Below are 144,179 nucleotides of genomic sequence, written 5' to 3' on the forward strand. Positions count from 1 at the left end.
GCATTCTCACACGCACAACACCTACCACAATCGTGGCAATAAGTGCACCCAATAATCGTGATCTTTACTGGACGAACTCCGTAACAAGCTTTCCAATAACGCGGTGCGGTTCAGTGCGGCAGTTAAGTCTCAGTCGGTCCCAACAATTCAGAATAAATAGAAGCTTTTTCTGCAATCACAGGGAGCTCTATTTGAGCCCTGATTGCTGAATCATTTTCACTCAACCTCAGTTTGGAAAAAGAGCTTTGCCGAGATGGGATCTAATCCCAGATCACTCAATTTTAGTCGGAGGCACTTTGTCGCAAATGAGGTTGTTAGATGTGTGGTGGTCAATTCAAATTCCGTCCAATATCTAGACAGAATGGGACAAGATACACTTCAGCAGCTCACACAACGGAGAAGTCGTAGGGGGAGGAAAATGCCTGGATTGCAGTTTTGCGTTCCGTCTTCATTGCAAAAGTAATGAGGTCACCAGTTGGTTTTATGCGACTGGGACACTTCTTGAAAATGATTTAATGTAAAATATAAAGGTGCCAAAAAAAAGGACTTCAAACCACGACGGAGTGACACACCCTGAACCCATAACATGACTTCATTTTCCATTTTCCTCTTTCCTTTTCTGACACCATATTGAAATCCCTTCTGCAGAATAGTGTCACAGGGCAGGCAGGCGCGATTATGCTTCCGCGGGCCGCTACTCCCTCGCCACTGGAGTTCACACTGCAGGCTTCCAATAAAAGTGGAAGTGCACACATGTCCGTGCATATTATTAATATTAGCATGGAGAACACAATTTGCGACTGCAAAACCTCTGAATCTTGAGCGAGTTTGAGGCGAGCACTTGGCGACAGGAAACATCAAATGATGTTGTTTTTTTTTCCCCTTTCCCCCCTTCTCCTTCTTCGCAAAGTCAGACGCAATGGAGAATTCCATATTTCCCCTAAGCACTTAAAGCAGAAGTCTCCTGAGCTAAGGTGCAGTATGTTACATAAATGTTTTGTCCTCTACATGAGGGCCACTAATCTGTTTGCATAAATGAGAAAAAAAATTGGGAAACTTTCCCCCTCCCACTTGTGGAAACATACAACGTGGAGTAAAGGTTCCATGGCTTTAAATGGCCTCATCGCATGTGTAGTCTTTGTACAGTGTGCAATCACCAGTGAACCCGTCCTTACTGTACGCTTGGCACTTCTCTGGACTCGTGACGCTCTCGTGTCGTCTCAGTCAAAATCTCACGATGTTTACTGAGCCTAATTTGTGGCCCTGAAAAGGGCCAAAGTTTTGTTTTTTTTTAACAAAAAAGCGCCCACAGCGTCCTCACATCTCTGGTCCCCTCGTAAAAATACCGACAAAGCCGCTTCTTCCTCCAGAGCACTCGTAATTAAAGGGGCCACCGCTGCCTGCGTGTAATTCACAGAAGGAAGACGCTCGTAAAGGAGACGCGGAGGGGGAAGCGTTGTAATTTCTGAAGCACGCGGCGGCGCAGTGTGCGGTCCCCGTGGTTATGGGTCCACTAAATAACACTTTAGCCTGCGCGCCCCAAGGATTGCAGCTCCACGGGGCTCCCCGGAGCAACACCAGGAAGCTTTTCAAAGGTGCCATTTGTAAGTGTGTGTTTCTGCCACATAACCAAACGTTGGCTTTAGCGGATGTTGACTTACCAATTTTGCAGAAGTGTTTCAAGTTTGGCATCAAATTTCATTCCTACTGCTAAGCGTGCTTCTTAAAACATTTATTTATTTATTTTTATCTGAAAGCTTTTATGAATGTTTGACTCGTGCCTTTTCACTGTTGTGTTTTGATTTCATTTTATTCTCCTCTGTTTTGTGTTTTCCATTTTCTTTCTTTTTCCGGTATAATATATAATATATAATATATATATATATATATATATATATATATATATATACAGTTGGGTCATGTTTTGCCCGCGTAAAAAAAAAAAAAAAAAAAAAGTCTCTCGCAACAACACCACACTCGAAACCTCTTTTATTTGAGAAGACACGACACAATGTGTCCAGACGGCCGTCACACAGATGAGTGTTTGACACTGACGTCCACGAGTGCTGCCTGCAGTCTCACCCATCACACGCACACAAGAATAGATATACAAACGCTGCTCTATTTCAAAACTTTATATAAACAGGGAATACATATTAAGGTGTTCCGCAGTAAAGATATTGGCACTCACAGTATTTACTTACTTTCTAATAATACACTGTACATTTTACAAGATTACGCCAGCCTTGCATTTATCTTTTTTTAAACCATGTCACAACCTTTTGCACCAGGACAGTAAAGGAATTGTGCAAGCCTGTAAAGCAAACTAAAATACAACAGATAGCTGTCCACACTTGTAAACATTCATTCATAGTTTCCGAAACGTTCATCCGAGCGTCAGAGAAGGCCGTTCCTCGAAACCAATATGTTCAACTTCTGGGTCAAAGATGAAGTCTCAGAATGTGGACACAGACACAGAAGCTGCCCCACGTGTCCAACATTTCGACACAGTCTCTTCTTCATCTGCTAAACCTCGGCAACACTCACCGCAGCACTATTTTGAAAACTGACCCTTTTTTTTTTTTGCGTGGCTGACTCATGTTCGAAGCCGTTGTTTTACACACACACGCACACACACACACACACACACACTCAAACACGTGACAACAACAACAAAACAAATATGACAAAAAGAGGCATTCCTTGTTATATCAGCACACAAGGCAAAAATTTAACAAACATTTACAGCTGGGAAAGTGGGAAATGTTACTGTAAATTTTATTCAGTTATGATTATTAGTATAGTGACGTAACTATCAATGTCTGTGTTCGTGGCGTGTAATTACAGACAGTGGATCACAGATCACAATGGTCTGTGATCTGTGGTGGGCATTATCACGTATACACCGTCAGATAATGTAAAATGATCTAACGTCAGTGTTGAGGCAAAGTAAAACATTTGGTGTCTGACTTGTGGTCAGACTTTTTTAAAGGGTCAGTTCAACCCAAAATGAGTGTTCCTACTGACCACACGATTACTTATCAATGAATAGTTTGAATTTTGTTTTATGCCCAAGTTTTGAGATTTCCCTCTGAGAGGAAAAAAATGAACTTTAAAAAAAAGTTTCAGAAAATTGATCGTAAGTGAACCTCGCATTGGTTTGTTTGCATAGAAACTCTTTTTTTTCTCCATATTTTTTACCCTGTACTGTATACCGTTAACCGCATATTGTCTGTGGCTTGACCTGAGTAACTCTGACATTAGTTGTGTTTTATTTTATTATATTTACATCCTTTTTTATTTTTTTTATTATAAAAAATGCTGTGGGCACCACAAACAAAACTATGTTCACCTCTCTTGTACTGGCTTGGCAAAAAACTGCGAGGGGCCCATAGGGCAACGATGAGCTCGCGCGCCCTGTGCAGCATGTACGTGTATATACACTGGCGCCCCTGTGTTACAATCAAGCACAGACTATAAAGAAGACTATGCATGACAGCCTCAGTATATGACCAGAAACTTCCTCCTCCCACGGTGGAAAAGGGCCGTTTGTGGGAATGGGATAGAACCCAACTGTCTAGTTTGTCATGTGGCTTCAGAGACAGATATCACAGAATCTGTGACAATTACATTGAGAAGAAACCGCCTTTCTTCAAAGGTTAATGTGATGCTAACTTTGATTTCATGAACGCATATGGTTGCCTAAATGAGTGCAAGTCAGTGCTTAGTGAAATCCCCTTTGGGCAGATATCACAGCTTGCAAATGCATTTTGTGTCTTTCTATATTCTTGATTTAGTTGTTTTTTTAAATTTTCCGTTGCAGATATCTTCCAAGCTCTGCGATACATTTAGGCTCTGTTGCACACACAGTATGTTTAAGATCTCCGTGAAGTAATTCACAGTGGCTTTTTGGGTCTGTCTCGGATCGCCGTCCCGAGGCCAGTCTCTTCTCTTAACTGTGTGCAGGACATTTCAATCCAGAATTCGCTGACATTCAGTGGAATCTATTCTTCTCCCCCTCTATCTGTGCAATGTTTCCTGTGTCACGCGCCGCAGCTGGAATCCAAAGTAAAGCATTTTTCCATGCCCCCCCGTGTTAAACAGCTGGCAAAGTGGGAGTTACTAATGGTGTGCGTCCCGTCGGAACTGGGAGGTCAACATTTCTTGAGTTCCCAGTGGGACATTTCAACTGGAACCTCGGTTTTTCTAACTCAGAAAGTCTAAAAAACATCCAAAAACATTGGCAAAGTTTTGCAATGTCACAATTACAGATACATTGTCATGCATTTAAAAATAGCAGTAAATTAACATTTGAAGAGACGGTCATTTTTCAAAATTGTTCGGGATCTGTTTGTTTTGTTTTCCTTTATCGTGTCATTCAGGTGAACGTTACATTTTAATCTTTGGTTTTATGTCCCTGATATGAATTTTCACCTTTGCCTATGCCTCGTGGTCAAAAATGTTAAGAATAAAAAAAATATAATAGGGTTTGAATTCCAGTTTATTTCCAAAATGATCTCCTAAGAAGTTTCCCCGGAAAGAGACATTAAATTAGGTGCCACTTAATTCATTCCATTAACCTTCCTCTGCACGGAAAGTCAATAATTACACCAACTCAACAAAACAAAAAAACACGTTGCCTCAACTCGTTTATCCCCTCAACTAGTATAAAAACCACTCGTTTCTCTCCAGGGATCGTTCAATAACTTATCAGGAAATAACGGAGCCAGTTCAAATAAAAACAGGAGCGTGAGGACGAGACTTTTGGACAAGGAAGGCAGGGATGAGAGGATGAGAGGAGGAGAGGATGAGAGGAGGAGAGGATGAGAGGATGAGAGGAGGAGAGGAGGAGAGGATGAGAGGAGGAGAGGATGAGAGGAGGAGAGGAGGAGAAGATGAGAGGAGGAGAGGAGGAGAGGATGAGAGGAGGAGAGGATGAGAGGATGAGAGGAGGAGAGGAGGAGAGGATGAGAGGAGGAGAGGATGAGAGGATGAGAGGAGGAGAGGATGAGAGGATGAGAGGATGAGAGGAGGAGAGGAGGAGAGGATGACAGGAGGAGAGGATGAGAGGAGGAGAGGAGGAGAGGAGGAGAGGAGGAGAAGATGAGAGGAGGAGAGGAGGAGAGGATGAGAGGAGGAGAGGAGGAGAGGAGAGGAGGAGAAGATGAGAGGAGGAGAGGAGGAGAGGAGGAGAGGATGAGAGGAGGAGAGGAGGAGAAGATGAGAGGAGGAGAGGAGGAGAGGATGAGAGGAGGAGAGGATGAGAGGAGGAGAGGAGGAGAAGATGAGAGGAGGAGAGGAGGAGAAGATGAGAGGAGGAGAGGATGAGAGGAGAGGAGGAGAAGATGAGAGGAGGAGAGGAGGAGAGGAGGAGAGGATGAGAGGAGGAGAGGAGGAGAAGATGAGAGGAGGAGAGGAGGAGAGGATGAGAGGAGGAGAGGATGAGAGGAGGAGAGGAGGAGAAGATGAGAGGAGGAGAGGAGGAGAAGATGAGAGGAGGAGAGGATGAGAGGAGGAGAGGGACGGGGACGGGACTCTTCCCTCTCAGGACTTCATGTACTCGTTCTTCAGCCGGCTCAGCCTCGTGCCGTGGCTGCGCACGATCAGCGACAGCAGCTCGTGTTTGTCGCGCAGGCCCGCGGACACGTCCGCCGTCTCCCGCAGCGCGTCGCGCGCGTGCACCGCCATGCGCAGGAAGTCGTCGCCGAGCCGGTGCTCCTCGCGCAGCTCGCCCTCCTGGCTCTGCCGGAACTTCACCTCGAGCTCCAGCAGCGCGCGCTCGGAGCTGGCGAACGCCTCGGCGATCTGCGCCGTCTCGCGGCGCAGGTAGCGGCCGTAGCTGTCCTCGCCGTCCAGGTCGTACGAGACGCTGCGGCCGATGCCCTCGAGCACGCGCGCCGAGTCCTCGATCTGCCGCCGCACGAGCGTGAAGTCGTCGCGCACCACCGCGCTCTGGTCCTCGGCGAGCGCGCACTTGCGCTCGTCCGTCATCTTGAAGAGCACCTGGCAGTGCTCCGGGTCGTCGTTGTCCTCGTAGTCGCCGTCCGGCACGAAGTAGTGGTGGAAGGTGCCGTTGGACATCTCCGGCTGCAGCGGTCCGCGGTACGCGGCGCCGCACGGCCGCGGCCGCAGCCACAGCGCGCCGGCGCACAGGAGCCAGTGAAGGAGCGCCATGGTGCTCCGCGGAAAAAAAAACAAAAGCAGAAAAAAAGCACAAATAGACAAAACAAAAACGTGTATCAAGGTTGATATTTCAGCTCACGAGTCAAACGGATGGACTATTTAATTCCCAAACCCCCAAAACATGTCAAGGAGGATTTAAACGTCCGAAAGTGCGCAGTTTAGTTCGAGGCGCTTTGTTGTGCAGATTCCACGTCCCCCTTTGAGATATCCTCTTCTTGCTCCTCGAGGACGAAGTGTGTTCAGAAACGCGTGAACTGCCTCTTCCCTCAGTCGAGGCTGCCCGCTTCCATCGCGGTGAGCGGGCAAAACGCGGCGCGAAGGGAAGTTTGATGCGGCGTCCAGTCCCGACAGTCGTAGAGTCCCGACTTCTCCCGGTGCCTCGAACGCAACATCTGGACGTCTCAAGTGCCGCGCTCCGTTTTTTTCTTTTTCTTTTCTTTTTTTTTTTTTGGTCTAATAATACCTCAGTGCTCCACTCAAATTACAGCCCCTCCGTCAGTTTACAAGGCTGCGTTCAGTCTGCAGTGGACCAGGCCTCCGCCGGGGCCAAGCTGTTTAAAGCCGGGGGGGGGGCAAAGTTTGTGTCAGTGCAACAGAACCGTGACAAGTTTTGGCGCAGACGGTTCAAAACTTAATTGAGGAATAAAGTCTAAAGTCCTGTAATCATTGCATATTAAACTTTTCTATCCTCACAACATGTTGACTTATTGTGGCAGAAAATGTGGATTCTATTTCCTATGGGATTTTTTTGTTGTTGTTGCTGAGACATTAGTGCTTATTACATTATTTGGTTTAAATTATGGGGCATTAACCTGCTGCAGCATTAAAATGCTGCTTAGTGCGGCCGACAGATCATGACAGTGGATAATGTATAATAATGTTATTCTTGCAGGGGTCATTCTGCTGTTGATATTTAAAAAAAAAAATTTTTTATGACGATACATACTGGTGTAAATCATAATTGGAAAATCAGGACTTGGAAATGATTATTTTCCACAGTATTTGATTGGTATTTTACTTCCAGATATGAAGTTGTCTTTCACCACCCCCTTTAAAAAAGCCTATAGTACAAAAGTAGGCTGTATAATTTACCTATATTAATGTACAAATACCGTGTGGTGCCTCTCAAAACAGCCTTACAGTCATTGTTTCCACAAGACATTGGCGATTCTTGTTCCGTGTTGGCAGGATTGCATCGCATCCTTTCTGTAGATCTGTCGGCCGCACATTCATCCAGCAAATCTCTAACTCTACCGCATCCCAAAGGGGCCCATCATTTACTGTTCTATAAAAAAGGACGTATATACTTCTGGGTACGGAAAGGGAAGCCAATGTGGAAGTGCCTAAAACCTGTATTCTCTGGAAATACCAGCAGAGGGCGACTCCACTGGTTGTAAAAAGACGTCAGTTTCTATGAAAGTCAATGAGAAAATGACGCTGCTTCTAACTTGATTCATAACGTCAGTAAACATTTTCTGGAGGAGCTTATGGTTCAGTCACTAGTTTAAAGTTTTTCTTCAATATAGCATGATATTTGTTTTGACATGATTGACAGCTAGTGCCGGCCAATGGGTGCAGGTGGCAGGTGTCAGTGCAGTGGACATGCACTCAGTCAGGCCACCAAAGATGGCGCTGGTCGAAATGGTTGAGGATTCAAAACGTCAGTTCACAAACCAGCGGGATGAATGATAAATTGTGGCCATAAAAGGGTGGAACATGTTAGTAACGATATAGAAACAATGCATTCATCAAATATTGATGGTATTAAGAGGCCCAAAGTGAGCCAAGAAAACATTCCCTGCACTATAACACCACTACCACCAGCAGGCTGTTGACACCAGGCAGGCTAAATCCATGTTTTCATGCCCGTGATGCCAAATTCTGATCCTACCAGACCAGGCGACATTTTTCCAGTCTCACACTGTCCAGTTCTGGTGAGCGTGTGCCCACTGCAGCCTCAGATTTCAGTTCTTGGCTGACAGGAGTGGAATCCGACGTGGGCCTCTACTGTTGTCGCCCATTTGCCTCAAGGTTTGACATGTTGTGCATTCCGAGAAGCTTCCCCTCCTCGCCACAGTTGTAACGAGCGCTTATCTAGTTACCGTAGCTCGTCTGTCGGCTCCAGCCATTTTCCTCTGACTTCTCTCGTGAATGAATGTTTCCATCTACGGAACTGCTGCTCACATGTTTTTGCTTTTGCACCATTGTGTCACTGTTGAATGTAAAAGATCAGCAGTTTCTAAAATAACCCCAAACTTTTTTCCACTGGCCTTAAGTTTGATGTGAACATTAACTGAAGCTCCTGACTTGCATCTGCAGGATTTAATGTGTTGCACTGCGACTTCATGAGTGGATGATTGAAAATTAATTTCATGTGTGCTCAGTGAGTGTTTTCTCTTTAAAGCACTTTGAGATTGCTTTTAGCAATAAAAAGTACTCTATGAATAAAAATGTATTATTATTATAAAGTAGAACTACGCATGCGACTTTTGGTCACCTCTATCCTTGCTAACAGTTGAAACATATAGATTTAGAATTGCAAATAAAAGGCTTTCATAATTCTTGTTTTATTTTCAAATCTGCAGTTGATCAGTATTTTATTTCAAAGTATAACAAAGGGTAAAAATCATCGCCTCGTGGCCTTTGTAGCTGTTAGCACGAAGAATTCCTTAGGTGTTAGCACATCGCTCACCAGACCGACCACCTGTGTTTTGCCGCCTCCTGGCAGCGAATGACGAGCCAAGTTTATTTCAAGGAGAGAGTCCCGTCCTCATTTTTCCACTGCGTGAGGGATTATTCCCGGGCAGTGACCTACATGAATGAATCCTGAGCAGGAAAAAAGAACTGAAAGTGGTAAACGCACACGTCAATCATCAGATTTATTGATCGGATGAAATATCCAATAAAAATACAAAGACTGGAAGTGAGTGTCTATGTTACATAAGCCTTACATAAACCGAGGTCTGCAATGTGCATCAGTCGGATTCACAAGGCACAAAAATGCCCCGCTGCTCATCAATGTCGGTGTCCGGGGTCTGTAAAGGCTTTCTCAGAATGGCAATTTAGAATTTTGTGCATTCGCCTGCTCATTCGCGCGCCCTTCAGAAGGTCCCGTTTCCCGACTTGAGAAGGTGTTGTTCCGACTTCATTGTGTTCATGTGTTTTGAAGTCGAAAATTGGAAAAAAGAGAAACAAGGACGCTGTAAACAAAATGTGCTGTATTTATTGTCTAACACCTTGACTCCTCTTTCCAATATTTGCATAATAATGAAAAGAAAAAAGAAAAAGGGATCAGATGTGACGGGCATATGAATAATAATAGATCCTTTTTTTCTAACTGATTCAATGTCACTCGTAAGTGGGCAGAAACTAACCATTACAACTAAATACCATATTAGAAATAAAATTTCGGCAAAAAAATTGACATCAATTTGCAGCATCTATCAAAGGTTTCTTACCATCAACCAAACGCTGTCTTTCTCCTGCCATCTTTCTGCTGTAAATAAATGAGTTGCCACGCTCAAAGATTTTAAAGTATGGAACATTGAATCATTGTTTTCTTGAACAAGTTCTCTCCATTCACCCCCCTAAGTGGCTCAAATGTTCTTGATTTAATAGGAAGTCAAAACAAAATCAATTTATCAATTAAATTAATAATTCCCTGTGCAGTGCAATGCCAAGTCCAGTATCTGACACAATAACTAAAATGTTATCAGTTTTTCAGAGTTATTGTTGTTGTAAATGGATATGTCAGCTGCAAAAGTGACTGTCTAGTCATCACTTACCTTTCGAGACTCTGTTATGTTACAAGTTGAGGGACATTGTGTGATATCCTGGTAAATAATTGCAAGGGAAATACACAATATAATTTTTTATTTTTACATTGCAGTTTACTGGGGGGTTCAAGGGTTGAATAACGTCACCTCCCTTCATGTTAGGTCAACCTAAATAAATTAATTTATGATGCAAGTTGAAGTGTAACCTACGGGCTAATGTTTAACACAATGTTGCATCCCTGTACCCATATATAAATATGGGATTATAATCATGTATATATATTTAGTTTTTATTTTGCCACAAAGTTTATTACACGATACAACCAGTGTTGGAGTAATGGAATACGTGTAGCAGAGTTGAGTATTGAGAATACAACTGTATAGTTACTGTTACAATTTAAATAGGTGGTAGTCAGATTACAGTTATATTCTTATTCATGCTGACATTAAAAAGTAGCTGTAGTTTCAATGCTTAGCTTGATTCAATTGCTGGTGAGATTGAACGCAGCAAGCATGAACGCAATGTTCAAAATTTTGCATAGTTTTATTTTTTGTCCTGGTTACTGGTTTTGCCGTTGCCATTTTATAAAATGATCCTCATGGAAACAACTACATAACCAGTGTTACTGTTGTTACTGTTCTTAATTGACACCGTTGCAAAGCGGACATGAGTTGTTATCATCACTTACCCTTTGAGACTCCGGTCTGCCACGTGCTAAATTGTGTGAAACTGTATCATCCTGGTTAATAATTGTTAAAACAAAACTTTTAAAATCTGGCCGCCGTTGTCAGTAGGTATCATTTGGACTGAAGACCCTACCGGTACATCCACTGGATGGTGATCAACACTCCTCAGTTTCAAACTGATAAGAGGTATGACTGAAGTTTTTACTTATGGCAGGTCAACATAGTGAACATTAGAACTGCTACCTTACCATCTAATTACCATTGTCACTGTGAGCATGTAGGCATGCTGATGTCAGTATTTAGCTCAAGCCGCCGCCGCCGTTCCCACAGTCTCACAGAGGTTCAGCATGGCAATTAATGTTGTACAGGCATGTGTGTGATCTCCAGAGGATCTCGCGCCGGTGAACCCCCTGGTTTTTAAGTCTGGTACGAACTGAAGGTCAAATTGTCAAATTATGTGGTGACACTAGTTCAACATCTACACGATGGATAGGGAAATTTTGTGTCAATGAAAAAAACAACACCTAAAATATGTTATTATCCCTGTCAGATGTGCTTAAAATGCTTGAAAATGAATATCACAAGTCGACAGGTTCGTGATAACAGGTATGGCCAAGTGTCTTTTTTGTCATTATCATGTTGTAAATACACATCTTATTATCACTTTATCATTTAATCAACTATATTTTGCCACTATGGAGCTTCCCTGGCTGCTAAAAGAAAGATGTCACACTACTAAACAGTACTTGTATAACCTGTGTGACGACGCCATGGATCTGGACACGAGCTGCTTATCAATTTGGGTGTGTGGGATCCAAGAAAGTACGTCTTGAACAAGTGCAGGATTGCTACAATGGTCACGTTGACCTTTGTGGCCAAACTATTGGATGTATTCCAACAAATTCTGGTACAGTACATGCACATTCATGTCCAAATCCCTGCACAGCTGCCCCCCCCGCCCCGTCCTGCGGCCTCCGCTGCACTCTTCGTTGAATGCTTATCATACTGCATTCCAGTTAACCTCGGAACTCGAACCCAGGAAGTCGGGTTGTTGATTTTTTTTTTCAGACATCCCGAGTCGGAAATTCCGACTCGCAGGGGCGTTCCATTTAACAATTTCCGACTTGGAGGTCGTAATTTCCGAGTTCCGAGATCATACTGGAACGATAAAATCCGACTTCCGAGGTAAACTGGACATCTGCGGTGCAGTAACTCCAATCGGCACTCGAGTCCATAAGGGCCAAGCGAGGCTGCAGATTCTTCGTGTTGTCTAAAAATCACCAATATTCATAAAAAACCCTAATGATAAACCTGCAGGTTGCATTGTGATGGTGACTCATGGGCAGCAACTGTCCCTTTGCACCACGTTGGCGCCCGGACTGAGTGAGAAGTGGGGCAACGGTCACGCACTCTCCCTGATTACGTCATGCAGCAGCAGCAGCAGCAGCACTTCCTGGTTCACCTTTCACCTACTTCCTCTCTCTCACACACATACACACACACACACACACACACCACACCCACACACACCACACACACACACACACACACACACACACACACACACACACAGACAGTGACAGACGGCAGCCGCGTTGACGGACGCGTCGCTCGCTCGTTGAAAAGAGGAACCGTCGTCAGAGTACCACCAGGTAACAGACGGACGCTTTGGAGTCGTTTCGCGGGCACTTTCATTCATAAACTTGAGGGGAAGAAACCGGGGTTTTATTTTTTTTTAAAAAGACAAAGAAAAAAGTGGGCGGGCTGTATGTTGTGTAGGTGGTGAAGAGCCGAGGGAGGGGACGTGTTCCCGTGGTGGCTGTTTGATAACGAGCTAGTTGTAGCTAACGGCTAAATGTTTTGTTTTCGAAGCAGTTAAGCCGTGTCCTTGAACGCAACACGCAACGCAGCACGACGCGGCCCGTGTTGCGTTTAAGGCGCGGGCGGCGCTGGCGCCTTCGAATACTGGGCTGTATCACTTTACTTCTGTTGTGAGTTTGTGTGTTGTGATCGGCGAAAGTCTCGAATTTGAACCTGCTCACTTAATGATACGTGTAATTTAGATGATGACAGGTTGATGATCAGTAATAAACCAGGCCACTGCACTGACATTGAACCTTGCCTACTTTCCAAGTCTTCTCAATTAAAGCAACGCAGCAACAGTTAATCGATTAGTAATCGACTACTAAATTGGTCTCCAACTATTTTTGATAATTTATTAATGGATTTTTTGAAAATAAAGATATAAGTAGAAAAAATCTTTGATTTCAGCTTCTTAAATGGGAATTTTGTCTGGTTTCTTTGTTCCTCTGTGACGGTGAACTAAATATCTTTGGTTGTAGACAAAATAAAACATCATGTTGGAGTTTGGGAAACACGATCGGCACCTTTTCACCATTTTATGACATTTTATAGATCACACAACTAAATCGATTAATCGACAGATGAATCAGTTATGAAAATAATCGTTAGTTGCAGCCCTAATCCTGTCATCTGTGAAAACAAGCTCGACCTGTTTTTTAGGGCTGCAACCACCGATTATTGTCTTCATCGACTAATCTCTCGATTATTTTCTCGATGAAACGATTCGTTGTTTGGTCCATAAAATGGTGAAAAAGGATGATCCTGTTTTTTTTTTTTCCCACACACCAAAGATATTCAGTTCACTGTCACAGAGGAGCAAAGAAACCAGGAAATATTCACAATTAAGAAACTTAAATCAGAGAATTTTGTCTTTTTTCCCCCACAAAAACTTGGAACAGATTAATCGATTATCAAAATAGTTGGCGATTAATTAAGTAGTCGATTACTCATCGATTAACTGTTGCAGCGCTACTGTTTATCCTCAATTCCAAGTTTCGTGTCGGGAGGGAGCAGCGCTGGTTGTCCTCCTGGATGGAAGTGCCTCCCTCCTCCACACAGGGATCTCTGGATGTCCGTCAGAGGAACCCATCAGATTTGATTTGGTCCCGTCTGACACCAAAGCCCTCCTTTCTTCCCTTGCTGCTCCACACTACTTCCATTCAAAAATAAATAAATATGGATGCCACCCGTGCTCTTGGGAACCTTCAGTGCTGCACAAATTCATTTTGTAGGCTTTCCCCAGATACGTGCCGGACACGGTCACTATCTCTGCGTCGGACAGGTCACGGTGTAGACACATCTTGAAGATGATCCAGAGAATGTGATTTTTTTTGTTTTTCCTTAAAAATAATGTGCAAAATTCTGTTTTCAGAATGTGCATTATGGTCTTTCAACTGTAGATGATGAGATGAAATACACATTTTATTTTATTTAAGCACACAGTTGCAACATTAGATGTGAAAAAAAAAAGTGGCCTGAATACTGGCACAGGATTCTGGACCACACACATTTTGTTTTTTAAAATTGTGCCTCTGTTTTTGCTCTTCAGCTTCATCTGACCAAGCTTAGAAAACGCTCCTGGTTGTCTCACCCAATGACTGTTTAATTCCCACAGCCCCTTTTCAAAAGCTCACATATTTGAACTGGATCCAACGAGCTTGGCACCGCTCAAGTCATTGTGCTCCGAGCACGCACAGTGATTTTGCTTCTTAAACGAGTCATTAGATAGATCTTAAAATTAACGTCAGTTGTTTAAACTTCACATATGACTCATTATATTCTCATTTCAATTATATGGCATTTAGACAATGTATTTTCTGATGGAAAAATTGATGCAGTGGAATCAGGAAGACGGAAACCGTAGGTGTCTTGAGCAGAAGTATTGATTACAGGAGCTCGATATATTAAGGGGATATCTGGTTCCTACAGAGATCAAAAAAGTGTCAGTTCCTTAAGTTTCCCAACCCCCCCCCCCCCCCCCCGGTTCCTGGTCAGCGTGGTGTATTTAACTCTCAGAATCATGAGGTCGTCATTAAACAGATAGAATCATGTTTAGACTATGATCTAAGACTATGACATCCAGAGACAGTGACCTGACCTGCCAAAGAAAACATGACCTCCCACAGTGCACCAAGCACAGTCTCTTACACAGGAGAGGAAAAAATTCTACGACAAGTATATTTAACTTGATGGTGGCTTGAGCGATAACTTTTAAAAAAAAAAAATTTCATAGCCTTGTCTCCGTTTCTCGTTCACTACAGATTTGGTGGCACTTTCTGTTGCCCGGAGGAAACCGTTCACAAAATGTGGATGAGCACGTTGGCACGCGTCGCCCGGCCCGCCCTGCAGAGGAGCACCTCGGCTGTGGCCTGCCAGGCGGGGAGGGCTTGCCGCAGACCGGGCCACGCTGCGGGTCCGCTGCCCTCTCGTCCCACTTTGACGCACGTTCGCGGGCAGCAGACGCTGGTCTCGGCCTCTCCGCCCGAGGCCCGTCAGACGGTGAGGCACGCCCGGGCTCTGGAGGAGGAGCGGCTGGTGGAGGTGGAGTGGGATGACGGAGGGCACAGTCTGTACCCGTTGACCTGGCTGAGGGACAACTGCCAGTGTCCGCTGTGCACCCTCCAGTCGGCCCAGGCCCGGCAGCTGTTGATAACCGATCTCGATATCCACTCGGGAATCCACTCTGTTGAGGTCATCAATGACAACAAGGTACAGTAGGCTGCCGCCAGTACGTCAGGCGTTTTGTTCCATATACACCGTGTGGGTGTTCTTCTTTAAGGGAAAAAAGATAAGTGTTGATTAGTGTGTCGGGTGAATTATTGCCCAAACTGGCTGTGTAAATGTCCAATACATTTTACAGAGCCTTCAGCCTGGTACATTATCAGCTTCTCAATGCAGTGCTGTGCTTTTACAATTCAAATTGATTGTGGTATTTTGAGTGCAGAAACTTTCACCTGTCAATAAGTAACCAGTTCGGCCATAGTTTCAGTTCTGCAGCTCGTTTTTGACTCAAACATACATCAAACAAACGTGCACCATCCTCAGATCTAAGATATGAAACTGCTGAGTAAAACTTGGTTAACAAGGTTTTACTTTTGGAAAAAAGTATATAAAAAAATATATATGAAAAACATCACAGAAAATAACAAAGATACTATGGTATAAAAAGAAGATCCTGTCGTGTCCTCACAGCAGGCATGTGGTTACATCTCCCAGCATGCACCAGATTGAGTGTCATTTTTCATGAGTTCCTTCCTGCATTGTCTCAGCGACATGACTCGGCTGTCCCATTTGGTGGGCTCCTTTAGACCAGCCAACAAATGTGTCCTTCCATTCCAGAGCAGCAAAGAATCCAACAGTTGGATCCTTCCTAACCCTCACAAGAAATTGGTGAATTGGATTCAGTGCACAGGAATGAGCACGCACATTGATTTGAGCAGGAAACACGTGTGTGTGCACGGTTGATAAATGAAGCCCCAGGTATGATCTCACAGCAACTTCATCAGACTTCAGCAGTGTGGTGACTCATCTCTTCTCGTTTGGTCCACGTAGATTTGTCTATTGGTAATTCTTCACCAAAAAAAAAAGTTAAATCAGAGAGTTCTCTGAACAAATTCAAGCAACCGAGATAAGTGTCAAATTTGATTACAACCCATTAGAGTTGCAATTATTAAGTTGACTGAGTGGGTCGATCAGCGGCAAAATAATCTGCAGCTGTTTCAATAAGTTGCTTCGTCCAAAAACCCTAATAAATAACAATATAGGAAACTTTCATGTGAAGAAGAAGAAAAAATAGAATATTAAAAAAAAAATGCAATTTAGTTAATGAATCAAAGAAGACCTTCAATACAAGAAGATAAATCTTCTTTCTGAAAGCACGTGGAATACTATTATTAAAATCCATATAATATCTCGCAACACTCACATCATGTTCATAAGTGGAAACAGAACAATATGTTTGTTTCTTTCTCTCAGGTGTCCGTTGTGTGGCCCGACCAGCACACCAGTGTGTTTGACGCGGAGTGGCTGAAGAAACGCTGCTTCTCTTCTGCTGCCAGACAATCGCTGCAGGAAGAGCTCTTCCTCAATGGTGAGTCCAGCTTTTATGTAGTTATGATTTTAAATTCTGTTGTGTAAATCAGGATTTTAGAATGTCATGTTGTGAAATTGACATTGTGAGCATCCACCCTCTATTATCTGTTGGCCCAGCCCAGTTTGCTTTAGCCTCGCTGTTATTAAGGTAAGAGAAGATAACACTTAATTGTTCGTCCACGTGGAAATGTGTGTTGAGGTCCTATGCTGCAACGATCACTCACCGCTGCTGTTTAAACGACATGATAGAACATCTGCGACATAAAACCATAAAAGAAGCTCCGCAGGCGGAGAGGTTATTTGGGTCGTTGCATAGTCCACGTGTGAATGTAAGTGTGTGTGTGGCTGTCTTTTGATCAAAGTACATTTATTGGAGTGGACTGGATTAGAGCTGCAACAGTTAATTAATTAATCGATTAGTAATCGATTACTAAATTAATCGCTTACTATTTAGATTATCAATTAATCGGTTCAAGTAGAAGTAGATCAAAATTCTGTGATTTCAGCTTCTTAAATGTGAATATTTTCTGTTTTCTTTGCTCCTCTGTGACAGTAAACTAAATATCTTTGGTGTGTGGAGAAAACAAAACATCATCTTGGCATTTTGGAAACATGAATTTTTCACCATTTTATGACATTTTATGGACTGAACAACGAATCGATTCATTGAGAAAATAATGAACAGATTAATCGATGATGAAAATAATCATTAGTCGCAGACCCGGACTTGTTTCGGCAATCTGGCACCCAGAGGGCAGAAGTTCCTCACGTAGGACAGGGGGACAAGGGTCTTTTGATTTTTTTTTTTTAATGCTAATAAAATACTGTTGAGTCAAATTAAGAAACACAAGATTATTAGGAGCAAGCATGCGGTTCGCCAGCTGAGCAGCGTCATCGTGTTAACGCCAAGCAGTGTTGACACGAGCCTCCGCTGCGGCCCCCCAGCAGGGGATGGATAGCTGCAGCCAGCCGCACTGCTGCGGTCCTGCCGGGTTGACCACGGGCCGCCTCCGCCCCTCCGCCGTGTCGTGGGTGGCTCAACTTGTGCGTCTGGACCAGAGAGCAGAGACAAAGCTGCGCTTTCAAAAGGCTCCACGTGTTCTGCACAGCATTTTTTTAAGCTTCTGCCTGAAGGTTAGTGGTTTGGAGTTTTGATTTCCCAGATGTACTTCCACATATCTGACTTATTTTTTACTGTGAATGAATCGCTTTCAGTTGTGTTTCAGTGCTCACTTGCTGCTAATGCTCACCGTACCTGCTGTTGTTGCTTCACGTGAAAAGCTTTCCACTGGCAAAGCAGTGCTTTTATTGTGAAGAAGCCAAAGCGGATGCATTTTGTTCGTCACCAATTTTGTAGAGCTTAATTTTTGCAGTGCTATTCTTCAAGTAATAACGGGTCTGATCAAGCAAATATGGATGTAATCTGTGCTATTTCTTGCACTTTTGGGTAATATCTTCATGGTTGAATGCACTTATTGTAAGTCGCTTTGGACAAAAGCGTCTGCTAAATTAATGTAATGTAATATTTGGTCAGTTTTAATTTTGCAGGGAGGAGTAGTAGTACGAACACAGGGAGTCGTTCTGTTTCACAATCACTCTCCTTGTGTTGCCTTCATGTAACCTTCCTGTCTGCATCCGTGTTATGTGGAATAACGCAAAGCACTGTTCCAAAAGACGCAAGAAATGTTGCTATAAAGAGTGATTTGCTGAAAATCTCAGCTCAGCTCATCTGAAATGAATTTCACCCTGACGCTCATACAACATAACAAAAGGTCTAGTGTGTTCTGGGTCGTTTAAGTTTATTTATTTTATGCATTCAAGAAGTGTCAGGCTTTGTTTCAGTGTTCTTAATCTCAACATTTTTTGTGAGTTTCACAAATGCTGCTGGCAACAATAAGCCTTACTTGTAATGCATAACATCAAAACTATCTAAATTAGGTGCGTTTAATATTTAAGGAACATATTTTGAATTGGAAAAACATTTGGCAACTACAGGAACAAAGTGCTGGTTCACATCCATTATGTGATTAAGCAGCAACTCAATGAAATTGAGTCTACTTTATTTTAACTGGGGGAAAGCGATGCCCCTGATTTAAACTCTTCTTTCCACCCATTTTTTCCTCAGTAACATAACAGCGTTGTTAAGGACGGAGGTTTTTTTTTTCTAAAGACTGGAGAGAGAGATGTCATTTTACAGTACATTTACGACGACCCAATACACTTTACAGTCTGCCAGACAGCAGAGGAGTAAGTTCAGAAGTGGAGCAAGGTAGCAGCGCTTCAGTGGAGCGTGGGGGTGGGGGGTGGACTGAAGTCAGTTTTGTGTACACACACGTGGTCCTGAAGGACCCACAGGGCTGAGTGGCTCCTGCTCTGTTCCACACTCATTAAGGTGTGTGTGTGTGTGTGTGTGTGTGTGTGTGTGTGTGTGTGTGTGTGTGTGTGTGTGTGTGTGTGTGTGTGTGTGTGTGTGTGTGTGTGTGTGTGTGTGTGTGCGTGTGTGTGTGTGTGTGTGTGTGTGTGTGTGTGTGTGTGTGTGTGTGTGTGTCACAATTCCTCCATTCATGTTGAAGTGTAAACAGATCCCCCTCATAACAATTTACAGACAGATAAGTCATTTTGTACTAGTGTAGTTGGGTTTAAATTAGTGCCAGTCTGAAATTCCTTGCACCAGAAAAGACATTTTTTCCAAGATAGGTACTCTATGAGCAGCTCGTACCTCCCCAGATTTTACAGGCCCCCGAGTCGGCCTGTTTAAGTGTTCTCTGCAGTGAACAGCGTAGTGCGCACAGGACACCACAAGGTCAATATGATAATTGGAGCTTTGGGGGTTATTATTCAGCCTGTGCGATTCCTCCTGTTTTTATGTCTGCAGTAATGTTTTTTTTCTTTCCTTCTGCTTTTAACGTTTCAAACCGCAGCAGCTATTACTGGAGCAAGACATGGAACTAGTTATAGTCAAGGGCACCGACATTATGGATGTGTGAATGATGTATTAAACAGTCCCAAATATAGATGATTGAATATTGAATTTGTGTTCATCACACATTTTATATATAGTAATAAATAGTTTTCGACTGAGAGGGAAAGTAATTAGGTCAACCAGAGGATCCAGTTCATTTTCCTGGCATCGTAACTGATCGGGCAGTTCTTCTGGTAGGTCTTTATTATCCTGTCTATTCTACGGTTTTGGAAGCACACGAGATTTGTCAGCATTTCTAGTTCATTGTCTTTGCACGTCCACTCCACACGAAACTGGACAGAGGTTCAATTTGTCTGCACGGGAAGCGGTGCGAGAGCGTGGACCTTGTGCAACTCTGACATCTGTTTAAATGCGAGCGTCTCACTCAGACCCCCTCCCCTGCCTCTGCCATATGGGAAACTCATTAAGACCAAGGGTCAAGAAAAGATCTGCATGTTCTTACCAAACACAAGCTCACCAGTATTTTGCTTCCTTCCTTGGGAAACGAGTAAAAACCCCTGAGCCCGTCTGTATGTGTAACCAGGAATTTAAACTCAAACTGCCCCGGCGTCCAAGACTGGAGAGCTCTTACAGACATTTTCCTACTAAGTCTTTAATATCCATATATACAGTTGTCATTGATTGGACTTGATGGGTTTGGACTTTCTTTTATGGTCAGCAATTTGAATTTTACAACTTTAGTTACGTATTTGGTAGAGTTTTTAATATTTCTTTTAAAACAATTTTTTTTTGCAAAAGGGCAGAAATTGTTTGAAACTGCTTCATCTTTTTGGGGTCACTCGTTATTGGGAAATCTTGATTGAAATTTATTTTCAAATGATGGCTGTTGGTTTTTTTTGGGTCAAGGTTGAAGCCTGGCTCTAGGGACAAACATTCCCAGTCCCCAGAGGATAGATCCAACTAATGTCAGTGATCCCCTGACATTCTTGTCTACTACAGTGGAACCTGAAGAGATTTTGACTGAAATGTCTGCCAACTGTTGGCTGGATTGCCACGCAATTGGATCAAGCCTTCATATTCCCATTAGGATGAATCTAGCAAATCCAGCAAGTCAAAAATTGTCATATATATATATATATATATATATATATATATATATATATATATAGGAAACTATTATATTGAAATAGTAAACTACCATATGATAACCTTTTCGTATTCAGATTTCTGTTTCTATCAAACACCTTCTTCTATGTCTACATCGATACAAGCATTTGCACCTCATTCCCAGATGTTTTTTTAGCATCTGTGAAATTCACACATGCCATTTTATTGCTGGCACATCCACTTTAAACCTGCCTCATCACTTGACGGAGACTAATGATGTTGAATTGCTCTTGGGGAACACCAAACGCATGTATCACTTACATCCTTATCTGCAATGACTCTTCCTTTCACCAAAAAAGTCTGTCAGTGATTTACTGTAACGCCTGCCAAATGCTTTTTAATATTTGGAGCGTGTCATCATTCCAGGGCCTCCCATTTTGTGCTTGTCATGTTTATTTAGTTGGTTCGGGAATCATGACCAATTTCACAGATATTTAAAAGACAGATCTGAAACAGGTTAAATTCATTTTTCACAAGGTAAAAATATGCCCAAATGAATAGATCATGGCTCCCCACCCCCACACTCACATATCGTCCACCTCACAGTCGTGTTTTGTAAATGGAGTCAGTTTTCTCTCCAAGGTTCCTCAGCAACAATTCTTCAAATTCAGTAAACCATTTAAAATGCTTGTTGCTGAATTGTTATAACAACCAATAACTGAAAGGTGGACTACAAGAAGGAAATTAAATAGGGTTAGGTGTTAGAGTGGGACCTTGTGGACTGCTCATCTAAAATAATTAAGAGTGAAAACTGCACTTCCTCCTCTTCTTTAGATATAAACTCACCAAGTTTGAAGTCGATCGAATAGACGATTGTTGAGAAAATTAAAGGACAGACAAAGTATGATATCAGATTGTTCACCTAGGTGTCATCTGAAGTTTTAAGTTCAATTAAATAACTTGAGGTTTTTTGTTGTCTATTTCATTATTATTTATTAAGTTTATTGTATTTTAAAGTTTGTGGTTATCTTTTTTGTAGTTGCCTCCTTTTGCACACCCATTATACCTTTGACAAATATATCCGTTTTGATATGTAGTCGTCCTTAATTGTGGTTCTTTGTGACTTGGTCTTTTTCATGGCGTTTCTTGGTGTTTCTCAGGGCCATTCCTGCAGGTTTTTGCTCCGGGTCTACATATTTCATTGAATTAAATGGCATATACTGTATAAGTATGTAGCCTTTCATTAGATAAAGAGAATAACAACAAATCAAGTACAGGGAGTCTCTGATGAGTGAAACATCGGGTCTCTCCTAATTATGAAAAGATAACTCGTCAAAACTTACTGACTCACCGTAACAATACTCACTTATTCAGGCTTCAGTTTTCAGCACATGGTCTTCATCAGGATTTTTTATTTTTTTAACAGTATGACTAATACCACATACATACCACAGAATGGCTGACTCTTAACCAATTATCCAGTGAGCACTAAACACATGTGTCCTTATTCAGCAGCTGGATCATCCGGTGAAGTCTTTATTTTTGGACTGAATATATCAGAATAGGCCTGTCCCATTTTCACAGAATAAAAATACAAAAATGTAAATATGTATAATATTGAGAAAATCTAAATGTGGTGTATGATGAATACATTATGCGATATGCATTGTAGGAAAATTCCGAAAAACAGTGCAGTGGGATTTCTGACACTGTAACAGCTGTCCCATTTTATATCTTCCTCTGGCATACTAAAAAAATAATAATCCCAGTTGCTAGCAGCAGCCAAAAAACATGAAAACGTTTTAACCTTCAGCTGTAGATTGTCTGTCGAAAATAATCCCTGGCACTTCACCTTGTCTTAAACTCAACTATCTGGTCTGAATGAGGATTTCTGTGAAGCTGTCAAAACGCTTACCCTAAATACAAGGGTGAAAATATTCCCTAGTACCGCGTGTACTTTTTCCTAGACTGTGACACCACCTGTGGTACTTGCTAATGCATTTTGATGCCATTACTGACAAATTATCTTTCGTAGTCTTGCTAAATGTAATGCGTCTGTCTTGTTGACCCCCCAAAAAACCCATATATTAGTTCATGTTGATCCAGAGCTCTGCTGCCTGGAGGTCTGACCATGACCAAGAGAAAAACATCTCACCCGACTTTAAAGCATTACACTTGTTATCTTGGCTTTACTCCTTGGGGAGTAATTTCCATCTGCAGACGAAGATTTATGACCGCGAGCAGTTTGCACATCTGCCTCTGCAGATGCACAATGTCACATAAACACAACTGATAGCACATCATCTTAAGTTGTCTGCATACGAGTTTGGAGCAAATCTGGCTATTTAGAAAAGACTGGCTGAGGACGTGCGAGGAGATGGAAAAGGGAGAATTTGAAATATACATGAACTACCATAAACCGAAGACTTGGTCTGTTTTTTAATGTTTTATTCTATAATCCTGGTTCACAACAAACGCTAAACGTGCGCAAGTAACACGACACGAAAATTCGCGTTGCGTTTGGTGTGGATGGAGCATTAGTCTTATTCACTTTTAAACTTACAATTTACTTTAGTAGTGGCGATAGTCTGTCAATATTTTACCGTTCTATATTTCTACTGTCTTAATATATTTGTCAGTCATTGGCGAAACACCGATCTGCACATACAATCATAGATATATCGGTTTAGAAAGATAACGTTTTATTGAATTTACCTTTTTTTCGTAGTTTGGTGTTTATTGTTTTTTTTAAACGACTCCACTTCCTGTTTACAATACCTATAACATTCGTCGGTTTGTCTTCCGCTTCAGTTATCGGACAGTTATCGTAAAACCTCCTGATGGATCGGTCTCCTGAACAGACTCATTTGAGTTTGGACTTTTCTCCATTAAGTCTGCTGACTGATTCTATAACGCTGCCAAGTAGCAAGCTAATTTGTCAATTCTCTGCCTGGCTGCCATTTCCCCTCTTGTACCATCTGGTCTGAATTTAGTCTCGCATGTCATCACTCGTCAGTCGACGGGTTCGACTCCTGGAAACATAACAGTGGCGGTCGTTCGGTGGAAAAACTCACATGTTCTTCCAAACCTGACCATCACTTCACACGCCACGCAGGGCCCGACCTTTCAAACACGTCCAATTCCACACATATGTACATGCCGTGTTGTCAATCTGAAAGGAATTTGAGAAATCCAGACTGTAAACTTTGAGACATGAGCGTTTTTCATTTGTCACAGAATTAGCGATAATGGACCGCTGAGGGTTGCAGTACCTCAGACCTGTCAGACGCTACGGTGGTCAGCCAAGTATTCCCATATCAGATCTCTCCTTTCCAGAAATTCCGAAATTGTCCCATTTTTTCTGAATATGTCACGATTCATCATCCACAGTGTTTTCATGGAGGGTATTCCTGTAATCTCCTTTTCTCTGTAATGTCTTTACATCAGACTGCACGGGAAGCTCGGTCGATTAAGATGATTGGAGTTTTCATTGCTTTGGCAAGTCGGACGTGCTGCTTGGCTCGTCAAACAACACTGACTGCAGTTTGAGCAGAAGTTGGCAAAAGGGACATGATTTGACAAACTACTGCAAGACCTCAGTCAGTAGAATGTTGGAAAGCTAAACCTGCTGATGGAGTGTGTGTGTGTGTGTGTGTGTGTGTGTGTGTGTGTGTGTGTGTGTGTGTGGGTGTGTGTGGGTGTGTGTGTGGGTGTGTGGAGGGCCTGCAGCTCTCTGGTGAGAAAACACTGCTCACTCTGTCTGCACCAATGTGAATGCAGCGGTCGGCCGCCCTGTCATCCAAGACTGGTTCGTGCATAAAGGTGCGTTTGTCAAATTAGTGCTGGGTGGGGTCGGTTTCCTTCACCTCCATTGACACACACACACACACACACACACACACACACACACACACACACACACACACACACACACACACACACACACACACACACACACACATTATGTACACCATGAAAACAAAAAACACACTAATTGATGATGATGATGATGGAGCACTTCTCCTTTTTACTTTTCAAATGTCTGGACTCATCGGCCTGACATTTTATAAACCAAACCAGTGATTTAATTATCATACGACGAGAACAGACGAGAGAATAGGACTGTTCCCAAATGTTCTCAAAATTTCAAACTTTCATGATTGCTCCCGGTGACGGCTTCAACTGTTTCTTGTTTACAAGTAAAGCATTTCCACATTTCTTTACTTATTTACACGGTCAAGCCTCCCAGAAGAAACAAAACCTTACAAAATATATATCTTTGGGACTTGCTGCATTTGGCTGTGAAGGGACATTTCTCAGACTGGATGATGAATAATGAGTTAACAGACATGGTGCTTTCCCCTGTTTAGAATGAATTTAGTTTTAATTTGTGTAACATATATGTAATGGCTGCGATGTCTTCTCAAGAACACCCAGATTTTTATATTTGCAGGTGCCTACTCAGTTGGGGGTGGATAACCTGTGTTCATGAATTGATAGGCACGAAACAATGTTAATGATTTATTATTTACGGGGGGTGGAGCCTAACTGAGAGAGAGAGAGCTTGTCCACTGCATGTCCACCTACACCTGTGACCTGTCCTCACCTATTGGACGGTACTAGCTGTCAATCACGCTGTATGTCAATGCATCTGCGATTGATGTCTATTTGACTCCATATGGATTTTAGGATTGAAACCATAAACTCTTAGTAGAATAATTTTCTCATAGACTTCAATAGAAACTAAGATCTTTTTGGATCAGTTGAGTCGCCAACTGCTGGTCATTTCAGATAATTGAGTTCTTCAGGCTTCCTGACCCAGTGACTACATCCATTTCTATATACAGTCTATGGTTGTGACATCACTAAGTGACGGAAGTCCTGACGACACGTTTGAATGCACAGTTACTGGATACCGGCCGTGTGCATTTCTCTGTGGACTGAGCACTTTGATATTTTTACAATATCTGCTTTAAATACTGTATATTAAAAAAATGGAAATCTCACTTTCTACAATAAGTCACTTTTAATTTGTAAAGTGACCAGTAACTACTGCAGTCACACGAATGTAGCAGAGTAAAGAGTAAAACCATTTCTTTCTTAATTTTTATGAGCAGGAAAATTAAATGACATATCGCAAACACCTAGGTGAAGAAGTACAGCCTAGGCCTGTCATAGCTACTTTTTGTTGCAAGATATATTGTCCCAGAAATAACTGGGATGAACAAAAATATCGTCCTTATAGGACCATTTTTATGATACTGAATCAACATCTATGTTGTTGCGTGTGCAAGTCCTACACGATTTGTGTCGCTGCTGAGAGAAATGTTATCCAACATTTAAGAAAAACACTCAGAAGTCCATATTTTCTGACATTTTATAAACCAAAACCAGTGATTTAATTATCATACAACGAGAACAGACGAGAGGACAGAAGCAGCGAGACTTTTCATACATTCCTATGTCAACAAACACGCATGTAGACACAATGGTTATTGTTATTGAGGTCAATAAAAAAATGATTGTCATATTCATGTATGTAATTATCGTGACAGGCCCACTACCACCTCAAATACACACTTAAGGGCAGCATTTGTGTAAATGCTCTCGGCTTCATTCCTCCACATTTTACTGATACTGACAAATCTCTGCTATCTCTGCTAGAGGGATATTTGGGGATCAACTTTCAGCTGAAATAAAGCAATATTCATACATTTTATTCTAGCAAAATATCATAAAAGATGCTCTCTTTTTTTTTTTTATTAACAACAGCTTAAGCCCATTCTTTCTTTCAAAAAAAGAAAAGAAGAGAAAAAGAAGGTTGTTTTATACCCATCTGGCTCTTGAGCCCTCCTCTGAGCATTCCATCGACGGCCCAGTGAAGTGAGATGATCCGAGGAGGCTGTGTGATAAAAAAAAAATAAAAAACTTAACCCAAGTCAAAACAAAAGCTCTGAGGATAACTGCAGAGCTTTGAAGAGGCTCCCCCAGCTGCAGCCCCCCCCCCCCCCCCGAGCTTCCACAGAGCACAGCGAGAGACGAGGCGCGGGGGGGGGGGGGGCAAACTGCCGTGAGCTGCCTGACAGGTTTCCTCATCTGGAAAAGTCCACTGCAACAGACCGCGGACGAGGGAGGGGGGCGGATTATGCACATATACTATCTTGTCAGGCTGTCAGAGGTGGCCCTTCATGCACATGCCAGCTCAGTCCTTCCTGTAAGAAACCACAGTGGTCTTACACATATGACCCCCCCTGGCATAAGAGCGAGTACTGGAAACTGGATGCACACTAGTTTACTGCTGCAGGACACTGAAAGCCTGCCAGGGTTCAGACCATTCATCTGAGATTATTCATTTCTTTTCCAATGACTCTCTTCAGTCGTTCTCTACAGATATTTTCCAGTCCACTTCCCTCAGTGTCTGTCTTGCGCAGACAGTCTGAAGAAGGCATTAATCACCGTCCCTGTCCTTGTCCGCGATTAGTCAGAAGAAAAGAAATACCACTGCAGTGACGGAATAAATACATTCACACCACCGACCTGAAGCAGTTATGATGGTTGTTTTAAGATATCTCAACGAATGGATCGAGTGACTGTGTGAAAGTTGTAGTTGTGTGATCACCTGAATCTCAACAGCATCTTTCAGCCCAAAACAAACATTTATAAAAAAAATCAAGCGTTCTCTACTAAACAGTACACAGACGTAGTTATTGAACATCACACACACACACACACACACACACACACACACACACACACACACACAGACAGACACACAGACACACACACAGACAGACAGACAGACAGACAGACAGACAGGCGAGCCAACAGTTTAAACATTTTATTTGGCAGTGAACTGTCATATAATTGTGGAGGAAAGAGTAAAATATTCTCAGTTGAAATGAAGTAGACAGCGAATACAACATATGCCTCAAACAAGCCTCGGTACAGTACTTTGAGTAAATGTTCTCTTCTGCCGTTGGAGCTCTGTTTAATCTCGTTCAACTTCGACTAGATCTGTGTCTGCAGCGGTTCGGATGACACGGCGCCTTGATTTGTTCTTCAATCTGCAGCCAGCGTGAGCCGCCTCCGTTATCCTTCACATCTAGGACTGGTGATCAGTCGTCTTCCCCGGTTAAAAACAAAGCACGTGCCAGGAGATGGTTACGCGCGATAAGGAGGCAGATGTTCATGCCAAAGTTCTCCATCCTTTTTGTCCCGCCCCCGGTGGCCGCAGTGTGTGTGTGTGTGTGTGTGCGCGCGCGCGAACTCGGCGGAACGACGGCAGCAGAACGTGACGCGGTCACGGTCGACACGGTCAACAAACAGTGGAGCTGAAACACCACCTCCGCCCCCCAGGTCCAGTTTCACGAGTGTAATTGTAACATTTCCAGTTTGACCTTAGCCCCAGTTTTCTCGCTCTCAGCCTTTTTGGTTTCCCTCCGCCCCCTCGGCAGGTTTTAACAAGCGGGGGGGCTTCTCGACCCTTTGAACTGTGCAGCCAGGAACTCATTGTTTGTGACGACGGCCCGGGGGGAGGTCTGCGACTCGTGATGATCGCCGTGTTTTCTTTTCTCTGACTGCTGCGCGCCTCGCTGCCACCGGGGGTAGAAAAAACCCCAGCGTGTTTAGTCTAAGAATGGAGGCCCTGCCACTTGTCATCGCCACTTAAAAGTCTGCTGCTTGTTGCGTCTGTACGTCTTCACGGCCGTCAGCGAGAACGCGCAATATATTATGCGTGGCGTTATGGCGCTCGGGGGAGTTTCTCCCTCAGCGCATTCACGTGCAGTTTAAAAACTCGATTATGTTCGGCAACACCCCGGTTTCTCAAACGCCACGTAAACACCTTACCCCCCCGGCCAAAATTGGAGTTCTCATACCCCGGTTAGCAGATCTAGATAACTCCTTCAGTAACCGGGGTGTTCAGTATGGTACACCTTAACCGGGGTTCAGCACAGGTTACGCGTCTGCACATGCTCCGTAGGTTATAACTGACTTCGCCGCAACAGGTGACGTTACTACGGCGTAGAGAATGTACGAAAAGTACAGCGCTGAAAAAAAACGTTGTCCATGTTCTCCCCCGGCTTTTTCGCCTTCTTCTTCCGAACCAGTCGTACGTCGGCAGAGCGCCGCCTACTGCACCGGAGGCAGAGTGACTCCCGCCATTCGTCCCGCTCCTCCCCCAGCTCATGTGGACGGGGAGAGCTGGCGTAGCCGGGCCGTGGCCCCCGGTTACCGCTGTGCACCGAAAAAGGGAGGCGAGGAGGAGCCGGACACCTCAGACAGGTACACAAACCTCGCCGTTCAACCCTCCGCCAACACTTCGCCTCATCGCCGCTCGCACAAATGCACTCGGCAGCTGTTTCTGTGGAAGTCACCGGAGAGGAGGCTCCATGGAAAAAAGGAGTGGGGCCAGCTGGGTGCAGAGCGGGTGGGAGGAACCTTCTTTTTTTCCTTTCTTTCTTTCTTTCCTTCCACTCCTGCGTGTCTTGATGGGGACGTTTCTCGGCGAGCGCTTCGTCTCGAGGCGCGCAGCAGACTCTGTCGCAGACTCTGAGTTCCCAGATGAAAAGGGTTCCAATAAGCAGGAGGCCAATGACAGACTTTGTGTTGATCGTAAACAAAGTGCGTCCACACTGTGAACCACTTCTGAAACATTCCAACCGCACATTGATGATGTGTCTCCGTCTGACTTCCCCTCAGGCCACGTGTCCTCAAGTGTCTGCACGGTTAGCTAGTGTAAATATGACAGAATGACTCGCCGCCGCTTCTGTCAGTCGGACCAAAACAACGGGATCAGTTTGACACAGTTAGTGCCGACGTGAAATAATTCAAACTTGTGCAATGTGAATTGTATCCGTCGGCCGGAGAATCTTTTAACATCTCTAATGTTGCGTGTGATGTCTCTTTACGCCTGACCAAAGTTATGTTTAGGGCTGAATTAACGATTATTTTCATTATCAATTAATCGATCAGGTTTTTTTAGTCCATAAAATGTCGATGGTGTCTCCCAAACCCAGAGATGATTGTTTTTATTTTGTCCAAGAACCAGAGATATTCAGTTTACTGTCACAGAGGGGCAATAAAAAAAAAAGAAAAGAAAATATTCACCTTTCATTTTTCATAAATACTACTTCATCGACGATCACTAATGGATTCATCGTCGCAGCTCTAGTCATGACCTGAGAGGTCTGAAGGCTTTAGATTATGGATGTTTTGTTTTCGTCAAGTTGTCACCATGGCCCCTGGCATTGGGACACTGCGGCTCAGGAGGTCAGGTCGGCGGTTCGATCCCAGCTTCCCCTAGTCCGCGTGCCGAGGTGTCCGCGGGCGAGACACACAACCCCAAATCTTCCGGCAATGTACGAACGTGACGCTGCGCGGAACGTGTGTTCGAGGACAACTGAGGCTCATCCAGTTCATTCGTTCATTCACCTCTGTGAACGGCAATAAGAGGTTCAGCCCTCTTTCGTCGTCAAACATCTGTAGCCATCGTTTGTGCTTCTGCAGGGGAAGAAAAACCTGAGGCTGTCCTCGAAGGTCGTCGTGATTTTTGTGTGGCATGAAAATATGAGCAGTGAAAAAGACCATGCACCCAACAAGAAATCCCAGCGGTTCGTAAGAGACTGAAGAAGAAGAAGAAGAAGAAGAGACAATGAATGTGACTGTTTGTGCGTGACGCTCGGCAACAATCATTTTTTTCAAATAACGTACCCCCTCCACGTCCTCTTTCTCGTTTCAGAACGTCACCACTGGGATTCCGAGCTGCGCATCCCCACCGGTGACTTCCAGGAGGTCCTCCGCGACGACGAGGCGGCGCTCGCCTGGCTCTCGGCCCTGCGCCGCGTCGGCATCGTCTGCCTGAAGGGGGCGCCGACGGAGCGGGGCCAAGTGGCCCGGCTCGCCGAGAGGATCGGCTACCTCAGGCTCACATTCTACGGGTAGGGCCTGCGACCACGGCGCCCGCCAAGCCACCGTTTAATAATCGGACTCTCCGCTAAATCTTTAGCCGTCGAATGTTCCCGCGGGTCGTATTCTTTCGCTGGAGCGGGGGCCCCGGGGACGTATACAAGACAACAGATCTGTATTTTGCATTTTCCCAGCAGCGGAAAACACAAAGCAGCCAAAGAGTTTCCGATGGAAGACTCTCACTTTACAACAGTAACGTGTCCACCAGTCAGTTGTCTGTGGCCTCGATCCCTCTTGGCTCCACAGAGACGCTAAGCGAGTGAGTGTTTCATCTCTTTGACTTATTGCAGTGCTGATTACTTGAGGACACAGACGAGGGGAGGGATGGAGGGCGGGGGGGGGGGGGGGGCAACCTAAAAGCATTCCAGCTTGTTTGGTTTTTTTCCTCAAAGCCAGAGGAATTACCTGGTGCACTCAGTCAGAACAGGGGTTTGGAGCGTGAAGCGCTTCCCACTGCCAGCGGATGAGCTCATGCGGCGGGAAGTAAAACTGAAAAGTGAAGTCCTGCCATCGGAGAGAACCAGGCTGGGTTTTTTGTTGTTGTTGTTTTGTTTTTTTTTACGAGTCGGGCATCCGAACAGAACACGGGAGATAACTTCACCTCATTAGTGGCCGACGCTCCTGCGGCATCTCAACGAAGCGTCTGCTTCCATTCCTGCGAACGCCGCCCCGAGCTCAAGTTCCCCCCTCAGGGGATCCCCACAGAGTTCATCCCATCCCTCCTATACGCAGCTTTAATTGTCGCCGCTGATCTTCTGAGGGGGAAATCACTACCGGTAAAGTTGACTAATTGCTGTTATCCGTGTCCTCAGGCACACGTGGCAGGTCCAGGACAAGCACATGGCAAACAACTTGGCCTACACGTCCAAAAAGCTCAGCCTCCACACGGACTACCCCGCGCTGCACTTCTCCCCCGGAGTGAGTAACAAGCCTCACTCGTGCACACGATCTTTACAGAGGATCAAAGTGAGTTCACTCATGTGAACCACATGAGTTTATGTGGTTGTTGTATTTATGTGGCATTTGGCTTTTTAGTGCCGAGTTCACACTAAACGATTTTGAAGCCAGATTTTTTTTTAAATCGGCACTCGGTCACTATGTGTGAAGTGGCAACGACGCGATAAAAAGCGAATCACCGAGGCCTCGCCCAAGTTTTTTTATTTATTTTTTTATAGATATCTAGCATGTTAAATATCTTGACGCGTCGGGGAACCAGCGGGGGAGCCCATCTCCTGCAGCGTGAGCTGTGATGTGACAGGAAGTGAGAGCGTCAACTAGGGCCGGGCGATATGGCTGAAAACTGTGTCACGATATAAGTGTTTCATATCGATCGATATCGATAATTATTGATCATTTTTATGACCTAAGAAACACAAACACGAGCCAACGGGATGGCACAAACCAAACGTGATACTGTTACATGATTGGCTATTAGGCGTGTCACTCCATACGTTGCTAGGTACCAGAGGACGAGTGCCGGCGGAGCTAGACCCTTTGCTCCGGTTTCTTCCAACGAGGAAAAAAAAGAATTATCGAAACGTTCTATCGAACGCATTTTCTATTGATATTGATTACGTGGCTATCGCGATACATATCGTTATCGTTTTAATGCCCAGCCCTATCGTCAACCTGGAAACCCCGGGGGAGGAACTGTGGCACAACAACACAATAACAAAGCTCTTCCTCACCCATATTCTCTGCCTTTCCCGTTTTTCTGAAGAAAATTATCATCGCGCAGACGACACTATATGCGGAGCTGCAACAGATGATGAGCGTGACCTCGGGCTGCTTTAATGCAGAACCACATATTAACACGTCAAGTTATTTCCCTCTGTCCGCAGAGCGTCCGCTCAAACTACTTCCTGTTTCTGACCCGTCAACCTAAGCGTGTCCTGCAATATATTGATCACAGTTTCTTTTTGACGTCCACCGTGAACGTGACAAACAAATTGCTGTTTTGCGCGTGTAAATGTGTAAACAACGTGCTTTGGAGACTTTTCTCCCGGTGAAGGATCGTGTAGTGTGTGATGAGTCACGTGGTGTGAACAGCACAAAGACTGAAAGCCTCTGGGTCACAAGACAACACGTCGTGTAGGGTGAACGGTGCAGAGATCGGGCCGCTTTGAAAACGGTGTGGTGCGTCCGAGGCTTTTGAGTTGTGAAAAAAAGAGCGTTGGTTGGCCTGTCGTCGCAGGTGCAGTTCGTGCACTGCATCAGCCAGGCCGTGGAGGGAGGGGAGAGCGAGATGGTGGACGGCTTCCACATGGCGGAGCTGCTGCAGAGAGAAGACCCCGAGGCCCACCGCACGCTCACCTCCACCCTTGTGGACTTCACGGACACGGGGAGGGACTACTGCGACTTCCTGCTGCAGTCCAAGAAATACATCATCGAGTGAGTGGAGATGGGCCGTCACATTCAATATTTTAATAGTATATATATATATATATACATATATATAAATATATACATACATATATATACCTTCTTTGTGTATGAAGCAACGACTCAGACCTTTTAAATGACAAAGAAAGACGTTTGTCTCACAGGTGAGCAAAGTTTGTGAGATGTGAAATGCTACACTGCCATCTGCTGTTCAGAAATATCATGTCCACTACATGGAGTGTTGTGGCTGCATTATATCAAAATAATATTCATTATGTTTGTATGAGATGTTTAACAGCCACGTTTGGCTCTGACGCTCACGTGTCCACTGATCTTTGGCCATTTATTTTAATTGAAGCATTAAAAAACGATTGAGTCTGTAGAAAAGATGATTTTTAATCTGTGTGTCTGATGAATGAGGTCAAAAGGTCTTGATCCACATAATTGATTATTTATGACTGATGATTACTTTCTTGATGAAATGATGAATAATATATTGACAGAAAATAGCGAAAAATGTCTGTTAAATTTGCCAGTGACCCGAGGTGATATTGTCATATCGCTTGTTTTGACTGACCAATATTCAGGCCTTTAAATTCACGAGCGGGTATCAACAAAAAGGCAAATCAATGGAGAAGCTGGAACGATTCTCATCTCTACAGTTAATTAATCAATTATTCTATCAACAGAGAAAAATATTGATACCCATATTAATTGTTTTTCCCATATAAATTCTCATAGTCTTATGATATTAAAGTGAATATCGTTGGATTTTCAACTATTGTTTAGACAAAACAAGACATTTGAAAACATAATTCGGATCATTTAAAATAACCACTGGTTCCAGTTCATTTGACATATTGTCTTGTCCTCGTCAGTTATGTCTCATTTTGACCACTTCATCAATTAATCAGCGAATTGTTTCCGACTGTAAAAACTCGTGTGAGTCTGACGTTCAACTTCCTGGTTGTCTGTGAGCAGAGTGGATCGCGAGGGGCGGGTCCAGAGGATCAACATCAACCACGCCACCAGAGACTCGGTGCTCGACCTCCCGGTGCGTCAGGTGCAGCCCTTCTACAGAGCCATGAGGGCGTTCGCCGACATCATGAACCGACCGGAGAACCTGCTCGACTACAGGATGGAGCCGGGTCAGTGGGAAACTCTCAAACACTCCGCGGACACATAACGAATATAAGAAGATGAATCTGCGAGGCGCCGTAATACATAAAAGATATAATAAACATAAGAAGTTGAATCTGCGAAGGGTCCGTAATACATAAAAGATATAATAAACATCAGAAGTTGAATCTGCGAAGGGTCCGTAATACATAAAAGATATAATAAATATAAGAAGTTGAATCTGCGAGGCTCCGTAATACATAAAAGATATTATAAACATAAGAAGTTGAATCTGCGACGGGTCCGTAATACATAAAAGATATAATAAACATAAGAAGTTGAATCTGCGAAGGGTCCGTAATACATAAAAGATATTATAAACATAAGAAGTTGAATCTGCGACGGGTCCGTAATACATAAAAGATATAATAAACATAAGAAGTTGAATCTGCGAAGGGTCCGTAATACATATAGCACCTGCGGAGAGGAGGAGGAGACGAAATATGTCATTGCAATTCAGTCCAAAGAAACCATACAAAGCCAACGTAGAAAAAACGCATGAACGCTTAGAGTTTATAACGTATGTTTTGAGAGGACTAGACAGAGAAACTGACGACACACCGACGCACGTCCGTCCACAAACCAATCAGACTCCGTCGGACGAGATCTGAGCGCCCGCGTCTGGTATCATCATCACTCAGCTTCAAGAGACACAGACCAAGTCGTGATTTTCTCTGAGGTCACGACGGAGCCATTAGTCGAGAGACGGTCTGAACAGCGTCCGTCTTCGTGGTCGTCCTTTAGCGGTCCAGTCTGCCTCAAAGAGAAACGTCAAAGTGTTTCAATCTGTTCAGCATGACGTCGTTAGAATTATAGTTTTCCTCATAATGGTTTCAACCTCGAAAAAACGTTGACACCACATTCTGCCTGTGGAGCTCAGTAGTAACGGGTTCTTACTTCCAAGGCCAAGAAGATTTTAAAGAACAGACCTTATTATTACAATGTGGAAGCTGCCGCGATATCAATGTGTACATGACATCAGCATTATTTGGATTCAGGCGAGTTCACACTCCCTCCAGTTTTAGACGTCAGTTAGCTTTCTCGTCCTTAAAGTCTTTTACAGGACGTTTTCAAAATATAAACGAGGAAAGACAAACAGGGTAAGTCAACATCTTCCTCGTCATCATGTTCACGTAACCTGGACTAACTGGCTCGACACAAGAACAGTAGCTGTGATGCCATGCGGCGTCTTTGCGCGAAGTTGAAGGTGGAATCGCTGAAAAATGACAAAACAATTCAAAATATCACAAAGAAAGTTTACCGACGAGATGAAAAATGGCTGCGGATGAAAAAAAAAATCGACACTGACGTTCCTCAAATTCATACATGACACAAACAGAAAATGCCACATTTGAACCAAGTTGTCTCCAGTTTTGACTTTGAAGTTATTATCTCACGTAGCCGTTCTGTGGCAACCTCCTCCTCCTCCGACCCAACATCGCTTTCTTGTCGTCGAACTGCAAACATTTTCGTGACAGTAATTAATAGAAAAACTATTATGAATTCGTTTGGGTTTCCTTTTGCAAAGATTTGGTTAAAATGATGAAGATGACGTGCAGGTTTGGCTTCTTTCTTTTTAGCCCGATATCTTGCATGAAGCCTGCAAGTTTGCTTTTAACGCGTCAGAGCCAATAGTAGCTAATTCAAACCCGCCAGGCTCATGGAGCCACGCCCTCCCTGAATGAGGTGGGACAAAATTCCTCACCGCGACGAGGGGGGGGGGGGGGGGGGGTCGAGTGTAACGTAACTCATCTGATCTGCGTGTGTCGGTGTGTTTCAGGCGACATGTTGACCTTCGACAACTGGCGTCTGCTGCACGGACGGAAGAGCTACGTCACCGGGCCGGACAGCTCGCGGCACCTGGAGGGCGCCTACCTGGACTGGGACGAGGTCATGTCGCGCCTGCGGATCCTCCGCAAGTCCGTCAACAAGCGCGCATGAGCTTCCCCGGGGGGGCAAAGCGGAGCCGCGATCGAAACACGGCAGCACTTCCACTTTAACACAGAGAATCTTTAGCAGCGTCTGCCGACTACGACGCGAGGAGCAGAGTTAAACTTGGCACGGTGACGGGGCGGAGTGCAAAGAGCCAAATCTGAAGTCGTCATACATGGAAACACTGTAAATGTACACTGAGAAATCATGTTCTCAAAGATAATGTGACATTCCCGAAAAATCTCTCCCAATTCAAACACAGGATTACATATTTACAGGCTGCCATTTTGTCTGATGTCGAATATCAAGGTGATCACTGCGTAGTTTGTGTTAATCTGTCAAATGTGCATTTCTTTAAAGGGCCCATATTATGCTCCAGGCACCTTTCCAGCCTGCCTCCATGTATATTTGGTTATCTGGGGTGTCTGCCAGCCCACGGAGGATGAAAAGAAAACGATGAGTCGTTGATTCGTGGTTTGAGCCGAGCTCCGCCGGCCGGGATGTCGTTAACGTTCTATCGCCCCGCCCCTCGTGCTCTGTGTGTAATTACGGAGAACGTGTTCGCTGGGCCTCCCGGGTCTCTACGTCGTGTATGTGCCTTGTCACGTGCGACTGTTGTCATGGCAGCGCAACGCCGTAGTTGCGCAGCAGACGCGGGGCGGAGCGAGGCGGAACACGAAGGGAGGGGGGCGAGGAGTGAGCAGGAAAGCGCTGGAATCGACCGTAGTCTCACAGGGCTGTTCATACAGAAAGAGGAGGGGGCTGTGTGGCTTGATCCTGGAGGCGTTTTGACATGGAATGGCAAAGACATGTAGTTCACACACCTGAAAACCAATGTAACTTGTGTAAAAGGGGGCATAATATGGGCCCTTTAAGTCTACGACTAAAGTGGTGGACGAGGGAAAACTGAAATTCTCAAAGAGTTTTGTTTCTTTTTGCCTGTCTGAGAATCTCCTAGCTTTGAATCCTGTGTTTGCATCAGGTGATTTAATGCGTTCGACTCGTCTCAATCGCGACAGGTTTCCTTCGTGGCGTCGGGTTTTGAGAGACATGACATTAACAAACCGAGTCAAACCACATATTTCTGAAATCTGCCGTCGGTGACGGGGCGTTGGAGCGCGAACGTGATCGTGGTGAACGAAAGAATAAAGATCAAGAAAGAAGAAGTTTTTCTGTGGATTGACAGAGGAGCAGTGACAATTTCTACAGAAACACAATGTCGTGCCATTTGTCAATGTTTTGAGTTTCATACATTTAATGTATTTCACCTTTCACAGACGAGCACGGCGGCGTCAGGGTGAAGTGATCAAATAACCTTTTTTTTGTAAAATGCATTATCTAATCTGTCAAACATCCATAAACCGTTTTAACGAACAATATCAATATTGAATTACGGCCAGTTTGTGATTGATTTATTCTCTCGCTGCCAGATATGTTTGCCAAACAGCCTTTAAAAACAACAAAAAACCAACTTGTCAATAACAATGAGGATGTTGTCTCCATGGCAACACAAATCAGGTTTAAGTCTGATCTTACCAGTTCTGGGTTTGATTGATGGGTCGTCGTCTGCGGCGCCTTGAATCTTGTTTTGTATTTTTCAGGTTAAACAAAAAAATAAAAGTGTCTTTGTTCCTTTTTGTCTTTGGGTCTTGAAACTTTTCTCCGACAGGTCGAATCACTCGCTTGAATAAACCTCAAGCTGAAAAGAATCAGATTTTCTTTCCTTCTTTTCCTCCTAATAAAAAAGGACAACCAACGGCACCGAGCCTCATTTTGGGACAACTTTATTTATATTGCCAAAGCTGTGTATGTTCTATAAATGCTCCTCAGATACTGGAATACATTACACCTCATTTAGTTCATCTTCTCGTTACAGCAGCCGGCCAGAACAACGACAAGAGATGAGCTGCAACTATCCAGTTTTAACAAGCGCTCAAAACCACGTTCAGATCCAGTTTGGTCGAGTTTCCACCGACACGTGGCGTCGGCTCGTGAACGGAACAGAAATCTTACTAACATCCGACTCATTTTTCCTTTTGCGCCCTGAAGTTTACTTAGAAATACAAGCATGTCAGAATCAAAATGAAACCTCTTCCAGTGACAAGGTTGTACCCATTATATTGCTGATCTGGAGGAAACTTGCACACCACAGGAACGCACGTACACGTGTACACACACACACACACAGGATGGCTTTTCTTTATTCTTCTACATTTGTTCAGTGATGTAAAAGCAGCTGTTTTTTTTTTTTGTGGTTTCAATTTCCCAAATTTCTGGTCTTTAATTTCCCACGTTAGCATCTTGACTGTTGTTTTTTTTCCCCGGACAAAACCGATTTGCACAATTGAGACTTTTTTTCTCACCAAATATAGAAGCGACGGTCCTCAGTTATTATTCAGTCTTTAAAACTATTTACAGAACCTGGATCCTGTTTTTTGTTGACAAGTGAAACCAGATTTATGATTTTATTTCAATAAAATCAGTATCATGGTCTCCGACAACAATGTTTAACTGCAGCATCTATTACCTCCTATTTAGAAAAACAACAACACCTGCTGTGACATCACAAATTGGGGGCGTGGCCTGGGTGCAAACTAAGTTTGTTTTTCTGCCTCCGGCGTTTGTGAATTGAATTTACCTTTTCTTTTAAAGACAAACTTCACACAGTCATGTCATGTCATGTCACACTGAATCATCATATTCACATCAATCAATATGTACTCGTAAAAAAAACAAACAAAAGAAAAAGTTCTTCCTTACATTCTCCACCGTGTGGAAGTCGGTTCCCTCTAAAAAGAAAAACCTGACTCTGGCAAATGGCTGACCACTCAGTAAGTATTGCACATCTAGCAAAAAAAAAAAAAGGGAACCAGTTGTAACATTTTTGTACAGTCAATATATGTATATATATATTAAATAAATACTATATATAGAAATATATATATATAATATTTATTTTGTCGTCGTCATCCTCACAGTAACATGCAGGTTGATTTTAACAGCAGAACACAGACGAGAACGTTTTACAGCAGAACGAGAACAGTGACGTCGTCGGGGGGGAGAGAGAGAACACTCACATCACTGACGGGCTCACACACCTTTTCTTTTTTTTTTTAAAGAAGCGCTTACATGCGTCGCTCCGGTGCAGGAGAATGTTCAGCACGGGACGTCCTGCACGACGAGAGGGTCTCTTGGTTTTTTCATTTTTGTTTTTTTTTTTCAAGTTAAAACTTGGACAGACTGGAACTTTACACTAATCACAAGATCACACAACAAGTCACAGTCGTAATGGAGACGAGACGGGGAGGAGGGAGGGGCCGGGGCTAGTCCGTAGTAAATGTCAAGGCAGTGCACGGGACCTGCGTGCACTCTGTGCCTCGGGGGGGGATGGAGGGTGGGGAGGGGCTGAGTCTTGGCAACGGGACACGTTCACGCCGAGATGAAGAGGGAGGAGCTTGAGCGGAGACACTTCTCCCGAGTTCAGGAGCAGGCAGACGTCGAGCTAGTGGCTACGATCATCAGAACGAATGGGGGGGGGGGGGGGGGGGGGGGGCTGGCAGTATTTACATGACATCACAAACCAAACACGTCTACACAATAAGAATCTGAAGGGGGGAGAGGAGTGGGACGGGGATCGTGTGCTTAGAATTAGGTTATGGATTGTCAGAAGTCTGTAGGGTTTTTTCAGAGCTGAGAGGCACACGGAGGAGGAGGAAGGGCGGGGGGTGGAGACTAGCTAGGGAGGGGTCTTGGCGAGAGAATCTTGGGTTTTCCTTCGGCCTCCTTCCCCTTCACCGCCGCCACGTAGGAGAAAAGGCAGAGGACGGAGTAGCAGATCTGATGTGCCTGAAAAAAATCAAAATAATAATGATGATAATAAAAGTTGTGAGGACGAGAACGTGTGCGCTTAAACGCAATAAACATTGATTCAGAAAAATGATCATTTCCTACACAGAATTTACCACAACAGAACTTATTTATTCTGTATAACAGACTCAAATTCCTGACCGCAGAAAAAATAAATGTATATCAAAGCAAAAGTATTTTGTTAACTTTGAAACTTTTCTGTTGACTCTCATGCTGTTAGTTTCTGGTGCGACGATAATACTTGGGTTTTCAGTGAGCTGTAAGTGCTCTTCTGTGTAATGTTAACATGTCCACCAGCTCTTTTACTAAACAAAAAAATCAATAAAACTGTTTTAACCAACTTAAATATGACCTGGTACTGGCCAATATTTGTGTGGAAACAACAGTGGACCCACGCGCTCGGGCTTCAGAGAACTTCTCCTAAAAAGGTGCAAATCTCGTCACGAACGTCCTCCCAGTCAAAACACTGTCGGAATATGGAGTGGTGCTTAATTTCCTTTATTAAAATGAGCTCTGTGGACTTTCCGACCCTCTTTTTTTTCCTGTAATTTCAGTGAATTGTCCGTTAATTTCCCCCAAAATCTCCCGGGGAGTTTCCGTGGAAACAAACGCGTCATTTGTTGACGACAAGTTTCGTTATTTTCTAAATGCTACGCTCACATTCATTTATTATTGGGGAAATAATAAATGAATGAGTAACTGATACCCACTGGGGTTTGAATGGAACATTTCTGTGGGGCACACGTTGTGGCGACTCACCATGGGCGTCTTGTACTTGTGGATCACCACTTCTTTAGTTTCAGGAACTATGTCGGTGCGAGAGACAAGACAAAGAATTCAAAGGCAGCAGGAACAGTGAGCTCACGTCTGAGAGCTTCGGGGGTTTGAAGTGGTGGACGGTCGACAGGGTGGCGAATAACGAAAGAATGTGATGCGGGTCAAGAAGAGTTCACCACGACTCGGAGGTCATTCCGCCATAACATGGGATCTTTTTAAATATTCAAACTCAATGGGAGGCCTGTATATGAAGTCCGAGGTTGGGGCCGTTGGTGACACGTTCATGACCCACGACATGGACAAGTAAAAAAAACCAAACAGATGTCTTATAACAAGAGACTGTCAAGAATGTGAAGTTTCAAAAATGAAAAATGAACTAGAGCCCGATCAATGTATTGGTCGATCACAGAAACATGGATTATGCTTTATCTTTTCTGATATGAAATAGTTTAGTTTTTTTCAGAATATGATGCATAATAAGTTGTTTGGGGTCATTTCAAAATGCTGAAAATACAAAAAAAAAAAACTTCATCTCAAGCAAAGAGAGAAGATGATTTGTAGCAAATTTAGCTTCAAGCTAATTAATACAAAGCTGGGAAAATCCAAAAATCCAGTATTGGTCGGGCTCTAGAATTTAAAAAATAAAATAATAAAACATATGAATAAATCGAAACAAAAGGAGATGCTGAACATCGACAGAACAGCGGCTACAAGAGGCCAAAACCCTTTGACCCAGGACGAGGGACAGGTCGACTTTTCATTAGTAACTGTGAACCCGTAAGCAGAGATGAGGAGGATGAGGTCTGGAGAAGAGGATGAAGAGGGGCTGGGACACGTAGCGCCCCTCTGCTCCCCCCCCCCCCAAAAAAACAAAACAAAAAAAACAGCAAAAACAACAACTGTCCCACCACAGATCTCGTCGGGAGTCTCCGGGGAGCCGTGATCTCCGACCAAAAATGAAAAGCGAGTGATGGAGGAAGCAGAGGGGCAAAATAATCGAGTGAGGAAATACTGTGCACAGAACTGGTTCAGAATAAGAAGAAGGAGAAAGGTTGACGACACTTTACCTGCTGGAGAATGAAGGTTTTCATAGTGGCAAAGATGAGGGCAACATTACAAAAAGCAGCACAGAGACACGACAGTAACTCAGCCGGGCGCTCGAAGCCTCGACCTCTGACTCACTGGGCTGCGAAACAAACTCTCTCTGCGTCGATCTGTAAATGTGACCGTCGCCCTTTTTGAACGATTCGAGATTTTAGTGTCCAGGCTGTTTCACCTCTTGTGAAATGAGACGGAGCGTCGAGCTACTTTTGGTTTTACAAAAATGTTGGCGGAAGGATTTTATTTTTCCGCTGTTAACGTGGATTAATCGGGTGTTTCTCCCGAACCTGTCGGATCAATAAAGGAGTTAAAGAGCTTAATTAACGACTTATTGTCTTGCTCACGTTCATATAGTAATTTGTATTTTCCAGGTTATTAAATGCTTAATGAAATATTTTTACACAAAAAAAAACTTAACTTTCATGCATTTATTAATTCACTAAAGTGTTGCAGATATGCCGATACAAAAAAGATGCTGCTGATATTCTATATTTTCGTTACTATATCATTTTTTTTTTAATCCCATATTTGACACTTTTCCTGTTTTTATTATTAAGAGTTTTTCCTTTTCGGGAACCAAAAACTACTACGGAGGCTCAGTAGAACTCACTAGTAAATGCACATGGCGATGGTCAGTCAATGATGACATGAGTCAGACAAACGATCACATTTTGGACTAAAAAGCTCTGATATTTCAGAAAAATTAACATTAATCTCGACTCTAAAATCCATCAGTGGCGAGGCTGTGAAGTGATAATCTGGCTTCCCGACATCCAGCGACTGTGCAAGACTGCGGAATAATATTAATCAGGGTTTGGATAATACACAGCTAATATTGTTTTGGGGGATTTTTTATGGACATGAAAAAGGTATGATGTTTATCTCTTTGGCTCGTTTTGCGATCATGACATTTGCTGTAATTTTGAATTTGTGATGGGATCCTGTCCCACCATTTGAAGTGTCACTGTAAAAATACTCTTGTTCTTTATAAATCAAGTCATTCATTTACATCTGTGACGAGGACTGATGTCGCTTCTTATGATGGAACGGTCTAATTTTGATTTTCTAATTGTGCCCTTTTATTGTGCGGCCGTTCTTCTTCTTCGCACTTGTGTCGCCGGCTCCAAACTAAAGAAAACCACCTCATCGTCTTTAGAATTCATCGGTCACCGAAACAGCTGCAGACCTCCGGAGCCCCGGCAGCCGCCCGGGGGAGAGCGAGCGTTCCAATTAAGCGAAAACCCTCATTTGGTACAATACTTTGTGGGGTGTTTTGCCACGGAGCTGAGTTACTGCCGCGCCGAGTACAGGCCGAGAATCAATAGATGGTGTAATTACCAAATTCCTCCAGGACAAAGACTCCCTTCACTGTATTGCACTTTTTAATGTGACTCAGCTCTATGAAAACCTAAAACACAAACAAACAAAACAAACAAACAAACAAAAACAAGACAGAACATTATTAACTCAACAACACTGGATGATAAGTAAACACGTCATATTTAATAAAAATGTTAAACTTGGTTTTTAATTCAGTATGAAAGGTTAGAAAATAAATAATAATAAAAACAACTAACACACGGATGCAAGCGTCTTAACGGCTAATGAAGGAAAAAGAAAAGCAGACTATGACAAGTTTCCATGATCAGACGCATACTGTACATGGGCGACGGTTAGATGAGGAGAAATGTATTTAGTCGTGTTTCATCAATGCAGCGTTTACACAACTTATACGTGGATGCAAACTGCAAAGGTATTTTTTTTTTTTTTTAAAACACTTTTTTTTTTCCTACGCTCAGAGATGCGATGTGGCCCATATGATGCATACATGGAATTTCCACATGAAAATGTAGACAAGGACACAAACTTAGATTTGCCATACAGCTAACAACAGTCAAATAAAAGGAGAGAAGAAAAAGATAGAGAGAAAACAAAAAAAACAAGAGAAAGGAAAAACCCAATAAGATGTAAACTGCTAATAAGCAAAACACAGCAGAGGTTGTGTACCTTCCGCTCCTTGCAGGGGGAGAGAGCATGGGAGAGAAATGGTTTGGATTATTATCGGACAGAAGAGCACAAACACTCGACGGCACTCCGACAGAGGGCGCTAAACCGCTGGAGCCTCGTGCGGATTCAGATCGAGACAATCTAGCTGAGCGGTTACCGAGAGCCAATGTGTAGAGGAAAAAGGAAAAAGACAAAACGTCACGGCGACGAATCAGCCCCACCGAAAAATAACTGGGAAATGGGAGAAAAAGAGAGAACCAGGGGGTTTGACTACCGAGAGCTGGATTCACCTTTGTTTTTTCCCAGACTTTAAAGAGGCGTCAGTCGCCCAGAGCCCTCCATGCCTCCTCCTCCAGCAACGAGCGCTGGGCCCAACAACACCTCGCTCGCACGGCACAACGGATCAATCGCGGGCAGCCGCCGAAGCAAAGTTAAAAAAACAAACAAAAAAAACCCCCTGCCACGACGTAGGGAAGTCGACCTCGGTGCAAAGCTACACGGGAGCAGGACTCGCTCACCACTATGAAGAATTTTGTAACAATAATAAAAAAAACTAAACATAAAATGCCTGCTGAGGGTTTGAGTTGCAAAACTGCTCATGAAAATTGTTAATTCTAGAAACACTGAAACACTTGTGGAAACTCAACTCAATGGTAATAATTTTTTTTTAAAAAAGAACGTCTATAAGTGGCACTCGACCTCTTGCAATACGAAGCGCAAATATTCAACTTACAGTGACTCGGGTGTAGTAACACCCAAAAAACAAAGGGTCGGTTCATCCAAATTATTAAATAAATACTTTGTGTCTGACCAAGAACAGAAGTTGTGCCTCTACCTGCCTGGGTTATATAATGGAGATGAATGATACCTTATCTGAAACACTCACAGCAATGAAAAATTAATTTTACAATCCAAACACATTGGTGACATAATCACCTTTTAATTTAAATTGTCAAACTTAACTTCTGCATGTGCGATGAGTGACACCGTTTCCTCTGTATGAACATCCGCCTTTATAATATCAACACACCAAGGCACGCACGCACGCACGCACGCACGCACGCACGCACGCACGCACGCACGCACGCACGCACGCACGCACGCACGCACGCACACACACACACACACACACACACACACACACACACACACACACACACACACACACACACACACACACACACACACACACACACACACACACACACACACACACACACACACACACACACACACACACACACACACACACACACACACACACACACACACCATTTCCTTATCCCAAAACACTATATGATTAATTAAGAGACTACGTGAAACCCTTTGCACTATGCACCTATAGACTGTAAATAAAAATGAGTCAGCTCCCATAAGTGAAGCCAAAACACTTTGACCGCCCCCTGGTGGTCGGCTGCAGTACATGCACCCACCTCCACCCTTAGAATGACCTTTGCTGTTGAGTAATCAGTTAAAAGATGGAGGATGTCTCATGAACAATATCGCTGTTTAATCTGTCGCACTCTTTGCTCACGCCTCACTCTACTCCTTCAGATATTTAACACCATTGAAGTGCGTTAGCTGCTGATCTTTCAGCGCAGGTCTCTCCTCCTCCTCCTCCTCCTCCTCCTCCGACAACTCAACTACAGCACATTGAACAATCACAGCTTCACACTCTCACGAACCGGGGGAAATAACGTACCAATCCCCGACTACCGCTGCCCTGCACAGACGTGAGGAGACAACACGAGACGATGTTTCGAGGGTCCAAACTCAAACGTGGAAGTTGCTATTTAAATAGCCAATTATTAATGAAAAGTCTTTTGCGCGAGAAGATCATCCACCTTACCACCGAGGCACGACACACACACACATTAACACTTCATCTACTCCCACACAGGAAATGAACGATGAGGGTGTTTTTGAGCACCACGGATGTGAAAAAGAAACGTGTGTGTGTGTGTGGAAGGATGTGTTAATATTGTTTTGGTGGGGAAACGCATGCGTACGGGGAGAAACGCGCGCACAAACAAATAAACAAACACAATCTGAAACTGAAAGAAGCGAATTCAGAAAAAGCAAAAGCACAAACAGAAACTCTTCCTCTAAGGGGAAAACATCAGATGTGAGTTAAGAAAGAAAAAAGAAAATCCCAATCAAACACTTTGTGGTCAGTCATCTCTGACACTTTGAGTAAGATTTGGTTTTTTAGTTTTTTTTGTAAATGACAATAGAGGAAGATGTGGCGAGATGAAAGGAAATGACACAGAGGCAAACGGGTTGAGACGAGCAGAGAGGCGGACAGGAGGACGAATGGGTGAACTCTGAACCGTCGTGAGTGAGGGTTTTTTTTTTATCTCCATGCCCTTTGTGTGGGATGAGAGGCAGCTTCTCTTGCCGAGGCACTGCCCTCTTACCTGGCTGTGCATGAATTTGAGGTTGATCCCCTCCAGTGTGACCTGCAGCAGTCCGCCCTCGCCGCTCTTCATGTCCTGGACGGGGAACTCTCCGCCCAGCTCCGGCCCTGAGGGGAGGCCACAGCTGAGGTCAGAGCCGGTGCGGATATTTAAAAAACAACAACTCAAATCTCAACTAGGTCACTCGATGCAGCGGGAAAATAAATGTTTGAGTCATAGTTGTGTACCAACAACTTTTAGTCCCAGGAACTTTCTTCAAAGGACTAAAAGGTTCCAATGCTGCATTGCCACTGCGGTCTAAAGTCCAGGGGTAGTTAGGATGCTAACGTACAAGCTGTTCCACTCCAGTCCACCGGGCCTCGGCAACGCAGAAGACTTTGTCCCAACAACGATGATTTTATTTTAATCAAGTAACATTACAGCAGCAGTAAACGTGGAGTAGATTCATATTGTGCTGCTGCTGATCGGTGAAGAGACGAGCACTGGTGACAAGGTGTATTCAAAACACACAATGCTGCTGTACGCGTCAGGTAAGGAAACCTAACGATGGGCTGAAATAAAACGCTGCATTAAAGGACCAATCAGGCCGCAAGCTCCCCGGCAAAGGGGGGGGGGATTTTAAACCCTGTCCCCTGAGGTGGAGAAGCAGCTTGAGCCACTGATCAACAGGGATGTAATGGAGCTCGCATTTCCCCCCCCCCCAAGCAACAGAGGTCGAAATGCAATGGCCGTTGTTTGAGAGAGTCAGAGAGAAAGTAAGAAAGAAAGAGAAACATAAGACTCCATCACTCCATACCTGGTTTAATGCTCTGCTGTCTGGCTGCAGCTCGCTCCATACTGTCTTTCACACAGTAGTAGAGTTCTCGACACTAGAATACAGAGAGACACGTTGTCAGAGTTTCAACAATCTTTCCTCTTGAAAGCGAACGAAAGTTCAGGACGCAGTTTCCGACAAAAACCTTTTTGGTGTAGAACTTGTTGAGCTGCGTCTCTTGGCCGTTGCGTCTCCAGAGACACAGCACCTTGGTCTTGGGGCAGTAAGTCATGTTGATGAGCTTCTCGTACCACCAGCGTTCGTACACTGTGCCGATGTTGCTGCGCAGGACTATGCAGTCGTCGCACACCTGAAACGACCCAGAGGAAACTATGAAAAATACACGCGGCCAACTCCAAATTAGATTTCATACAATCTGCATTTCCACAGCACTGATTCATTTAGCGAAACGGAGTTATTCCATTCTCACCACTGTGCCGCAGAAAATGTTTTCATTCTCCGATAAAAAGAAATTCGGTGTGGTCAATAGAATTCTCAACTCTTATTCATATTTTTCACATATCAAAAGCCTACTTATAAAAGGAAAGAAGAGAGAGCTTTATTGTGAAAATCCTAAAAGAAATGTTAATGTTTTTTTTTTTTATCATTCAGGGGGAAAAGGCAAAGTGAACATCTGACAGGACTCCTACTGTTCTGAAGGGATCAGTGTCGTGGAAATGAACATTATACTAAAATGAATCGAGAGGTAATGAATGTAAAAATGAGGCCTGGTCCACTCTGCTATTAAAAGATATTTTGTGACAGCCTAATTTTTGTAATACAGTCCGGCCTTTGTCTACCTCCATGAAGAAGATGTCTCCCGTGGTGTCGGTGCCAGCGTGGACAACAAACGTTTGCTTCTTGATGTGGCGGCTTCCACTGGGCCTGATGGAAAACTCGAGGCCATTCTGAAAATAAATGTAAGGGACAAACAATTATAAAACGTGCAACTCAAAACACATCTGTTTAAAACTGCGTATTCCACTTGATGTCAATTGCTCTGCCTCTTTCTGTTGTTTTTATTGTTGTTGTATTCTTTATTTTTTTTGCTGCTTCTAATGTCTTATGTATTGTACGGTGTCCTTGTGTGCCGAGAAAGGCGCCTTTAAATAAAATGTATTATTATTATTATTATTATTATTATTATAATAGTTCAGTGGCAACGGCTTGAATTCCTACAAAAATCATTAAGAGTTTCCTGGAAAGCACAAAGTAATTTGACTCTAATTACAGGAAGACAAAGTCAATTCAATGAGCTGAGTTTGGTGCCGTTTATCAGACGAATGTCCATGAGAGAAAAGGTCAATTTAAACCACAGTCAATATGTTTATCATTAGATTGACTTTAAAACTTTAATCTTCATTATTATTGACCATTTATTTGTGGACAGATTTCAGATTTTGCATGTTTATCTCAAAAGTCTCCACGTTGTGTGAACTGTAACAACTGTAAATGAACCAGCTGATGTCTCCGTTTTAGCGACAATCACGACCAGATTTAAATGTTTATTTTGAGGAAATGGCCTGGTATTTAATTTTGAATGCAATGAGCCGTAAAATCCCGCATCGCCAGTCGAATCAGCCGAATAAACAAAGGACATATATTCACCATGTTGACCAGTTTGTCCAGCATCTCGTTGATATCTTGGCTGTATGAGAGGCCGATGTGGGACTTCCCCATCAAACGCCTCACTTTCTTCCTGATGTCATTTTTGGTCACCTAAATAAATCAATCGAAGAAAGAAAGAAAAAAAGACACGTGAGCTTTACGGGGTGAAAGAAAGATTTCTGTTCTGGGATTTCAATTTCAAACTTCGTACTTTCATCATCAGCATGTATGCGATCATATTGTGCAGCAGTGTGGCCAGAAGTCGGTCCTCGTCATCCTCCAGGCGCTTTCGGTCGTGTTCCCCAAGTGACAGGTATCTGAAACGCAGAGGTAATATTAATATTAATTCATGAATATTTCAAGAGAGGTTCAGAAATCAAGTGTGGGACACAATAAGACAGAGTCGCGTGGGACCTTTCGATCATCTCCTGGGGTCCCTGGTCCATCCCCATGCCCTCGCGCTCCAGCATCACGGCGTCCAAGTAGGCGTCCTCCCAGAACTGCAGCTGGTCCCACAGTGTGGATCGCTCCTTACCTGAACGCACAAGGACACGTTCAGCTCATCCGCATCACCGCTGACCCATTCAAACACAAACCAAACCGCGTGTACGCAGACGCAAGAAAACCTGGTGTCGCACCAGCAAATGAAAACTAGATTCGCATTTTTCACGTTGCTTTCCAAAGCTTGGTCTGAAAGTTTTACTGTAGGTAATTAAGCAATGATGTTCTAACATTCCAATGTACCACTGTGAGCATGACAAGGCACTTTATTGGTCCTAGTCATGCATGAAAACAATAGTTGGTCGAATAGACTTATTACCGTTACAAATGATCATGATTTTCCAGAATCAGGGGCAAAATAATTTGTTATTGTAATTCTATTTATGGCGATTTGTGATGAAGCTCAAAACTGCCAGGTCTAATAAAACTGGTGTTCTTGAATTGTTGATATAGCCACAATGCCTTTTCTAAAAGGATGCCGCCTTCAAGTGCCGCTCATGGACCGAGGAAATTACACGTTTTTTTATTTTGTTGGCTACTCAATTGATTTAGAAATAGACGCAAATATCTACAAAATTATTAAAACATTTAACACAAAGATTCAAACAAACTGTTTTCACAGGATGTGAAATATAGGTTAAATAGTTCACTTAAATCATCAGTGGCTGAGGCAGTTTCCTTTTTCTTCACTCCACTCATATCAAGATCAAGAGAAACTAATTGGAAGTCTTGACATTTCCCAATCTAATGCAACAGCTGTTGGCTCCTATGAGTGTGCTCAATTCATAATTAGATTTTCCGACAGCACTTGAAGGCAACATTCGCTGGAATCGTGAAGTGCTAAGCTTTTGATTCGACACGAAGGTTGGTCAGAAGAACGTGAGGTGAATGGAAATTGCTCACATCTTGTCGTCTTTCATCTCGCTGTGAGGGAAAAAATGAATTCTGCAGCAGCGCTCACATTTTCCACATTGTTAGGAGAGAAACACACAGATGTGCAGCTCACCAGCGGAGAGGGAAACCCCACATCACATCAGAGATTACACACAATGGAATACACACACGCACGCACACGCACGCACACGCACACACACACACACACACACACACACACACACACACACACACACAGAGAGAGACAGACATCGGAGAAAAAAAAGGGTAGAGGCAAAAGATTAGCCCTACTTAGAGAAAAGGTTTCCATGGCAGCATCCTCTAGTTGATCCCAAACGGAGCTCTTATCACGGCCTGGAAATATTTCCCAGGAGAAGCAGCGTGGGGGGGGGGAGAGAAGCCGTGAGAGTAGGAAGGAGGGGGGGTGTTAGGCGAAGAGGTAAGCAGGTTTAACAGCAAAAAACAAAAGCAGAGACGAGAACCAATCAAGGGTATAACAAGCTCCTTTACTCACTATATATATATATATATATATATATATATATATATGTGTGTGTATTCTAAACATAGTCAAGTACATGAGTCATTATATTTTAATGTTGTGGTTTAACTCTAACAATGCGGAGTCAAATTAATTCAGTTTTGTTACGTTAAACATTCAATTACAAAGATTAAGTTTTCTTTCCACTTTTATCAAAGTTTGCTACATTTTCATGATTTAATTGCATATGTCTATGCAATTAAATCGTCTCTGAGGGTCAGAGGTGTCCCACGAAGCTGTGGGTATTCTCTGAAAGGAGTGGGTTTTTTTTAACTTAATTTTTTATAAATATATATATATTTTTTTTATTATTATTATTTTTAAATTCATTAAAACCTGTTGAACAACGCAACTTCCTATTTTTACCAAGTTTTAATTCATCACTGTATAATACTGATGAATATATATTATAATTATAATAATAATATATACATAATAAATATAATAAAGGGCTGCATATAAAGACTATTTTCTTTATTGATTAATCTATAGATAGTTTTCTCGATTAATCGATTAGTTGTTTGGTCCATAAAATGTCGTAAAGTGGTGAAAATGTAGATTGTGTTTCTCCAAACCCCAAGACGATGTTTTGTTTTGTCCACATACCAAAGATATTTAGTTTACTGACACAGAGGAGCAAAGAAACCAGAAGAAAATGTAATATGTAAGAAGCTGAAATCATAGATTTTTTCATAAAAACTAATTGAGCCAATAAATCGATTATCAGAATAGTTGGCGATTAATTTAGTAGTCGATTATTAATCGATGAATCGATTAACTGTTGCAGCTCTAATATACCATATACTATAAACTGGATAGTTCAGAGCACAAGGTACGACCTTTCACCTATTAACCTACAGTTCATTAATATTACTCCACTTCTCGGTCATCACATGTCGGACTTCTGCTTTTCTCCTCGTAAAAATAATTTCCCACAATTAGCAGAAGTTCACTCGTGGGAAAAACCACAGCAAAAACCCTCTCTTTATATTCCTGGGCGTACCTTTTAATAATTAAGGTCGTTTGGTTCAACATCAATGACTAACAATGATGGACAGTGTTAATAAAGTAAAGCAGAAAAATCTAAGGTGAAAAGAAAATAGTAAGGGAAATAATTTAAATTGAGAGAAAATTGTTAAATCGCACAGCAAAGTGTTTTCACAGGAAGGAAATGTTTTCTCGGAACAGGAGCATTAAATGTTAGACGTTTGAGATCATTGTGAGAGAACGTATCTGAGCCAAACTGCAGAACTAACCCAGCAGGCCCTCGCACAGGTAGATCCTCATACTGTGGTCCTCCATGGGCTGTGCGGGCGGCCCCTTGGCCACGGCAGGTGCGTGGTCTTTCGCGCCGGGTTTCAGCGTGTGAGTCTTCCCCTGAGAAAACAGGACACGGTCATTTTTGGTGAACCAACAAATAGTGCAATGAACAAAATGAACAAACAAAACACCACATGAAAAAGAACAATAACAACCCTTATACACTAATTTAACGTTTACTTTGACATTTTGGTTTGGACCACGTCCCTATCCACTAACATGGAGGAGGCGGGGCTTATGACAAATACTGCAGCCGGCCACCAGGTGGCGATCAGGATGTTATGGCTTCACTTTTTGGTCGTAGTCGTGTTGTCATCTGTTATTGCCTCATTTTGAACAGAACAGTTTGTCCACAACAACGAGGTGCGTTCAGAAGGATTGATGCTGTAAACAAATGTTACTCATTTAAATTGCTCGTACCCATTAATCATATTGAACACATCACACATGTTTATTTGTAAACAGCGGCAGGATTTGGAAACAGTGTTAATTGATTGATCTCTTCGTTTTCTGGTTTACAATTTTCCAGGTTTTTTTTGCACAGGATCCCAGAAATCCGTCAATTCCTGGCACCTTCTGTGCTGCTTAAATTAATTAATACCTAAATTAAGATTTTATTATCTCAACTAAGAGCTTGTGTCATCTGCGTATTTCACCCAAAGTGACGCCTCCACTTACAAACACGGAGCTGGTAGCTGGGTTGGTTTCGATCTCGCTGTCGGAGAGCGTCCCCCTGGACTGAGTCAAGTGAGCCGCGGTCCTCCCGAAGCCGTCGCCTGTGGTGCTGCTCAGGTCGCTGTCCGCCCCAAGAGTCTCTCCAGAGCTATTGCTAATCTAAAAATGAAAAATAAAAACCCAGGTGGAATAACAGCACGTGTGCAGAGGATTTTTAGTATAAAAAGCAGCTTCTGGCATTCACATAGCTAATAAAAAAGAAAAAAGATTGATGGTTTGAAGTCATTTCAGTCCACTCAGTCTGACACTGTCACGTACGGTTATGTGTGGTGTATTGTCTCAGCTTGATCCACATTTATTCAAATTGTGATTTTTGAGGTTTTCTAATAGAGACCTGGTTTTTAAAGGTTGAACTATTCCACTGTGTCTTTTGCATCATTTTTATACAGTTTTTCTTTTATCTATAGGACAATTTGTGGACAGAGGCAGCAGCAATGTTCAGTTATGTATACATACAGTGTACTGGTTTATGCAATAGTTCATAACCTATAAACCATAACCTACCAACTAGTCATTAACACACTGCTAACAATAAGTTGAAAGTGTTTTTTATTTTTATTTGTTATTCAAATCATAGATTTCGAAGAGGAAAAGACTAGACTTAGGTGCCTTTCATAATGTATGTTGTGATTTTGCACTATACAACTAAAATTGAATTGAATTGAAAAACAAGGGGATTAAAATGGTGTCGACCATAATTATCGTTCTGGAAACTAGTCAGTATTGTGACATACGTATCAAGAATAGATGGGAACAAAGTGCACAGAGTCTGAGTTGGCCGCGCCCTACCACTGTGCTGGCCTCCGAGTCCTGGCTGGTGGTTCTCGTCAGGATTGGTGGCTCCGAGCTCGTGACAGACTCGGTGTCGCTCTTCTGTTTAAAAAAGAAAACAAAGATAAAACAGAAGTGTCCGTGTGCAGAGTATTTGACCCATGATCAAACAACTGGTGAATAAAATGCAGTCATTTACCAATTTATTTATTTTCAACATTCACCAACCTGGGATCCAGATGTGACACTGAGGCCACTATCGGCACTGATCTGCGATTTCTTCTCCTCCGCGTCGGCCACCGGGGGGCGCTGCTGCTTCGCCCCGTCGGACCCTTAAGGGACACACGAGTTTATCAGCACTTTGTCGTGAATGGGACTCTTATTACGTTCTTACCTTACGGAGTCGCCTCGCTCAAAGCTACACCACACCACAGTAAACACTGACGCTACAACCATCTAGAAGTGCCAAAGCCTCTATGTCAACACTGCATTACACCTGGGACACGGCAAAGCAAACAGTGTAACACTAGCGCTTACTCGAGTTATGGAATGACTAAAGATTCCTCTAGGTAAAGATATAGGGTATATATATATATATATATATAATATAACACATTTAATTTTTTCACAACTTTCTGTATCCAGTACTGTGACAGATACGATTTTTTTTAACAGACAGAGAAGTGACAAAGGGGCAAGCAGAGAGTGCGGTAAAACTGGGAAAAAGTTACAAAAAACAACAAAACAAAACAAAAAACTGCACGAGCGTGACATTAATTCCCAAGTCAATGCTGCAAATGTGGCCCAAGTTACACCACGACCAACAGACACAGGCAGTTAGGCATGCAGACAAACTGGTGGACGGTCGGGGAGACATCTTCTGTTTCAAGTGCGATTTGTACTTTTATTAATTCATCGCCTGTGAAGTCACAGTTATGATGACACGTAGACCCGGACACTTCCTTATTTTTCTTTTGTGACACTCCTGTTTTAAAACCATTTAAGAAATACGAATAATTTACAGCCACTTGAAACTGGAAATAAACAGTTAAAAAAGAGCAGGACAGGGGGCAGGTTTTCATCTCTGCTCATGTTGAAGGGTGGTGTCAAGGAAGGGGAAGGAAGAAAAGAAAAAACACACTGGGAAACAAAAACTACATTTTGCTCAAGCTGGAAAAAGTGACAAACAAGATGAAGGATATAAAGGACAATTTTTTGTATTATTGTTGGCTTTTACAGTATTTTCTGCATCCAACCTTGTGAGCTACCGCTGTAAGGTTGACACAGGAGATTTCAGTAGACGTTAAAGTAAAACAAGCACATACTATGTCATTGGCTGCTAAAAAGAACCGTCATGTGTAAGGGAGAAAAACATACTAAAACTGGTAAAGTATGTTTTTTTAATTCCTCACAGCACTCTCTACCTGTGAGAAACTCCCTGACCCTTGTTGTCGTATAGCAAACGTTGCAAATTGAATACGACTCCTAAGTATAATGAATCCAATGTCATGTCCACTGTGCACAAGACTAAGAGCATCAGATTATCAGAATACATTCTCATCCTTAACTGAATTTAACCCGATCTACATCTCATCTCTAGCACATAATCCGTGTCATAATCCCACGTGGAGACTCCAAGCCGATTTTTCTGGTTTATCCACTGATCTCATGCTTATTAGGCGCTTTCTTCATTTCTCACTTATCTATCTGTGATAAGACACTGGTGGTGAGTTTGCAAAGGCAGAGAGGAGGGGGGTGGGAAAAGGTCAACAGCCGAGCATCCCCCATTTTATTTCTTTTTTTATCTGGTGTGTGAGAAGTGTCTTACTCTGTGGTTTTTCCAAAGCTTTTTGCTTATCCTGGTGCTTGCTCCACAATTCTACCCAAGATGCATTGCAAGCAAGGAGAGAAAGACAGAGAGAGAGTCAGAGAGCTGATTGAAAAGGCATGTATGGTGGATGAGCATTAAAATCAGAACAAAAAAACGAAAAATAAGCATTGAGAAGTTGTCATTACTGAACGAGGGCGCTTTGTAACGTTTGCATGTAGCCGGGCTTTTAGTGTGGACAACGTGAAAATTTCAGTATTTTGTTTGTTACTGTAAATTGGGTCCACTTGCGTGTAAACGGCTACTAAGGTAACATTACAACACCCTGAGCTCCGGGCCCAAAGTCCTGGAGAGCCACACAGTGACGTCAGAGTGACTGATTTCATCGACCGCATGTGTGCGGCTCTCCAGAGCAAAGGGCTGGAGAGGGACAGAGAGGGGCAGAGAGAGAGAGAGAGAGCTGGTTGATCTCAGGAACGGAGCATGGGATGGGGTTGAGAGGCCGACTAGCCAGCAGGTGAAATGGAGCAGTTGCAGAAGCCGGGATGCAAGTCTCAAAAGCATTCTGTAGAATTGAAGGTGCAACTTCTGACAGGAAGAAAAGGGGTTGCAGGTAGGAGAGGTGTCAGGGTGGTGGACTGAAGAGTGTCCCCCGTATACAGACCCAGGATTAACTGGTGAAGAGATTCTTAAGGATTTTCTACGTCAATTGGTTCTTTGGCGACCAATAGAAGTCACTTCCTGCCAGTGGAAATTTTTTATCGTCTCTTTGCTGGGACTGTTTACTGGGGAGTGATGCTTCCACCCTCCATGCTGAGAGCAAAAAGGGAGCTGCTGCTTTTTCTACGGCACGCCTCGCAGAAAACCTGCAGTAAGAGGCACAGACGAGCACCCATTTTGACCGTCGGTGCACAAACCTCAGGGTTTTTCCCATCGCCCACTACTGCAGATTTAGGTATTGGAAGAAAAGAAAAAACAAAGACATGCATTCAAGGTGCTAAAAGAGGCCGACAACAGAACTCCAGGGAGTAAGGCAAACAGGGGCACAGATGTTTAAGGAAGGGCAGACAAACACACGCAGTCCAGGCTGAAAGACAGGCGAATATTCCACACACTTTTTTTCGGCCATATTTTTCAGATTAGATTTTCATTTTTTGAAAGTATTTCGTTTCATCAGATGATTGTCATCGTTGTGTTGTTTCTCCGGTTGTCACCGGCGGTATTTCGGGTCAAAGTGTGTGGAATATTATGACACCTGTGAGAATCTGTCTGGGACAAGTGAAGGGATCTTTCTTTGAGACGGTTGGAGGAGGAGGGGGGTGTATTCAGGTAGATGAGCTTGTAGGGTGGGGGGCGGGGGTTTAGGGGGATCTCACAGTGCACATGCAACCGGGGCTGGAGTTGGCGTACACACCAATCGAGGCAATAAAGTTCTCCTCGTTCAGACTCCGGGTGTCAAAATGGCGGGCTCCCCTGCCCGTCGTCGTGTGGTGCGGCAGCTGCAAGTGGGGAACATTCAGGAGGCCCTGAGGTCGGGCAGTCTCCATGTGACCAGAGGGACTCTCTTTGCTCCCCGGGCTGCCGGCACTGTCTGTGGGGCTTCGCTTGCGTTTCTCTGGGTCTACCGAGTCACCAGAAGTGAGGGTCCAAAGACAAGAGTTCATCAGAAATGACAGTGAAGAAGAAAAGTGGTTCAAAGGGAGAGGGTTAGCAGTTTTACACAAAAGAAGAAGAGACAAGTGTTCAAATTTAAACTTTGCAGTTATGGTTAATGATTTGAGTCAAGGTTTTGCAGGCAGCTTAGAGCTTAATGTTAGCACAAATGCAAGGACACGGATGAGTGTTAGTAGCACGAGCCCACTGCTGTTCAGCAGAAAATGTCTGAAAAAATAAATAAAAATGAGGTGACAAAATTTCCCTTCCTTCCAAAAAACCTACAACAAAAACGATGTATTCCTACGATAAACACACACCACGTACCTTTGGTTTGATAGTGTGTCCGTGCTATTTCCAGCAAGCTGAAGACACTGGCCATCCCTCCGAGGCCTGCGTTAGTGTACGAGTGCTCCAGACTGGACACGGTGCACTTCAAGATGTCCAGCATGCCTTTGTAAACCTTCCTGGTCACCTCCTAGGGGGTCAAAAGACAGTGGCAAGGTTTACGATTGAATTTGACAAGACGGATAAATACAAGTACGTGTTGCACTGATACATGACGTTCTCGCGGTGAGTTCGTCCTACCGCTGTACTGGAAATAACAGGCATCTCACCACGTCACGTATGATCTCCTGTCTGGCGTCCTCCTCCGACTGGATGGCTCTGTTCAGCTTACTCAGCACGAAGACGCGGAGCTGCTCGTTCTCCAACAGACGCCGCACTTTCTTCATGTTGAGCCAGCCGACCCCCTGACCATCCAGAACACTCTGCACCACCTCCTTCAAGAACTGTTGGTTCTCGCTGGGTGCGCAACACATCCTCAGTTAAACTCAACACACAGTCACACAAACTGTCAACCAAAGAGAATTCTTTTACCTCGTGTTGTTGACTCGACCCTGAGGGGACGGGGATTCTCTTTTCACTGTCGGACTGTGCTTGATGACCGAAGACTTCTGGTCCACGAGTGCTCGCGGTGCACGCGCGCCTGGAAGCGGAACCCAAAAAATGAGGTTTTCTGAACGCCACAGAGCAAGATAACCAACATAATAAAAAACAAAAGGAGCTGCCAACTACTGACTCACTAGACCAAAGAGCACTGGATACACACACACACACACACACACACACACACACACACACACACACACACACACACACACACACACACACACACACACACACACACACACACACACACACACACACACACACACACACACACACACACACACACACACACACACACACACACACACACACACAAGGACAGGAAACAACTTTCAAAGTAGTTTTTTTTTTAAGCTTCCACATCAAATAGAAAAGAATCAGTTTGTGAAGAGAACACACGCCTGTAATCTACTGAAGGTTATCTACTGCTGATCAGATAAATCACTGGGGCTGCTATGTTACTACTGTACAACAGGAGAGGTGAAGGGCAAATCAAACAGGGATGTGGTTCACACACACACACACACACACACGTACACACGCACGCAGGAGTCCAAATGGCGCTCTTGGTGGTGGCATCACACATTAGCAGCACAGAGATGTGAGGTCAGACAGGAGGAGAGTCTGAACGGCAACTACATCAGTGATATCATGCATGAGGGTAAATAAACAGATGAGTGGATGGGGGAGAAGAAGAAGAGGACGAGCCACGATTCAAGGTCACGAGCCGGGTCATTGTGACACACTGCGGCGACGCCGCTTGCCGTCTGGGAGCGAACCACTTGCCGGGGGTTGGGTCAATCATTTCATTCCATTATATTAGAATTTCCTCAGCCAAGGAGGTTCTGTTTTTTTCTGCTGTTTGTTTGTTTGTCTGCCTGTCAGTCAGCAGGATTGCTCATAAAACTACTGAAACCTATTTTCATGAGATTTTGTGGAGCGGTGGGACGTGACACAAGGAAGAAGTCATCACATTTTGAAGTGGATGCGGAAAAACTGGCAGATCCAGGATCATTTTCCATGGAGAGAAAGAGCGTTAGCCTTCGCCCCTCTTCAAGCATCCATCACTAAAGGAGGCCCAAAACATTCGTTCAATGCGGGAATGACCCATGGCTTTCCCGCATTGAATAGCTCCTAAGAGCTTCTTGTGAATGATTGGGTCCTCAGTCTTCAAGAGCTCTCATGAATGTTCATCGAGGTGCATGACAGTCGGGACTCCTTGGTCTTGTGAGGTAATTATCCTAGACGAGTACCAACCAGAGGGTAAGGGCTCATCTCTGACGAATCAAATGCTTCCTCTCCTCCGTTAATTCTGGCGCAGGTGTCCAACTCCAGAGCAGTCAGAACACCCACTGACTTGAATGTAAAAAAAAATTTCCACACCAAATTCAAAATGGCCGACTTCATGTTGAGCTGAGGTAATGGCTCCCAGATGCTCTTTAGTAAGTGCTGACATGGTACACGCGCCAAGCAAAATTCCTTCAGCTACATCCAAATAAAGAGTGTGAGCCTTGACTTTGTATTTCTTGTAGGGGGGAAGCTATTGACTTGGAGCACGGTGTATACTGTATGCAGAGGTTTCCGACTCGAGAGAAGCCAGAGGACCCTCAAACTTGAATCTTCCCAACACCATGTTTCACTGTTGGCTTGACTGTGGTGTAATTCTTTCTCCCGTTTGTCTGCAAACATAAAACCCTTCCGTTACTGCCATGGATCTCCGACTCTGATTCACCAGGAGTGTTTTGCAGTCATCCACTGTGAAACGCTGGTATTTCCTATCCCATCCTCAAGCGCTTGGCCTCGGTTTAGAAAAACGGCTCCTGGTCCTCTGAGACGACTAAAACACAGCCTTCTCCTTATTGAGAGACTTCAGTATCTGTGACAAACTCCCCCATTTCTGTCTGTCCGGGAACTAAACTTGGTGTATTGATCTTCTGATGATGTGGTCACTTTTAGTGCCTGCCTGTTTCGTGCCTCGCATACATCCGATCGAACTCTGAGCATCCAGAGTTCCATGCACTGGCCCCTTTTTAGGAACCTGAGAGATCCCGCCTGTCTATCATTTGACTCCAGTATTTAATGACACAGGACCGCACAATGCTGAGAGTCATATCTTACATTTCACATTTTTCCAAACTGCTATAAATAATCTCAAAAGACGTTTCACATTCCAGCAACTCAGAACAAAACAATATCCTCCGGATGTATCTTTTTCATTCTATCTAATGCTTTTTATTAAAAGCATAAATCATACATACATGCAACTGTGCACTACATGTTGTTTTAATCTGCATTAATCTTTGCACAATTCTATTAATAAAATCTAGGAAGAAAAAAAAGAGAAAAAAATTAAGACAGGACTGGAGGATGCAAAAAATATAGTTTTTGTAACTCTGTAGTCATTTTGAAGGTAGCTTGCGGTGCTGTTGAAGTGTTTCTGTGATTTTGCATTGCCTCACGATGGGGTCGACCAAATAACAGCTGTCAAACTGAGCATGAAGTTGAACCAACACCTCTCTGAATCTCTCATGGAGGAGGATTTATTAAAGGATTGTTGTATTAGACTAGGGCTGCAACTAACGATCTTCTTCATTATCGATAAATCGGTCGATTTTTTTGCTCAATTAATCGATTAGTTGTTTCGTCTATAAAATGTCCCAAAATTGTGAAAAATGTCGATTGTGTTGCCCAAAACCCCGAGAAGATATTCAGTTTCCTGTCATAGAGGAAAGAAGAAAGAAACCCGAAAAGGCTGGAAATCAGAGAATTTTGACTTTTTCTTTCATAAAAACTACTTGAACCAATTAATCAATTATCAAAATAGTTGGTGATTAATTTAGTAGTAGCTAATTAATCGATTAACTGTTGCAACTCTATATTAGACGGCATTATTTTTCAGTTGTGGGTATCTAATAAATGAGTTTGTGCCACATTATGTCTTTTCTTTAAAGTCTACTGGTTTTATCTAACTAAATAAATGTAATGCCGGGACAAGACATCCATCTATACCACCCATATCTTGCCTGGTGAAAGCCTGACTTTCAATGATGGAAAAAAAAAAGGATTTGCATAATGTTACTGCAGTCACTGCTCATTGTGCACGACACAATTAAAGCATGATTCGGGCCCAACCCCATTTGTGCTCTGTGGGAGCGTTGAGGACAAGAACACACAGGCAACACAATGGATGTGGGTAGATTAGCTTTGTCTATTCTATTCTTATCCTCCAAATCCAACATCCTCTTCTGTGTTTCCTTGTTCTACATTTGCTTCCCTGTGGCTACTTGTTGCATAATGTATTGTTTCACTTCTTGATTTCAGGTCAAATATATATTTTTTTTAACCATAAATCCTTTGAAATTCACCTGTGATGAGGTTTGTTAAATAAATAAAGCCAAACTTACTGCTATGACAAAAATAGTTAGTCTGAGGGAGGGAACAATCACTATGAACGGCAGCATGTTAAGACAAAAGCCGCAATGCTCCACTGGGTCTGTGATGACAAACACACGGTGACTGGAATGCGGACAGACAGACAAGAGGGGAGGGGGATGCTGGGAGATGTAGTTGACTGGGCTTGGAGAGGCATGCAGCTCACTCGACAAAAAGGGCAGAACCCACCTTCTCCGCTCCCCGGGCCGGCCTCAGTAATTATCTCCATTAGAGAATTTAGCCCAAATACTGCACACAAAACCCAGAATTAGTTCCCGCGAAAAAGGTGGACAGAGAGAGGGACACCGGCCCAGACACAACCAGTCTGAACACCGACCCGTAACAGACATGCACACTCAACATGGCGCCAAACAAGAGACAGAAAATAAAAAAGGGGCAGACAGAAAAGAGAAAAATACAATATGTACCGATAATGTATCAACCCTGAAAGTAGGGGTGGGCGGTATCTCGAATTTATTCGATGTTGTACATGAAAAGTATTAAATGAATCTATCTCGAACACCGCGACTACAAATTGAACGCACTTTACTCCGTTGCTTTGAGCTCTGTTTTTTTGTTGAGCTTTGAATAAATTGCCTGGCTTGAATACTGTTTCGTTAAATTGTCCCGATCGAAACCATTAATGAATATAATTAAGTTTTTAAGAATGTTTTTAATACAAACATAGGTTGCAGGGACTAATAAAATCGTCATACTGGTGTGATTGTCTGCATCAATGGGTTAAATTGTGCATTTATGAAGTGCTTTAGAGGAGAGTAAAAAAAAATAGTGATATATATCGTGTATCGGGATATATTTTTGTTATATCACGATACACGACATATATTGCAATATTTTTAATATTATTTATAGGCCATATCGCCCAGCCCTACCTGAGAGTGTTTAAAAAGATGTCTAATGCCATGTGTTTGGCAACACAATCAACATCAACAGTATCAAGTAGGAGCTGTGTATAACTCATACTTATATTTACAGTATATAATGCTGGGAAAGTCCAACTGAACGATGAAAATATACAGTAAACCTAGAACAATGACCTTATTTTTCTTTGTAGAATTTGAGCAAGATCACTGGGCAGAAATGTTATTTTTGAGGACAAAAACAGGAAAGATAATCATAATAAACTGTAAAATACTTCATTTTTAAAATGTTGATGATCTTCAAAGATTCATCTGTGTTTTTGTTAGAATAGTCGGTGATGTCAAAAGAGGGAAGGAAACACTCAACAATGGAAGCCGACAAACAAGCAAGCAAGCAAGGCAACACACACATGAGAGTCGGGAGGCAGGTGTTATATCTGTTTACACAATATATATATGTAACTACATTGAAGATGAAATCTTTCGAATGTAAATGTGTGTGTGTGCAACATAACGCATCAAGAAAACTCCCACCAATCACACAGAGAGGAATGAACAGCAAAGGAACACAGGGGAAGGCGTGGGTAGACGTGAATGTGACAGTGAAAAGTGTCTTCTATCTTAGTCCTAGGGCCGAATAACAAGATAGGAAACAGGTCACTCCAAGGATTAAAAGGGGCGTATGCCTAGTCAGGAGGGGCTGAAACAAACTACCACACCAGACATAACATACCCGGGCTGTCAGGGGCATCTGAACGACAAAGACAAAACACATCATAGTCAACAGGAACGGAACATTTATTTCTCTATGGCAGCTATTCCACACGGAGTGGAGCTATTGAGTAAGGTCGCCATGCTCCACCTGTTTTTTTCATTTTTCTCTCAGTTGAAGTAAAAAAAAATCCAGCCCAAACAGAATTCATATTTATGTCTTCGACTTAATAAATAATAATAACGGAAATATTAGCCATAAGGCACAATCTCAATCCCTGTAATTTGTCGTACTCGTAAAAGTTAAGACTTCGGAAGATGAATATGAACGGGTGGATTGATTTTGATTTGTTTCTGTTTCCATTCATGTGTAACTGATGCTAATCAGATACATGACATTTAAAAGTGAGACTTGCCTTGCCACATTTTTCTGCTTCCAATTACCCCTGGGCACATGTTTGTATAATTATTCATAATCTAAATACAGTCTACAGCACCAGATAATTACATGTGTTGCTCATCTCTGCAAATGAAAAAAAAATGATGCAAGAGAGGATCTGAAGTCTGTTTTTCGACTGGATTTTCCTGTTAAGACTCTTGAGAGAAAAACTTTAGTTTGATACATCCTCAATATTCTCCTTTTAAAATAGTGCCATATCCATTAGGCAATCCAGAGGGAAGAGAGTCAGGCTATAAATATATATATATATATATAAAAAAATAACTCTACAAACCTGCTTGTTCCATTTCCTCCTCAATATCAAAATTTAAGTATTCTTTTAGCGCAAAAGATTACACACGGAAAAAGAAAGGGCAGAGAAGGGCAGACAGTGAATAAATTAAGTTGTGTGCATAAGCTATGGTTTAACGTTTTTAATGCATAAGCAATGCTGGCCATTAATACATTTATGACTAGTGAAGAGTTTAATCACTAGATTTTATGACTGTAGTATTTGAGTGATTTGATCTACATTAGCGTGGAAAATTGGATAAAAAAACCATCTTAATAAACGGGAAACGTGATGTGATGAAATAAGTGATTGATTTTTATTGAAAAGTATCCTTTAACTTTCCCTACTGTCCCTGCACGTTCTTCACGAGACATTTTCTAATGATGTTCCTTGTCTCCTTTGAAACTGGAACAGACACTCAGGCGGCAGCAGAAACAACAACGTCACAAACAAATTGGAACCGATGTGAAAAACTGGTCACATTTACCTTTCAGGCTGGGGAAAGGCGTCGCCTTCTCCCTCGCTGCCTTGTTGGGGAGGGCGAGGTTGGACAGGCTGAAACTGGTGCCGTGGTTCTTGTACAGATTGCCTGTAATGGGAGTGAAAACCATATCATCATCGGACAAAAGGTTTGGTTGTTAAGTGTTTAGGAATGTGTGACCAGTTCTTCTGGTTTTGGTGCTTCGTTTCATCATCATCATCCACTTAAATTAGCCCACTTTTCCGGGTTTACAACGCGGACAAAGGAAATGGAAAACGTTCTTACTGGCAAAGGACATGAGTCCTCCGAAGCCATCGTTGCTGCTGTTGGAGATGGTGGAGTTGGGCGAGCTGTTGCGGGAGTCTCCCTCCCCATCGGACTCTCCTGGCAGCCTCAGGCTGCTGGGACGTAGCGGACGCTGTGCCCTGAAAGGAGCGACCAAAACACTTTACCGTGGGAAAGAAAGACACAACAACATACGTAGAAGTATGCACATAATATGGGAAACTCTCAAGCATTCACACCACATCATGACATCACACCACCAAAGATTCAGGACCACCATGAATGGAGTGAGTGAGTGACTTTCACATGCTGGGTCCGGACAGAGAGAACATTGCATGGTCGGTCAGAGCCCATTTGAATGATGATCAAACATTCATTCAAGCGATGAACAAGCTTAACACACTTGTTGCCATTGAGGTTCTGGTTGAATCGAGGGGTGTATGACTCCACTTGCTCCTCTGCATCAGGGTCATCCTCTGAGGGGAAGCCGTACTGAGGCTCAAAGTATGGGTTGTCGTACTCTTGCTTTTTGTTGGCCGTGTCCGCCAGGCCAGCGTCTGCCGGGGGCCTGAGGAACGGCTGACTGCCCAATACCGGGACAGGGTTCTGTAAAGCAGCACTCGCCGACGCTTCGATTTCAGGAGCTTCCCCCTGCTCCTGAAAAAAAAAAAGAGAACACGGATTAATGGGAACAGTGTAAATGCCTTCTCAAAAAGGACAATCAATATTTCCTTTATTTTTCATACATGTTAGATCCTTTCTGCATTGCTCATCAACCCGTATTTATTCTTCTGATGAAGATGAACAGCGCATGTTAAATTAATTAATCAATTAATCAATTAATCAAGACTTGTCCAAGCCAGTAGTCAAAATATAGCTGCTTTCAGACACACAATGACGTCCGGACATTCTCCTGAACTTTGCCAGAAGTGTTCTATGTGAGAACGCAAATGTCTGCACCGGACATCTTCCAGAACTTTTCCTGCCAGACCCCTACTAAAATTTTTGAGTGAGCCAATGTGAAAATACAACCTGAACATTTCTGGAAGAATCAGGGCGAGCAAGTGGGTACTCTTATTTATTCATTTCATTTCATGCCCTGAATGTGAAAGGTCTTTTGTCTTTTTAAAAAACTTTTTTACTGTCTGGCACTAAGAGCTCGCCAAAATCCGTTGTATGTTCTCATACGATGACAATAAAGGCTTCTATTATATTCTAACCAGGCGCCAACCCGCGCTTGAATGTTTTCCGGGGAACTTTGAAAATCGCTAATGAGCGATTGAGTTTTCTACAATTCCAAAACACAGTTTGAATTCGGGGTTTAAAATAAATTGTAAAAAGGGTCACGCACATTGTTGACTCCCTGGATGATCGTGCTTGGACTCGAGCTTGCGGTTGTGCTGGAGCTTGAGCGAAGGGGTTGTCCATCGGAGGGCTCGGCGGGTCCGTCCCCACTGGGCGGACCCTCCGAGCCAGGGCCTTCCCGGAACTCGTGGAAATCTTGAAACTCGACCTCGCTAGCATCTCCGAGTGCAGCATGGGTGGGAGGGTCCAAGCCTGAGACGACATCAAGGTTCAAATATATTACAAAAGGAAGAAAATGGCATGAATGTGGTCCATGTGAATCTTTTAATCAAATATCAGCTCACTCGGTGTGTCTCCCTGGATGTCCCCCTGGATCATCTCACTCACGAGGTCCCCGAGTGAGGAGTAGGATGAGCTGGAGTCGTCGTATGCCTCACTGTCACTACCGCTGCAACAAATGAAATTGTATTACCAAGAGCTTTCTGAATGTAACTACCATCAGAAAATTATTAAATAAACCAAGAACTACACGGATCAAATGACATTGTTATCGTTACGCCGTTACCTGTCTGTGGGATCAGATTCGTTGCCCTCATCCTCCAAGGGACCGGCCATGGCCTCGACCAGCTGGGAGCTTCCATCGTACACTCGGTAGACCACTGGCTGTAGCTGGTGGGCGTACCACTTGGGCTTATCTCCGATCAAGGAGGGGTCAAACACATCTGCGACAGAAGTGTCCAGAGCTTAACTATTATCCTTCACAAGTATATTGAACACTGTTGCTCATAGAGCAACAGTTTAAGCACAAAATGTTTTTTCCAAGTGGAAAAAAAGAAACCTCTCTTATAGGACATACACATTTTGGAACATGACAGCATATATATCAACAGCACTGAGGCCGTACACTGAAAAAGTATGTTCAGGTATAATATTGTTATAAATAAAATAAAGCAAAATGTGGATAACAAGATAAAAATAGGGGGGAAAAAATATGGCAACAAGGAAGATATACTCATTAATGCATGTCAAATTTAAATAAAGTAATTAGCATGGTACAATGCAATTGTGAATATGTACTGCATTTTTATAAAATAATATAAAAGCTCTTCAATAGAGAAATGAGAAGAAAAAACAAGTACTATTTAAATTCACGTGATAACATTTAATTAAATCAAATAGATATAATCCATTTAAAAAAATGACAATCATCTCAGGTGATTCTCACTGTTGTGTATCCTCTGAAATGCCAGGTTGGCGGGGTTGAGGGCCCACTCTCCGTAGAACTCCACCGCCTGCGTGTGCGAGAGTTTGTCCGCGAAGCACGAGCGCCGCGGCCGGGAAGCGAGGAAGGACGTCGTCTGGAAAGCCACCACGGGCCGGGGGAAGAGGCGCAAGGTGCGGGTGTGCATCTGGAACCCCTGGAGGACATTTGGGGAGTTGAAGAACCGCACCATGGCCACCCTGCAGGACAAAGATAGATCAGTCCAAAACTTGACTTCAGGGCTCGGACGAAAAAAACTTGGCAGTCAACGAAAGAGATATTCTGGGCTTGCCTGGTGGCTACATCCACCGAATCGACGTCATTGCCGTAAATTAGCGGGTTGAACTCCGTGGACGACGGCGACGCTTTATCCCGTCCAGGTGGCAGCAGGGGCATCTCCTGCCCTTCCTGGAACTTCTCCAGGTTCAGAATGGGCTGCGTGTTCATGCTCATACTGGCCAAGGCCTACGACAAGCGACAGTGACATTAGTCAGAAACAAAGCGGAGGCTCGACAACCCCCCCCCCCCAAAAAAACCCCAAACAGCGCTGCGTTGGACCACTCCCACATTTGGCATCAACATTTTGTTTTAAATATCTTTTTTTTTGTACATTAAATCTGACATTCTATAATTGTTTGGCCCCTTATTAATAGTAAAAAACAATTAGGGGACCAGTGCAAATGCAAGAATTGTGGGGTTAAATATGGAAAATCTAGTTTAAGGATTGCTGAAATGGATCAGAATAGTAATCCCATTAATGTGAAGTGAGTTAAAAGCTGAAATATCATCAACATTTTTACTGGTTTGCCCAATTTTCCTTGACTCCGAAGGATCGGTCGTGGTGCACATTGATGCCTGAAGTGGGTGTTGTCACTTTGGAGAGGAGGAGCACGGGGGAAGTAAGTCACTATGCATGGTTTGCCTCAAGAGGGGAAACTGCTGCAGACTCGGGAGTCGATGTTTAGAGCTTAGCATAATGGAACATTTAGTTGCTGGGTCTGGATGAATGTGTTAACTTTGTCAAAAGTGATCAGCTTCATCATATCTTGTTTTTCTTTTTTGGTTACAAGGACACTCGCTGATGCCAAGATAGATGCACGCACATTCAGTCATGCGCAAGCCAGAGCTAAGCAGTGTATCAAGAAGAGACTGGTCCCAAACATTCTGCCACGCTGTTAATGCGTTTTGGTTATTCAAGTCTTGAGAAGAGGAGACTAGTAGAAGTAGAGACAAGCAAAAACAGTGTGTGTGAGAGAGAGGAGAGGAAGAAATCCGTGCAGGGGCATTACACATTCCACAGGAGGAGAAATGAGTAACCTTATTTTCAGAGGAGAAGATCTGCTTTTGGGTGATCACGGTCAACCTAACCAGACACTAGGAGAGAGATGCGAGGAGAATCACATGAAGGGCCTGGGATGACAACTGTCGTGACCGACACTGGAACAGCACATGGCGGAGGAGAGACGCAACTGTGGCGCTTTCCCTTTCCTTTTTTTCTTTTGTCTCCTTTAAACAGTACTTCCCTCTTTGTTTCTGTTGCTTTTTACCTTATAACAAGAAAGTAACTCAAGTAGGTCTAACTTTATGACACAAAAAATATTTTTGGATTTGTTTGTTTGGTGAAAGAGGAATTGCTGCTTTATCATTCCCACTTTCGATTCACTGAAGAAAGGAGATAAGAAAAGGTAAATCTGCATTTGTTTTGAGAAGGTGATGGACAGCCAGTAAAGCAAGTCTGAGAGTGAAGAGACCGGGATTTTTGAGAAAAGTAAAACCAAGAGAAGAAAAAATATGGAGGAGAGACAGAAATGCTTTTTATGCCTAACATGAAAGACGATGGGGGAACACGGACAAAGCAGTAACGTGACCAAAAAAAACCCCAAGAAAAAACAGACTTCACCCAGAGAATCCAGCCACTGAGAGACACATGAAGGCCCATCCATGGTGACCAACTGGGACGAACCAGTGATTACGATGGAGTGGTGATGACAGACACAACACAGCAGATCTTTTCCGACGAGTAGATAAAATACTTGCACAATAAAAAATAAAAAGTACCTGTCGCAAAATAAAAGCCTTAATTGAAAACTCTTATTTCAGTTAAAGAATAAATAATGTGTCACTTCTTTGGACCACTTTACATTATTCATCCGTTTGTACGTGCAAGTATTTTCCGTGGCTCTCACACATCAGCGGCATTCTGCTTTGGCATGACAGTCTTCTGATAATCAGTTAAAAAAAACATCTTCTGTGACATTTTTCTTCCTATCACGGATGTTAATATTGTGAGCTCGTTTCCGGATAAACAACTGCTAAACTGAGGCTTCGCACACTCCTACACACCAGCCTCTCAGTCACACGTCCACACACAGGGAGAGAGCTGCTAGTCACACACACACACACACACACACACACACACACACACACACACACACACACACACACACACACACACACACACACACACACACACACACACACACACACACACACACACACACACACACACACACACACACACACACACACACACACACACACACACACACACACACATACACACACACACACACACACACACACACACACACACACACACACACACACACAGCTAATGAACCGGCTCTGATTCAGGGCAGTTGGACCAAAATGAAGGACACTCACAGGATTTCAACTTTTAAAAAAAGAAAAAGAAAACCTGAAGTAAAGTTTTTATGGAGCATATGAGAGAAGTTCTGTTTTGTTGTCTTTAATGAGACTCAGCTAAAAATAGCAACATAGCTTGTGAAGCTTTGCGTTTGGCAACATGAAAGAGTCCTCAGTGCTCATCTGCAAAATAATAACTCAAAAACTTAATTATGATGTTGGACATTGACGCCATTTCTGAGCCGCACTAATGTAACGAGAGATGTTTGAAACATTTACTCTTGTAGTCGTAGAAAACTAGTAAACTTAAACTGTCGAATTAATTTCTTTCCCAATTTGCAGAGGTTTCAGAATTACTGTGGCCTGGATGCATGGCGATCAACGAAATATTAACAGCCATGACTCGCGTTTCTCAGCCAATGAGCAAACTGAATGATCGTATGTCTCCATATTTGCCAAGAGGTGAAGTGACTTTGTACAAGAGGTTGTGTTGTTGGGGTTGGTCAGGATATGAAAAGGCGTTTCCATGAATCAGAACCAGATTCTGATGTTATGTTAAAGGGGACCAATTATGCTTTTTTGCCATTTTTTTATTCTGGGACTTCAGGAAAAGTCCTTGTTGGACTGAAACAGGCCATATTGGCTCAGGCCTCCTTGAAAGTCAGCTTTCTCCTGATTAGCCGAACATCTGGAAAGAAGCCGAGGGGGCAGCACAGCCTCCTCCTCGTGTGGAGCTTCTAAAAGCAAACTGTACCTAACAACAAAAACAAATTAACAGAACATAATAGATAACTGGACAACGGCAACTTCTCAAATCCATTTATACTGCACATGTTTGAAGCCTGAATCTGATCTGGAATAAGAGAGTGGACAACAAAAAACATTCCACAAAGAAGCAGAATGACTCTATGATAAATTTTATGCCTATAACCAGCATACCGTATGGCATAAGAGTAGATTTGGTCTTTCAAACACAATCTGTATTTTTTCTATACAGTCTATACATGCCGCTGTTGTACATGTTGGAAATGGGCCAAAACTAATGTTGCTACTAAAATGTTATTCTGCTGTCGCCAAACGACTGTATAGCAAACTTGCTTTTCACAGACGGAGGCCTACATTACATTAAATATCTTTAGTACTACTCCTTCAGAGTGTTATGAAAGAACAAGATATGGAGCGGATGAGTATGTAAAGAAATTCATAACAAGCGAACTTCAGCACAAAGTGGAATTAGAGTTGAGTTAAGTGTTGGAAACCCAGTGTGCAGAGCAGCCTGATGCCCGAGCTGTTGTCTCACTGTGATTACCTTTACCTCCTTATTTTGAAACTCAAGCCTATTTTAATATAGACACACAACAACTTGACAAAAACAATCTATGACATAAAACAAGGAAAAGCATAATAGGTCCCTTTAAATAATCAGGTTATGAGGGGTAATTTAGTCACAACAAGTATAACTAGAGGTGTTGCGTTGGGTAGCGGGGTCCTAGCATCTACGTTTACCTCCAAGAGCTAGAGCATGCAAAGAAAACAGGACAAAAAAAGGAAAAGAAGACAACATTCGTTTGTGTTAGAGCACTGCAAAACCCTTTTCAAAATGCTGCCACGCTCATGTACAATACATACAACTGTGTGTGTTGAAGAAGGAAACCCCTCCCTACTCTTCACACTGCTGCTGAAAAGAGAAGTTTTATATATTTCTATGAAAGAGTTCAATCACAATAATGTCACAGGAACAAACATCAAGCGTCGGATCCACAGGAGCACCAGACATATTCTGTGCAAAGATTAGCTAATATGTAGTCGTCCCGATGGCTGCCACAAAGTAGAAGAATCAGCGAGGGGATCACTGACCAAAATGCAGTACCTGTTTCAGATGTTTCTTAAGCTCGAGTGCTTCGGGCTCTGGAAGAGGTGGCAGCAGCTCTGCATTGGTGGGTGCAATAACCTGCGAGCAAATGAAACAAGCCCCTCTTAAATTTGATTTCAAAACGTCCCTGCAGGAGGAGGTCTAATTAGACATGATCCGTCAACTTTCCCTGGACATATTACAGAAAAGTGATTTTTTTTTTAAAAAACAGACAAGGAGGTGTTGATGTGCCGACCTTGCTGCTGTCGAGGTCCACGAGCCACAAGTCGTCGGGTATTTTGAAATCGGACTTGTAGAGAAAGAAACTCGCCGGTACGCCGATGATGTAGGGAGTGGGGGCGAGAAGGAGCTGCGGAGAGGGGGAGGGAACACACCATTCAGCTACAACCACAGACAGCAAAGAGTTAAACAATTAATTTGATCCTTTACCTGTTCAGCTGAGGCCATGCATGTCGGCAGCAGAGGGATGACGGGGAACATGTACTCCAGAGGGTAGATCATGGCCACGAAGGCCATGACGCTCATAGACAAAGCGTTGTAGTCTCTGGATTGCAGAATGACCTGGGGCAAATTTAAAAACATACATTTGGTTTGGAAGACAAAGCTCACAAAGTTGGATTTTCCTATGTTTTTAGGAAGTGTTCACACTGGCACCCAGTTGACTTCTTTCTTCAGGTGCTTTATGACACAATTATTTGTCTGACGATTTTTTTCTATATCTCTTTTTTTTTTCCCCCTGCAAACCCATTTTGCCCTCGGATTCATAGCGGCAATATCATGACCTGAGCTTTAACTGGAAAAATAATTTGGCGGTACAAAGTGCTCGAGAGGAAGTGAAGCTTTCAGGCAGCACTTAGTTCAGCACGACTGATTTTAATGATGCATTCAATAAAAAATAAAAGAGGATGAATACAAGATGGCAGAGTTTCATACAGCGGGAGAAATTATTGGTGGTGGGGGGGGGGGGGGGGGGGCTGCTGCTAAATGCACTAAAACCAAACAGTGACTGTAAATGGACTCCTTTCTGGTGGACGTTTAATTTATGATATTTCACAGATAACTGACTAAAAAATGTTTTGGATGGAAGGAGGGATATTCATGTAGGAAGGTGGCACAGATAAATGTTATACTCGAGAAACACCTGAGAGCCAGAAAGGCAGAAAAAAAAATGTCCAGCATTTGTCCAACGCCAAGGGTCTTTACAGCAGTGAGACTCAGGTGAAGGTTTGGATTGGGATTGTTGTATAAGAGCCTTTGTATCAGTGTCAGTGTAAACCAAGAGCAACAACTGAACTCTACACCGGCTCCAGCTGAACAAGTGTTCACATTACATCCCTGCTAAAGCTTCGCGTGCTAAAGATGGGAGAGACAGAGATGTAGAGTCATTCAGTATACGTATTTTTACCCATCATCCCTTGTCCAAATGGGCTTCTGTGAGCCCACATCTAACAAACGTCTGATAAAGGACACTCTAAGTAGGTCTATATAAATATACACACAAATATAGCCTCGCTTGTCCTTTCCCCTTGAAGGAGTCCGGTTTTAAAATCCCCAAAGTGATTTGGTTGCAGTTTGAAGCCGAACCACGCGTCTCGTGTTCCTCCTCTGCGGACGTCGGTACGGAAAAACAAAGAGGAAGAGACGTGTCCCCCTCCTTACCTTGTGCTCGAGCAGTATACAGCTGAGAACCTGAAGACAGGCGTCCACGCCCAGCAGCTCCAGGGGCAGGTGCAGGGGGAAGTCGACCATGGAGAAGCGGGAGTTGTCGGGCAGGGCGAAGGTGAGAGGCCGCTTGAGCTCGTGGGGCAACACCTCCACGTCCACGCGCCTCTGACCGGCCACTGGTACTGGTGAGCGCAGCAACCGGTACACCCAGGATTCGATCTCCCGCAGGTCGGCCAGCAGCTGGCTGCCTTTCTCCTCCACCGACAGCGCACCAGTGAAAACTCGCCACATGGTGTCCCTGGGGAGGAAAGCAAAATCAAGCGTGGGCCTTTACATTCTTTTCAGCTTGAGCTTATCTGTTTTTAATCAATTCTTAATCAATTAAATGTCTAAGAAGAGACAAGTTTGCCCCAAACAAGTTTCCTAAGCACAATGTGATGTCGCCACATGTGATGCCTGTTTAACCAACAGTCCACCACTAAAAAGATATTATGGTTTCAATAATATGAAAGTAAGAAAATAAATGCTGAAATTAGTAAAAGAAAATACTTTAGAGGGTCAGGTGATTCAGCACCTGTGATACTTGAGGTTTTGCTCCGATAACACTGGGTCCTATCATCTGATAACTACTGAAGCTCACAAAGACAACAGGAAAAGCAAACATTTGCTTTTGTCAGTGGACAAAAGCTCTGTCTACAATCAAGTGATGTCACCGGGACGTCCCCCATTGGTGTGTGCGAACTGACGTTTTAAAAGCCAAACACATACAGCAGAACACCTGCAACCATGCACCGATTGGACGGTACCAGCTGTCAATCATGCTGTATCCACACTCCATTTCATACCGTGCTTTATGGTCTATTTTCCTCTTAATGAGACAACAACTTTAAAAACTGAACATCAAGTTGTATTGAAAAACACTTGAAACTAGAGACTGAACCATAAACTCCTCAGGAAGATGTTTACCGACGTCATAAATCAAGTGACAAGAAGAGTCATTTCCTCATAGACTTCTGTAGAAATTGACTTAATTTTTCAACCATTTGAGTCGCCCTCTGGTGATAATTCCAGAGAAAACGGGCTTCAGGCTTCATTTTCCACACCCAGTGACTACGTCAACCGTCTACAATACATGAGAAATCAAATCGTCAACCAGCATCTCTACATGTCTAGTTCTGTGACCTGCAGTTGAAAACCAAAAACCAATTAAATTTACAGTGATTAAAAAATGTGAAAAGACAATAATCTGAGGAGCTGTATTCAGTCAAATTGCGGCATTTGGACGTGATAAAGTTTAAGACCTTGATAAATCATTTAGACTGAGCATCAACATACTGATCCACTGTTCAACCCTGTGAAAGAAATGTAAAATGCAATTACATATCAATGTAAAAGTCAAACGCTAAAACGTCATGTGTCAAGGTGAAAATTACAGGAACAGTTATGAGAAACTGTAGAAATAAGAAACACTGCAAATTCTGTATCAACATGATTACATACTGGCTGATGATTACATAGACCATATAATACACAAATGCGGCTAGCTGACATGTAACACATGCTAAGCTCTACTAATAAATACATTATTTGAGGGTTAAAAAACAGAATAATTTAGCTCGCAGCCTGAACCAACGCCCGGTGAAATCGCTCACACAATGAGCAAATGAGAAACACAGGGGATGCTCATAAGCAATCGGGAAATTGCTAAATATTGATGTGTAAACCCTCCACTCCATTCACACGTGGTGTCGTTAAAAACCCCTTTTGCTGAAGTGTTTGCTCATTGTACGTGTGGCAAACTGGGAGACAAATGATTAGGCCCTGGAGTCCTCCCACCGACTGCAGCTGCTACCCAAAGGCAGCCAGAGACCTCAATCTGTCAGAGCCACCGTAGCACAGATCGCTGGCAGCAATTCTTGTGCGATGGCTCGCCCTCCTTCTCTGTCCATCGTCGACACACCACATTTCAAACCAACCATGTCAGGATTCTCGGCTCTGCTCAGCCTTTGGCTCTAAATGGCTTATTCCAAGGTTGTCGGGACAAATGAGAAACGTGGACCCACTGCAGCACTTCACCAGAGACAAATAATGTCAAAGTATGAGTGCTGTGCATCATCCCTTGTAGCGATGAGGGGCTGAGAGAGCTGCACTGGTTCTACGCATATAAATGCAGCAGGACTGTGGAGAGAACGTGTGCCTGGCCCGCGATGGGTGGGAAAAACAACAATCACGCTGGGCCTTAGCCAGTGTTAAGTGACAGCCTGATTATCACTCTGTCACTCCAAGAATTGCAATCTATTGAGTCGCCCATGGCAACAAAATAACCCAAAGAGCCCTGCAAACGGTGCCTCATCACAACACAATGTCGCAACCAAACACGGTGTGTAGCTGTGCGTGGGTTTTTTCTGCAGCTTCAATAAAAACGTTAACAATCTTACGGTGTGGTTAAAGCTACAGTGTGTAATATAACAACTTATTCACAGAAAGTGAATATATTGCCCATAACTGTGTTCATATATGTGTACCCTCACCTGCAACAAAGAACCAATGTTTTTTCATCAACTTTGAATTAATTAAATTTAGTTACATGAGGTGGACCCGACCTCCGTGTGAGTCGCCATGTTTGCTACGTCCCGTTGACTACGGTTGTTGCACAAAACGGTCCAGAATACATCGCATTTGCGTTGAATTTTTAGAGCTGCCGGAAACTGGAAGAAGAATCAGCGGCGCGTCACCATAAAGTGTCCCCTGTTGGGTTCTCAGTTGGTTGCGGTTTGTATCTTTACCACCAGATGCCAGCAGAAAATTACAAAAATTGTACACTGGGGCTTTAATGAAGAAAAATCTCTTAACAACATCATCCGCTCTTTGCTTCATGTCTAAAAAGCGAATTACCATCATAGATGCCATTTCTTTATAGTGTTGTATATACAGAGGGTATACCATGCAGCTCCTTTTGTGTTTTATCATTATGTAACGTCACGATTTTTATAGAACCCAAGTGTGAACAAACTTTCCCATACACAGTCATAACATTTGACATTTGAAAAATAAAAAACTGCCTGAGGCTGAACACATTAGACCAGATGAAATAATATTTGCTGTTAACACAAATCCGTCAAAACAAGCGTGATATGAAACACACTGTGAACACTTTGGGTTGCCATTATTTATCATCAAGGTGGAGTGATAAGCGTTCTGTGAAAACATGACACAAGCTGCAGACGGCCTGTAGAGACGCATGGTGCCACAGACAAAAGCCCCTGTATTAAATTCTGAAAACACGAAAACATGCACATAACCGGTGGACAAACGAGAGAAGGAAGAAAAAACGCATGCAACAGCAGCAGCATAAATGCTTAGAGATCACATTTTGTAAACTTTTCTAGCCTTGAAATATTTTAAGCAACTGTATCTGTGTTTGTGATTAATAAAGAACAATAAAGAATTAATAGAGAACAGAGATGATGAAGATAGGCTATGAAGTATGAGCTGTATTTACCTAATTTTTTTATCTTTTTTTTAAACTGCAATTCTTTCATTTCTAAGAATTTACAGATCAGCATATACATGATTTATTATCGTTTATCATTGTAGACCATCATTGTTTATTAGTGGCATTCAAACAAGGAAGGAATAATATATTAATATATATAATAATATTGTACTGACCAAAAGGCTTAAAGGCTTAAAGGATTCATCCTTGGTGGAATGCAAAATGAATGGCAATCAACCTGTTACATTATGAGATCTTGTGATCAAAGTAATCATTTGTTCTGTGGGTGGCACGACAAATTAAAGGTTGCATACTGTCAAAAACAATAGGCTTTCATCATCTGCCACAGCATGAATGTGCACTCTTAATAGAAATTAACCATTACATGTTTGTTTTGACTGTGCTCCTGGGAATGGTGATATATCATCCATGTGCTGGGAGCTTTAAAAAACTAAAGATATGTTTTAATGTCCACCAATGTGAACCTTAAGGGGGGAGAAAAGAAACAACCACACTAACTTAAAGTCAGGCAACACAAAACTTTTAGATGCAATCTGAAGCCTCACCTCTGGGTGGCGCGAGGGAGCCCGGCCCGCTGTGTGAGCCTCTGACTGCAGCAGTCCACCAGCCTCTTCAGAATATACAAGCATTCCCTGAAGGTGGAGAAGAACGGGTAGTGGCTGATTATGCACAGCGAGGTCAGCGTGCTGTTGCGGTTCCTGGCTGCCATCTTGGCGGCGCTTCGCCTGTGCTGTGGGGATTTGCCGGCATTCAGCTCGGCGCCCGACTTTCCGCTCTCGTCTCCGGAGGCGGCCGGAGCTGTGGACTCGGCGTTGTTGGGTCGCGGTAGCACGGAGGTCGGGCCTCCGCCGCTGCCATCGGACCCCTCGCTCGCGGTCTCAGCTGCCTGCGCCGCCGCGTCTGTGTGACCGCCCTTGTCCCCGCGAGTGCGGTGATGTCCTCGCTGAAACGAGCGGTAGAAGTTGATGCAGATTCCATAGCGGGTGATCCCCGAGTCCTTGTCGGTCAGCGTGAAAACGAACGAGGAGTCGTCGCGAAGGCTGACCCTGCGCTGGCGTATGCTCAGGCAGCCCTCAGGTTGGCAGAAGAACACCACATCGGGCGGGAGTGGAAAGTCGTGGTGGTCCTCCAGCGGGTAGCGCCGGAGGAGCTGAGGCGTCTGGGCCACACTGTCACTACTCGGTTGCCTGGAGGGGAGATGGACACACAGTTGATAAATATAAGGAGAAACATGAGATATGATTGGAGAAACAGGACGACTACACCCCCAACCAAAGAGCAAAAAAAGGTCATTGAATGGTTTTAGCATTAAAATGATGTTAATCACGTGTTTCAGTGCTTTACCCATCACTACCTCTATATATAACAGATTTTTTTATAACTAATTTCTGATGTAATCTGTTTTCCCTCAAGTATAACCACAGTTTTTAATTGAATTTGAAGTGGTGATCAACTCATGCGATAAGCGTTTCATAAAAAAAGAGGAATCAAAGCCAGACATTAGTCCATGGGTTACAAAAGCATTTTTTTTTTTTACTAAAAATCCAAGAACCGATTTAGATTTCCAAAAATCTGTCCAGGAAATGAACACAAGAATGCAAATCCATTTGATTCCCTTGATGTTCCGGCAGGGATACTCTGTGGCTAGCTCCAAAAACAGTGTCACCCTGGACAGCTCACTAATTTCAGTGTATTTATATGAATCATAATTTTCCCCCTGAGGCTACTCTGCTTCAAACAATGTGCTACTATGCTACATCTATTACAAAACCCTGAGAGAGGGGTGGGGAACCACGATATACTGAGACAATTCATAAATACAAAAAAAACCCACTCTAGAAATACTTAAAAAATCCGCATGACCAGGGCTCGAGACTAACGGTGTCCCAGGAACAAAAGGAGACGTGATCCGGATGAACCGAGAATTTCTCCAGGACGCCTTTGGGGCGAAAAGGCATGTTTCATATCATTTTTTTATTGATGGCTTTTACTGCCTAGCAAAATGGCAAACTGACAGGGTGGCGCTGACTAGTGATGGCAGCAGATTGCATCTTCGCACGCTGTTACTAAAGTTAGTATCACTCAGAGTGAGACCTGACATGTTCTGTCAAAACACCAGTCCATCTAACTGACAAAGAGCATTTTGATATGGGGATGTTGAAGGGTGACATATTATGCAAAAATTACTTTTTCAGTGTTTGTGCACATAAATGTGTGTATCTGTGGAGCCTGCCCGCAAATGTGAGAAAAGACCGCCCTGTCTGTCTTTTTGAGAGACCCTACAGCCTGGCTGTGAACAGCTGGTTCAGCTTTCTCTCCCACTGTGATGTCACAGTTGGAATCTATTGGGGTAATCTGCAATCTGAAAATATCCACTTCCCTGGTGAAGGGGTCGTGACATTTCCTACATATTTTGAAATCGGTTGACCAAATCAAAACAGACCAAGCCAGCTGGCCAATCAGAGCAGACTGAGGGTTTATCGGGAGGCGGGGCTAAAAGAAATCCATGCGCTTTAGACGGAGGGTGAAAAGAGAGGAGCTGCAGGAACGGGCAGTATGAAGACACTGATGCCTTTTTCTGTACATTAGAGCATGTAAGCTTTTTCAAGTGGTAACACAAATTAAAAGTATGAACCTGAATATGAGCATAATATGTCACCTTTGAAAGTGTTTTTTCGAAGAGCTCCAGGGCGGTTGTAAAGTTAGGCTGGAGCCCTGCGTGAGTGCAAATTATTCTTCTGGGACAATAGGAAATAACGTAGAATGGTTTAACATGTCCTTGAGGGCGTAAGATGTCAAAATGCCTCTTCAGGAAATATGAACCAGACTATACCTCTGTCTCCATGAATTGGCAGACATTTCCACATCACTAAACTTTCAGTTTTTAAAGCAGGAAGAGACAACTATTCCTTTGAACCAAAACCAGCTTAAGTTTCTTACCTTGCTCCAACCACTACTAAGTAGTCGAGAAGGCGAGGGCACATTTTCTTTTTCTCCATCTTGGATTGACTCTGTCCCGTACGTCACGGCATCCAGGATTTTAGGTGCCCCCTTGAGTCAGTGGCGTCTTTCCATCACCACTGGGAAAGTTGCAGAATAAAGTTGAAAACCGGCAACTTACTCATCATTGTGTTGGTCCAAGAAAAACGACTTGATCGGACCTGTAACAGAGAGAAGAAGAAAAAAACATTGCTTCTGTGAAAAAACAATAAAGAGGCAATAAAAGACATGTGGTCCATTACCACTGCACATTATTTAACAGCCACCAGCCACATCCATAGCCGTTAAAATTGGATTAACGATGGTATCTTTTTTTTTTTTTTTATGTCACGGATTATGAGACCGTTAAGAAATTTCTTCTCAAGTTTGCAGTAGTCTCCGTTTTCCCTCTGCCTTTCTCACCTTCTACTTCTTGTCAGAACTTTTCTACCTTTCATAAAGAAACGAGAGTCATGAAACCTGAAAAAAATTCAAACAAGTATATAATAACCTATTACGGACACCGTCTTATGTCACAAACCGCCAATGACAGATCGGCAGAGAGAGAAAAAAATGAAGCTGAATTTTGTGAGAGCCCATAATTCGTGGAATAAACGTGACTCGGAGGGGGAAAGAAAGTCCTCGGACATGATGAGATAATGTTGTCTTGTTATCAAACACCACTGTAGCACTTCTGGAAATGTCCCTGCAATGTCATATCTACATTGTACATTGAAGGACATGAAAAACATTAACGATGATGACGTTATGTAGACCTTCAAGCACTCTAATTTGTCCTCGTCGGCTATACCGCACAGGGCACATTGCAGACAATAGGTCTGAACCATGGTTAATGTCTTTGTTACATTGTCTACATTTGATCTGGTTAGTTTTGTTTCACACTGCATACGTACATCCCTGTCGCCATCACCTACGTTCGCTGAGGCCAGCTATACTTGACATTTGATTGGTTTGTAAAAAAGAGATGTGTGCGACATCTCTGCATGTTGTCAATCAGTATTACTACGAACATCGACTTCTTGACATTCGCACTTTTGGTTACTAGTTTGAATGCGTCATATAATATAATCAGGGGAGACAACTGCAAGCAACCCTGCGAAAATAGCAATTTTATATTTCATATCTCCCCCCCCCCTCATGTGGTACCTCGTATCATTTTTGCTTCACTGTTGCGTCTCAACTTCATGGAATTGGTCAGAAAATTCGAAATATATGAAAAAACGCTCAAGACTACGCTCAAAAGTCAGAAGGAGGACCGGACCAAACAAGCTCGGTGTGAAAGCACACTAACACAAAGCGGGTGGAGGCGAGGAGCACAACAGATCAGTGTCTCCAGTGTACAACATTTTATCCCAGATATTAAAAGGGATAACAAAGGCGTACCGCTCGACACAAAGTGGACTCTGTAATGTATGGTGCTTTCTCATGAAACTTGCTGCAAGTGTTTCAACGCTCTGTTATTGCCATTGTGTCAGCTGGTTGTTTTTGTGGAAGGATAAAGATTTTTCATTAGAGCCTCCCTGATGTAATAAGCTGCTTAGGGGCCTTAGCGGAAACAAGCGACAACCCCTCTCTGCTTGTACTGTGGATTTTTACAGGCCTGCGACTGACAGGTGGCTGTAGCACAAGCACTCTGCTGTCGACCATCCGACACCACGGAGCGACTTTCAGCTCCAGTCCAGCATCTTCTCAGTCAAGATGCCACAAGATACAAGTTTTTTTTCAATGGCAATATTAAGTGCATGAGTAAATTTTTTAATCAATTGTTTTTTTGTGTCCTGCACCTTCCGTTACCCAGACTGTATGGGGCTTACAAGACGCTTGACAGAAACCTTGACGGCTACATGACGAAACATAATGTACCCTTCCACAAATTAAAACACGAGAACTCAGAGCTCGCAGACCTCCACCATGAGCTCCCACCAATCTCCCACCTATATGCTGCTTCACCCAAACCCCTAATTCACAATGGTGAACAATCCTTCAAAGAATTCTTGAATCCAGAAACAGATCTGGATTAGGGCTGCAACTAACTGTTATTTTCATAATCGATTAATCTGTCGATTATTTTCTCGATTAATCGATTAGTTGTTTGGTCCATAAAATGTTGAAAAATGTGTTTCCCAAAACTCCAAGATGAAATCTTGTTTGGTCCACACACCAAAGATATTTAGTGCACTGTCACGGAGGAGCAAAGAAACCAGAAAATATTCACATTTAAGAAGCTGAAATCAGAGCTAATGATACAATTATTATATTAATTCCATCCATCGCCGCTGCCGAGACAAGTCTCATCATTAAAAGAAAAGCCAAGTTAGCCAACTAAACATTTTAGCATCCGACAACGCAAACAAATGGCCATTCTTCTACTGGATCATGTCAAACAAATATTCCCTTAAGTCAGTCAAAGTACAGTACAAAATGAAAATTCATCCCCAACAACCCCCGAGATCAGAAACAACACTCAAACGTTGCTCAGCAGGAATGCGGGATGCCTTTATATCTGCCTACGTCAATTGCCAGTGGCAAAGTACCAGTTCTGAACTGAGCACACAGAGACCTCTGTATTCTCTGGAAATCTAATTTCAAATATGGTTCTGCGTAACAGCCATATATAATCCGAGTGTAATTTCCAAGCTTTGAAATCTTACAAATTTCCTCAGTCCGTTATTCTTTGTTTGCGTGTATTTATATAACCCCGCAAGTTATTCGTACAAATAAAAATCAGATCAACAATGGAAAGTATTTGTCGTGAGCGAGGGTCATTGTGAGCACGATTCCAGTTCAAGATCTTTTTGGTTAGTCTTTCCTTGTGGCAAGTGACCGGAGTGATTCCCTGACCGCCCCAGTTCACCTCTCTGCTTCCACGTCGCCTCAAATAGCTCACTTAGCAGTAACTTTATTCAGGCCAAGAACGGCCATTCAGGCCATCAGCATCTCATGATTCGATTCTGGATAGCAGTACCGTCAGGGGAATCCTCCAAACGCCACACTCCTGCATCACATGGTGTAATTGATACTACCATTGAGTTATGTGAAGATTATAAAGAACTAAGGTCAGGTCACGATTTCATTTTATTCATCACTGACCCTTTTGCTCTTCCAGTGGAATCTACCAAAGCTTTAGTTCCCTCTGTAAAACAAAGATGTTTGGGGGCGTTTTGACACCTGAAATTCCGGAACCAAGATCCGAACCAATGCTCCTGTTTTTCTTACATTGTTTACATTTGACCCAGTTAGTTCTGCTTTGACAGTGCAATTTTTCGAGCGCACCAAGCGAACTGTACATGACGTACCTACGTCCTGTTGTTATCACCTACGTAGGTTGCGTTTCCCTGTACTTGACTTTGATTGGTCTGTAGACAGGCGTGCGTTGGACGTCAGTGTGTTGTCAAATCGGCGGGTAGCCTTTTCCATATCCTCTCTGAGAAAATAAGTTATAGATATTATTATAGATTTCATTTTTATGCATTTTTTCAAGTTGACTTGGCCGTCGGACCAAATTGCAAGATCTCCTCCTTATTTCAGTCAAAAGCTTTCTTGAAATCAACAAAACAACCACATGTATTTTCCCCTCTTGGAGTTTTAGGTGATTTCTTGTAAAGGTGATGAGGGTGCATTTGCAACAGAATATTAAAATGATCAAACACACCAGGAGGTGTGGATTATGATGCGCTCAACTCAAAATAAATAAAATACTTGCAGACACTATTATTTGCACACTCCCAGACAAATGATATATTATGATATGTTACTGACATACACCTGCTTCATTCAAGCCTCGTAGTCAACTGCTGTTGATACGATTGTATTTCACATCATCAGTGATACAACCGGAATTAAAAGAGAAAAACAACAGATTTCACTCAGCATGATTGTTAAACTTCGCCGACCTAAACAAGACTGCTAACTCCTGATTGTTTAGACTGCTGAAAACCAAACACATGCACATTTTAAGATCATATTGGGTTTCATACATTCTATTTATATTTTGTTATCCACATGATATTATCTGTCACAGTGACGCAGGATGGATAATACGGGGAAATAAACCCAAGGTGTTAAAAAAAACGATCCGTCAAGCTTGCATAAGAAACTGTGATGGGTGCTTGGTGAAAAAGACAATCGGCATTGAACTACTTTGCCCAGAGTGTTGTGCGACGGCGAGCAGCCTTTCGCAAATGCCACATGAGGCTGAACTTCACCAACTCCGCCCTGAAACACAAACACAGTTTTCACTGTCTCTTAAGGTCTGTAGTCGCTGCATGATCAGTCATATGGACACTAGTTCTTACTAGAGCGATATATCGGACATATATGGGTATCAGCGCTTATGTTTACCGATAGTAAATCTTATATTGTTCAGAAGAAACAATGCAGATTTACAGTTATTTATGATTAGGTTTATGGCTTAAAAAAAAGATGTCTGTCACCCCCCAAAAAACTGCTCAAAAACGAATAGCTCAATTAAATGATATCAGCAGAAATATAGATTGCAATTCCTTTCGCTAAAACAATAATTTGGCCATACCAACATTAAAACCATAATGTGACTGCATGTGAAATGCACAAAAGAAAAATATGTTGACGTGTGAATTTCATGCTTCAGACGTGACTTCATCGGACAGAATCCAACCACAGGCACAAAGATAACAAACAATAGAGAAAAATGACAAACTGGCTGCGTTGAAGTCATGAGAGCGACACCGCACGTCCTGACACTGCCATTGACCCCCAGCAGCCACAGCGCAGCCAGAGTGTGACCATGCGTGTGACGCCGCTGAGCGCGGACGACACCGGGGCATTCAGGGGTGACTTTGTCGCAGACGCATTCAGATGCAATACGGGTCTAATGGTGTCTAATGCCTCCACTTTCGAGTCGAGGAGCCATTCGCAAATTGGCATGGCACTAATATCCACTGTGACTCATTGTGATGAAGTGTGATGATGGGTAATAAGGAATATAGGGCTGCAACTGGCCATTATTTTCATTATCGATTAATCTGTTGATTATTTTCTGGATTAATCGATTAGTTGTTTGGTTCATGAAATGTCATAAAATGGTGAAAAATGTCAATTGTGTTTCTCCATACGCCAAGATGATGTTTTGTTTCATCCACACACCAAATATTTTCAGTTTACTGTCATAGAGGAGCAAAGAAACCAGAAAATATTCACATTTAAGAAGCTGAAATCAGAGAATTTTGACTCATTTTTTCATAAAAACTACTTGAACCGATTAATCGATTATCAAAATAGTTGGCGATTAATTTAGTAGTTGATTACTAATCGATTAATCTTTTAACTGTTCCAGGTCTAAAGGAATACTTTGTAATCATGTTTTTTTGTGTTTGGGAAGAAAAAATGTTGGTCTATATATATATATACTTGACAGGATAATCTTAAGGAATTAGTAATATATGTATATAAACCGCCAAAAACTCCTGGATCCGCTCCTCAATGGGTTCTTCCTTGGGTCATGACCAAGCCCCTCCACAAGATTTCAAAATCCGTTCTGCAATTTTTAATAAACTTGCTGATTGACAATCAAACAAATAAACAAACTGCAATGGAAACACGACCTCCTTGAGGTAATGAGTGAACAGGCCGACGGTATTTGAAGATGTGGCTCACACCGCGCTGAAGAAGCACATCGTTTTCAGTAAGCCTCATGTCAGCACTCGTCACACGCCCGACGCCCTCCTTCTGCTTTTCGCGCGGTACGAACGAGAAAGCCGAAGTAAACCGTCACTTAACACCAACGAGTATATCTGCACCACGGAGCTAGTAAGAGCACATACTCTACGTGTGAAAACACATTTTCAAAGCTGGCCCTTCACACAATTCGAGATCCAGTATTTGTGCACAGCTCTGGCGCATGTTGGATGGATGGCGGTTGAGAACAGATACAAGGCGGAGTACGGGAAATAATCCCAACATAATATATTCTCTAACAGTGAGGGCCAGGCCCTGTGTGCAGAGCACAGATCTAACCCTTTTTGATCTCACAGTCAATCAACATGCAGGTTCTGGCAACACAAGTGCTTTCTTGGTGCAAAGCCAAAATGGCTATTTTATGAAGCAGGACCACGTTGTTATTTTCAGACGAGGCTGGAAGGGACTACACCGCTCCGCTGACTTTATTGAGTGAGTGAGTGAGTGAGCTTTGTATTGAACCTTGTTTCCCCCTCCCTAACAAAAAAACCAAGCAAACAGGAGATAAAAGAACCACCACAACAACGGTGTGTAATCTTCAAAGGCATGATAATCATGTCGGTTCACACAACACATGAATCTGGTCGGAGTGGTTTTGATGGGCGGCGCTCGCCGGTTATGTAAGCGCCGAGAGGAGATGGATATGATTCACGCAGGCCTCCCGACGCGGACAGGCCCCTTCTTGCCAGTCACGGTGACGAGCGGGGGGCTAGCGCTCATGTCGAAATCGTTAAAGCCGAGCGAGCACGCACAACGCGAGGGTGATATGAAGTGCGGGTAGTGTTGGAGTAACCCCCACGCCTGAACTGTTTTACTACCCTGTCAATGAAAATGGTTAACACAAAATGATGTCCTGGGCCTCCCAAGGCCAACAAAGTACCACACTCTCCTCTCGATTTATGTGTAAACGGCATCATCCGGGTTGTGACCCCACCCCCAACCCCAACCCCCCGGAGTAAGTTGCATAATTCACAAATTCAACACACTCATTGTGTTGTTTTGTCTGCTCGTCTACGTCAGCGGTGGGATGTCGGGCTGAGGAAGCCCTGACAGGTCAAATAAGAGTTTGGCATTGTATCTTGAGAGACAGGAAGTGACCTCAGCTCAGTGTGTATGTTACATAAAGATAATGACATGCAAAGCTCGTACTTATGAATTAATCATATACACCAATACCTTTGTTTTAAAAATACCCCCACACACATCCGTCTGTGGTTTCATAATCAAACACCAGATCCTAAGCCCACAGCTAAGACTCTCCGCTAAGAAACAGCAGATGATGCATTTGTCACCCAGTTATTTTTACAGATTTCGACACTGAGGCTTTGACACACAATTCAAATTTACCTCGGGATCAATGAGGTTGATATTCTTCTCCTCTAAAGTCTAAAAAATGCCCTTGTTTAGAAAGTAAATAATAAAATGTACCCCTGATGCGTGAGTGATTACTGACGGATGATGATTCATTCTCAATTCATGGGCAATTTGGATTTTTGCGGTAATGCATAAATGGTAATGATGAAAGAATAAAAGAAACAGGAAACCTCGGGTTACCAGGGCAACAGCCAAAGCTTTAAAGCATCATTGGTTTCAGCCTTAAAGCTTCGGTGAAGAATTTGGATCGTTTGGATCTTTTAACAGTTTTATGAATGACAACATGTGATAAGTTTGAAAGAAAAATTGCTCTTCTGATCATACTTACAATTTTTTTAAGGAGTCACAAGCCAAATTGGCTACAATGCATTGTCTTTTCCAGGTAGCGCTGCAACAATTAATTGATTGTCTTGTGAAAAAAAAGACAAAATTCTCAGATTTCAGCACCTTAAATGTGAATATTCTCTGGTTTCTTTGCTCCTCTGCGACAGTAAGAGGTTTGTGGACAAAACAAAACATCATCTTGAGGTTTGAGAAACATCGACATTTGTTGCTTGTTTTTTAATTTTAATTTGTACAGTTGTTTGCTTTTTTTTGCTGTTGTTGTTGTTTCTATTTTGTGTGTACAATTACCCTACAGGCCATTGACTTGCCCCCCTGGGACGAATAAAGTTGATTGATTGATTGATTGACACAACAACTGATGGATTAATGGAGAAATAATGGAAAGATTAATGAAAATAAATAACCTAGTCTTGAAATAACTGGTGAACAGATTGCCAGATGAAATGCGGTGGAGTAAAAAAAAAAATATTGTCCTCTGGAATGTATGAATTTGAAAGTATCTTAAAATGAAAAATACTACAAAATTGTACTTGAGTGCAGTAGCACTGTCCAAATGTACACGATGACTTTTCCCACTCCTGCTGGTTTTGACATTGAGGGAAACAACACGCCCGCAAAACGATGCTTCTGGGCCGCGACGACACAGTCGTGTGTCGGTGGCAGGCGCCACATCCCACACGAGACACGGTTCTCAGATTAGATGCATCTTTCATACAGCGGGTCCATATCAGCTGCAAGGCGCGGCGGGAATCTGACGACCCGACAGTCGTGGTTTCGCCTCTGGAGATCAGGGTGAACGACAGGATGCGACGAGGCGAAGGGCAACGACCGATGCAAACGTGTGAGACGAGGCGATGGCAACGCCTCTCGACAGCTGCCCCGACGCCACCGGGCCGAGGGTCCCGAGGTTGTGTTTTGTTTTAATTTTTCAATGTTATATATTTTGATTTTGATGACATGCTCGTCCGCGTCCCGATGCATCGCCCTCCTCACCTCCACTCTCTGCTAGCTTCACCGCTTCCTACGCCACGGGTGGATTAGCTAGCTAGCCAGCTAGCTAGACGCCTAGCCGCTAACGCTCGCAACATTGCCGCTAACGCTAGCCGCCTAGCCGCTAATGCTAGCCTCCTAGCCGCTAATGCTAGCCTCCTAGCCGCTAACGCTAGCCTCCTAGCCGCTAAAGCTAGCCGCTACCGCTAGCCGCCTAGCCGCTAACGCTAGCTTGAGTAAAATTGTAAAAGTGTTTTGTCACGAAATAACAAACCGGTGGCGATGTCGAGGGGCGGGTGTAGTGCGAAAGGCAGCAAGACACGGAAAGGGTGGGTTAACACAATATATAAGCTCAGACGCGGAGCTAAGAACAGCCCTTACCTGGTTACGTGAACCGTGGTTAGCCCGCTAACGCTCGCTGCGGTGACAGCTGGCGATGACGGCCCTGGGTGCTGGGTGTCCTCCTCGGGGGGGGGATAGAGAGAAGAGGGGGGAGCGGCGGTGGAGCGTCTGAATTCAGCCTGGACGTCGTTCACGCCGCGGTGTGATCATTGGAAAACGTCGGGCAGGGAGGACGACTGAAGGGCTGCGAGATGGCTCCGTCTGGCAGCGGCATTATTAATGATGCGAGGTGCGTGTGTGTGTGTGTGTGTGTATCCGCCTCCTCTCGGTGATCGGGTGGCTCGGTCAGATGCAACCTGCCTTCACAACATCCCCTTCAACATCGTCGTCGGTCTCTGCGAGGGAGTTCCGCATACTCACGATCCAGCCCCACGGAGGACTGTCATCAGTGCCTGTGGTGAGGGAGGAGGAGGAGGAGGAGGGGGGGGGGGGGGTGGTGACCTGATATATGACCATCACCCCCCCCCCCAACAAAATATGTGACATTATTAATTACAATCGGTTAAAGGGATTTTAATCCAAAACACTTTTTGCAAAAAATCTGGAAAAATATTTACTCATGTTCCACTATCTGCCGGTGCAACCAAAAAAATTGGAAATTGAATAAAAAAACAAAAAAAAACATGGTGCGAACCTCACAACACTGTTTGACACCTTAAAGCTACAGTGTGTACAATGTTGTGTACTCTTGCGGCATCTGGTGGTAAAGTTGCAAAACCGCAACCAACTGAGCACCCGACAGGGGACACTTTATGGTGTCGCACCACTAATTCCATTTTTTATTTTATTTTTCTGAAATTCCACGCGAACGTGACATATTCTGGACCGTTTTTGAGCAACATCCGTATTCAACACGTCGTGGCAAACATGGCGACTCGAGTCCACCTCATGTAACTATATTTAACTCATTAAAAGAAAGAAAAAACATTGGTTCTTTGTTGCAGGTGATTATACATATATCAACACATGGTTATGGACAATATATTCAATTTCTGTGGATAAGTTCTTCTAAATATAACACACTGTAGCTTTAAGAGATGTGCTAGCGACTGGCTCTACAACTTAGGGGTTTTGGCCTAGTGGTTAACGCGTCCGTCTCCCATACCTAAGGCTCCGGGTTTGCGGCCCCCTGCCAGTGCAATAAAAATCATCATCATCATCAACAACAACAACAACAACAAAGAGAGAGACAAGCTTTCTCCAAAATCACTTACTGCCCCTTTAATAGCCTGGCATTTCCAGATCAAGTCACATTTGAGAATGAGCCCTTGGGCTTAATTTTTGATTTACCAAGGTGTGTTATCAACTGTCACATAACACACCTATAGCGAGACTATATAAAAATAGACGGCAGTAACCGGGTCCAGAAAGGGAAGCCAGTAGGGAGGTGCCAAAAACCTGCATTCTCTCGAATGAGCAGCAGAGGGCGACTCCTGTTTGCAAAAGTTTATTTTATTATATTATAGACGTCTATGAGAAAATGGCTCTACTCACTCATTTTCCAGAGGAGTTTTTGGTCTCAACTTCTACCCCTTATATTGAAAACATTAGGAAAATTGGCAGAATTCATTTTCTACCCCATAAATATGTTTTGGGGCTACATCCCAACAAACTCGCATTCATTCTGCGCTAACTCATGATGTAGGTCGAGGAAAATCATATATTCTAGGCCTTTTTATGTAGCTTATAAAACAACAACTTGGACAAAGGTCTTGTCTGCACCCAAATCAAGTCCCTGAGCACAAAAAATGTAAAGTCTGACTGCCCGGCAAACAAGTGATTGTGGTTCCAAACATCATTGCACTACAGCATAGCTTTAATTTATACTGTACATACAAAACAGAAGGTCTTCAGGAGTTACAAGTATTAAAATAGGTTTGCATTTCTACATATCAATATTGTTTACAGCGTCACCCTTCGAGGACAGGAATTAAACAAGATCAGATGTCAATTACAGTATATACAGTAAAATTACCTACAGCATTAACATGACATGTACACCAAAAAAAAACCCCCACAAAGATTTAAGAGCAGACAACTAATGCCTTCTGCTCATTTGATCAGAGTTCAGCACACCAAGAAAATTTAAGTTGAATGAAATGATATCTGTCAGTTGACCTGGCGGGGTTCATTAAAGCATGGTGGGAAATTTTTACCCCAATATTACAAAGGATACTTAATGGTGTGAAGTCTGTGGCCAAACCAAAATGCAAAGTTCACATTTCATTTCAAACGGAACCAAAATGAAGTTTTGCACAACCGACAATCAAATCAAATCAAATAGCTTGGATGGTTTCTCAATGCCGCGGACGCTTAGTTGGCTTCTTTTAATATGAATCCATCTGTCAAAAACAAATCCAAAACATTAATACAATGTGGGGGGGGGGGGGGGGGGGGGGGGGGGGTAAGAAAATCAATGACAACAAAAAAACATGTTCTCAAATTCTGAGTGGGAAGGCAAACGGCTTAATACAATACGTGGTCAGAAATCGCCAGGAGACCGTTGACTTTTGTCATCTCGTGTTCCGGCCTCAGGAAGTTTATTCTATTATACTCGAGTGTTTGAGTTTTTACCGGCATCAAGTTTTTGATTTTAACGCCGGAATTTTTGTTTATGTAGCGGTGCACACGTGTGGGAATGAAACTCATGTTGTCTTGTAGAACTGGAGTCCAGAAAAAAAAAAAAAAGACTTAACGGCAGCTTTTTGTTTTTCAAAGCTACTGTTTACAATCTTTCATCTTATGGTGCAAGAGATAAAGTCAACCAGTGTTCACAGAGACAGATGTGATGCACCAGGCGGGCAAAAGGGAATTATGGTCCGCAGTTCAACTGGACATTATTTCTTTTATCAATCAAATTTTTAAAAAAAGATCAATTGTTTATATCACAGATGGGTAGAATAGACATTTTCTCACAAATATTATGCTTTCGGCGTTATTAGAGTTGTATTAGTAGGTCCTGTAGCATTCCCTTGATCCGTTAAGAGAGACACACCCCTCTCTTGTGCAGTGGACAGGGATACAAAACGATAGATCCTTTACAAGTAAAGATATTTCAACGCGTCGCAGTGGGAAAGCGCAGATGTAGAAGGTATGGATTAATGATATATCATTGGTAATGTTGTTAGTAGCTGCGCTTCTTTTGCTGCGACAAGCCGAAATATTGGCTGTGAAAACGGACTATTAAAAACCAAAAAAAATGATTTGACCATTTAGGGAGTCAATAATTGGAACAAATATAATGTAATACAGACATGTTGGTTTAAAAAAAAAAAAAGAGAAGAAAAGACAACCCAAGTTTTGAATTAAATTCACCAATCACCAGGTGGATAATCAGACAAGATCAATTCAAATCAAAAACTTCTAATTTGATCTGGATTGGTGACATCACTTGTACCTGACCGAGTCCTGTGTATCTGTACTTCTGTGCTAAAGCGAAGACTCAATGTTTTCATTTTATCTGTCAAACGCAAATTTATTCATCAAAATCTATAGTTTCAAATGTACAGTCTCTGATTGTGACTGGTTTAACCTCATGAAAAGGTGAAATGGTTGAAAAATGGTTTGTGTTCAGACAGATTGAGCGATTGTGGATTTTACATCTGTGCTTATGGAATTCTGATGGAGACGCCTGTAAATGACCTGTAGACAAGACAGCTAATGAAATCACTGTTATTAAAAAATAAAATTAAAAAACTGATGCAAACGGATAATTTGTTTTCCAGTTTTCATTCCTCTCGACACGACGTGAGAATAAACGTCACAACTGTGCATTTACGCCGACACCGTCACGCTGCACTTCAAGTTTACACTGCACAGGAAAAAAATATAAACACATAGATCTCTGCAGGCAGTTACATCATTCATCATAACTCAAGAATGTTTCTATTCGTTTCCTGCTGTACTCCATGTCGATAAAAGATTTTGGTGCTTTTTTTTTTGCAAAGCTTTCCAAAATCTGACCAGTTAAAGCTGTTTGTATCGAGCACCTGTGCGAGGAGGATACTCAGACTATGGTAGACCTTTTGAATAAAGTTAGTTTTCTAATGTATACTCAGTCACACTTTTTTTTCTTTTTCTTTCTACTTCAGTATCATTCATATATTATCAAAAATAAAAAGGCTGCGAAATTCTCTGAATCCTGTTCACACTATGCGTTGCTTACACATTTGTCACGCCCTTTAAATGCCAGTGATAGTGATCACACATCAAAATGTGAAAATAACGTTTAAGTTTTGTGATGAAATTAATGAAAGTGCATCTCAGCGATGAATTGGGCGTTGATTAAAAACTTTTTTTAAATTTTGATTTATGAGAACTTTGTGAAGGGGGTTTTTAATTCACCAGAACGGAGGATCACGGAAAAGCAGACGACTTCCTTTTTAACCAACACTTCATCTTTACATTGAATTTGAAGACACTTTAGCACCACCTTTTTCAAGGTATCAGTGCTCTGTGTAAAAAAAAAAAACCTGTAAATGAGGGCACAGTCTGAGTTTAACTTTCTTGTGCGTTAGTATGTGATTGTACAATCGTGTGGATACTCTTCGTGTGTGTGTGTACTCAAAATAAATATACAATTTACATGAAATTTTTTTATGGGCCATCTATCAATGACCAAAAGGGTCCCTTATGCACTTTTATTACTTAAGAACACTTAAGTAATCTAATAAAAATCAAAGAAGCCACCAATTCCTAGAGGTCTACTTCACATTGACTTTACCTGAGCGACTACGCCAAAACGTTAAATTTTTCAAACAAACTGTTTGTTGCCACATCACGATGCACCTACCGTTTGAATAAAGTGAACAGCAGATGTGAATCTTGCTTAAGAACAACCGTGTATCTGCTTCCACCTATTGAAAATGAACAACCTGCTCTCAACTCATCTAAAAATTGTCAGAGGGCGAGTGCACAACTGCACTAGGAGATTGAAATCAACTTTAAAACAAATATCAAATCAGAGAGAAGTGGCTCGGGAGCCTGATGCTGGTGTTCAAATATTGCCATAATCATGTCAGCATCTACACAAAAAGGAAGAACAACAAAAAAGGCTGAAAGAAAACTAGGTGTTCACGTTTCTCCTTATGAACATGAAACCGTTGAGCTGTCCGTCTCGAGAGCGAAATGGCCGTGACGCTCCGCGGGCTGCAATTTTTTTTTTTTTTATCTCGACACCTTAAAACCAGTCCCTGTCCAGGTGCGCAGGAAGGAGTCGGCGTTCCGGCCGGGTGCCACGTCCCCATCTCGGGCTTCGTAAAAAAAGTCACGGAGCGGGTTGCAGGTTTTGTGGTCACTCGTTGACGTCCCAGATTTCCGAGAGCAGCGGGGGAAGCTTCTTGTCCTGGAGGCGGAGGGCGAAGACCTGCTCTGAGTGGACGCTGCTTAGTGTGCGGAGGCTCACCAGCTTCATCAGCATGCGGGGGAACATCAAGTGATCCTGAGGGGGGGAAATATTTAAAAAGTATTAAGGTAAAAAAGCAGAGGAGAACACATCCACAACATCTGTGTAGGAATGACTAATGTTGATCTGTTGCCCTGTTTGTAATTGACTCTGTTTTTTTTAAAGAAGGATTTCCTGGTGCCAGCTGCATTACAGTTAAAATCCTTTCTCCACATGGCCTCTCTCAGCTGCCACACGACTCGACTTTGCAAACTTGACTCCCCCTGAGTCAGAACAGAGAAAAATGTAACCTCAGCCATGACCCAATGTGCTCGATGTGATGACAGCACACACACACACACGGTATGCCGACATGCTGCCGGTCACAAGGAAAAGCGGTTATGTAAAAACCACTCGGCACTCACATGTGGTCTCTTAATCATGATGTAGGAGCGCAGCGCGTCCACGTACGGCTGCTGCAGCCGCTCCACCAGATCATGATCCTGCACGTTGGGCCGATCTGAAGGTTTAGGGAACAGATTACAGATTATTTATGTTTTCTGAAAAATTCTAAATATGCGACTATAAACAGCCCAAGTGCATTTTTTATTTGAGCCCCGGAAGATTCATTGCAAATTATGTAGTTTATGAATTCTGACCTGCAGAGAAGATGTTGATTGCGATGAGCAGAGCATATTCAGCCTCGTCCAAATGCAAGTCGTTCATTCCTTTCGAGAACTCAAAGATGGGGTTGATGAACTCAAACTGAAGCCCTGAGGAAGAGAATGTTGAGAGAGGAACGGGGGAAAAGAAAAAGAAAAGAGACATTTAGAAGAAGAGAAAGGAGCAGTGATACACTGTGGGCTTACGGGTTTTCTTACAGAGTAGAATACACGTAAAAAAATTCATGCAATATGAATTGAATATCAAACATTCACATTTTGTCACAAAAGGATACAGGACCTCTATATTATATATTTAAAACTTTGTCACTGTCTTACTGTTGCAATAGTTTCACTTTAGGCTTAAGTGATGGGAAAAAAAAACATTAGATACAAAAATGGTTATCGCTGCAAATACTTTAAAAAAAACTTTTTATTGCATATTTAAAAAAGGCAATCAGCTTGAGGGATACCTAATATTCATATCTTCCAAAAACACTTGTTGGGTAGAAATATGAAAACTGCACCTGCTTTGGCGAAATCCTCCTTATTATAACTGAAATCCTTCAGAAATGTAATGCTGTCGATAGCAGGATTGTAACGACGCGAAGTCTCCAGCAGCATAATCTGAGGAAGACAAATGATTCTGGTGAAAGGAATATTAATATACAGCCAAATTGACATTCAAAATAATTATTTTATACATTTCTGTGCGCTGCAATTACTATTAATTAAATTATACCAGTTTTTTTTTTTTAACATGGTTTAAAAAGAAAAGGTAATCTACATAATAGTTTTGAGGCATTTCAAGCTTGCTGCGACAAGTTTACTACTTCTACTACAGGACAATAATAAATAACAATACAGCAAAATTAGATGGTGTATGAAATATGTGTATTTGTAACATTTTTACAAGTAACAAGTTTTACAATTATAATGTTAACTTACACCTAAAAGAACAACCCCATTCTTTTCCACACTGAAGACATACAACTGAATGAATTAAACACTGGTTTGCGACTGGGCCGAGACCCAAGAGTCCAGGTAACAGGTATCTGTATCGGTATGTGGAACGGAAAAAAACGTGGGTGCATCGCTATCTGAATCACGACAAACCTCAATGGTGGACGTCTTCAGCAGAGCGATCTGATCCTCCCGTGTGAGCTCAAGGAAACCAGGAAGCTGCTTAGCGAAATCCACAATCTCCTGCACCGACATGATCGCGAGCTCCGTGAAGTGGGCGAACCGCTGCTGACGCACCTCTCGGTTCTGCAGGTCCTGACTCTGTGGCCATGGCTGTCGGACGCGCGCGCACACACATACACACACAGACATTGAGAGAGTCACACACAAGCAAATGTAAAACTTGGTTAGCACGAAGTGAAGATTTCTCTGTGTTTTCAAGGCAGCAGCCACAGCATAATCTAGGCTAAACTAAGATTCAAATCATGCAGGGTTGTTACAGAGACTGACAACAGATGCACAAATCAGCAGTCACACAGTAACTACACTTTGTCTCAATTGCAGCTATATTTTTGCTTAAACCTGCCATGTGGTGGCAGGATACCAGCCCCCCACACCGTACACCTATACAAATGCAGCTACTTAATCCTTGAGTGAAGCTAATTTTACTGTCACAGTTAATTGTTGCTCCCACAAACAGCACCACAGTTTGAAGGTATTCATCTTTGATTCCTTTAGCATTATCTTCACTTTACTTCAGCAGCAGGTGGGTGAGGGCAGGAAAAAGCGGAATAATAATATTCTATATGGTTATAATACTATGAGCCATAATCAAAACCCAACACATCTGTCCTCTTGACGCGTTCCCTTACCGTCACTTTGGGCCGGTCGAGGAACGACCTCTTGTTGCATTGCTTCTGCATGGACACCAGCTTCTCGATCATCTCCTGCTGCTGAGGCTCCAGTGCGGCCGCCTCCGCCGGAGGTGTGGGCGTGACCACCGTGGACGTGCGGGCCGTCTCCTCCTCGTGCTGCTTCTTCATCTTCTTTAATCTGATTTGCTCCTCCGAGAGCACACCTGCCGGGGCAAAGAGGACGCGCACATTCGTCACTAAAGCGCAAACCCCCCGAGTTAACAGGATCAATTTCGTTCTCAATAATCATCGCTCTGGCTGCAAACCAACATAACACAATGAACTTTTTCATAGAGACACTCACACTGCTCCAGCATCCCCGCCTCCCGACACTTGCGCAGGCGACACTGCTGGCACTTGCGGCGCATGTACATGTCCATCTCGCAGCGGCCGTTGTTCTTGCAGGAGTACTGGGCACTCTTGATGACGCTGCGTCGGAAGAAGCCCTTGCAGCCTTCGCAGCTCAACACGTTGTAGTGGAAACCAGAGGCCTTGTCGCCACACACGCTGCACACCTCGTTGCCCAGCATCTTCGGCGCAGGCCCCTTCTTCCTCTTCACCGGCTGACCATCTATACACGCATAGAATGAGGTGATAAACCATATTCAGTACATTGAACACTTTCAGTTTAGTGAATGAAGACCATTGCTCCATGAGCACATGAACAATCTAATACAAGAAAGAAAAAAAATCTGTTTTCTCAGATGATTTGTTAGATATGCAGATTAACGGTGCTACCGTAATATTCAGGGCTGTAGTTGGACTGCATTACTTTTTTTTTTGTTCTCCACCGTTAGTGCACATGGGCTAACAGGTGGCACTGTATTAGGTTGTAGATGTGATGGAAAATCACAAACTGAAAAATTGAAATGTAGAGTGGAGGAAGAAAACCTTGTTCTGCAGCCAAAAAAAAAAAAAAGATCATGCCCGAGCTCATGCCGTCATTAAAATATGGCAACACGGCTTAGGGGGGAATTTTTTTTATAACTGTTACATAAGGTGATGATTGAGTATGCTAGAAAATACACTTTGATAAAATGCTGCAATCACCATTTCACTGCATCTTGACCAAAATTATAAATAAGTAAATAATTAAAAAATCGGTTATCAAATAGACAAAATAAAAAATGGACGTCATAATAGTCTTTTAGACTCAATTTAACCACACTTTTCAGAATAGTGACAATGGAAATGCAACGATTGGATGATGGTAGTGATTAAATGGCACCATTTACTGATTCACAATGAGACACTTAATCTATGAATGACATGTGACTAATTCATTTTTTTTTTAATTTAACATTTAATATAACATAGTATCAAATTTCATGTCAGTTCTAGAGAGAAACAACAGGGTTAAATTTCCTTCTTATCAGTAGATATAAGTAAATATTATTATGTCAATAAATCATATTACATTCTGACTGTGTTTGCTATCATGTTGCACTTCATACACAGTAAGTCAGGGCTTCTCCAGGAAGTCGATCGTGACGTGCATGTGCGGATCGACATTGAAATATTGATACTTCCAATTCCGACGTTACCTTGTTCTAGGACTGATTCTCATATTAAAAGATTGATATTTAAAGTCAGTGATTAAGGTGGATGAATGTGTAATTCATCATCAACAGGGGAAACAACAGAAGTAGAGAGCGTGTGTCGCTATGGCGATGTTTATCCCTGACCGTGGGAAAATGATTCACCAGACTAGAGAGATTGAGATGGATCGTTAGTTTTTAAAAATCTTTGGATTCAGGTCTGTTTAGACTTCAGCCTGGAAACACAAATATTTTTCCATACACACCCAGACCTGGAAAGTACAAAAAAAAAAGAAAGATCTAATTCCACTTTTTCCAGACTGTGTAGGAACCCTGAAACAAATAAAGTTGAAGTGTAGAATTTAAAACTTGACTCTCACCTATGCTGGCAGGTGTGTCCGCTGCAGCCGGATCCAGCTTGATGTCGCTCAGCTCCACCGGCAGAGGGCTGCTCATCTCGTTGAGAGGGGGGGCGTGGAGGTCATCGGGCTGGGAGAGGTCAGCCAGCGACAGCGGGGCGTCGCGCTTCACTGCGGCGCCTCCGCCGTTCTCCTCAACCATGCAGTCCAGCTGCAGCTCAGAGGCCCTTTCAAACACCTTACTCTCATCTGACGGAGGAGACACGAGCACATTGGGGGGAAAAGCAATCAGCCAACCACCTCGTACCATTTCAATATTACATTACCTACACTTTGTTTTTCACTCGTCTTTGTTATTTTGTCCAAAATAAAATGTAAGTTGGTACTTTACACAACAGGAACACATCATTTTAGTTTCTGCTGAAACTACAATTGCATCAGTTAATCGATTAGTAACCGACTCCTAAATGAATCGGGCTATTTTGATAATCAATTAATCGGTTCACGTAATTTTTATGAGAAAAAAAAAGCCAATTCGCTGATTTCAGCTTCTTAAATGTGAATATTTTCTGTTTTTTTCCCCTCCTCTGTGAGAATAAACTGAATATCTTTGGTGTGTGGAAAAGCAAAACATCCTCTTGGGGTTTTGGGAAACACAATCGACATTTTCCACCATTTTATGGACCAAACAACTAATCGCTTAATCCTGAAAATAATCGACAGATTAATCGATAATGAAAATAATCGTAAGTTGCAGGCCTGGATGAAACCGTTGCTTTGTTTGAGGCAGTACAAATTTAAGGAGTCACGTACGAATGCGTTTCAGGAAAGATGATTGAGCAGATTTCCCCTTTTGATTTTATTATACATCAAGAGAACTTTTTTCAAGGAGACAAAATAATAGTTCATACTTTATAAAGACTAGAGATGATCCGATGTCTCCAATTATACCGCAATTGCCCGGTCGGACGTCGGTTTGTCTACCAATCCGATACTTCGTCTTTAAAGTGGTTTCACCGAGATAAAAAACTGCAATTTTCTTTTCCTGGAAATTCACACTTGCAAGTCCCACAAGTAAATTAGTCAGATTGTTTTAAACTGTTACTGTGAAAGACTGATGGCATTTTATTTTTCTAAACTGTAGCTTGTAACTGTAGCACATTGACAGTTTATAGAGGAATTGTTATTAATCCCTTGATTTATTTAGTTTAGAAGTTTTTTGATGCTGTTAGTGTACTGCTTAAAACTTTAAAGGTCTTTTATTTCTATGAGCTGTGGCTGCACTTTAACAGCTTTTTAAAGGAAGTAAATGTTATTTAATACTAGATTTATTTATTTGTGTTCTTTTTCAGTTCCGACTGTCAAACCAAAGACATTCTATGGCATTCATTCTCTGTGTGTGTCGTTTTTTTTTTAAAGGGTTTAACCTGAACCAGGCCAAACAACAGTGATATTACTAGAACTAGGAACATCTCTAATAAAGAGCAGTCTAGATAATCAATCCCAGAAGACAGAAGAAGATAACAAACATGTTTGTCTCTAGAGAATTTCATTCTTTGTAGAAGGATATCCTCTCACCATGACCAACATCTGGGATATCAGTCACAGACAGCGTGGACATCTTCTGCACAGCAGCTTGTCATTACGAAATCAACGTGTTACCTGTGAAATACAAACATGATTATGGTGCCAATATTACAAGTCCAGACCAATACTGACCCCTCGTCCTCCCTCCTCCTCTACTCTATTTACATTGAAGATACATAGACACTAGGTGTTGGCAACCACCAGTGACAGAACCAGGACACTACAGCTCCTGAATAGTGTCCACCCAATAAAAGACTTTGAGGACATTGGAATGGATATCGCCGTTCTTAGAAAGATCTCAAATATGAAAAGTCTTGTAATCAACTCAGACGCCGGCGACAAAAAATAAACCACGCATGACCAGGAAAACCAACTTGATGTAAAAGCAGAAATGAAAGTTTGTCATGTGCCACATGTGGACGCATTTCAGAAAACTGATTCAGCAGACAAGCACGCACACACACATGCATGATTTCTGGCTATTTTTAACCGTCCTGCAAGGAGGAAGACCGGGTTGTTAAAAGTACAGATTTCTGTTATTTTGTTTTAGTGACATTGGGTGAGACATCAAAACATTGCACTTTTCTTAAATCCATTTTTTATCACATGAAGAGGGGAGGATCTGATTAAAATCCTCTTTAACTGTAACTTAAAATTTTGAGGCTGATACAATTTTTTTTGTCATATTAATATTTTGCCGAAAATTTGATTCATTGCCAAATTGCCTGCTCACCAATTAGTGACGTTGCAAAAAAATGCTCTAACGCAACCAGATATTAAAATTCAATTCTCTTTGTAGACTTAGATCACAACTTACATTATCTCAAGGCCCTTTGCTTTAAAATGTAAGTAGTTGAGACTTAACGGTATTATAGAGAGAAAGAAAGAGTTCCCGTTAACACATGAGCAGTGGTGAGAATAAAAAAGAAACCTCTCGCAGAACCAGAATTAGGGCGAGCAGCCATCTGCCTCGACTGGTTCAACTGGAACTTTATTCAATACAGTTTAAACCCACAAACGTCTGCCGTCTCAGGTTTCAACGTCATTCCATCTATACTGAACCCTGTTATATTCAAAGTAGAGCTGAACTACTGCAGGCGAAGAATGCGTTCATTTAGTTTAGCTGAACATATCAAAAAACACTGTTCGCCATGAATCATTTTAAAATTATAAAAAAATATATATTGAAAATGACTGAATTGAGGTCGTTTGCCGATAGTGCCATTTGTTTTATGTTATACGTGTGCGTTTGACAGAGTTGGAGGATGAATATTAAAAAAAAACATTGTATAATTACCATCTAGCACTCAGCTAACATATTGCGACTGTCGGCTCTGGAAGCAATGTTGAAAAAAAATGCAGGTCCTGTGATTCCCCAGGCCACCACCATGAACATAAATTTAACCACTGAGCTTATTAAAGTGTTTCTAACAAAAATTACAAAAGGTATTTTTGACTGCGCAACTGGATTTCTGTGAACCTGGTAGGTTTCAATTTGCATAACTGTGGTCAGACTATGTTGACACAAATAAAAATAAAAACTAGCAAATCAAACAGCTACGGCGGTGACGGCAGTCATTTTTCAAGCCACAAGGATTTTCTTCTAACCACAAAGGTAAACGACAACGGGACACAGTAGCTCGTATTTCTTCGACAACGCCAAACGATCCTACACGTGTCTGTCTCGCCCTGGTAATAAAATAGAAAGGAATTCTACAAACTCGTAGATGTCAACGCCACACATTTGTTTTCCTGCATCCGGGTTCTAATATAATTTCTTGAGAAATCAATGAAAATATTGAAAAAAAGGGCCTCAATGTTAAAAAGCCGTGAATCTGCTCGCTTAACAACACCTGAGCCTAAATGTAAAAGTTTCTTCGCCGGTCGATGCCCGTCCCTCCTCCAGGTTTGATGCAAATCAGTTCAGTCATTTTTTGAACAGAGAGACAGAGGTGAAAACATAACCTCCCTGACAGAGGTAGAGAGAACGGATGAGCTCCCACACAGGAGGTCGTAATGAAGGAAACACTAGTTGGCATAAAGTTTCTTAGATTTTTTATTTTTTTTTCCTGTGTTCACTTGATGTTGGATAACATCACTCTAAAACTAGGTTAAGTATGACTAAAACTAAGTTATATAAACTTTTCTTCATAAACAACTCAGATGACAAAAAGTTCTTGCTCCAGATAACGTCAGTCAATAAAAAAACCAGAAGGACAAACATTTTGATACGAAGCTCTAATGAAGCTGTGACTCTGGATCTTACCTCTGAAGTCGATGTCTTATTTACGGCCGATCCATCTCGCCCATGGGAGTGAGTCCACGAGCTCAGCGTGTCAATATCCCTGCGCTGGCGGAGAAGGGCTTTTTTTTCTCCCCCCTCGAGGAGACTCGATTGCCCAAAACCACCGTGACTTAAGTGGGTGGAAGTTTAATGTCTTGATATCTTGAACGGAGGCGGGTAGAAAGGAAGATGACTCGCTTTTGCTAAAATGCCCTATGGGACACGGGAGGGAAAACAGAGAGAGAGGGAGGGAGGAGAGGGGGGTGAAAGAGGAAACACAGGAGGTTACTATTGGTCATTTGCATGGCTCCTAACTCCCCAGCTTTTTTTTTTTTTTCACGTTGAGTATTCCAGCAGCCCGTTTGACTAAAAACTGCCTCATACCAGAGACGACCCCATCTTCTCTCCAGCTCGTTTAAAATAGAGACATTATTGTGGTGCACGGACCGTCACCACCACCACAAAGCCTCTCTCACAGCGACACGGAGAGACAAATCACAAACACAAAATCTGTATTATATCTACATTGAACGCATCATTTAGCTGAGAAAGAGGCTCAAGCTTAATATATTTACATATTGAGAAACCAACATGAATCAATATGTCAAACACTTCATTTCAGCATTGCAGATCAGAGTGCTCCCTTTTTTATATATATATTAGTTAAAGACGAGCTCCGACCTCCATTTCTCAGGCAGCTAATCAAAAAGCTTTCATGTTTTATGAAGTAAATTCACAGACGCTGGTTGTAAAAACCTTTCTTCTCTCCCTGTGACCTTATGTCATCCCCACCCTGATCCCTCTGTTCCAGTCCAATGTCCCCTGCGTCTTATCAGTCAGTCACCTTTGTCCACGTCCGTGTTGTCAAAGACGGCTGGAAGCGAAAACAGCCACCAAAAATAAATAAATAAATAAAAATCAACTAGTAGGCACAGAATAAAACCAAGTAGTGGTATGTCCTGTCCAGCCAATACAATCTACTCGCTCAGCATGCGAACAAAAAGGCCCACACACTCACAATGGACCTGGTTTAGTCACTATAACCTTCTACACGAGTCAATGTGAAATTGAAGCATCTAAGTTTAAAAGACAGGACGAGGTCTTGTTGTACACATGTCAAATATCAGTTTGCTACATGATAAACAATTTTATAATTCAACTAGATTTGTAATGCCAGGACAAAATCTTGCTGGCTCTCAGAATTAGACTGTTTATTAGATAACCTGCTGTATAACTACAAATGCAGGATTATTAAGCAACTGCTGCCGCTGGAGCAATTACTCAACAAATCAATTATATTATAATCGGAAACAATTACTCATTTACTTTTTTTTCTAGGCAAAATCGATATAGATTTCACTGGTTCCAGCTCCTCAAATGAGAATAGTTGCCAAAGTTTGTTGTTGTTGCTGCTCATCTTGTTCTTTTCTTCAGTTGAATTTTTTTTTTACTTTTACTTGGAAAATGCATAAAAAATTTGATGTGAGGAGTGAGAGACGACTGAATCCCAAACTTTTTCTGGCATTCGGCTGAAATCCTGCCAGGAGCCGAAAAAGGTTCCAAATCATTCAGCGCCCCCCCAAACATTTTTTTTTTTTTATCAATCATTAACAATGACAGGGGATGAAACTAATACAAGAGGATCCAGGTTGGATTTTAGTGAAATAGCAATAGTGCATGAGAAAGAAGTAAAATTACGGATTCATACTATACACAGACTTCTATGGAGGACTGAAGTTACTGTTTAAGATATATCGATCTATATCGATATAGTTAATAGCATGAGCAAATGTGTGCAAGTTTGTATTTTCCCTACAAAACTCCTATTTTTAAATTTTAGTTCCACCCCTGAATCTCAGGTGAAGACCAAACATGTCAACGAAGAACAAAAATTCCTGTTCGAAAGGGGGGAAAGCAACATTGTTTCTGCTGCAATACGACAGTTACCGTCAGAGGACATGTTGTGGGGGGGTCACTGCCTCCAACATCAGTGTACGAATACGGGTATGAGCAGCACGAGCGGGTGGGAAATGTCCCTTTCTCAAAGTCCCAGAGGACCAACGGATGCAACCGTCAGAAAACCGAAACACAGCGCTCAGCAACAAGTTGGTGTGAAAGCAAAGAGTCAGTTTTTTACAGGCTTCCAAAATGACAGTTCCCAGAAACAATGAGAATATAACACTGATGGAATTTAGAAGAGGAAGAAGAAGTGCTGTGCTTCGAGGCCCCTGCAGACCCACCCAGTGTTTTCACTTCTTCTGACTAGAAGACTTCCATCTTCCTTTTTTTTTTGAAACAAGGAAGATGGAAGTCATCCATCGCTGACACATTCAGCACGAGAGAGGAACACCTGTGTGGGTGGACCAGGCCGAAAGTGATCGTCCGCCACAACCTGATTCTATCTGGATCCAAACTCTCGTAACGGGCACATACACACACAACTTCATGTCCGTAGTAATATCAAAGATAGGTCTTTGTACAAAAACTTTAACGTTTCCTGTAAGCGAATAATGACAATCGTTTGCCGTTTATAAGCACAATCAGATGTGGTTTGCTCACAGGAAATACGATCCTATTGTTTTTTAAGGTTTGCATGTCTAATATTAATACACGCTGCACGGTGGTGTAGTGGTTAGTGGCCCTTTCGCCTCACAGCAAGAAGGTCCTGGGTTGGAATCCCAGTTCAAACCAACCGGGGCCTTTCTGTGAGGAGTTTGCATGTTCTCCCCGCGTATGCGTGGGTTCTCTCTTCCTCCCACAGTCCAAAGACATGCAGAATGGAGTCAGGTTCATTGGAGACTCTAAATTGACTCTAGGAGTGAATGTGAGAGTGAATGGTTGTTTGTCTCTGTATGTGGCCCTGTGATAGGCTGGCGACCTGTCGCCTCTCGCCCAATGTCAGCTGGGATTGGCTCCAGGCCCCCGGGACCCGTAAGTGGATTAAGCGGTAGACGATGGATGGATATTAACATGATGATTGTGTTATGCTATGGTTATGTATGCAATAAAGAAATGATTGCAACTGCATTGTTTTACCTGCTCTGTCCTACATTATCACCCAGTTGTCACCTGTTGCAATACCTTCAAATGGGCCGTGACACGAGCCACACAACGGTGTGTGACCTGCCCGACAGGACGGAAATCGGGTTGTTTTTTTTCTGGCGGACGATCACTTGTTGGCACCGCACACCTGTTGGCGTGTCCAGCGACAGTCGCGATGATTACATGAAGATGTAGGGATGTTTCAGAAACAAAGACGAGTCGCAGCCTTGTATTAGCCTCCTTGTTAGCTGGGCGGTCGTCCACAGGCGAATCGCGTCATTTCGCAACCGTGTTAGCCTTGTTGACACCGACACACGAGCAGCGCCCACCGACTCGACACACGTTCGGAGGCTGAGGCGGACACTCGATCTTCCGACCGCAGACATTTCAGCCCATTCGAGTTAGTCGGCAACTGGAGCCGGTTCGCCTGCAGGGACGAAACGCGCAGCAAACACCCGGCTAGCTGGACGGGTCGAGCCGGTGGAATGTCGCCCAGCGTGGAGGTTCCGCCGTCGAACAAATGATAGAACACAGAGTTGAGGTGAAGATGTAGCTTCGTGTTCAATGTGTCGATGTTGTTAGCGTTAGCTACAAAACACAACTCGACAGGAACTCCCTTCTTTTCTTTATTAACAACTTCGGCTCGGCTCGGCTCGACTCGGCTCGGCTCGGCTAGCTCAGCTAACAAACCACGAGCGCGTATTTAAAGAGAAAAAGACAAAGTTGGTTGACTTGTCAGAGACTTACGTGAGGTTTTGTTTTTTTTGTGAAGTAGTTTTTAGTCCGGGCGGGCTACGTCCGTCCGTCAGTCCGTCCGTGGCTCGTGTTGACAGCGGCTCTGACAACCGGAGCTAGCGTGTTAGCCCGCGAGGCTAGTAGCCAGCTTACTGCTTCTGTCATGTGATCCAGCGGCCCCGGGGTCGGTCGGTCGCTCGGTCCGACTCCGGCAGGAAGCGGCCGAGAGGAGGAGCACTGCTCTGCCCTGAGGGCGGTCTGACAGGCAGACGGGCCCCCACCCCACATTTAAGGGCTATGTTATATTAATTTATCGGCCGATATTCGCCTTTCACAGACGTCGGTATCGGCCGATTAAATCGGCCAGCTGATTTGAGCCTTTGAATGTGCATTTATGTTTTACATTTCATGTCAAATAAATGTCTCAATTAATAGTTATTTATGATAAAGTTCATGGTGAAACTAAAATATCAAGCCTCAAAACATCTTTAACAGATTTAAAAAATATCGTTAGATGTATCTGGTATCGGTATGATGTACTCCCAAATATCGGTATTGGCCCCCAAAAATCCATATCGGTTGGGCTTTAATATATATATATATGTATTATTTTCAAAATTTTCATTTCATTACTTCTGTCTTTATGCTGTCTAATTGTTTCACTAACGTTTGCCTTTAAACCTGTTTTTTTTTACCTAGAAAAGTACTCAGTAGTAAGTAATTTGAAAGGTGCTATATGAATAAAGTTTATTCTTATTCTTCTTCTTCTGATTGTTATTATAATATACCTATAACCAGTGCAGTCTAATACGAATATCTATCTAACAATGTATTAAGTACATAATCTATAATTAATGTTTTGAACATAAAACATTAGTATAACTAAGGAACACAGCTGTGAAATACATGGAGTGGGGAATAAAAGCAAAACATTTCCCACAGCAAAAGCAGCATGACGTGCAAAGTCTCATAAAATTAGTGAAATTTGAGTAAATGCACTCTCATCCACTGTGTGCTAGCAAACCTCTTAATCATTTTTCTTTTTAATCTGTACAGGAAAATATAACAGAATAATTTTCGTTTTTAATATTTGTTGCCCAGAGTGTGAAATCTATATAATACTAATGCTTTTTATTGCTTTGTATCTGTGATCAACTGTATAGGGATATGCATATGTATATTAATTCCTGGCAATTCTGAATGAGATTATCTGAGCCGCCGCTAGAGGGCAGACGCTTCCGGGGCAGAACAGGAAGTTGAAGCGGATATACATTTTGTTTCCGCCGTAGAAGAAGTCGTCAAAAAAAAAAAACCCCAAACAAAACAATAAGAACCATTAAACGCAGGTGTTTTGTGCTTCTTCCGGTGCGTTTACAGCAGTTTTCTGAATTACCTTGGCGTCGCTACAAAAGAGGCCACCATGCCCGTCATCTGTGCGGCTACGGGGTGCAACAACAAGTTCGTTAAAGGGTCGGAAATACGATTTTACAGGTACGTTTTCACCGTTTGTGCCGAAGGCGCCCGAAGCTTCGCGTAAGACAGAAAGAGACTCGAAAAACTTTGTTTTAATAGAAGATATCTCCTCTTTTTTTGCCACTGGGTGTTTGAACGTTGCATAAAACTCTTCCTATGGACTTTAGAAAACATTAATAAAGCTAACGTTAACATACATTCGTGGCTATCATTAACCTATTACCCTCCATTTATCCACAATATGACGTCATACATTGACTTGGTGTTGCATCTTTCTGTTGCTGTTGTTGTTGTTGTATTTTACTCGTATTTGTTTGCTGAACCATAACCTAGTCCCCTCTCACTGGATAAGGCGAGTGTGTCACAAATGGAGGGAAAGAATAAATTTGACCACAGTCGACAAAGTCTGGACACGAGTGTGCAGCAGTCAGTCAAGAACCGGAGCGGCACAAGTCTGGATTCTTCCACAACAGGACAATGATCCGAGGCAGATCGCAAAAAATTAATATATGGCAACCCAGGCGTTAAGACCCCCCCCACACACGCACACACACACAATTTTACAAAAACGAAGACATCTCAAGTGCTATTTATATCAGTTTTATCCAGCTGATGCCAATGTTAATACATATTAAGGCACACAAGTCTGAATAATTGCGTTTCCTTTAAACAAAGCAAATCTTCTGGGTGGGAAATTTGAGGTGAGTCATGAAATTTGAGGAAACTCAAATTTGAAACTCATGACTTTGAGGTGACTCATTGAAATCACGTATCCTGCAGCCTGGGTCCAAAGTCCAAACCTCCTCTTCTGTGTCTCAGGTTCCCGCTCAGCAAGCCTCAACTCTCCAGCAAATGGGTGCACAGTCTGGGGATGAAAAACTTCATCCCGACGGCCAACACCTGCCTCTGCTCGGAGCATTTCAGGACCGACTGCTTCAGGGACTACAACGGCAAACAGTTCCTGCGCGAGGACGCTGTACCCACCCTTTTCCCCCAGGGACAGGATTCATCAAAGGTGCGGGCCCACAGAATCCTACAGAGTAATTCCTCTGACGGGGTTTCTTTCCTGTCTTTATTCAAAGAGCACGGCCTTTCATTTGGAGAATTTCTTTATTTCACGTCAAAGATTTTTTTCCCCCTCAAAATCGTGCCCTCTCTTAAAAAAACCCTGTTTGCTTCGAAAACTGTTTGTCTGCATCACTAAACCCGAAAAATAAAATTAAAGAGAGGAGAGAAAACTCCACATGCTTCTCTGAGGACAGTTTGTGTTCAAAACAAGTCGGTGTGTGTTAGACAACTGTGAAAATTTCCCCAGATTGAACTTCGTAAACGAACGGTGCCGCCGAAGGAGACCAACGTGGTGACTCAAGTGGGAACACAAGCGGACAGAGACCGAGTGAGAGAAGCCGCCAATCAACGCAGGGAAAGGAGAGGCGGAATGAGGGTGAGATCTGTGATCCTACTGTCACTACTATGTGTCACCTTATGAATATTATATTATCATATCAGCTAATTGAATGTGACAGACCTGCAAAAATTTGTTTAAAACCTTGGCTTTCCTTTGTAAAGGATCAGCACTGTCTTATTCTGGACTTTTCGGGATTATGTGTCTTTCTTCTGCTTTTACATGTTTGTATTGTGCAACTCTGTTTTTAACTTTTTTATCTCCCTGTTTGTGACTCTTACCTGTGATAAGTGCTCTATGAATTAACTGACCTTACTTAATTACAAAAGTATTAATAACAGTTGATGGTAGTTATGGTGAAAGCAGATTCTAACTTTAGAATGTAGATAACTTAATGTAGGGATCATTTACTTCAGCGTAAAATGTGCCTGTTTATTTTGTTCCAGGGTGGACGAGGTGGCCGTGGAGGAAAACAAATGTCTGACAGGTGAGACACTGTGTGTGTGTGTGTGTGTGTGTGTGTGTGTGTGTGTGTGTGTGTGTGTGTGTGTGTGTGTGTGTGTGTGTGTGTGTGTGTGTGTGTGTGTGTGTGTGTGTGTGTGTGTGTGTGTGTGTGTGTGTGTGTGTGTGACCGCTAGGGGCAACCGATTTGGCTTTTTCCGGGCCGATATCGATTATTACTAATGTAAGAGGCCGATAACCGATATTTGAAACCGACATTTGTCTGCAGTAAAAAAAAAAGTGTCCAAATTTAGAATACAAACTCTTAACACAAAACTTTATTGAAATGCCTGAATTCACAGAACCTTTCAACATGACCTTAACACAAAAGTGCAGGGAGCTATCAGCAGCATTATTATGAAGTTGAACAGACAAACATGGACGGTGACATTGCTAAAGTCCAGAGAGTCGTGACTGCAGCTGCACCAGAGACAAAGTAGTGCATTTTATGATATTTATGAAATTATCTTATTGGCAAATTGGCTTAAAAGTGCCCGGTACGATAACCATAAAAATGGTGAATAGCGGCACCAATAATTGGTCTACCCCTTGTCACCGCTACTTAAGCCTCTGCTTAGCGCCAAACTGTGATTGTGACTGGTTTAAGGAAATACAAACAAGCCAGAATGTGTTTTTTTTTAATTTTATAGCAGAATGAGACATTGCTTGTTCAGAACCAGTTTGTAAGACTTATTGTCAGATCACAAAAAAAAAGCTCTTATCTCACGGACACACTGACACAAAGTGGATCTGATGTTTGATTGTTTTGTTCTGGAAATTTGAAAGAAATAGTGTTGTTTTTCTCTTTAGGCTTCTGGGTTGTTATTCAAATCTGAAACTAAATTTGACCTTGGTTTCATTACGAAGTGAAAAACAAAACTCCGAGTGCCTCAGAATAATAATAACAGTCATTGCCAGACTGTGGTACAGTAGATGCCAACAGCCTGGATGTAGATTTTCACAGAGATGTTTTATGTGTAGCTGTGATCAGTTGACATTAGTAATGTCAGAGGTAAATAAGAGCGAGAAAGTACTTAAAAAAATCCCCCTGGGGAGAAAACACAGACGGTTGCGTGAGAGAGAACAGATCACACATTGACATGAGTTATTTTTTCCTTCTGGATCGCGCAGGCAGGCCATCGGAGCCAAGAGCAGAGTGTACGACGGCAAAGGCCGACTGCTCTCCAACAACACGGACATGTGCGACTGTCTGGACGTGGACTGCATGGGCTGCTTCTACCCCTGCACCGAGTGCGGCTCGCGCAAGTGCGGGGTGGAGTGCCGCTGCGACAGGAAGTGGCTTTACGAGCAGGTGGAGGTGGAAGGTGGCGAGATCATCCGCAACAAGTTTGCTCTTTAGCTGGCAGTGACTCTTTGGCTGTAAAAATGCTTCGTGATGGAACCAGCGGGGCTTCTGGGAATCATAACCACTCCCTGAATTCTGTCTGGTTTCCTATTCAAGACTGTGATGCAGTGTAAATAACTGATAACTGGTTTTACAAAGCTGCTGCCTTTACGGAACAATGTAAGTATTCTGCAGAACATTGGTGCTGCATTTTCCCTTTTAAACTTATTGTTCTGTATAGTTTCTAGTTGAAAACATTTTTATGTTGCAAATTGTGTTAATAAACCTTTTAATATTCGATGTCTGCACTGTCGATTTGCTCTAACATCCGCAGAGGAGGGAATAACTGATGTTTGATCATGTCTGGCCGTCTCTGGTGAAATCCCAAATTCCACTTTGTCCCAATGAAACAACGAATCTTGTGTGTATCAGTGTACATGTAGAAATATTTTTATTTTTTACTTTTCGCACAAGGGAAAATGTATAAAATAAATCATTTTACATTTTAAATGGGGAACTGACATCAGATCTGAAGAGATTTTATATATATGTATAGTTTGGTTTTTAGATCAAATGTTAAATAACAGTATCACTGAAGATATTAAACTTAATAAAGCTAACATAAGTAATTGTGAGTAGTTATAAGTTGTAATGTTTTGGTTTTTTTGCATATTGAATGCAAAACAAAGATTTATCAAACCACTAACAATGACTTAAAGTGAAGGAAAAAAACCCTCCACGTTTGACCTTTCCTGCTGCATCTGCACTGAAACTTCTTGATTCTTCAGGTTCTGTTTTCCACAACCAGGACTGTAAAAAAGTAGAAAACAAGAGACGACATGCCGAAAAACTCATCATCAGAGAAGTAAATATGACCTGTATTAAACTGAATGCAAGTTTAAACCTATGCAGGACCAGTTCTAGTTCAAAAGCTGCTTCACATCACTGAACTAAATCAGCAGAATGAGACAGAAGATTCTTCTTTAGGGAAAAAATTTTACAGTGCATATGTCCAGTACTCTTTTTTTTCTTAAAGTTAGAAGTCATAATTTAATTTCATTATATGAGAGAAAGCACCGTCAGTCACATGTTATTATACGGAGACCTTTTAACAAGTAAAGACAGGAATTGATGAGTCTATCTAGAGTCGTCTCATTAATCCCAATAACCAATGTCCTGTCCTTTTCAAATCGTTTTCATTAGGTGAGTTTTCCTGATTGTCACAGACCGGAGTCGCCACATCTCGTCCTGCTTTGCACGAACAGAAGGGCACGACCGTTATAATATTTGAGAGTCTAGGAATCAAATCTAGGAATACGCAACAATCAATCACTTCCTTTAAATAGCCGTTAAAGTGCAGCCACGGCGTATCAAAATAAAAGACCTATCTTTCACGGTAACAGTATCAAACAACAGCTGTTTTACTTGCGTGAAATATTGCCACGTTGCTTTCCATTTTTCGCTGGCTTTGGCATTTCGGAAAAGCATAAATGCTGATACCGGTATACATCTGTGGACGGTTCAAATCGGCCGATGATTTTGCGACACAGCAGTCGGACAGTAAATGTCCTAAAGCTCAGCTGTGGGTCAAGGGTCATGCAGTCGTGGTGGAAATCCGAAAATACAGATCGTGGATGTATAACTTTGTCTTATTTTTATTGTAGGTGAACGAAACCTTTGCAGAGAGAACAGAGCATCAACACGAGAGTCTGCGACGTCTGACAAAGAGACTTTGTCAGAGTGCATTCTCATACTGCAGGTGTTATCAGTGTGAGAAGAAGAAAAAAGAAGGTAGTGTCAAGGTAGTAATGCCTCGTCTCGGGGGAGGGAGGACAGGAAGTGTAAGATATGGCTGCAACAGTGTATCCGGCATGTGTGTGTGTGTGTGTGTGTGTGTGTGTGTGTGTGTGTGTGTGTGTGTGTGTGTGTGTGTGTGTGTGTGTGTGTGTGTGTGTGTGTGTGTGTGTGTGTGTGTGTGTGTGTGTGTGTGTGTGTGTGTGTGTGTGTACGTGCTGGTTCCAAGGCTGTATAGGTCTGGTCACAGAGTTACATAGAAAAGAACATTTTTATAGAACTGTAATAAGAACGTTGACTTTGCATCCAAATCATTCGCTTATTGCTAGAAGAACATTGAGAAATGACAACAGCGCACAGTTGTTTTTAAATGGTGTGTAAATAAAAATGCCAGTCAGCATTTCGTTATTTTAATACATGTTAAAAATGCTGTTCTGTTGTGTTTGCCTTGTTTTCATTGCGACCGACTTCACAATGCATGCAATGGCTTTGTATGAATGAAGCGTATTAATATTTCATCACAGCAGCCAAAGTTTTGCTCCTAACTAAAAACTTTAAGTTCAAGGTCAAATATCTTCCTGGTTCGTAAATTCGTGTCGCACCAGTTGAACTCTTCAAAACCAGATGTGACCCTTCAAATGAACCCCCGACTCGCTCAGATCGACAGCTGGCAGGAATATGAATCCCACTCTCTGGCTTGTTTGGCTGCTCCTCGGACGGACTATCGGGACATTTGGCTCAGGTAGCAGTTCTCATTTGCTTGTTGCTTACAGGATACGTTGTGTTTATGAAGAGAACCATTCATGCCCGACTGAATCCTTCCTGTCATGTTCTAGTTTTGATCCCCTGACTCCTCGTCTATGGTGTCGGGATTGGATGAATCGGTCTCATTCCAGTCTTATCACTTGCGGATTGATGTGGATTCATTAGAATCAAGAGGCCGAACCGAGAGGAACGTAGAAAAACAAATGCAGTAAAGCACAATTCATCAGAGTAACGTGAACCCACATTGAAGGGGCAGTAAGCGATTCTGAAGCGATGCAGGTTTTGTAAATATTCAGCAAAATTCAGCTTTGCTGTGCGACCGGGGTTGTGGCACCAAATTCCGGGCCCAATACATGAATTCCCGAAAAGTGAATATCCATCGCCCTGGGTACTTTTAAAAGAGAGCAGTCATAGCATGTTTTTTAGCGACTGTGCTGTATATAACCACCCAGGAAAAAAACAAATCTACTTGTCCCTAGTCCGACACAAAGCCATCCACTACACGGCCGCACGCATTTCCTCCCGCCAGCAAAAGAGGCCGGGGCGACCGACTGGTCTATAAACTTGATAAAACGTCCATCTGAATATCGGCTGCTCCGGTCATTAGGACAGGAGCGAGCGCGAGCCTCCAGGGAGCCGCTGGACGAAAAACAAGCTGCCGTTAAAGGACACCAATGACCCGAACGGACTGAAATCTGTCAGAGCGGATACCCAGCCTGCAGGGTTCACAGGGAAGTGGCGACGTGACCGAGGTGTGTGTGTGTGTGTGTGTGTGTGTGTGTGTGTGTGTGTGTGTGTGTGTGTGTGTGTGTGCGAACAACTGAGGCTGAAGGGATTGTGTTTAGTTTTGCAGCAGTTTCTTCATAAACCTGAAAATGCACTAAGATGCTGTTACTAATTATTACTAATTATCTTGAGCCTGACATCAATGTGTGTATAAAATGTATTGGACATTATTCAATAGCTGTTGAGATATTTCAGTCTGGATGAAAGCGGACGATTGACCTTGACCGAGTTTGATCATTTGTAATCATTTTGCATCACTTGATATTTAATATCTGTGGAACAGTTGATCCCAGTCTCCTAATTTGAAGACGTCGCTTTTAGGCCAGGAAAAGTTGAGAAGGACATTTTTATAAAAATTTTCTCAAACTGTATTTAAGGGGGGGGGGGGAATCAATGATTAAAAAAAAATAATAATGATTTCAGGCCCTTAAACGCTTTATTGTATATTGTTTTTGTCTATTTAGTTTAACCCCAAAAATTAATTTGATGATGTTTTCACATGCAAGATCTAAGTTTGTGAGCTTAAACATATTGCAACACCAGATTTCCTTGAATGCCTCTGGCCGATGAACAATTGATTTAAATACGGGATTCCAGACGTTATTGTCATTTTTCTGATAATAACTGTAAAACAGATTACAGAGATCGATGGTTTCCAACCTTTTCTCAGGGTTTGAGACTAATTAATCCAATTTATCCTGAGCTGTAGGGAAATTTTGTCGTTAATTATTCATATCATTCAGAACAGGTACAGGTTTGTGCTCTTTTAATGCCTTATATCTGCCAGGTCCGTCTTCTTTATCCTCTGCTGGTTCGCACGTCTCAGGCTGCTTCTATCGCAATAAAAAAAAAAAGAAAAGAAAGAAATGTTGATGCTGTGATAAAGGACAGGCTTTGAAAGCAGCACCCTCACACACTCTCTCAAGGCCACCGTCCATCTCTACTCTTCATCCAGCTTCGTCGCCGCTCCTCGCTTCGTCCAATCTTAGCTTTTCCTCGCAGCCCGTAGACAAGTAGGAAACTCGCCCGACTGAGAAATTCTTCATCTCCCCCCCCCTCCTCCGTTTTGCTCCCGAGCTCGCCCCTTACTTCTGCTCCAGCCTCATCGCTCATCCTGTTCCGTCACGTTCTGTCGTTGATCACTTCGTTGATCGGTTCACTCCGTCGGCGCACTCTGGCTCATGGTTTGCACATATTTAAAATCACCCCAGATCAAATTCATCGGCAACAATGTTGAGAGACACAACGGTTTCTGGGTCATCGCGCCGATAACAGTTGTTCCCTTTTCATCCACAGTTTCATATAAAGGGGCATTTCCGAGATATTGACGTATTATTGGTGGAATGCCGCAACAAAATTGACCCTGATATTACAAAATTGGCAAATGATAAATTGTGGGGGGGGGTTCTGCGAAAATAAGGTAATAAGCTCCTGTTAATGTAATTAACAATAACATGATTGAGGCAATTTATTGGAATGTTATCACGTTCCCCCAAAGGAGGGAAGAAAGTGTGTTCAATATGGGAAACAACTCGCCCTTCTCCCTCCCACCAGGGTCAATAATTGTTGTACATTAAGTACTAAAATAAATCACGGCACAATTGTTTCCTCCATGACATGCGTTCACCGCACCAACGCTGACCAGACGTTATACCCCTGGACCATGAATAAGTCGCCACTACGGTTCTAATGAACCACTCGTCTTGTTAATGAGTTTGGTTCTCTGACCTGTGCCGACGCCTCCGGCTCGCCCGTGTCTCTGTGTCAATGAAGATGTTGCACTGACAATATGCAGATTCAGACGCGGCATCAGCCGCTTTTTTTGGCAGAAGAACAAGCTTCTCCCATCCTGTATCACGGAAACAATGACCGTTTCCTGTGGACTCGAGATCTGATTTTGTCCCATTAGTTTTGCCCCGGTGGGATTTTTTTGGATTGTAGTTTCCTGAAGTATAAGTTGAAGGCCCCCTCTGTTTTTTTTTTTAAACGTCGCAGCCGTGCAGAGCAGAAATATGAACTAATATTTTACTGGTCGGCGTTTGAGAATATTTCATGTTTTTTGCAGAGCGCTCATGTTAAGGCTTCCTCAAACCGTAGAACATTTTTTGCCCTTTCTGTTCTTCCTGGCAGCTTGATTAGTTGTTTTATTCATTTCCTTTTTCTATTACAGGCCAAATAATTTACTGTGACACAATGTAATGTTTGCTGGGATTAAGAGGTAATGTGCAAGAAAAGAAGGATGTGAAGGAATTAAAGGAACAGTTCGACATTTAGGGAAAGTAAACTGTAGACAGGAACTTCGAACACCACTGTCACATCTGTTTGCTTTACATTATTAAACATAATTTGCTGTGTCAAATGTACTCACTACTTAACTAACTTACTTTTTAAAAGTGCATTGAGATGATGTATGTTATGTAAAACCAGATTTATTTTATCAATCTGTGGGGGGTTTATCAGCTGGCTAACCAAAGCTCTGAGGCTTTATGTCAATGAAGACACCAGAGTGCTGTAGATCTTCTCGTCACTTCGAAGCGTATTGGTCATTACAATAACTCCTGAGCGACATTTTATCTCTCTAGTCCACCTCTGTAAATTGAAAGTGTCACTGTGGCGTCTACTAACAGTTTCCTGTCCCATTTTCTCTCTGCGCTGACAAACTGTTGGTGGTGTCGACGCCTGTGCAACAGAGTGGGCTCCTTGGATCACGGACAGTTGTGTTTTCATGTGGACGATAGAACAACCTCACGTCCCGGGCACCATCGTCACCCACGGCCTTCTACCCGCCAAAGACGCCGATGGCGAACGTCTCCGCCGGCCACCGTTGAGTCCGACCTCACCCCCTCCGTCAGCTACTGGTTCCACCGCCGAGGACGAGGGCAGACTGCGGCGCGTCGCGTCGCGCGCGAGAGGCCGCAAACCACCATCCCTTGGAGACCCTGAGGCGTGCAGGTAAGATACCCAAAGATTCTGATTCTGGCTGTTAAACAACATGAAAGGACGAATTTATGACATGATGAAAACCCAAAAGCTTAAGTGATGCCAGTTTATTTCCGTCCAGAGTCAAGTGAAACAGAGGTAAAGGGTAAATGCACTGTATGAATGGATGTCGGGGCTCTTTAGCGGGAAAAGCAGCTGGGCATGTATCTGGGAGTGCGTCCGCAGTACGTGCTGTCTTCATCGCATGTGGTACACCTGCAGTTTGAGGCCACTGGGTACCTGGCGGCCACCGGACATCCGTTAATGTGCTTCGCCTCGTAGGACCAGTCCCCGTTGCAGATCTTCTGTTCGTCCATGTCGCCATTGCCGATGTAGTTGGGATCCTGTCGTGGACACCAACGCAACACAAACGCAGCTCATTCAGTGTCCTACGCGGTGCCCTTTAATCCAGACACAAATGCCCACTCGACGGCTCGAATGTAAATCGTCAAAGAGTCTGAGACTAATGAAAAATGAGATACAGTAATTAGAAAATATTGACGAAAGAATCATTTTTAGAAGAAAGTGAACAAGTCAAGATAGATAAAAGACAATGGCAATATTACATTTCAAAGCCCCAAAACATACAGTGTCATCGTCTTATCCGATTCCTATCTCGTTTTCTTCTCGTCTGACACGGAATAAAGAGAATCGATGATGTTTTCATCACTTGCCGACATCAACACCTGAAAACATCCGTCACCTGGTTGTGGCACAGTCCGCTGCACTCGGTGGTCTCGATCACCTCGGTGACGCCGCAGCTCTCCACGCGGAGAGTGATGTTGGCCAGTTTGCAGCCGAGGCTGCAGCCCTGTCCCGTCCCCGCCATTGCCAGCACTGCTGCCATGACAACCAGCTGCATCCTCTGCTGGGTAGAAAACGCACGACGCCTGCCACAAGAGGGAGTCAGGCCTCACATCACATCAGACACTTCACACCGGAGCCAGAAGACCCGGGGCCAGTGGGTCAATGGTGGTTTGACATCGGCAGGGGGTCCGTTCTATTTAACTACTATTGATTTATTATTCATTTATTTATTCATTTATTACTATTAGGATTTTTTTTTTTTTTTAGTAGTAGAGTAGAAACAAATATTGTTTTTAGGGTGCGTCCACTCCCTGAAATTAATTTCTTCATCTTCATTAATTTTTATTTATCAAAAAGGGTTGGCTCACCGTAAATTTCTACCTTCACGGCCATAAAATAAGACAAGATAATTCAATTTGCAGATAGTCTTTGTCTTCTTTAAAAGAGACCTCGATCTCTGACAATCCTGCCTCCACCGCACCACAAGTGAGGTGGACCGGAATGATGCTCGAGGCGCTCAAAGCAATCGTCCAAATTAAAAAAAATCTCGAAGCTCAACAGCAACAGGTGTTTCTTGAAACAACGTGCTCTTAATAATCAACCCGCCTGAGTGTGAGCAAACATTTTCTGACAGATAATAGACGAAACAATTCTCAACGTCCATCAAATTTACTTTTTTTCTAAGGGTTTTTCGCTGCTAAGATTTAGTTGGAATTTTGCCAGACGCACTATTTCTAAAGTCAAGAAATAAACTCTGCATGATATTCCAGCTTTAAAATGCTCTGCGCATCACACATGATGAAAGGAACCCCAGAGATGCATCTCTTCTAAAAACAAATGGTTGTTGTTGGTCGTTTGACGGTCGCGACTGCCGTTAAAGCAGCACCAGCAGAACGAGAGGAAGTCGGGGGACTGCAGAGGGACCATCGCTCATTCACACACCTTCAGCGAGACTCTTTGGAGTTGAACTCCTGTCTGCCTTTTAATTCCTCGCATCTATAACAAACCGATTGAAGTACAGTCGTCAGCATTCAATCCCTTTAGATGAACGGCGTGTACACAAATCACCCTACGGTAGCGGTGCTTGTCATCGTCTTACATTGTAAATCAGCGACACATGTCGAGCAGCTGTAAGTGCACACCGGTCCCGAGCAGGAGACGTACCTTGAGAGCTCTGTTGCTGCTTTGAACCTCAGCCTTGTTCCCTCTCGTTGCTCTGCAAGCATCTGTACCGGAGCTCGTCCCGGGACGTGTCTCTCGCCCGTCACTTAAATAGTGCTGCTCATAAATCCCGTTAATCTCCTCAACCTTGGTCGACCTTCGAGTCCTCGTCTGTTTCCCTCAACAGGCCCGCGGCTCAAGGCCTTCTCCTCCTACACATGTGGAGGAGCGGGTCGGTATCTTGAGGAAATCTTCTTTTGGATTACACGAGCGAGCGGCTGGGACGGTACGGCGGAAACATGAACACCAATCCGCCCCCACAGCGAGATGGAAAACACTGACACGGGTAATTCATTTGCCAGTGCTCCGTCGTCATCGCTTTGTGTTCTGTTTTCCAGGGTATTAGAGGCGGTCACACGTGCACCTGCCTATGTATATGCACTCCAGTGATTACATATTCATGTGTATGCCGCTACCGTTCACCTTTACACTCGATTTTGACCTGAGCTAAGAAAAAAAAAAAAATTTCTAGACGTCATCAAAGAGGCTTTTGCACATTTCCGTCACTTCCTCGAAATTAACTTGAGTCAATTCACGATCAACTCTGTATTACGCAATGACAGAACTGACCCCCCCCCCCCAAAAAAAATGTGTGACATTCGAACAGTCGCTGCATCGCATATTCACGGCGTCTTTTCAGTAATAATTCTGGCCCGGCTTTTGTGTCTGTTGAAAGACGAGACCATCCAAGTGAAAGTCGGGTACAGTCCGTGTGCTGCGTTCAGCCCATTCATCTTCGGTGTCTGATTCAAGACACTGTGCTATTGGAAAAACAGACACTCAAATGCCAATGTTAAAAAAAAAAAAAAAGTTTACCAAAGTGGCTAAAAGTACTTTTCTGTGCACGATCTAAAAGCTGATACATCAACGTCTAACAACTGCAGGGAAGCTCATCGGCAGGAATAAATCTGTATGAATAATCAATCCGTATGAATCGCTCCAAGGTTTCCCTGGAACATTTCTTTTTTTCCTATTTATCAGTGAGGTGCAATTTATTTTTCATCTCTTGCATCTAGTGGCTTTGGGATTGGTCAAATAATCCAACTATTCCACATGGAGCAAATGATTTGTTACAGGTCAACTGACACGTTTTGAGAAACATGCGTCTGACATTTGACTTTTGCCTGTAATCTTTCCTCAAACTGGACAAAGGGGTCAAACTTAATCAATACGGAACCTTTCATGTAAGATAGTGCACTTCGCAGATGATTGACAGGCTGATTATAGAGCAGTTCAAATGCCACTGGTAATATCGGAGGGATTTTAAATATAGTTTAACTTTTCACAGGGAACAAATAATCTGTTAAAATAAGATACGATACGATAAGATACAATGCGATAAGATAAGATAATATAAGATACGATGAGATACGATACGATACGATAGAATAAGATACTATACAATATGAAACAATAAAATAAGGTACGATACGATACGATACAAGAAAAAAGGTTACGATTAGATACTATATGATACGATACGATAAAATAAGATACGAGAAGATACAATACGATAGGATACAATAGAATATGGTACGATATGATAAGATAAGATGAGATACGATACGATGAAATAAGATACGATAAGATACTCTACGATAAGATACGATACGATACGATAAGATAAGATAAGATAAAATAAGATACAATATGATACGATATTGTGGGGAAATTTGCCGTGTTAAAGCAGCAGGAGGCAAAGTCAAATTAGAAACATCAGTAAAGTAATAAAAAGTAGTAAATATGCAGTAAAATCATGAAGGAAATATACAAAATAGAAATAATATATGTAGTGTGAACCAAATATGTGTGAATAGAATACACGCAGTGTATTGCACAGTAAAATAATGAAATTGCACAAGGTCACAGGTTAAAGTAGAGGTATCGGCGCAGTGCCCCTTCAAATATCAAGAGTAAGTATCAAGTGATGCTGCGTCTGAAGTTAGTCAGCGCTGCACCACGAGCAGGACGGTCTGGTCTCGGTGGAACAGAGGCACTTGGGCCGCAGCCACCACAGTTCATCCAGCTGCTCCTCCGTCTGCCCTTGCGGCCCCCGGGGGGCCTCCGGGTCCCCAGCGAACTGAACTGTCGTACCTGCCTAACAAGGCTGCGAAGGACGTTTATAGAGTGTCACCCCCCCCCCCCCCCCCCCCCCCCCCCCCCCCCGCCCTTTAAAGACGCCGCTCCCTTTAGGAAAACCTCAGCCGAAATACATCACTGTTGGTTATGCATTTTTGTCCTTAATGAACGCAGGTCCCGCCTGATTAATCTTGTATTCGCAGCGGAGCACGTCGTTAGTCATTTCCTGACTAGCTGGTAATTCCTCTTAAAAATGAGTGCATCTGTGCCGAAAATTTGATTTATTAATAGTGTGTGGAGCTGGAGACATTGCGTCCGGTTCCCTGCGCTGCATTGATATGCTAATGACATGAACTGGAAGCTGGGGGGGGGGGGGGTGAGACTTTCAAGTTCGTGTCAATAGCACATGGCTCCAAAAATAGCCAATCTGTGCTGCGGCGAGCTGAGAGAAAACTGTACTAAAGTGAGCGTCTGACTTCTCTTCCCCGCAGCCACGAGAGGAGAGGGCCTGCATCAGTGTCCACTGGGAATCAATTCGGAAAAATGATGGATGAGGTGATGCCTTCAGTGACCCATGACGATTTTCTGGTTCGTAACTCTTAAAACTGCTATAAATAAATACACACACACACACACACACACACACACACACATTCACACACGACCTTTGGGCACGACAGCTCAAACAAGCTTTCGTATGAAGCCACGTGTAAAACAGCTCCGGGCTGTTGCTGACAGCACAGATCTGAGTCCCGGGTCGTTGCTTTTCTGAGCTCCTTAACGGAATCCTCTCGCTTTTGTTATCAACACGCCGTAAAACACAGGACTAACAACATCCGCCAACCCGCTCTGTCACACTTCGCGCCCCTCCATCGGCCTCGGCCTCGGCCTCGCCTCCTCTGCCGCTCCATCTGCTGCCGTGTTAGTTCGTGATCACAGCTGCACCGTCAGAAACACACACTCCTTGGGTTTCATTGTGTCGCATGAAAAAAAAATCAAACACGTGGCAAGGCCCTGAACGCACTTGCATCACTCCACGCTCTCTCCTCCGTCCACAGACGCCTCCACAGCGCCGCCAAGGACGAGGCTTTTGTCTGGTGACTGAGCTGGATGCCTCTGTGTGCAAGGAGGTGGTAGGTGTGTGTGTGTGTGTGTGTGTGTGTTGATTGATTTGAGCCTTTAAATGTGCAATTATGTTTCCATTTTATGTCAAATAAATGTTTGTTGTAAGTTCTATGTATTTGGTTGGCTATGTACTCTCAATTTCTAGTTATTTATGATAAAGTTCATGGTCAAACAAAAATATCAAGCCTCCATAACATGTCTTGGTCCTAAAGGCTTGATAACGACATTTTAGGTATCACTGACAGATTAAAAAAAAAATAAAAAAATAATAATATATATATCGGCCAATGTATCGGTATCGGGAATCTTGTATTCCCAAATATTGATATTGGTATCGGCCCCAAAAAATCTGTATCGGCCAGGCTCTATACATATCTAATGAATTGTTTATAACACACTATAATGCAGTTATACGCAGATAAAGGTGTTTATTAGTGTAACTAACTAACTGACTAACTAGTCCTCAGAGGACTTGAACCAAGACACACAAAAAATTATGGGCAAATCAATTAGTTATTTCCTTTTACTTGGTTAGGGTTAGGGTTAGCAACAGTCCGTAGGTTTCTTTGTCCGTTTGATTCTTTCCACCAACTCTGAGTTTTTCCACTGCTTATTACCAACAGATAACTTGTGTGTACTTCACTGAAAGAGCTTCAGCACGCAAGACTGGAGGAACCCGGGATCGAACCACTGACCTTCTGGTAAGTGGACAACCCGCTATATATCTCCCCACCTGCGGAACATTAGCCTTGTCCTGACAGTCTTATGACAGCTTTATACCAGCCGCCAACAACACCATGCATAAATTTGACATCTTCTCTCGTGCGTGAACTTCCCAAAGATCATAAGTTGTGTTGTGCACATTTGTACTCTATATTCCAGAGGTTGCACTTCACAGAACCGAGGCATGGATGGGAATCGAACCCATGGTCTTTGGTTTACGAGACCAACGCCTTACCACTTGGCCACCACGCCCTGTTTACACAGGAGAAGTGTAGAGTTAATTTGCGAGCTCCTCTGCGTCCTGTGGTAGGACCACGTCTTGGTACTGACTGTATCACTGACTCTCAAACTTTAGCGCTTTTCTTCCATTTCTACTTCTTTTGAACGCAACGCTCGTCACTTTCAAACCCCGTCGCCGTGACGACGAGCTTCTGTCTCACAGGATGAGAATAAATTAAAACGTTGGTTTCCCTTTTTCAAATGATATATTGACTGTAAGTGAGCTGGATTTGTTCGCCGCGCATGTGTGTGTGTGTGTGTGTGTGTGTGTGTGTTTCGGCGAGATGCGGAGGGAGGTTGTAAACAGATGCAACTGTGTTGCAGCTCTGGCACCAGTTCAAAGTGCATGTAAAGCTGGTGTATAATGAGGCACCTTCTATCCTCGCTCCATCACCTCGCATTACGACTGACCTCGCAACTCCCCCTGGTGCTGACCGAGGCGCACACTCCATGAAGTGCAAGAGGTGAGAGTGCACCAGGTGTGTGTGTGTGTGTGTGTGTGTGTGTGTGTGTGTGTGTGTGTGTGTGGTGGGCGGAAAATTGCCTACATGTTGTGCAGAGTCAGACACGCTGCTCTAGCGTCTTAGGCAAGGATCTGAAATACAGAGGGAGCGTGAGGTAGAAGCACCGCGGGGATGTTTGCACTGTCAGCAGCGCCGACCAAGTATCCGCATTCAATTTTGTTTGGGTGTTTTTTTTTTGTTTCGGATCGCGTCATGTGAAAATGAAGCGCGCAGAGAGTCTTGCACAAGCAGCCCAAAAATATCTGGTATTAACACTGGAGCTTAAAAAAAAGAAAAGAAAATACCTCGGGGAGTGATTAGGATTCCTTAGAGGAATGTTGTATCTGTTCTGTGGTCTGGAATAACGGGCTGTTCGCGCCCTAATTAGCAGTTTTTTGAGTCAAGTGGAGAGACTGAATCAAACGGACAGGGCTTCGGGGGGGGGGGGGGGGGGGGGGGGGGGGGGGGGGGGGGGGGGGGGGGGGGGGGGGGGGGGCGACGACTGATGACTGCATTCATCCACCGCACCAGGCCTGCAGTGTCCCCTGCAGAAGAAAAGTCTTCTGCACAATCAGATTAGATCAGGGAGGTTTCAAAGGTGCACTGAAGAAGACCTTTACTGTCCCGTAGTGCGAAAAAAAAGAAGAAGAAATAGACACCGAGTAAATCCGTGGCGGCAGCAGGTTGGTTGATCAATAACAGTGACTCAACAGTTACTTCGCCAGGTGCTGAAATGTCGGGGGGGGGGGGACGACCAGCACAAACATCTGCTTTCAAAGCCATGACAAGATGTAGCAATCAAGTAATATTACAGTAGCGATGATCCAAATCCTTTGACGTGACAGTTCTTTTCTTTGGTGGTCAAAAGACTGTGGCGTTTTTTCACTTTTGTTCATTGCCCGGCGTGCGACGTTGCGCTCGGCGGGTCACTCATCGTCACATTGCTCGTTTTTGTACAGAACACGACGCTCAAAAACAACATTTCCTTTTTGCCAAGTGTCATTATTTTTTTCACAAACTGCGGCATACACCTGTATTAGATTGAGGAGCTAATGTGGCCACGTTCACGGAAAAGAAACTTATTCATCACTCCGACTCGTCTGGGGCCTTTTCAATACTCATTACTCAAAAAAGCGGTGAGGAATTCTTAATAGCTTTTTCCTTTCCCCTAATAACAGCGCATTGTTTGACTAATTATTACCTGAACACGGCCATTTGTTAGGCCGCGCGGTGTGTCACAGCGTCACGGTGAGCGACTGTACTCTCTCCTACCATTGGTCGGCTGAAAGACGAAGAACACAGAGAAGGAAAAGAGCTCTGCTGTTTCCCTCACATGCTCAGGGGGCACACACGCACGATAAGAGATCGTGATTGGTTGTACAGTAGATTGGTAGATATTTTAAAAATGGCGGGAAACGCGAAAGAGGGAGGAGAGCTATACCCACACGTTGGCGTTATGAGGATTTTGTTATTAATTGTTTTGTAAAACAATATATTTTTCATTTACAGAGGTCATTTAAAAAAAAAACAGAAGCTGTCGCTTGATGTTCACTTTAGTCTGCGATGAGAACGAACTCTAACCCTGACACGATTTAAAGGGGCAGGAAGCGATTTTTTTAATCCAATACACTTTTTTGTAAAATTCAGCTAAACACATTCCTCACGCTCCGCTAGCTGTCGGTTCTGTGCGAGTTTTTTTTCTCGACGCAGCCTGGGCTTTGTAAATTGAAAACCCCAAAAATGGTGCGGACCGCACCACACAACAACGTGTACAGTTCGTAAACATCATTCGCGTGAGAGACGTGCTGGCCACAGATGCTAGGACTCAGGGGTTGTGGCCTAGTGGTTAGCACGTCCGTCACCCAGACGCAAAGCTGCGGGTTCGAGACCCGACCAGTGCAGTCAGATAAAATCAACAACGATCAATCTTTCTACTAAATGGCTTACTGCCCCTTTAAGTTAAACACAGCATTAAAATGGGTCTAAAATGGATCGTCCCAATCTTAAGAATTCCAGGAGAGCCGCGACAATACGCACACGCTAGCGGTGAACCAATGAACGACCTTGTTCTCATCGCGTTGCCGGCCACCAACACATTTTCTCATAGACTTCTATAGAAACAGACTTATTTTTTGGCAACCACTTGAGTCGCCCTCTGCTGGCGATTCCAGAGAAGACAGGCGTCAGGCACCGCAGCATTTTCTTCTCTTTTTGTGTGTGAACGGTAATCGGTAAGTTCACTAATCAGATGCTTTTTCAATCTCAAAGAAAGTGGTGAAATTAAACATGGAAATGTTTCTTGGCAGATTTTCCACAGAAACAATAATCTGAGTGTAAATTTAGACGAGTGACTCAAGAGTTTGAATCAATTATTAACCGTCTGCATTTTGCTCCGAAAAATATTCGCCACTTTAATCTGCTGCGTTCACACAAATCAATAATGTAAACAAACCTTTAACAGATTAGAGATCGTGGTTAATTTTAATTTAGTGCATGAGCAGATCTCCAAATCAGTTCAGGGGGTAGAGCAGATCTTATAGTCCTGTGTGTTGGAACAGGAATTGTGCCTTCAAGGGACAAACAGAGAAAAAGTTCTACTTCCTCTCGGTGTATAACCCTTAATGTTCCTCTACAGCATCACTGATTGATATCCCTACGCCTCCAGCAAAAATAAAAAATTTACATAAAGTCATTCATTCCCGAAAACCAACTGGAGTTTTTATATAAACGGTTATGGTTCGTATATCACTGATTGATTTGGCTGCACTTTATAGATTGGATGTCGTTCAAGTCCAGTGTGATGTTCTTATACGAGTCGTACGGAAATGTGGAAATGTTCAAATTCTGCCGAGGATTTGTCAAAAGTAAATTTCCACTCTATGAAAGACACTAAGGTTGTGGTCTATTGAACTGTAACGGCGCATTAGCGGCTACAGATTTTAATGCTGCGGCATCGGCACGGATCCAGCGGTTTCCTCTCTGATTTCCATTGACTCAACTGTTCTGGGATATAATAATAAATAGATGGTATTTCTCTTGAGTGTTCTATATAGGCTAAGGCAATTATATTTATTAACTCGCAGGGGAAATTGCACACATTAGGATTTTTGTAAAGGATATCGAGAGCTGGGTGCTCTTGAAAATGTATAATGATGAAGGCTGCAACCATAACAATCATTTTTCATTATTGACAAATCTCGATGGTTCCACGCAGTTTGTCCGGGTCAAAGGTGACAGGACGTCTTGCTTCGTGTGGCGAGCAGACGCACAACACATATATAATCAAGTTTACTGGGAAAAAAACAGACAAGTCTTGATATTTGAGAATCAGCAAGTGGGTCACTTTTGCTTGAACAACGATTTAAATGACTCATTTGATATTGATCCAAATAGATGAATAGATAGATAGATAGATAACTTCATTGTCTGTCCCCAAGCAGTGACAGAAGTTCTCCTCCGACGAGGCTCCAACTGCCAATTGTGTTCATGATGCTCGACTAAATTGGCGAATGCTCTGATCATTGGAGTTATTATGACATTGACTCAGTTTCAGGGTGCAGAGTAATGGGGGGGGGGGGGGGGGGGTATTGAGGGGGTAGATGTTTGTGAACATAAACTCTGACGTGGGACCCAGGTTCAGGTGAAATCGTAATATTGGATTTTCTTATTCCCCGGTGATGACAAAAACGTCCCAAGACTCATTTCTAACTCTCAGGTCCGGAGAAGGATTTGTTTTTTGTGAGCTCAAGGACGTTTTACGCAGGCGCCGTTACTTCACAATGGAGAGTAATGGATTACTCTTTTTTTTTTTCGGGGGGGGGGGGTTATAATAAAGGACACACCGGTTGCCACCCAACAGTGATGATGCTGAAGGACAGAAGGAGGAGGCTGCAGCACGGTGCGCAGTGCCCGGCTGCATCCACTGGGGGAGGACCGAGCACCGCCGCCTGCATGCGCTGCGAGGGCTCTCCGTCATCACACACACACGCGCACACACACACACACACACGCGCGCGCACACACACAAAGGGATGGATACAGGAGTGTAGGTGTAGGGCCACCGCAGCAGACAGACACACGCGTGATGCTCACGCTTCACCCTGGGGGTCGGAGGTAAACTTTTGCCCACGCCCCCCTCGCGTCTTTCTTTCTTTCTCTGGGTTCTTTTTGTTCCTGGCCGTGGACCGCGCGGAGCTGCCGTCGATGCCAACTCGCCGCCTTTGCCTCTGCACACCTGCCTCTTCTCTCACGACCAACGGAGCGGCGATGGAGATCCTGTTGAATTGAGACCCAGACGTCCAGACGCAGCCACCCCCCCCCCCCCCCCCCCCCCCCCCCAAAAAGTGTCCTCCTCACGAGTGCGTCAGATGCGCGGACACGCGCGCACGCGCACACACACACACACACACACACACACACACAGTGGATGTTGTGATCGCCGCCTGGATACGATATAGCGCGGATTTGTGATATTTGCAACACCCGGGATCCACCCCCGGCATCCTCACCTATACCTCTTCCTCTTCCTCTCCATCCTCCTCCTCCTCCTCCAGCAGATCTGTTTGTTAAAGGGGCTTTTTTTTCTCTCCTCCCGTTTGGCCTCTTTTCACATGTAAGTATCAATGTCAGAAGGAGAAGCGAGGCTATTTTTTTGGGGGGGGGTTGGGCAGAAAAAATTCCGTGCGTAATGTCTGTGTGCTAAAAATACATGCGCTCATCTCCCGAAAGCCTGTTACCTCTCACGGTAACTCAGCAACAACAATGATGCTGTCATAAAAATGATGCTGATAATGAGCTCATTAAGTTTCACTGCCTCACACTGTGTGTAAACAAAAAAAAACAACGCATGAAGTGAGAACACATCATTTTAAGACGTGTATTTATTTATTTATCTGTCGCCTAAAAAAAACCAACTGCTCGTTTCCCTCTCCTCTTGCCCTCGCAGCTCCGGGGAGCGTCAGGCAGGATAAAGTCCTTCACATTCCGCCGGAGCGTCATCAAATAGCCCGTACACACACACCTGCGAGGATCCATCTTTCTTTTATTGTTGTTGTTGTTGTTTTAATTTGACATCTCATAAAATGGCAACTGCGGGTGACCACAGAGCACCGGCAGGCGCGTTCGGCTCGCGAGCCCCGCTGCTCGTGGAGGAACTAACCACCTGATGGGCACCGGAGGAGGAACCGGGCGGAGGGGCTCGTGCTCCGGCGTCGCTTGTTGACTCGGTGATTGATGATGCTGAGCGGGGGGAGACACGCGGACGCGTCTGCGTAACAGGCTGAGCCAGCGGCCGTTATACGTATATTCTTTCTGCTTCTTCTTCTTTTTTTTTTGGGGGGGGGGGTGTTATGGTAATGATGTCATAAAAAAAACCCACGGAAGGCCCGTCCCTCTCACATGCAGGAAGAGAGGCTGATGAATATCTGCGAGCATATAAGTAGCCACATGGACCGCGCTCGGCACGGACCCTGACGGAGGTGCGCGCGCGCGCGTGTGTGTGTCTGTGTGTGTGTGTGTGTGTGTGTGTGTGTTTGTTATTGTGACATTCTCACGTCGACGAACCGACTGGTCCGAACCCGGTTTCATGCCTCATCTTCTCTCCGTGCGCGCGCCGAGCTGCAACTTTTCCTCCCTGGCCTGCGCCCCCGTCTCCGCGAGGCGGCCACTGTAGCGCGCCCCGCGGACCGCACCGCGCCGCGCCGCACCGCACCGGAGCGGACCGGACCGCTGATTTTTATTTTTTAAGATGGACTTCGCCATGGTGGGTGCGGACGGCGGGTGCAACAGTCACCTGCAGTACGGATATGTCCGAGCTCGCGTGCGGGAGAAGGAGCGCGAGAGGGAGCGCCAGGCAACGCAGTCTCGAGCGGCGGCTGCCGACGGTGGCTCCGGTGTGGAGGGAGGCGGCGGCGGCAGCGGCGTAGGGGGGTCCACCTCCACGTCCTCCTCCACGTCCTCCTCCTCCTCCTCCTCCTCCTCCTCGGGCACTCATCCCCTTAACAACCGCCAGCACCAGTCTCGCGCCGCCTCCTCCTCCACCAGCGCCAACATCAGCAGCAGCAGCGGCGGCGGCGGCGGCGGTACCGCCTCGCGCCCCTCCTCCTCCTCCTCCACCACCTCCTCCTCCTCCTCCTCCTCCTCCTCCCCCTCGCAGCCGCCACAACACCAGCAGGAGCCGGAGGAGCAGCACAGAGTTCTCAGAGAGCGGAAGAAGCAGCGCGGCGTCGCGCGGTGGAGACGCAGCCGGACGACGCACGGCGCGGATCTGCACCAGTCGGAGCTGGCGCTGCTCGGATCCGAGGGCGACATGATGATCGAGGAGGAGGAGGAGGAGGAGGAGGCCGAGGAGGAGGAGGAGGAGGAGGAGGAGGAGGAGGCGGGGGGAAACCGGGGAAGCAAGAGGTCGAGTTTTCTGTGTACCATGGATGATGAAGAGGAGACGGTGTCGATCACCGACAGGCGCCCGCAGTCCGGCTACGAGAGCGGCTACAGCGAGTACGGCTGCTGCGAGCGGGTGGTCATCAACGTGTCGGGGCTGAAGTTTGAAACTCAGCTCAAGACTCTCGCCCAGTTCCCGGACACGCTGCTGGGAGACCCCGGCAAGCGGATCCGGTACTTCGACCCGCTGCGGAACGAGTACTTCTTCGACCGGAACCGGCCGAGCTTCGACGCCGTGCTGTACTACTACCAGTCCGGCGGGCGCCTGAAACGGCCCGCCAGCGTGCCGTTCGACATCTTCTGCGAGGAGGTGAAGTTCTACGAGCTGGGCGACGAGGCCATCCTCAAGATCCGGGAGGACGAGGGCTTCGTGAAGGAGGAGGAGAAGCCGCTGCCGGAGGACGAGTTCAAGCGGCAGATCTGGCTGCTCTTCGAGTACCCGGAGAGCTCGAGTCCGGCGCGGGGCATCGCGGTCGTGTCCGTGCTCGTCATCGTCATCTCCATCGTCATCTTCTGCCTGGAGACGCTGCCGGAGTTCAGGGACGAGAAAGAGTACCTGCAGCCGCGGCCCAACGCCACGCAGCAGCCGGACCCCGGCTTCACCCCCTTCAACGACCCCTTCTTCATCGTGGAGACCGTGTGCATCATCTGGTTCTCCTTCGAGATCGTGGTGCGCTTCTTCGCGTGCCCGAGCAAAGCGGCGTTCTTCAAGAACATCATGAACACGATAGACATCGTCTCCATTCTGCCTTACTTCATCACGCTCGGCACGGACCTGGCGCAGCACCAGGGCAACGGGCAGCAGGCGATGAGCTTCGCCATCCTCAGAATAATCCGCCTGGTGCGCGTCTTCCGCATCTTCAAGCTGTCGCGCCACTCGAAGGGGCTGCAGATCCTGGGCCACACGCTGCGCGCCAGCATGCGCGAGCTGGCGCTGCTCATCTTCTTCCTGGTCATCGGCGTCATCCTCTTCTCCAGCGCGGTGTACTTCGCCGAGGCGGACGAGCCCAGCTCGCAGTTCACGAGCATCCCCGACGCCTTCTGGTGGGCCGTGGTCACCATGACGACGGTGGGATACGGCGACATGAAGCCCATCACCGTCGGCGGCAAGATCGTGGGCTCGCTGTGCGCGATCGCCGGCGTGCTGACCATCGCGCTGCCGGTGCCGGTCATCGTGTCCAACTTCAACTACTTCTACCACCGGGAGACGGACAACGAGGACCAGCCGCCGGCGGTGGAGAGCATGCCCCCGGGCTGCCCGTACTTCCCGGACTTTCTGCGGAGGTTCAGGGGCTCGCCCTCCGCGTCCTCGCTGGGCGACAAGGCGGAGTACATGGAGATGGAGGAGGGGGTCACGGAGTCGCTGTGTGGCCTGGACAAGAGTCCCAGTAAAGGGAACGGCACAGACATCAGCAGGAAAAACAGTACGAACTCCAAATCCATTCAGACTGACGTGTGATTACAAGAAGAGTTTCGGGTTTTTTTTTTAATATTCTTTGGGAAGAAAAAAAAAATTCCCTGTGAGGATAATTCTTTATGCCCATGAGCAGGTGGTCCCCCTCCTCTGACACACGTTTTACGCACGCCAGGCGCGCACAGACACACACACACACACACACACACACACACACACACACACACACCAACCCCAATTGGCACTTTTCATTCTCTCCATCCCAGAACAATAGAGTTGCTCCCAACAATCCTCTCTGCACACAGACACACCGACCATTAGGGAAAGAATTTGGACCCAATGAATTCATCATAAACCTCTGTGGGCTCACGAATCTGACATAAACCAAAAGGAAATTCTAGAGAAGACGACCTATGCATTCGCACTTTATGGGTTTCATCTGTCAACAACACAGTGGATATAGGGATGGGCGTTATATATTTTTTTGCCGTTATGCAATAAAGTGGAAATTTGTTTGCACTAATGTAGAATTTGCGCTGGGCTTCGGCCTCCGTTTTACTTCAGAGACAAAAAAAAACTGTAGGCCACGCAAATGGCAATAATCTATAGTCATCCTCCAAGACACCACTTGAGCCGACGAATGTTTGAGGGCAGCTTCCACAAAGAGAGCGAACGGAGGACATTGACATCCCCCTCCCATATGCTGCCACTTCAAAAAAATAGGACTCCAATAAAGGAAAGGTCTAATTTAGATTTAGAACAAAACAACTTTTCGTTACTGCTCCAACAATTAATATGAACAAAACCGATAACGAAATTGATAAGACACAGCGTATAGCAGTCATCGGAAAAAAAACCAGGGCTAGAATTACTACACAAATATGCTTTTTCCACACAACAGGCCTCAAAGGCCTTGTGTTGTTGACCCACCGTGAGAGCCAAGCACATGAATCATCAGAGTTTTAAAACGTGGCTGGAGAAAAATGACTTGCCCCCGCCAGGTTTTCTTCTCTGCGGACAGCCTCGGAGCCCGTGGCGACGAAGTTTCCCCAGTTTCGTTCGAAAAACCCACCTCAAAAGTGACAATATCCCTTTACACGGAACGCAGACGGAAAGCTATAGCAAAAATGACTCCAATGCTGCGGGGAAAAGCTCCTCGGACGAGGGAGTTGGCGAGCAACTTCCTCTCCCGTCCGCTGGACGTAGTGCACAAAATGTTTTTATTTTTGGGTTTTTTTTTTGGTTCTCAAGAGGACTATGCCCTCCGAGCTCAGAGGATCTTCAGGATGTGGACGTCTTCCAAGGTACGTAGCCTGCAGTTTGTGTGTGACAGTGGAAATATCCAAAAGAGACAACACCCATAGACACCCATAGTTGCATGTCAAAATGGACGAAGTCCCCAGATCCTGATTTGATCTATAACATCCCTAAACGTTTTTTCCCTGTGGAGTTTATGGTCCAATCTCTATCGTTTTAAAGTCTTCTTCGGTACAGCATGATGTTCACTTTGTAAGTTATGGTCCCATTTGGAGTAAAATAGACGATGCGATAAGGCACCGTATGCATTGGGGGTGTGGGTGTTGTGTGATTGACAGCTAGTACTGTCCAATAGGTGCATGCAACGGTTGCAGGTGTAGGTGGATGAGCTCTCGGTCAAGCTTAATAGAGGTAATGATCTCGTCTACGCTGACATGAGGTCGGCCGGCCGGCCGAGAACTTATGCCAAAGGTTTTTGGGAAGATTTAGCACAGAGGATTCTGTGGCTCATGAACGATAAAGAGTGTCCGGAGCGTTTACAGATGCAGCTCGAGATGATCAGGTGTCTTATATAAGTCTGAGCAACATGTCGAGGTTTTCTTCCTGCTCCGCTTGGACAGTTGTTCAACGTGTTCGCATGGAAACATGAGTGATTACAGTTGAGAGTTTTCCTTAAGTTTGTCTCGTGCTGTCCGTTCACCTTATTGACTCTGTTGTACGAGCGGGGAGATTGTGGACAATCTCAGTCCAATGCGCAACCTACACAGGGGGCCTCCAAGTTGCAAAGAAGTACACCACAAAGACATTTTTATAGTCCGGCAGTTGAACTCTTGAAATTGGCAACATTTGCATATTCATAGGCCGAGGAATTTTTTTCAGAATGATCCTTTTTTTCATTAATAATTAAAAATCCTCATAGATTTAGATAGATTAGACACATTTTTTTTATTTGTCTTAAAATTGTTTGGCGGGGTATTTAAGAAGTGTAACATACAATTCCACAAAGGATCACCTTATTATTATATAAATAAACAAATAAAATACAGTAAGAAATAAGAAGATTTTGTCAATTGTGTCAGCATCTGTATATAGAATGAAAGAAATAGCTCTTGACTGCAGGGGTCATGACCTTTAGGTCCTAGAACCTGAGTCATATTCTGGGGAAAAGTTGAGGAAACATTACAATTGTTGCTCTCAGAAAAAGTAACAAAGCCGAATTGTGACCTCACAGGGCTCTGCAGTGTTTTGAGTAGCAAACTGCATTTTGAAACCCAAGGTTTAAACTGATATTTTCTTACGTTTATCACAATCCATGGGCATTTGCGTTCATCCAGTAGATGCGTACACACACCCGTGTCAGTCGCTTCTTCAGGGGAGCTCATAATCACTGCATCAGCAAAGAATCACTGTGTGTTTGTCTCCTCAGAGGAACTATTCATACAAGATATTTTCAACACCTGCACCCACACACACGCACACGCACGCACACACACACACACACACACCATCCTGGCACACAGCCCAAACTCCTCTCGACACCTCACACTTGGCACTTACATAATATGGCTTATGGCAAGAGGCGCAATCCAAAACATTTTTTAAAGCAAAGTGCGTGGGTCAGGCATATTCTTAGGCCCCGTGGCCGCTGAGCCGACTGTGAAAACAGCCCGTCTCATCCCGAGCCACGGCACAGCGCCGGATGGTTTCCCGACTGTTTATAGCGACCTGTTGTCACGTGCGCGGCGAGTCTTTGTTGTGCAGATTTAGCCCCTACGGCCCGGGACATGTGACGAAGTGAGAGTTATTTATGGTTATTTCTCGAAAGGTTGCCCGTCGAAGGACATGGAGGAGAAGTGTGTGGAAGGCTACAACGTGTTGAACCACCGGTCCGTTTCCCATTGGCATAACAACCTTAAAATTGTTGGAACCATGCAGTTGCGATGCGTGTGATTCCCAAAACCACACTTGGAACAGCCTAACCCCAACCCTAACTAACATCGTACGAACCATCGCACACACAATGTGACACTGGTGTTTCCCAAAAACCATTATTCCAACAAACCTTTATAAACCGCGTTGATACGTTTTGTAGTGAGCTGCAGTCAGAAGCTTAGTTCCTGGTGAATGAAGACGCAGTCGACGCAGGACGGTACTCAACACGTGAGTTAGATGACAATACTCAAGGGTCTCGTTGTACGAACGTACATGACCAAGTCGAGTGCATTGAAAATCTAGTTGAAAGAGTCATTTAGGTGCATTTTAGTTTATATTTTACAGCTTACGTCACACGCCAACAATACATGCAGCCAGTAGGGGGACCCGAGGGTAGCCGAGAGCAATTCTGACATTGTGTCGGTTTTTAAGGCGACGTATGGTTTACACGTTAGCGCCGTGCGTACTTCCGTCTTCACACCAGGTCACGTAACATCGGGAGGAAACAGATTTCAAATGAGTCGGGTCGGTGAACAAGGAGGTTGTTTTGCAAATGAATTGTGAGTCACTCATCCGTTGAAAGACACCAAACATTCGCCGGTTGTGACTTGTCCAGTGTGAGCGGTTCGCTGATCGTCTTTATTCGATACCTTTGTAGCATGAAGATGATTTCTGACGTGTTCAGCGCGTTGGGCAGATAAAAGAGTTTGAAGATATTGCACTTCCGGGTTATGGGATCTATCGATGTGCTTGTGCCTTACATGGACTAAATGCTTTGTTGACTAATGCAATATTAAACTGCGGTGATATTTCTTGCAGAATGAACCCTGGCGTTTAGAGATTTGTTTCTATTAAGAATCAAAGCCTGATTAAGAGTCAGGCAATGGGAGTAAATCCACAGGCCCCAGATTTTTCTGTGTTGTACTTTAATTAATTACACACTGGGTTTGTAATATGCGACTCTAAAGCTCAAATGAAAAGTGAAAATGTTTCGAGAAATGATTTATAACATTCATAGAAGAGGCCAATGAGAGGCATACATAATACCCCCAAATATCAAAACATTATAAATGTAATCAATTACATTGGGTTTAGTTTTACAGACTGTCCATGTACCTGTGTGCGCCATGCAGACTTTTATATACGCAGCTATAATATTCATAAACTGTAAGCTAAAATCTCAGCTAAATATAACTGACTACTATTCAGATTTAGGCTGTTGGCCTCTGCTTTTACTGACGTTTTTCTGAATCAAGCTTCCCACACCCAACACTCCGATACCTACAATTTATGCGACAGTAGATTCTCCCAGATTGAAACAACCTGCTCTGCATAACAGAAGCCAAACTGTGCCGACAGCCACAGGTCAATGTCCCGGCTGACCATGCTGACAAATGGCTCATTTAGCTGCTCCGAAAAAATGACTCCGAGCTGCGGCCAAGACATCCGTCAATCTCGTAGGGGTCACGGGAGGCCGGGGCCCGTCGCCGGGCCGGGGGAACGCAGGTTGCCAGTTGCTCACAGAGCAAACACACGGACAGACAAACACATTTATACTCATTTTCAATCGGGATGGAAATTTCCAGTTCACCCGAACTGCAGGTTTCCGGGGCTGTGGGCGTAGACTGGACGACCCAGAGGTAACGCCCACAAAGACAAGGAGACAAGGACAACCTGGCGCTGCGTAATCACGGCCATGACGTATCACTAACTACTGTCCAATCTTCAAGGTCTCGTCACGTAGAGAGGGAGATTTCGAAGACGCACGGCACTGTGGCGCAGTGGTTGGCACGGTCGCCTCACAGCAGGAAAGGTTCGGGGTTTGAATGCGACGGCCATGTGTGGGGTTCGCATGTTCTCCGCGTGTCCGTGTTGGTTGCCTCTGGGCACTCTGGGTTAATTCGAGGTTGTTTATGGTAATACACGAGCTGTGTTGGAACACTTGTTTCAGTCATTTTTAAAGGCCTGTACACCCACAGAAGTGTTTACAGTCATTTTGGCTGATTAGAAGGTGCGGAGGTCGGTGAAGCTAAGCTCAGGGATTAACGGACGACACAGGTACACAGGGGCCGTGCAATGATGACACCAGTTGTGTCGGCTTTTGCGTGTTAAGCATTGTGTGTGTACGCTCGGCGTCTAACAGACGCGTTGAAAGCATTGTCATCCTCATACAAGTGTCAAGTTCGCTGGCTCGCAGCCTTCTCCTCTCCTGCATTTTGCTGGCGTATTGCTACTTCTCTTGCCACATCCCCAGCCCCATGCCGTGCAGTGGACTAGTGTGAAACCATTGGCGTGACTGTGGATTATGTCACTGGCATGCTTGTGTGTGTGTGTGTGTGTGTGTGTGTGTGTGTGTGTGTCTGTCTGATGCAAGCAAAACAAGCACCCAGACATGAAGACATTGCTCCATAGTGGTCAAAACTGTTGAATGAATCTGCAAACGGAGAGTGGTGAATCTCTTAAAGGGGTTGTATGTCTGTTTGTAGTTTTGCTACCATACATTAATAGGCTTCCTATTGAAGTCTTAGCCCTAGTATATAAAATGGAAGCCAATGTGGAAGTGCCTGAAGCCTGTATTCTCTAGAACCACCAGCAGAGGGCGACTCTTCTAATAATAAGTCAGTTTCTAGTATATGAGAAAATGAGTCCAATTCGCCACATGATGTACAACGTCAGTAAACATGTTAATTTTTCAATCTCTAGTTCAAAGTCCTCTTGTTCTCTTGATAAATGATGTTCCAATTTAGAGTAAAATACTCGATAAAGCACCGTATGAATTGGAGCGTGGATGCAGCGTGATTGACAGCTGGTACTGTCCAATCGGTGCAGATCGGCTTCAAAATGGCAGTTCACAAACCAATGGGTGACGTCGTGGTGGGTTGCCCCTCGATTTCTACGTATGTTAGCGCTAACAGTCGTTTGCCTACCAATCCAGCAGAAACGTTGCCAGTTCAACGGCAAACATCCTTCCTTTACTCACCAGTTGCTGTCGGAAAACAACGCCACCAGCCACTCCCGGCAGAAAAAAAACATATTTGAAGGCAGAAAAATGTAATGTAGGAACCTTTAATTGTACCATTAAGGTGTAAAATGCGCCACTCTATCAGGAGAGAGGTAGATGTCTATTAAACTGTGTATACAAGTCTAGACACAGTCATGAGTACAGGTCTAATCAGCCAGAATATGGGAAATCGAACAAGAACCTTAGGACATTCAACCAATGCTTCAACTACTTTCTATTGCCTGCAAATATATATATATATAAAAAGAAAATGCTTGAATTTGAATCTGTTTTTCTTGCTCCAACATTTTTTTCCACTGACCCAGCAGGTCAGTCATTTTTTTTTCGCTCCATTTTGTGGAAAAAACATTTATCAAACAAAATCAAAATCAATAAGCTGCAGCAAAAACACACCTGCTTGTTTGAGGGGGGGGAGGGGGGTAATCTTAAATGCATTGTATAAATAATGAATTCTCAGATGAGCAATCATGCTTCAGTGATAAAATCTTTTCCTTGGAAGTGACCAAAAGAAACGAAAACGTAAGAAATTTCATGCGGCTGGGATATGTCTCTATCAAGACTGTCCGTCATACAGAACACATGAATCAGACCTGATGGAGGGCCGCCAGCGAGCCGCGTTGCCAGCATAAACAATACGACAATTCAAAGCTGTTGTCATCACACGAGGAAAATTTACGATTGGCTCTGGTCCCCAACCCGACGTGAGCTACCTTCCTGTAGAATCCTTGACGGTAGCTCAAACAGGAGGGGGGGGGGGGGGGTCGATTCGTCAATCTCCAATCGGGGCCGGCGGCCGGCTGATTATTGCCGAGCCGCTGTCCAAACGTATTGGCCCGGGAGAAGGAGTGAGCCGAGAGCAGTGAGTGGCGAGATGAAGATAACAGACTTTTTAACGAGGTGAGTTAAAAACGACTCTGCGGCCAAACCCCTCCCTCGAACAAAGACTGTCCAATCACGTCTTAGCAGCCCTAACGAGGTACGACAGGGCCCGTCCAGCGTCGGATTCCGGTTGAGGTTCGGATAATGGTGCCTTTGGCCTTTCCAAAGAAAAAGAGGAAGAAGAAAATTGTTAGGAATGGATAACAAATTATATTTTTATACAGTATGTTCTTACATAAGCTGCAATCATCAGAACGAAAGTTTAACAAGCTACTACCTGCAATGGTAACTGAAGTGGAATAACTGATGGAGTGGACGCTGAATCAGGGAGACGGACGGACACCGTAGAGCAGAAGTATTTATTATAAGAGCTCAATATTGAGGAGACTTCCGCTTCGCGACACAGTTCACAGTGTTCGGCGTCCCAAGACAGTCTTGCCCGTCCCCGGTCTCTGTAGTGTATTTAGTTTCGAGTAATCTCGTCACCCCCCCCGCGACTATGACACCTCTAGTGAGACTTCATCTGCTCAATGGTTGTTTCGTCATTGCCATAGATGAGATGACCTTGCTTGGTGCCTGAGAAGACTCGTCTTAAGAGTTTCTCAGGGAGGTTAGACGGAAATTCCTCAACAGTAACCATAGGTTAATACATGTGGCTACCTCGTTAGCTCCCGCTGCTAATGCATCTGCAATATTGGTATGGGGAAGCTGCTCCTACTAATGCACGTATGACTGTGAGCTGGTGATCTGTTAGCCTTGGCTGCAGTCTTTTAGTAGAATATCATGTATCTAGCTTTCATGTACTTCAGAGAATTTTCAATCACAGAACGACTCATTTGTCGAATTGGCTTTGTTTTTTTTTTAGAAAATATGAAGGACTTCTTTGTTCAATCTGCAACTACTGTCGTAAAAAAAACTGCGCGACGAAGAGCTCATCAACGTGTCCGTGCACTGATCGGTCCACGTCAACGCCTCAACCGCTCCAGGCCACCGTGTACTTGACGGAGACTGTTGGTCACCTCCGATTTTTCCATGTAAACACGGTGTTTGCGGCCCCGTCTGACGGGAGCAGTTGATAAAACACACTTGGGATTACAGCCGACACTGTAGGTTTAAAGCAGCTGGTGGTTTTCCATGTAGCCGTTGCATAATGTCCCTCAATTGATGGACAGAAACCCGACTCCGCTTCCCCGCCTCTTTCCCATTGGCTGCATTGATCTGACAGTATCCCAGGCTTTATGATGTCACTTCATCCTAGGCGTGTAGATTGTATTGCTAATTACTCATATGCCTCCGTGTTGGGTTTCTCCACCCAACAGACAAATCGGCTGCTTTGTAACATGTTTAAAATCACAACAGAATAGTAGGGCCACTGTAAGGGGAAAACAAACAATCTTGAGAATAAAGTTGTAATATTACCATGGAGAAACATTCAGGAGGAAAAAAAAAAGTCAGAATATTACTCGAATGAAGTCGTAATTTAAAGTTGTAATATTACAAGAAAGGAAAAAGTTGTGATTAAGTTGTAATTTATCAAAAATAAAGCTGCAATTTTACAATAAAAAGTCCTAATATTCAGATTTTTAGGCTGCATGTCATGGGGGGGCGGGGGATATCAGAAGATCAGGGTTACGCTTCAGTATATGTTTCATGAATGAGGATACACTTTATGGTTTGGCACATCAGCAGTATCAGGACTTTGAAAAAAAAAAAAGTGTCTATTCCAAAGAATAAACCACACGGACCTGGAGGACAATTTTTTTCTTTTCCTCAAAATATTACGACTTTATTCTCGAAAATCCCTTTCTTTTTTCTTTTTTTTTTCAATATGGCCCGAATACTCTGCTGATTTGGTTTTCATAGATTCCAGTACAAAGGGAGATGACAAATAGAATATAGATTACAGAAATCAGTATTTTCAATGTGGCCAGGTCTCCCATTCTGTGAGTTCACCTGCGGGAACGTTTGGTCGAAATGATGACGAAGGTTGCTGTCACACGCAGACAATCTGGGGCAACAGAGGATTTGAGATTTGTCACGGCATTAGGAAAGGTAAGCATTTCAAAGATTTGTCATCTCGCGTTGAGGCTTGCTCCCCCCCCCCCCCCCCCCCCCCCCCCCCCCTATTTTTTCAGCATGGATTCCTGAAACTCCACAGCGCTGCAGCTTTTTACGACCGGGTTTGAGATTTGATTAAACGGAACAGCTGCTCAGCCATCAGAAAAATTAAAAAATTCAAGTTTTGTCTGCCGCTCTCCGTGAAGATGAGCGGGCGAGTGGAGGACGGGGCGCCCTGCTGGTCCTGCAAACTTCTGAGTGAGGGGCTGCAGATGCTGATTGTGAGCTGTGGGAATCGCGAAACAAAACACACACACACACACACACGCACGCACACACACACGAAGTAAGAGCATAACCGCAAATAATAATTGGAGGGTGAAGTCAGTAGGCATGCAGGGGTCATGTATGATTAAATGCAATATCAGCGTTTAGCGCTCCGGACAAATTGGAATGAATTTTATAATGTAATTAATGAAGATTATCCCAATGGTCCCTAGGACACGGATGGTAGAGATTAAATCACGGGAAGATTTTCCTTCTCTTGGCATTCCGAGAATGAAGTCGAGAATAAAGTCGGCTCCTCTGGTCCATCGAACCCAGTCAGGGGTGCGTCTCGGCAGCTGTGCGAGCGGCCAGCGTTTCATCCCTCGGAGCGCGTGTGGACGCGGTAACAGAGAATCCCCTTGTTAGTAAAACGCGTTGAACCTAGATCACGGCCCCTCAACTCTCACAACTTATAATGCGCAACAGGTGACGAGCAGGTTGGGTTGGCCCGCAGCTGCCGAGCGGCTGCCGTTGGGCCCGGTGTTCCGCAGGGGCGCCCGAATGCCTCTCCATGGAAGTCAGAGTTTTTCGGGAGCACGGAAAAACAGGACGAAAAAATGGGGGGGGGGGGGGGGGGGGGGGGGAAACTCATTCCAAAACACGAGAGCTACTTTGGCCTGGACACAACTGCTGATCTGGCAGAACGATCTGGCGACGAGCTGGTCAACCAGCCAGGAGCCCGGGGAAGGAGACTCCGCCCACTGCCGCACCTGTTGCCAAACACACACACACACACACACACACAGTCACACACACACACACACACGCGCGCACACACACACACACACACACACACTCTCAGCATGATTAGATGTGGAGTCGCAGCGTGAGCTCTGACAACTTTCACCACTTCATCCACACAAAGAAACGTTCACTACTAACGTCAGTGGTTCGATACATTCTCCTTTGACTTTAATCTAGACATCTTGACATTTCTTCTTTATCCTCAATATGGAGAAGAAGGGAAAAAAAAATCTCGTCTGATTCCTAAAACTTTTTTTAACGTTCATTTTTTTCTTGAAATGCAAGAAGAAGATTTCCTTGGTTGGCCTTCGTACTTGACCATATAAAGATGTTGCTGCTTTTTGTTCAAATGTGTAAAATACGAGCTGCATACCGCTGGTTGATCAGATACGAGAGAAAGAAAACGAACCCCCCCCACAAAAAAAAATAAAGCAAAGTTTAATTTAGTTGTAGGCGCTCCGCCTGTCTCAACAAATGAAATCCCCGTCTCCGGGTCCACGGCACTGAACGTGCACATGGCTGCACAAGGCCTCGCGGCGCGGCTCATCGGGTTCGTTTTAACGTGCGGTGCATGTATCACTCGTACTCGGGAAATGCTCTCAGCATGTCGGTTGTAATCGCTGAAAGCAGTACCGACATGGAAGGCAACCAATGGAGTTCAAGTTCAAACTGCGCATACACAATCTTGAGTGATGTTTATACAAGGAGCCCATTAGAGTCATATCAGCAGGTCAGATCAATGGTGCAATTAGTTTTTTGGTGAACTTATACCGCTGAAGATTTTCTTATTTTTGGCCTTTGCGTGTGTAAATACATCATATTGTTTTTGTTTGCCTGTCATAATAATGACTCACTTGATTTTGTTTTCATCGTTCCTCATTGGGCCGGTGGAAGCCGGAGCTGCAGTCGAACGCGGCCTGCGTGCCACTAAAACGGTCATGTCTGAAAGAAAAGAAACAACAATACCTCCAGCTAGCGATGGTTAACATTAGACGAATTGTCCTTGTCCACCGAGGACTCGTTGTAGGACAAACGGAACCTCGGTGCGTCACACCAGCGCGCCGTGTCATTGTCTGGGTATGACACGACACTTGTGCCCTTACTAATTATATTTTTAAACTCTAGTCTCTCGGTGACATTTCAAAGTAGAAGAGACACACACACACACACACACAAATTGCAATGCACAAACTGATCTCGTAGGTTTTTGTGCACACGTTCCTCGGTGGTGTCGCCCACGCGGCGGGAGCGAGCCGCACAGAGCCTCTGACTAACGATGAGTCAAATTATGTACATTATTCATGTGGACCGAGCTATATTGGGGCGGCAGCATACGTCTCATGCAGCCTTAACTTTAGCAACATAATACCCGACACATCTCCTGGCGGATTTTCAAGTGGGGCGGGTTGAGGCAGCGGTGTTTACCAGCCAGGCGTGCGCACGTGCGCGCGTGCGTGCGTGTGTGCGTGCGTGTGTGTGTGTGTGCGTGCGTGCGTGCGTGCGTGCGTGTGTGTGTGTGTGTGTCTGTGTGTGTGTGTGTGTGTGTGTGTGTGTGTGTCTGTGTGTGTGTGTGTGTGTGTGCGTGTGTGTGTGTGTGTGTGTGTGTGTGTGTCTGTGTGTGTGTGTGTGTGTGTGCGTGTGTGTGTGTGTGTGTGTGTGTGTGTGTGTGTGTGTGCGGGGACAGCTTTTGTCAACATGATGGCATCACCAGTCATCCTGAAACTTTACAGTCGTGGGGCTGAGTTCAAAATGAAAGCAGAGTTCGAAGATGGCTGTGGATTATTCAGTACCCAATACTAGTAGTAGTAGTAGTAGTAGTAGTAACAATAAGTACCCGTGTAATTATGTATCTCCGGTTAAGGCCTAAGTAGAGTGCTGCACACTTCCACTCCGGACAATGTCCACAAAATTGCACTCAGACATTCTGCGGAGTTTGCCTTTCACACGTGGCGAACGCAGCAGGAGATTGTCCGAGTGGGACGCGTTCGCGCCAACAGGAACATTCGGTGGCGTCTGTGTAGAGCGTGACGGCGATTCGTCTGCGGAAAGTCCGAGTTTTCGCCCGCAGTCCTCGACGCGCCCACTCGCTTTTATCCAGAGTTGTTCCTGCTCTGTCGTCACATTGGCTCACTTGGACGCGGCGGGACGGTGTCCGGAGCAACAGTTCAAGGATACAAGTTCAAGGATACATCTGGACTTGGCACTGAACTGTGCATTGATCCTACTTAGTCTGCTGCAACTGACTAATGTTTTCTCCGTCATGCTTGTGTCTGCACAAGGTTGTTCCTCTCTGTGAACGCTCCCGCAGACGATGCTGATTCATCAGCTGTCGGATTGAAAGAAACAAACGCACAAACACGTTGTTCT

General features: G+C 43.7%; 7 protein-coding genes and 1 non-coding gene across 24 annotated transcripts in view; 3 read left to right on the top strand and 5 right to left on the bottom strand.

Moving 5' to 3' along the window:
- Positions 1-5,406: 5,406 nt before the first annotated feature.
- On the bottom strand, positions 5,407-6,703 carry fibinb (fin bud initiation factor b). Its single transcript, XM_035629308.2, has one exon. The coding sequence runs from the start codon at positions 6,172-6,174 to the stop codon at positions 5,545-5,547; it is 630 nt and encodes a 209-aa protein (XP_035485201.1). The 5' UTR covers positions 6,175-6,703; the 3' UTR covers positions 5,407-5,544.
- Positions 6,704-10,727: 4,024 nt separating this feature from the next.
- Positions 10,728-36,569, top strand: bbox1 (butyrobetaine (gamma), 2-oxoglutarate dioxygenase (gamma-butyrobetaine hydroxylase) 1). Of its 2 annotated transcripts, none has more exons than XM_035629160.2 (8): positions 10,728-10,832; positions 14,771-15,218; positions 16,485-16,599; positions 30,371-30,569; positions 31,410-31,515; positions 32,792-32,988; positions 33,961-34,127; positions 35,939-36,569. In XM_035629160.2, exons 1-8 carry the CDS (start codon positions 10,795-10,797, stop codon positions 36,097-36,099), a joined length of 1,431 nt encoding a protein of 476 aa, XP_035485053.1. In that variant the 5' UTR covers positions 10,728-10,794; the 3' UTR covers positions 36,100-36,569. The 2 variants fall into 2 exon arrangements, with proteins under 2 accessions (XP_035485053.1, XP_035485054.1); XM_035629161.2 differs by lacking the exon at positions 10,728-10,832 and adding an exon at positions 12,135-12,298.
- Positions 36,570-37,857: 1,288 nt separating this feature from the next.
- Positions 37,858-88,892, bottom strand: madd (MAP-kinase activating death domain). Of its 14 annotated transcripts, none has more exons than XM_035629149.2 (36): positions 88,469-88,891; positions 79,604-79,824; positions 77,209-77,850; positions 73,141-73,444; positions 71,911-72,042; positions 71,717-71,830; positions 71,479-71,559; positions 68,280-68,336; positions 67,255-67,427; positions 66,927-67,162; positions 66,267-66,423; positions 66,046-66,149; positions 65,748-65,953; positions 64,917-65,053; positions 64,397-64,536; positions 64,118-64,219; positions 57,804-57,912; positions 57,542-57,728; positions 57,252-57,402; positions 56,686-56,892; positions 55,272-55,322; positions 53,672-53,775; positions 53,462-53,545; positions 52,616-52,771; positions 51,874-51,994; positions 50,368-50,430; positions 49,096-49,216; positions 48,893-48,998; positions 48,682-48,792; positions 47,874-47,981; positions 47,219-47,383; positions 47,056-47,128; positions 46,260-46,366; positions 43,174-43,243; positions 40,717-40,763; positions 37,858-39,936 (listed from the first exon to the last, which is right to left on the bottom strand). In XM_035629149.2, the coding sequence occupies exons 2-36, from the start codon at positions 79,660-79,662 to the stop codon at positions 39,823-39,825; spliced, it is 4,899 nt and encodes a 1,632-aa protein (XP_035485042.2). In that variant the 5' UTR covers positions 79,663-79,824; positions 88,469-88,891; the 3' UTR covers positions 37,858-39,822. The 14 variants fall into 14 exon arrangements, with proteins under 14 accessions (XP_035485042.2, XP_035485038.2, XP_035485037.2 ...); XM_035629145.2 differs by having other exon boundaries at positions 53,465-53,545; positions 64,800-65,053; XM_035629144.2 differs by having other exon boundaries at positions 64,800-65,053.
- A 1,395-nt stretch (positions 88,893-90,287) lies between these two features.
- On the bottom strand, positions 90,288-106,178 carry nr1h3 (nuclear receptor subfamily 1, group H, member 3). Its single transcript, XM_035627821.2, has 11 exons — positions 105,969-106,178; positions 102,162-102,392; positions 99,887-99,970; positions 98,330-98,557; positions 96,716-96,982; positions 96,370-96,575; positions 95,651-95,830; positions 95,062-95,161; positions 94,532-94,645; positions 94,298-94,392; positions 90,288-93,929 (listed from the first exon to the last, which is right to left on the bottom strand). Exons 3-11 carry the CDS (start codon positions 99,927-99,929, stop codon positions 93,783-93,785), a joined length of 1,380 nt encoding a protein of 459 aa, XP_035483714.2. The 5' UTR covers positions 99,930-99,970; positions 102,162-102,392; positions 105,969-106,178; the 3' UTR covers positions 90,288-93,782.
- On the top strand, positions 105,390-110,978 carry LOC118302038 (ADP-ribosylation factor-like 14 effector protein). 3 transcript variants are annotated; one of them, XM_035627822.2, is made up of 6 exons: positions 105,390-105,412; positions 107,334-107,447; positions 108,249-108,444; positions 108,745-108,873; positions 109,281-109,321; positions 110,467-110,978. In XM_035627822.2, the coding sequence occupies exons 1-6, from the start codon at positions 105,405-105,407 to the stop codon at positions 110,693-110,695; spliced, it is 717 nt and encodes a 238-aa protein (XP_035483715.1). In that variant the 5' UTR covers positions 105,390-105,404; the 3' UTR covers positions 110,696-110,978. The 3 variants fall into 3 exon arrangements, with proteins under 3 accessions (XP_035483715.1, XP_035483716.1, XP_035483717.1); XM_035627823.2 differs by lacking the exon at positions 105,390-105,412 and adding an exon at positions 105,465-105,762; XM_035627824.2 differs by lacking the exon at positions 105,390-105,412 and adding an exon at positions 105,465-105,724.
- A 6,079-nt stretch (positions 110,979-117,057) lies between these two features.
- On the bottom strand, positions 117,058-119,119 carry LOC118302391 (gonadotropin subunit beta-1). The gene is made up of 3 exons (XM_035628471.2): positions 118,976-119,119; positions 117,708-117,894; positions 117,058-117,348 (listed from the first exon to the last, which is right to left on the bottom strand). Exons 1-3 carry the CDS (start codon positions 119,035-119,037, stop codon positions 117,145-117,147), a joined length of 453 nt encoding a protein of 150 aa, XP_035484364.2. The 5' UTR covers positions 119,038-119,119; the 3' UTR covers positions 117,058-117,144.
- Positions 119,120-123,139: 4,020 nt separating this feature from the next.
- On the bottom strand, positions 123,140-123,211 carry trnat-cgu. The gene has a single exon. It is a non-coding gene; the product is annotated as a tRNA-Thr (tRNA).
- A 5,901-nt stretch (positions 123,212-129,112) lies between these two features.
- Positions 129,113-144,179, top strand: part of kcna4 (potassium voltage-gated channel, shaker-related subfamily, member 4) — a 50,867-nt gene continuing 35,800 nt past the window's right edge. The window contains exon 1 of the mRNA XM_035628470.2: positions 129,113-132,897. Coding sequence (XP_035484363.2) covers positions 129,488-131,638 — 2,151 coding nt within the window. The 5' untranslated portion in view covers positions 129,113-129,487 and the 3' untranslated portion in view covers positions 131,639-132,897. The remainder of the gene's footprint in view (positions 132,898-144,179) is intronic.

This window comes from Scophthalmus maximus, chromosome 4 (genome assembly GCF_022379125.1).
Source record: "Scophthalmus maximus strain ysfricsl-2021 chromosome 4, ASM2237912v1, whole genome shotgun sequence".
NCBI classification, from domain to species: Eukaryota; Metazoa; Chordata; class Actinopteri; order Pleuronectiformes; family Scophthalmidae; genus Scophthalmus; species Scophthalmus maximus.

Coding starts and splice junctions, on each gene's coding strand:
- fibinb (XM_035629308.2), bottom strand. CDS start 6,174: ATGGCGCTCCTTCACTGGCTCCTGTGCGCCGGCGCGCTGTGGCTGCGG.
- bbox1 (XM_035629160.2), top strand. CDS start 10,795: ATGGTGATCAACACTCCTCAGTTTCAAACTGATAAGAG. Junction 16,600..30,370: donor GGAAGAGCTCTTCCTCAATG/GTGAGTCCAGCT, acceptor TTCTCGTTTCAG/AACGTCACCACTGGGATTCC. Junction 31,516..32,791: donor CGCTGCACTTCTCCCCCGGA/GTGAGTAACAAG, acceptor CTGTCGTCGCAG/GTGCAGTTCGTGCACTGCAT.
- madd (XM_035629144.2), bottom strand. CDS start 79,662: ATGGAGAAAAAGAAAATGTGCCCTCGCCTTCTCGACTACTTAGTAGTG. Junction 67,428..68,279: donor TCTTCTCCTCTGAAAATAAG/GTTACTCATTTC, acceptor CGCTTGTCGTAG/GCCTTGGCCAGTATGAGCAT. Junction 39,937..40,716: donor ACAAGTACAAGACGCCCATG/GTGAGTCGCCAC, acceptor GATTTTTTTCAG/GCACATCAGATCTGCTACTC.
- nr1h3 (XM_035627821.2), bottom strand. CDS start 99,929: ATGTCCACGCTGTCTGTGACTGATATCCCAGATGTTGGTCATG. Junction 98,558..99,886: donor TATCCCAGATGTTGGTCATG/GTGAGAGGATAT, acceptor CTCCTCCGTCAG/ATGAGAGTAAGGTGTTTGAA. Junction 93,930..94,297: donor TCATGATTAAGAGACCACAT/GTGAGTGCCGAG, acceptor TCCCCCCCTCAG/GATCACTTGATGTTCCCCCG.
- LOC118302038 (XM_035627822.2), top strand. Junction 107,448..108,248: donor TCGGAAATACGATTTTACAG/GTACGTTTTCAC, acceptor TCTGTGTCTCAG/GTTCCCGCTCAGCAAGCCTC. Junction 108,445..108,744: donor AGGGACAGGATTCATCAAAG/GTGCGGGCCCAC, acceptor AAATTTCCCCAG/ATTGAACTTCGTAAACGAAC.
- LOC118302391 (XM_035628471.2), bottom strand. CDS start 119,037: ATGCTTGCAGAGCAACGAGAGGGAACAAGGCTGAGGTTCAAAGCAGCA. Junction 117,895..118,975: donor GCAGCAACAGAGCTCTCAAG/GTACGTCTCCTG, acceptor CTCTTGTGGCAG/GCGTCGTGCGTTTTCTACCC. Junction 117,349..117,707: donor GCGGACTGTGCCACAACCAG/GTGACGGATGTT, acceptor TGTCCACGACAG/GATCCCAACTACATCGGCAA.